This window comes from Anoplopoma fimbria, chromosome 22, assembly GCF_027596085.1.
Source record: "Anoplopoma fimbria isolate UVic2021 breed Golden Eagle Sablefish chromosome 22, Afim_UVic_2022, whole genome shotgun sequence".
Lineage (NCBI taxonomy): Eukaryota > Metazoa > Chordata > Actinopteri > Perciformes > Anoplopomatidae > Anoplopoma > Anoplopoma fimbria.
Window position 1 is genome coordinate 4,588,721 of NC_072470.1, and position 128,980 is coordinate 4,717,700.

Below are 128,980 nucleotides of genomic sequence, written 5' to 3' on the forward strand. Positions count from 1 at the left end.
TAAAGGTACGTAAACCAATTTCCCAGTGTAAATATTTCTTCAGTACATGTGCTGTGCACATGCCTGAGACCTGGATCACCTTCAGTTGCACCCACGTGGCTGACAAACCCCTGGTGACCAATCAGACGCTTCCTTGTGCCGCCTGGTTTTAACGTTCTACTTCACATTAATCTGATTCAGACAGTCCAACAACAGAGCGTTTAGTGGTTGAGCCTCTTTTTCACTTTCTGTTTCTTGTCCCTGCAAAAGAGGGTCCAAAGGTCAGGTGTAGAACAGCACCCTTGGGGCTGATGTGGATAAAGACACTCCAGTGAGGATGCTAGCTGCTAAAACCTCCAGAAGAAAAAAGGGGTTCTGGTTTGTGCTGACACATGACGGCTCTTTCACCGTGAACAAATCCATAAGGAGTTACAGGATGTGTGCGGCAGAAATCGACAAAGCTTTCATATTAAGAACTCATGCATTACAGCTGCAGCTCCCCTTGTTGGGATTTTAGGATTTCATATCAAGACAATAATATTATGTGCTCGAGTTGGATCAAACGTACTTTTCACCAGCAGAATGCACAGCACGGTGCTTTTATGAAGGCTTGTTGATTTGTTTGACTAGATAAGTTACTGTTTAGGAAACACAAAAATGCAATTTACAAACAGTAATATTATAACATAATGACATCTGTGTCTGTTTTTCTTTATTTGATTTAAGCTTTGGATTAAATAAGCCTTAAAGTAGTTAACATGAAAGTAAGGAGGGCACGTACTTCAAACTGAGTAAATGGTGAAGTATATTGTACATCATTAATTCTACTTTATGTTTCTTATACGGCATCTGGGACCATTTTCCTCACTCTCACATGCCCATATTACGCCATGCATTTCATATTTTTTTTTTTTATTATCCTCCATGTGTTAATTGTTCATTTTTCTGTAAATGCTTCAGAGCCCCGGTCCATGCTGCCAGGATGCTTTTTGTTTTTGGATGAAAATATGGTCAAATTAATGAGCCCAGAAACTCCTAAAAACGCCTTAAAACACCAATGAGTCATAACGATTGCACGCCATGAATTTATGTCACAACTTTTTTATATTCGGGGAGGAAATAAGCAATCGAGACTGATACTAAAACATAACCACAACATTTGTACTTTTGATGTGAAAAGGTTTGAGGCTGTGCAGGTGGGCAGAAATCAAAAGCCTCCGTACCGCTGAGTCCTGGCTTCAACCAAGCAGTTAATATATTCACTGCAGGGGTGGAGGGAGGAATTTTGAACCCCAAGAGATTTCCATTTTGGCTTAAATTGCATAATCCCTTTGTCATTTTTTCAGCTCCGGAGCCCTAATTGTCTCACCTTTCACTCCTCAACTACAATAGCTCAGTTGAATTTAATACGGCTACCAGGACAACGATATAAACAAAAGCTAATTCTCACAAAAACGACAAAAATTAAGACTCCCGCAAGATACCAGGAGATTAATTCTTTTCTGTCTGTAAATAAGTGAGGATAAAAAGACGCAGGTGATTGTGTTCGTGCCTCACTTGGATCCGATTTGAGAAGCAGGGAGGACAGTTAGTGTGAGAAGAAGCTGGGATGCAGCCATGGAGACTTGGCCGTACGCAGACATCTGGCCTGATTCGACTTCCCACAGCTTCCCCCCAAACATATTCAGGTCCTCTGGTAAATCAGGAGCACTACAGCTGTAGCGTGCATGACAGAAAGAAATCTGTTGTTTTGCCGAACGCCCGAGTCAAGTAAATTCTTGGATGGTGGGCCTTGATGTCTAAAAGCTACCAGTCACGCAGTGCTCTGTCAGGCCGGTGGGCTGCCAAACTGAGGTCCCTGTGGACAACACGGGGTCCTGAGCGGAGAGAGAAACGGTTTGATTATGCTGCTGTGGCACTCTGTGTACTTTTTAGCATAAAAAAAAAGAGAAAAGAATGTAAACTGTTCTGACAACATAAATCTTCTCAGGTGGAGTTCAAGTGTTTAAAGGGGAAGTCCACTCACTTTAAACAATTTAATACATGTATGTAATACATCAGGTCATTTAGGAGGATGTAGTTTGTGAATCATTTTTCAATTTTAGTAACATAATGCAGTCAATGGCCTCAAAATGGCTTCAAAATGCTGAATTATAACTTCCATATAATGAATAGCAGGGCAGCTGTATTAGGTGGATGTCTGACAGTAAAGTGTATTTAGAATGAACACATTTTCTATGAAAATTAACAACTTTTAACTGTATTTATAAGGAATTTATGCCCATAAAATATCCATTGGTACCACGATTGTCCTTTATTCCATTTTGCAGCATGAGTAAGTGCTAAATGAAGGTATAGGGACTATTTGTCAATAACATCTGCAGCAGATGTGGCTTTTCTTTTGAATGTCTTTAAACTCCCAAATGGAGACACTTGCATAGCATCCTCTTATTGGGGGAAACGTACAACAGGGATTGCCATAGTTGTGTCGGGAGGGCAGAACGGTAGTCCTGGAGCTCAGGTTTCAGGAGAGGGGCCTCCTCCTCCTCCTCTTCAATGGGGCAGAGTTATGTGGAGGTGGTGCAGCAGGAGGAGGAGGAGGAGGAGGAGGAGGAGAGCAGGAGCCTGCGGGAATCAGAGATCTTTCTTTTGTCCTCTTGTTCGGGACCCCGACACATGGGGGTCAGAAACGGGCTGAATGGGCTCCCACTGAAACGCCAATGAGAGAGCGCCCTAATTAGGAAAACCTGGTCGAGCAATTAAGAGCAAGAAAGGTGCGTGTGCGTGCGCGTGCGTGTGTGTGTGTGTGTTGTGTTTCTACTGCTCCATTAAAGCGCAGTGGAGTCGCTCAGTGCGGCTGCTGTGTTTAACAAGAGGAGAGACTTTAGTCACAGTGGCTTCCACGTACACGGGTTTTGGATTGCTTGAATCAGAGTGCGGTGAGTCTTCTTTTTCATTTAGTTTTCCAGCTGAAATGTTGGGAACATTTGAACCTGTAGAAGTCACTGTTTGATCGACTCCAATGCTTCCTAAGCTCATAAAGTTTGATTAAAGTGCTCTTTTTTCCATCTGAATGTCTAAATAAACCCACCACAGACTGCATTACTCTGATTTTCCCTTCTTTTGTTTTCCTAATGAGTAATGATTGCACTAATAGTCGATGGTTGGTTGTGACTTTTCGTGTCTGTGACTGTGTGGTTTTGATGTCTTCATCTTCTCTGGAGCTTTGGCAGCACTTTGTTTTCCTCCAGGAATGCCACACTTTCCAAAACAATTCAGTCTGACTCAGCAAAGCGTGTTGAGAGCCTTTTAAACGCTCCTTCTGAGGAGCTTTTCTAAACCTCCTTCATCTGTGATTCTTTTCTTGATTAATCATCATCATCAGAAAATAGTGCTTCATTATTTCTCATAGTCCTAGGCGATGTCTTCCGAATGTCTTGTTTTGTCAAGCCAGCAGTCCAAATACAGATATGCAGTTTAACATCACATGAAACTTAAAAAACCCAACAAATATTCACATTTGAGAGGGTGGAAATGGTGGATTAAAGAAATGACCAACAAATGTATCAAAATAGTTGCCAAGAATTTGCTGAAAACAATCATTTGTTCCAACTTTATCAATATTTTTTTGAACAGTTTATTTGGAAGAGGGAAAACCAGTCTTGTTTCCCCTCTGGATGCCATGGCATAGTCAGAACCAGTGTTTTAGTCATGGTGACGCCACAGAGGAGCAGTGATTGACATTGGTTGGTGCTGTGTTCCTGTTGATCAGACTGCATGGGGTTTTCATGTGCCCTCTGTCTGCTCCCTGAACCCTAAAATCCAGCTCTCTGCTTTTGGTTAGGCAGGAATGTTCGCTCGCCTTCGCTTTGTCCAGATCCTTTTGCCCAAAAAGCTCTCCAACCCCCTCCCCGTCTCCTCCTGGAGCCCAGTGACTCCTGAAGCAGAAAAGCCATTAAATCAGTTGAGCTGGGTTTAGCCCACATGAGCAAATAAGCTACTGTTTGAAAGCTGTTTTTGGAAAGGCTGGCATTGCACCAAAGTGTTTGCATTTACTCCACCTAGTAAACCAGTTTGTCCGAGTCAAATAGATTGTTTGGTGAGAGTTTGGTTTCCCCTTGTCTTTATTTAGAGAGGAGGGTGGCAGTGAAGGCATTTTACAGAGTGTTAACAACGGGTGCTGTAAACGTCTCGGCTGAGGACATTTGGTCCGTCTACTGAGGAGCCAGAGAGGAGCCTTTCACCTTTTCTGTTCCTAACCCTTCATATGGGCCCTTAGCAGGAACTAAACTCACCGTTGGAGCGGTCACACCTGCTGTACAGAGTTTATATCACAAAGAATGTAAAGTCCACTTTGACCAATTGGTGGTGCAAAGCCAGAGGCTGAACTTACAGAAACTTTTTGTCCCTCCTGCTATGACTCTTTAAGCTCTTGACAGAAGGACACTACAGAAATATACCAGCCAGGCTGTGATGTTTGTGACGGATCATGTAACACACATTAAAGTTGCTTTTTGTAGTAGATTCATTTTGTCCTTGATGAAAGTGCAGTGGAAGAAATATACATAAGAGTATTTAAAACATAAAAAAAGATGGAAATGTGTTGACACGGTTTTAAAAATACCGTCACTGTGGACATTTAACGGACTTAATTGGAGCTTTGTGGAGAACATGAAGCAGTCTTGGATATCAGATCAAATACGGCTTCTCTCACCTCTGTTTGGAAGGGCAAGTCATATCTAGCAAGTGTAGATTTTCCAGGTGACTGAAGTGTGTTTAATGAGTTTGTTTTAAGTTTGATTAAAAACTGGCACAGAGCTAGAACCCCTCAGAGGTCACATTCAAACGTCAGCCCTTAGCTCCCCGTTTTGGCAGTTCAGCATGTGTTTTGATTATACTGATGAATCCACGGCAGTCTGACCACGAATGGTCGTCTAATATGACTGGTTAATTTCTCAAAAGATGCTTTTGGTCAGCGTGCAGTATTTTCAGAACGGGGTCGTGTCCTCAAAAGCGCAGTTTGTACCGGAGCTGGCTGAATATCAGATCACAAAAAGAGTTTCTGAGGAGGAAACCAAACACAGTGGTAACAGGGACAGATGATGTTTAAAGGGACAATCTGCCGCTTTTGGATTGAAGCACTTTTTATCTGTTGGAAACAAAACATTTATTTATTTATTTAACCAAGTACTGACGTGTTCATTTCTATGTGTAATGTTTACTACCTCTCATACTGAAACACCAAGACCATGGCGGTGGGGTTTGTAATTATACAGTGGGTAGAACAGATGTCCCCTCGCAGCTGTACTCGTTCCCATCTCGGACTTTATTTCAGGGTCACAAAGTTGTCTCTCTTCTCAAACAATTAACCGTTCCCACCACCAAGAGTCAGCAGTTTTTTAAGATCATGATTTGATCTCCCATTAGCCATTTTCAAACCTCTTTGAATGTGATTTAGTGAGGAACCTTCTCTGACTTACTTTTAGATCTGAGAAGTGTTTCAAGGCCTATAATTTTCCCCAGTCTGGAATCTGAATCCAACCAACTTCCAACATGTTTTCATAGCTCTGGTGTAGCTGGAGAGTATTTTTAACATGAAGGATCTGTTTTTGGTCGAAATATTTCTGGTTCAGGCTCAGGCAAGTCAGCCTCACCATGTCTAAGCATCTGAAGGTGCCAAATCAAAGAAAGGTTTTGGATCGGAATGGATGAGTAACCTGGCGAGTGAGGGCCTGAGTATTGTGCACTAATCTGAGGAGACATGCCTACAGATGCTTGTGATGGCCACAGCCTTGTCCTGTTCCAATGACTCATGAAATGCTGGTTATTTTCTTAACTACACCCTGTTTTCTGAAAGAAGAGAACAGAAGGTAGGTTCAAGGAGTTCGTTTAGCTCTTTTTGTTTTTTGTTTTTTGTTGGTGTCTTTAAAAATAAACTTATGGTGGAGTTCATATCAGTTGAAATGTCCAGATATTTAACCAAACGGATACTGGATACGTTTTGAAGTTGCGTGTGGTATAAAAAAACTAAAAATATTTGTATCTTGTAAAGTTATCAAACTACAATACAAGATCTGAAATGGTCTGAAAACATTTTTGTTTCCAATTAACCTGCAGAACTTCGTAAATCAAGCTTTTCCTGCAAATCACCAGTTATCCCCTTTTTTAAAGGACCAATCACAATGTTTACTGACCTGAAAAAGCACCTGCTCAGTTCTTTTCTTTATGTCTCGGCCATGTTTAAGCATCAAACTGTGCTTTTGATAAAGAATTTAAAGGGATAACCTCGTGGCAGGAAATAAATTCCTATCCTCATGCACTGCTTTAGTATCATAATTCCTGCAGTCCAAAGCCACAGCAGGTCTCCTCACGGCTAGCTGCAACTTGCCAGCCAACGCTTTGATGTTTGATTAAGCAGCTCAGTCTGAGCAGGTCGGGATGCTGTAAGAATGCAGGTTTTCCGAACCGCTACCAGGCCCAACAGGACTGATTATTAGTTTGTTGTTTTGCGTTTCCGCACAGATACCTGCATGTCTGAGAGATCTGTGTCTGATTACAACTAAGCATGTGGCTGTGCTTATTTCTTAGCCCTGTGGTTGAGGTTTACCTAGCACGGCTGTATTTGCACTTGCATGCTTTAATCATTGTGTTGATGTGTAAACCTCCTGCATGTGTACGCCTCCTATTAATCCAGGGAAGATTATTTGAGTAAGGTCTCTGGGATTTTAAAAGTAATTGACTAAAGACATATTTTCATTGTAGAATACCCAGTTGATTATTTTCTTGATTAATCATCGTCAGAAAATAGTGATTCATTATTTCTCATAGTCCTAGGCAATGTCTTGTTTTGTCAAGCCAGCAGTCCAAATATAGATATGCAGTTTAACATCACATGAAACAAATATTCACATTTGAGAGGGTGGAAATGGTGGATTAAAGAAATGACCAACAAATGTATCAAAATAGTTGCCAGAAATTTGATGAAAACAATCATTTGTTCCAACTTTATCAATATGTGGCCGTATGAACTGACTAAATGCTGCTTATTGTTGCTTTTCTGGTTCAGTTTATTCTAGTTTGCGCAGTGGAAGTAAAAACTTTTTGTTTGTTATACAATATTAAGTCACTGCATTCGTGTCTCATTGAAATTAGGGAAATAAAACACAAGTGAAAGTATTTAATTGCTCCTGACATCAGTGTTCTGTTATTTCTCTTGTTTTCATCCAGAGCTCGTTTAGCTCCCCGGTCATCTTGGCACCATGAGTTGGAGCTTCCTCACTCGTCTGCTGGATGAGATCTCCAACCACTCCACCTTTGTGGGGAAGATCTGGCTGACGGTGCTCATCATCTTCCGCATCGTGCTGACAGCCGTCGGCGGGGAAACCATCTACTACGATGAACAGAGTAAATTTGTCTGCAACACGCAGCAGCCCGGGTGTGAGAACGTGTGCTACGACGCGTTTGCTCCGCTCTCACATGTCCGATTCTGGATCTTTCAGGTGAGCTGCACATCACATTTAAATTAATGTTCAACATTAACTGTGGGAATCATATTTACAGTCATAATTTAAACATTATGTCTCCTTTTGTCCAGGTGATCATGATCACCACCCCCACCATTATGTACCTGGGCTTCGCCATGCACAAGATCGCCCGCTCGGACGACAGCGAGTACCGTCCCGTCCGGAACCAGAAGAAGAGGATGCCCATCGTCAGCCGCGGGGCAGTTCGAGACTACGAGGAGGCCGAAGACAACGGGGAGGAAGACCCCATGATCGCTGAAGAGATTGAACCAGACAAACCCGACAAGGCAGAAAAAAGTAAGGGGGAGATTTAGCAGAAACAAATCAGTAGCAGTTCCAATATTCTGTGTGATTCTTCTTTCTTTGGATGCTTCAGATTCCAACCAGTGTCTCTTTATTATTCAAGGCTCAGAGAAAAAGCATGACGGCCGTCGGCGGATCATGCGTGACGGCCTGATGAAAGTCTACGTGTGCCAGCTGATGTGGCGCACTTCCTTCGAGGTCGCCTTCCTCTTCGGCCAGTACGTCCTCTACGGCTTTGAGGTGATTCCCTCCTACGTCTGCACTCGCTCGCCGTGCCCGCACACCGTGGACTGCTTTGTGTCGCGCCCCACGGAGAAGACCATCTTCCTGCTGGTGATGTACGTCGTGTCTTTCCTCTGCCTGCTCCTCACCCTCCTTGAAATCATCCACTTGGGGGTCGGCGGCATCCGCGACACCTTCCGCAGGCGGGCCACTCAGCTCAGCTGTCGTCCCCCCCGTCCTCCTCACGTTCCATGCCCACCGCTCCACCGGGATACCACGCCACCATGAAGAAGGAGAAACTGAAGGGAGATCTGAAGGACTCCCCGATTGGCGACTCCGGGAGGGAGAGTTTCGGGGACGAGGGGCCGTCGTCCAAGGAGCTGGAGCGGCTGAGGAGGCACCTGAAGCTGGCCCAGCAGCACCTGGACCTGGCCTACCAGGCAGATGAAGGAAGCCCTTCACGAAGCAGCAGCCCCGAGGTCAACACGGCTGCACAGACGGCCGTCGAGCAGAACCGCCTCAACTTTGCCCAGGAAAAGCAGGGGGAGGCAAGCGAGAAAGGTAATGAGCACACTTCTACTCAATGAAGTAGTGTAATTCAAGTTATTTTAAAAAAACTGTTTTTTACAGGCAGTTTTTATATAGTTTGGTGCAGTAGAGGACACATTAGTCCATTAACGGACTCAAAACTTAATCATTTCAGTTATTCATCCAAAGAACAAATACATTCACAGGTTTTAAGGATTTACTACTTTTTTGTGTTTTCTTTTTTTTTTTTATAGGACTCATTTATGCTTTTGAGTTGAGTGAACAAAACAAGAAGTTTGAAGAAAATAAGAATCATCAACATAAACTGTCTAGATGCAAAATATCTGGAAGAAGAGTATCTTCCTACTGTTAGAAAAGAGCTTTTTCTACAAGTAAATATCTGAACTGGGAACAGTTAAATCTAAATGTATTTCACATGAGCACTGACCTCATGGTACAGGTACTTTAGTGAACAAACATGCTGAATATGTGTCTGTCTCTCCTTCTCCTAGGAATACATGCCTGAGCGTGCTTACTGCCTCAAACGTCTGTTCTTCCATTCCTACTGGCCTTACACATTGGGGGTGCACATTTGGGAGTGCAGTCAGACCACTGAGGGAGACCAAAGCATGTGTGCGTGTGCGTGTGTGTGTGTTTGTGTGTGTGTGGATGAGAGAAATGTGCCTTTCAGTATTAGAGGTGAGTCAGAAAAGAAAGAGAAATGCTGACAGAGCTGTATTGTGACAAATGGTTCATCTCCAGGACTCTAAACTTGAAAGCCTGCCATATCTCGAGTTTCTGCTTGCTGACCAACGTCCAAACCTTGACTGTGCCTTCAGCTAAAAACATTGTCTACACCCTGTTCTTCCGCCCCCTCTGTGTTTTTGTGGCCCTTCAACAATCTTTGTCCATTTTAGACCTTGTAAGGAATATCGAAAGCTTAAAGCTCCTCTGGCCAAGTGTACTTTTGTTGTCCTCTTCAAAAGCGAGGCTCTCTGTTTATAAAACGTTGGCGTATGTTAACGCCTCACTTCGTCGAGGCTTGTCGGCCTCAGAGAGAATCTCAAACAACGCAGCCTTTGGTAATGTCTTTTCTGGAGCGTGTGCAGCGGCGTTTTCTTTGAAACGAGGGCGGCTTAACCTGCACTAGATGAGTCATGTTTAATTTAAACAGAGTTGATGTTGGGGATTATTGGTGTTTTATTATCCACAAGCCACACCATTTCAGAAATATTTGACAGAATTTTGAAGCCTGTATATTTGCTCTAAACGGCCAAAATGTTTACCTGGGAAATGCTTGAATTCTTTATCGACAGGAAATGTTCCAAGGTATTTCCAAGAATCATTTTTTTGGACAATCAATTCATTTAAAGCACTCCATCTATTTTACCAGTACCTGTTTTATAATTTCTTGTCCAAAGCTCCAGAATATTTACCTTTTTTTCTTTTTTTTTTGTTTGTTTAGAAGCAAGTGGTGGCTCCACTTATGCGACCGATTTCACACAACTTTTGAAAAGTAGGCTCTTGGATGGCAGTATATATCTTCCCTAAATGATGTGCTATAAAAATGATTCATCTCAATGTTTATCTTTGCAGAAATTGAAAGAATGATTTCACATTTTGGGGTTTTTTTCGCGAACCGGCTGGAAACATCTGTCTTCTGCACTACAGTCAACAGTGAAATTCCATCCTTGTCTTTTGAAATTTACATTCTTCTTCGGTGAGACATATTTTCCGTCCTTGACATGCACCGCTAGCCCTCCGTTGTGCTGAAACATGGACGCTTTCATGTATCCTGGAAAAAAACACAACCCAGCTGAGGAAAGGATGACAGTTGGCTGCTGACGCACAGCTTGGTGCCATGTAAACACATATAATCTTCAATTCATCATGAGGCTTTTGATCAATAGCTTTCAGTGTTCATACAGAGTTCACACTTTCTCATAGCCTGTCAGTACATCTTATGATCTTTGGCTGAAATTATTGGAACTACATTGCCAAAGAGTGGTTTCATGCTGTATTTTTGTAATCATCTCACTTCCAGTTTTGCTACTTGTGGCAAGGTACGACATTCCATTTTGAATATGATATTTCGTCAGTGGTTAATACATTTTTTTTTTTTTTCTATTGTACGTTTTGTAGTTTTTGTAACTGTAGAGATTATTTTGTCTTCAGAGTAAATAAATATATTTGAACGTTACGCTTCGGACTCGACTCTTTCTGTGGTAAAGTTTCTGAGCATATATTTTTGGTGTAAATGGGATGAAAGATATTAAACATCAAATTTATTTTTTGTATTTACAGATCACAATAGAGTTCAATGTTTAAATCAACTATTTAATAGCATACATCACTTAACAGAAGCCAGAGTGTATGTGAAGGTACTGATGTGAACTGTAACAGTGTGAAAGTAGACATAGACTGCCCTCTAAAGGACAGAATCACAACACCAAGGAAAAGCAATAAAATGCCGGCCTCACAGTAGTTTTACCTGCAGATTGTAGCTAAATAAAAATGACAAAACAAACTTTAATATTCTGTGATTAGTAAAAGCAGAGCTGTGAAGGGTTACATTTTCTAACATGCCTTCAGTCTTATCCAAAGTTTAATGTGCTCAGATTTTGAAATGCAATGAAGGTGAATGTGTAATTTCTGCCCATCTATCTTGATCATTAAAGCATTACATTTAAAACACATTTACCCTATTAATCAGGATTTCCTTGCTATGGACAGTTTTACTAAGACAAATTTTTTGGGTAGAAGGTAGCAGAAATTCCAAAACCTCAACAGAAATGTTTTGTGGAAAAGCTAAACAACAAATGCCCTTTTGTTTGGGTGAACTGGCCCTTTTTAAGCTTTCAGGTTCAGATACAAGTACACTCTTCAGGAATAAGGTTGGGTAAGGTCTCATACTTGAACGAGTACCCGCTGTCAGATGTTGTGGTGATCCTCAGGGACTTCATGGTCCCTGGGACCGGAGCGCAGCACTGGGTGATACCCAGCATGGTGGTGGTTCGATCCGAGGCCGAGCAGTTCCCGTGACAGTAGTGGAAAGTCAGCAGCTTTGGATGGACGATCCAGTTGCCCCAGCCCAGCTCCTCAAAGCTGATTTCGATCTCCGCCTTGATGCAGTCAATGTGCTGAGGTCTCTCCTGAGAGGGCCTCTGGAGCAGGTCCACAGCGGAAGGAGACCAGGGAATGGTTACTGGTGCACTGCGGGGTGAGCGGGCTGTACCACGAGGCTGAGCGTGGAGGTGAAGGAAGGGCGTCTTGTCTGGTTCGTTGGAGTGGCACTGACAGGCTGGACAGCGGACCTGGAGCAGAAAAGGGCCCTCGGCCACAGAGGTCAGCGGGTTTTGATCCAGGTCGTAGGTGGTCCATCCGTCTGAGCTCGCCTTCGGTGGAGCCTCCGCCGCCCGAAGAAGCTGCTGCTCTGAAGTTAGAATGAACAGCTGGGCGGAGGAGTTGGCCCCTTTGCCCGCGTAGAACCAGAAGTGGGCAGATGTGACCAGCGTCCCCAGGTTGTTCATGGAGGGCTGGAAGTAATAGGTGAAGTGGCTGTTGGTGGGTTCTCCTGGAGCTGAGTCCGACGTGGCACAGGAGGAGTCTGCCAAAGTGAGATAAGAAAGCAGTCAGAGAAGCGTATCGCTCTGTTACAGGGGGATTTCAGGCTTCAGCCTTATTGTCCTGCTGTTGTCTAGAAGAGGCTTTGGTGTCTACAGACTCTCAGATCGACACACTTCTTTACACACAAACAAGAAGTGATACCGTGAGAATAACTTAACTGTGACATCACTGTTGGCGTTGTTACAGGTGCAACAAAACACACTTCATGACCACGTCCAATCAGAGGTGAAACAGACTTTAAAACTTTGAACACAGCTTTTTAGTCTGGTTTGACTCTTCTAAACTGCTGTAATCTACATACATGGTCTTTGCAAAAAAAAAACTAATATACAGTGCAAGTATTTGGCTTTATTTGTATCAGCGGCATGACTATAGTGAGTCTACTTTTGTATGAAAATGTATTATGTCAACATTAAGATAAGCAAAGACTCTATGGAATTGATATAGTTCAGGCATTGTAGTTTTAAAGAAGGAACAGAAATCTTTATGCAATCACTTAGTTCCCTTTTAGTCTATTCTTTTGCTCAAACACCCCATAGAACAAAAACGATTTATTCTTACATTATAAGGCCAGTTATGTTGTGCGGATGTGAGAAAAAATCTGATAAAAAACAATGCTACCTTTGGAAAGTAATTGTCCGTTATACAATGGGTATGTATAAGTTCACTCCTTAAAAGATAAGACTCATTCCCAGAAAACAAAATAATGGACAAAAACAGGACAAAAAACACACTTTCTCCTTTGAATAAAGTATCCAAAATGATTTGGAGTGAAACAGCAAAGAGTATTTAAGGCGTTATTAGGGTAAAAGAAAAAAAGAAAAAAGCAGCAAAGCTTCTCACCAGAACTGGGGAAGAGAATGATTTGAGATGTTTCCTGGGTTGGAATGGTTTGATGGTTGACCCACGCTGTCCTGCTGGTCCTGGGGCCTCTCCGGGGCGCATGCCTTGCTTCTGGCTGTGCCATGTCCCTATCAGGACCCTGTGCTGGGGTCAGCGGAGGCTCCTCCAGCCCGAGGCCCTCCAGGACCCGCTCTCTGAACCAGGACAACACCGCCTCCCGGGACAGGTCCTCTCCCCTGCAGGCTTGTGTCATAATGTGCATCCACAGAGGGCCCAGGACGAAGAGAGCACAGAACACCATGGCTGTTTACCAGGTGTAACAACAAAAAAGGAAGTCTGGCGATTTTCCAGTGACGCACGGCCTTTCTATAAAGATGGAGGTCCTATTAGCTCCAGAAAACTGATCCTCGTCTGTGTATTTTCTTATTCTCACATATATCTGTTTGGCTCTGCAGCTGTCTGAGTCTGAGTGAAGTCTGCAAGCAAAAGCATTTCGTTTCCAACACAGAATAGGAAGATAGCAAAACGTGGCCTTGACAGTTGGGTGTTGCATGATCTGTTTCCGTGGCTGTTTCACAGATGTGTCTGCACATTTTATTGTCCTCTTTTGTGTCCCGTAGAATTGCATGGTGCATGGAATTATAAAGGTTTTTCACACTGTGTCAAGTGTTTCTAATTATGTGACGTTGACGTACATAATCCTGATCATATATTATCATCTGCAGTAGGCGTATAATAAATGTTTCACAGTAAAAAATAAAAAGCTCTATTTGAGTTAGTATCAGCTGTGTCAACTTCTCAAGTGCTGAAAACATTCATCTGTGACCTATATGGCAGATGTGTTAATTATGCAAACTTTGACTTCAGCATAACAGCCATATCTAACACCTGTTTTCCCACTAAACAAAAAGTCTTTGTCTACTGTAAGGGAAGCCTCTGTGGGCCACCTTTATCTGACTGGCCTTGAATCCGTCTCAGAGAAATATTTCTTCACAAGGTGTGTTTCTGTACAAGAACATTTAATCAACTGGCCAAAGACCAGATGTTCACAGATGCTTTGTTTTAAAACGTTGCACTGTTGTCTTGGAGAATGTTTTATTTAATGAGGACTGTGCATCCCCTGATGCTTTATTGCTTTTATGTCTTTGACCTCATTGCTGTTCAATGTCATCAGTTTGTAATTGGGATCTATGTGTTTTGATTTCTGGCTGCAAACCATATTTCTTTTGAGATTAATTATAAGGTTAAATTTGAAACTAAAGACTGTGAGATGAGGTTGAAATCTCTGTAAAATCTAGAAAGTGGACCTAGAAATGACTATTTCCATGGTCAAGTTAGACCACTCAAGCTGTTTCATTGTTTAAAATACAAATTCAACTATGACAAAATATTTGGTGAAACTGCACTATGCCACAAAAAAGTAATGATAAGTCCTAATTTCATTTAAATTTACTAAACTACTAAATTGTTCATGACATTTAAAGTGAGACTGTGTAACTCATCAATGTTACTGGCGACACCTGTGCTGTGTTGACCTGCAGGAGACAGAAGGTAACAACAGAGGCCTCGTGGGTGAGCTGTACACTTTGTTTACTTATAGTTTTGCTTTTGCGATGTTGAAATGTGTTTCTGTGACATGCTCACACTTAGTCTCACAGTAACAGAAGGAGAGAAGTGTCAGAAAAGTCAGCAACCTGAGTTATCTCTGTTATAAGAAAACTAAAGCCTCCCAATGAGCAAACAGCTGTATATGATTGTTCAATCTTTACACAAATAATATATGTTGTATATAATAATAATATAATAGTTTCGGGGCCCTAACATTACTGCAGCTCCATACTTATTTATTGTCTTTAATTAGACTTTATTATTACACCTGAGTCTGAAATAGTCATCTAGCAGTTCACTGTGTTCACCAGAAGAGGGCGACAGAATACCACATCTCCAGATGTGTGCGTCATGACAGGACCCTGATCATGTTGAAGGGCAAAACACATCACAGACTAAATATTTCTTGTATTTTACCTACATTTTTGACTGAAATTGCATGTGCATCATTCAGCTTGATTTCTACTGTAACTCAACATGTACTTTTGTCCTTATAATTTGATGTATATAAGTTTGATTAACTAAATGGGAAAGAAAACTAATTCCATATTGCAAATTATTTATAGCCTAATTCCTTCAGCATTTAATGTGGCTTTGCATTTTCTTGAAAAAAACCTTTATGTTGGAAAAATAACCTGATAGAAATATGTAGAGGGAAAGACGGGTCCTTTTCTGTGGTTCTAGGCTTATTTTGCAGCATGATGGGTAAATAGGTTGTAAATGTCATTTTTACATCCCTCATTAGGAATCACAGGAGAGAGAATCAATTAACAAAAACACAATTGTTAGTTTCACTCTTTTAATAATTCATTCCATATCATTATTTTTGTATGTGTTTGGATGAAACCAATGGATGAATAGGATGAGAACGATTATGAAGAACGATTTTTCATCATTTGCTTAGATGGCAAGCGCACATATACTGAAATAGTAAACATCCTGGAGGGTAAACACACAGCACAGTGCATACAATACAGAAATACAAATATTGATTGTTGCTTGAGGAGTTTTACTGTATGCACTGAATGACAGACAGGCACAAATGTTCAATTTGGCAGTTTTGTTCAAGTTAATTCTCCCCAAAAAATGTCCCTATTCAAAATCCCAGTGAGTGATCATGTTTCTTTTTATTCATTTTTAGTATCCTAAAAATGTTTTTGGTTGGCAGCTAAATGACCAGTGATGGAAAGCACATGTACTAGGCTTGCAATGTATTTTCTTATCAACAGCAGATCTCACGAAAAGTGAATAGGCCATCGATCAGTACTTTCTGACATCCACAAATAATCTGTTTTTGGGGAAAACAAGAACAAGAAAGAACAAGAATGTGTGTGAAAGATCTATCCAGGATGTCACACTGAAGAAGGTTAAAGGTTAAGTTAAAGAAAGACATTAAAGTCTAAGTGAAAACGGGTAGATCTTTAGCCACTGTGAGAATCATTAAAAAGCAAAAGCAGCATGTGTAGACATTCAGTAGCTTGCGTAGCATAGAAGAACTAATTAATGTGAGGTTGATAATTCATTCTGCTAATGTAAGCTCCAGGTTTCTTTTTTACGAACCAATCTGAGACCTCAGGCGATGAGAAAAGAAGCCAATGCTGTGTCAAAAGTGATAAAAAAACTGCAGTTCTTCAAACAGCCACTCGAGACTTTCTTCTAAAGCAAGTCAATCCACATAGAACCCCATGGGAAATGCCCAAAGTCTTCACAGCAGCCTGGTGCAAAAAGCAGTTTTGCCCTCTATAGCTAATGTCACCATTCATGACAACTGTACGGGGGTACATTTTAATATATTTTTATTGATTTTCTTTTCAAATGTTTGCATAATATTGAAAAGGCTGCATTAAATCTGAATTTAGGTCAAAGGGGACACACTTTTATTGCTATGTCTACGTTTAAGGATTTCATACGAGTGTTTTTACATTTGCAAGTTTATTATTGATCATATTTATATACACCGTTATTACAGCATGGAGATTTATGTCACTAAAAAAAAAAAAAAAACGAGAATTCATAATAAAAGAAAATCGGAAACATGTACAAATATAACAAATGCAAAATATATAGTTGTGAAAGAACTCTGCAAAAAAGCATTATAGTCTTTTGTGACTACTACATATATTGCATTGTATTGTTGTATCACTGCCCTACAGTTGTATGAATCACTGTCCTGTCATTATTATTATTATTAGACTTTCTTTTTATAGCAACTCCAACTGTCACACACAGGCTATCTTTGCATGTTACACACACACACACACACACACACACACACACACACACACACACACACACACACACACACACACACACACACACACACACACACAACTTGTACTTCTATCTCTGTGAGGACACTCCCTGAGATAATGAATACCCTAACACCTTAACTAAACCATCACAACTAAATGCATGACCCTAACTTAAATCTGAACCTTGACCGGCCAGAATGTCCTCACTTACACACACACACACACACACATTAGTTGATAACATTATCTAAAGGGAGCTTGTGTGTGTGTGTGTGTGTGTGTGTGTGTGTGTGTGTGTGTGTGTGTGTGTGTGTGTGTGTGTGTGTGTGTGTGTGTGTGTGTGTGTGTGTGTAGGTCATACATGGCAGCCCAAGAAATGTGACCTATCTGTGGTGGTGCAGCTGTCACTCCCAACCTGAGGGAGTTGGAGGGTGAAGCAGTGAGATGGGGGAGAGAGAGAGAGAGAGACAGATAACATGAGCTGCTGTAAGTACTAAAAAAGCTCAAAAGGTTTGTAAAGTGTATTTTTTTACTCAAATGTACTCAAATGTAGTTACTAAAGAACCAGCAGAGCAGAAGGCCTGAGTGGGTGACATTTAGGGAAAAGGATGTCTCTCTGTGTCTCAGCAGCGTTCAGCGGTGGAGAAGCTGTTGAAAGGGACCATGGCAGCGGCTGTTAATGCTACATGATCTGGAGCGGACTTACACCTTCAGCCTAAAGGACACGTAGAGACACTGGCTTTAGCAAAGGACGTGAGATGAAGTATTTTGCTCCATGGATCTTGTTACTTTAACTTGGACGTTGCGGGGATGTCCAAAGGGATTCCTTTGGTGTTTAATGGCGAAAGTGAGGTAAGATGCATTTCTTTCTATTATCGGGTAAAGTCTATTTAAAGCAACTCTTTTGGATCAGCATATCAGCAGGGATATCATAAATTAGCATATTCAGCAAATCCAAATGCTGATGATCAGTAACCGTGGCATTCTGTTTATTGCTATTTGCTATTTTGAGTCCTAAAACCAAGGACAACAAAATTGCTGTGCTCCCATCATGAGGACAAAGACACACAAGCAGTCACTTATTTTGTTCCCAGGAAGAGCTACTCAGAAAAAAGTTGTTAAAGGTCATTGTGGGTAGGAGATGAAAGGCAAACCCAGGCCTTCAGTGTCAAAGTTCTACATTACATCATACATTTTTATGACTTATAACATAACATGCTCCGAAACACCCCTGGCTATTTTTTCAATGTAAGACCACCAACCAGTAGCATCTTTGACACATGTTAAAATGGCTTCAGGTTTCAGGACACGCCTACTTAACGTCATGAGTTTTGTGGGACTTGCAAGAGACAGAAAAAGAGGCACTCAGTATGGCTCAAACTCAAAATGAACTGGATCATACCCTTCCCATTATTCACTTATGACTATATCTGTTTTTGGTTTTTTTTTTACAAACAGTGTCTGTAATCAAGTACTGTATGGAAACATAACTGGGATGTCATTCTAACTGATGTGCTCTGTTCATCACAGTCCCCAGTGCAACAGCCCGGGTCAAACATCCTCTGCACTCCCCGTGAGCCCAGAGGTATCGGAGGCAATGGAGTCCTTCAGAAGAGGCCTTCAATAACTGTCGCTGATCTTGAAAAACCCAATCAGTTACCAGATTAAAAAGGAGAGTCTGGAAAGAAGTCTGACAGAAATCAAGATGGCAGAAGGCCCTGGATCCAATCCCAGTCTCAAGAGGCCGAAAGTCACCAAGGACCAGATTGCTCCAGATGCTGATGTGACAATGCAAGAACCCACACCGCCAGTTTTCATCCGCAAACTCCGTAAAGCAGCAGTGGGAACGAGTTGTGATATCCGACTGAGGGTGTCCGTAGCAGGAAACCCCAAACCTTTGCTGACCTGGTACCACAACGATGAGCCCGTCCCGCCATCTGAAGCCCAGGACTCGGGCGGGCTGTGGATTCGGGACTGCCGCATGTGCGACGCCGGCTTGTACACTTGCGTGGCGACCAATGAGCTGGGAGAAGCAAGCTGCAGTGCTGTCTTGGCCATTATGGACCTCGGTGAAGGTAATCACAAACAACTGAAATCTTAAATTGCTTTTCCCTTTCTTCCTGGAATACAGGCTATGCTGTATGTAGGACACAAGGAGGCTCTGTGTGGTGGGAAAGAGGAGTTGCTTTGCTTTGTATCTGTATATCATCACATGCATTAGACCGGTTTTCATTGTGATGCAGAATCTCTGACATCATTGATAATTCTCTGGTTTTTCAGTGCGGTTACTAACACTGCTGACTAAAGTCTCAACTAGCAGTGACAGAGTGACAGCTGACTCAAATGAGCTCCATGTGCATCCGCAGGTCCGTGTTAAATGTCCGAAATGTGTCACAGCGCTGCATTTTTTTATTTTCATGATTGTGTCACAGCTCTCGTCCGTGCTCCGTCTCACTTCCTCCTCCTCTCCTTGCATGTCTCACACTCTTAGAGCTGTGTGAAAGTGCCTTTACGACACGTCTGGAAATGCACTCTCTTGCACTTTAGCATGATGGATTTGAATAGATTGTCTGTCTGTTATTCCCCAGTTTATTTTGTCACCTCCAAGGATAGAATTTGTCAGAGAAGCTTCTGTGGCTTTTTTAAGCTCAACTCTCCTCTATGCTCCAGTAACTAGCTTTAGCACAAGCATATCCCAGAGCCCTATATGTTACATATAGCCCCTTTTTTTTGTCATGGGTCCTAGTTGCAGTGTATCAGTTTCTTTGCGGTGGATCTGACTCTATTCTTTTGCATTATGTGATCTGCATATTGAAAGTTTCTGAAACATATTTGAATCACTAAACACACTAGGAATAATCTTGTACTTGTATGCTAAGGATAAGAACAATAGGAATTGTAAAGGCATAGCCAACACCAGATATTCTTTCTTTGTAGATAAAATGAGCAGTTCATGCATAATCACTTCTAGCTGCACTGAAGTAGCATTGTGTTACAGTCTTTTGAAACTGCAGTCAAGTATGTCCAAACCTCAGATTAAACTGAGTGGTGATTTTCTACTTTGTTAAGAGCCTAATGAGCAGAAAAATGTTTTCAGAGCTGGCTCGTGAAGTGCATTTACAAGGATACTGACGTCATGTTAAGTCCTCCTGACCAGTATGCATCATCCATTTGAGTGACAGAGTCTCATGTGTAGAATACAGAACTAGATGATCCTGGTTTTGCTGGCCCGATCTGATCGTGGTCTGGTCTGGTCGCCTTGGCCTGTGGAGAAAGTTGACAGTTGGGCTCGCATGTCACCAGCTCTCACACTATGAGCTGGCACACTCTGTTCAGCTGGCCGATCACTCAGCACCTCTCGATCTCGCTCTGCTAGTTTTGATCTTCTCACTGCAATCCAGCATTAGTTTCTACTTTCTGACCTCTCTGTTCAGAAGAGGATCGCCTCTTTGTTTCTTTCTTATCACCTGTCACTCATTGTCTCTTCTTTTGTCTCTCTTTCCGTGAATTTCAGTTTTGAATTAGACACTAATGCTAAAAGACAGCGCAGAACGCATGCATTTTTTGTTTCATAAGCTCTTTAAGACTTTTATGACTTATAACATTACATCCTTCAAATTGGTCCTTATTTTAATTAAATCACTCGACATCACTGGATGTGGCCTCCGGTGCCGTCTTCATCCCTTTTTAGGTCTTGTGTTACTTTCTTTATCTCTATGTCCAGAGCTGTAAACGTGGCTTAACTGTTGTGAAACTTACTTGAGACTTCATCCTCCAAAGACTTGACCTAAAATCCCCCCCCCTGGGATTAGGGTTATGTTAAGAGGCATGTCTTGCATAGCTGTGAAGCTTAAATATTTGATTTTCAGACGTATGCATTGAATAGACCTTGGAATTGTATATGTAATGTGTAGTAATATGTAAGACATGACATTTGAAGTGTCAGCAGTTGGACCTGTAAATATTCGCCAATGACGACTCGTGACTTGATTTGGACTTGCTTTAACCAAAACAACACCCTCTCTTTGTTTCTTGTTTAACTTTTGATAGATTAATGTTCCTATTTACATGAATGGCAAGCAGCTAAATGTCTGCAAAATAATGTTTTCTCCCCACCATCTCCTCCTTTTATCCATTTTCTGGGTCCTGGCTGCCTTCCTATCTCTCTGACCTCTGCCTCCCTCCTCCATCTCCCCTCCTCTCTCTCTCTCCTTGTGGTTATTTATGGCCCGGTATGTGCCGTGCTGGCCAGAGGGCTTGTGCTCTAGTGATGTGTGGATGCCGCCGGCCCCCTTCTCCGATTGCACCAGCAGACATCACAGATAATTATAGCATCACCACGGTCAAGACGCGGCACTGTCACTCTCAATCACGCTCAGGGTGATGAAAGAGAGACCGGAGCGGAGGGGCCGGTTAATGTGTATTTGTGTGGGTGTCTGTTTGAGCGTCGCTCAGTGAGCCAGACGGACAGGCAGTCAGGTCTGGCACTTTAAGATATCACCCTGAGAGATCAGACCAACCAGAAACCAGAGTGGTGCTGTGTCACAGGTCTAGACCACTTTACTGACGTCACTCTCTGGCGTATAGCTTTTGATTAACATACTGTCAGGCATCTAAGGGATGAGCTGGTTGAAAGCTCTGAGGAAGAAGCAGACCAGTCACCTGCAGTATTTTAAGCTACTTTTACAAAAGCAGATCATTGTCGTCCTGTGACGCAGGGGCATGAATCCCCCAAACACGACTTTCGACTGCTCATAAGATAATATCCGAGAGGCTTTTTTAAAAGCAGCGGTTACCAACCTGTGAGTCAGGACCCCATAACAAGATAGAAGGTCAGAAAAAAAGCATAATTCTTTCACAGTTTCATCAGTTTTCAAAAACCCTGCATCCTGTGATGAGGGTTTGTTTTATTTTAGGGGTCACAGGCCACAACAGGTGGGGAACCAATCGAATCATATCAAATCTGTCTATGCTTATATGTTCTTTGTTTTGTGCAACTGACATCACATCACAACAGTTCGATTAACAGTTTAATGGTGTTAGTCTAGCTAGTCTAGACACGTTGGGTTGAGGATGCAAGGATGGATGTAGGGAGTAAGGGATGCAGTGTAAAGGTGACAGGATGAAGGAGAGGATGTGTTCACCAGGTATGAGTAAGCTTGGCAGGTGATTAGAGGGGTGGTTGAGATTGTCCCGAACCTAAGTTAACTATTTAACTTTATTTGGTTCAGCTTAAGTCGATGCACTAGATTTGTACCGTATATTCTACAGTCTTCACACCTATTGATAACAGTCTGATCAGGGAGATTTAGGTTTCTAGTCTCACAGAGACTGTGTTGCACACAAAAATGGACTGTAATCCAAATTTGTTTTCATCACCGGTTATAAAGTTAGACAGTCAAGTTGAAGCTCTAATAGAACTGGCAACAAGACTGTGTCTCATGAATAAGGAAATATCAAATACAGATCATATGTGGATTGACATGATGCAGAGCATTGATATGAATACTTGTTTCCACAAACTCATTGAGTCACACCGACTGAACTTTAGCGTTAAAGGTGCTAAATTCCAAATTCAGATCTGTGGCCTCGACTCAGAGACTGGAGGGCGGCTGCTATGCTTCTGTGACTAAGGCGTCTGTCAGGACGTTGTTATCAGCTGTAACCGCTGTGTGAGTTAGCCAGCGGGTCACGCTCACATGCACTCACATGCACTAACATTCACTAAAAAGCAGTCCCGCCCGAGCCGGGTATCTAAACAAATCACAGAAAAGCTCAGATTACAATGCACACAGAGGGAGATTGTCTTCATTCACTGCTCAGGTAGACATTACTCCACTATACCTTTAAATAACAAATAGTTGTTTGATCCTACATTAGTGCTCTTACAATCATAGAGAGAACCTTAAACTCATTCAAGGCTACAGGGTTTATGAGCACTTCACTAACCACCTCTCTATGACTGGTGTCTCCGTAACTGTCCCATTGTCCCATAATGTATGTGCTGTTGTAGCAAAAACCCTTAATGGTGTGTGACAACATGTCTGCGTTGTACTCCAGACTCATACTCCCTGTAGTCCCAGCAGAGTGACCCACAGAGGACAACAAAGGTCGTCCGGTTTCTGTGTAGCGGTGTGTTTAATCTCCTGCTATGACTGCGGGGGGGCAGGCTCTCTGAAAGGGGGTGCAAAGGGAAAGTACGGTACTACTGAAGGGGCTGTACTGCGCAAAACTTGAAATAGACTAGCTGTCAAAGTTAGGGAGCACTGGGGGAAGACGGGGAGAGGACAAAAAAGACAGACATTGGATAAGGAAGATAACTTTTAAAAGGTCCAGGAGACATCTGAAGACATCATATCCTTGCTCAACCATTTTTCTTTTTATTTCATTCTGCAGAGGAAGCTATTTTAAAGACATCATATTATTAGAAGATGAAACTGTGAGAAAAAGGCCTGTCTGAGTGGTTTTGAGAAAGTTCCCTTGTTGAAAGTGGTGCGTTTCAATGGAACGGCCTTGTTGCAAGACTTGTACAGAGAGGAGAAGGTCTTTGGGGTAGAAGTCAGCCAGTTAGTCGTTTTTTTTTTTTTTTTTTTTTTTTAAAGGAACATACAGAGGAAGAAGAGGGCGATGTTGAGGAAGGAGCTGCTTGATGCACGGAGAGCTTTGAGGAATGCTAGGGAAGGCGTGAGTGGGCCGAGAAGCAAGAAGCAGAGAGGTGAGTGGGAGCTGCGTTCAATACAAAATACTCACTACGATAGCAGTAAGAGAAGGATCTCACTGTGGCAGGGGATTTATACAAGGCACACTCAACTAAGTGGAACAGCTGTGATGGAAATTAAAACAGGGTTATACACTTGAGGCTGCTGCTTAATTGGATTGGGTTTGTGTGTCTTCTATTCCTCGTCCTGTTCTGCGTGGGTAATGCTTTTTACTGCATGCGATACTTCACGGTAAAAGTATATGGCTGACCCATAAACACAGACGTTATCTGTTGCTTTCGCTCAAACATTTATATACTTAAGGAGGAAACTACAGAAATCCCCAAAAAGGATCATTTACATGATCAGTAGTAAACAAAGGGCTCGTCCCAACCCCAAAGTCCAGATGACTAGATTTGAAATCAGTCTCCCCAGACTAACTGACAGGTGTATAAATACATGGACTACCATTAGACTAATCGCTCAATCTGAGAGTTCACTGATGCTTTTAAAGGTTTGTTAAATTTAATTTTAATTAAAACAGGCCTAACAATGTGAAACTCTGCAATATCATATATGCAAATAATGTATATTATATGGTACAAATGTGTATATATATATGGGCTGGTACAAATTAGGACTTTAAATATAACAAAGATTAAAGTACTGGCATTTAAACTTGCAATTCCAAGGGCTATAAATGATGTATTAGTTTTATATCTGCAAATGTGCTGCAGTTGAACCTTTTAAACCCATTAATATGCTCAGCGTCTGTTATAGATCACACATAGCTTGGCATTCCTGCTCCCACCATTTCTTATTGACCCCATCTGTCTTACGCTGGCACACTGGAGCAGAGATAATCTATAGCTGCTTGATGATTTAACATTCTCTAAATATTACGTTCAAGTGGATTACGTATACATTACAATTAATGAGGTTCTCTGTTCTCACGGGGCAGCTGAGGCAATATGTGAGGGTGAAGCCAGCGCTTTTACCCCAGCGTTTGGTCTGGCAAAGGGTGTGTTTGTGTTCCATCCTGCTGGTACACAGTCATTCACAGGAACCCTCTCGGATTCGGTGAGGATTAGGTGGTAGGATCGGGTTGCAGTGTGACTGTCAACATTGGCCACATTCGCCTCTGAAGGGTTTTGGGGGGGCAAATAAAAAAGCATCAGCTTTATGACGCTTTTGTTGGGAGGAATTGCCGCACAATGTGGTGCAAGTTGTCTACATGGAGTATGCTTTGGTCCAGGACGACAAAAGTATGCAGGATCACAACTTCAAATGCAATCACAAAGCAGGTTCTCATCTTCTTCACACATTTCTCTTTTGATACAACTCTCACATACAAAACATCTAACACAAGTGCAGGCACTGAGTGATGTGGATGGAAATCTGGGCCCTGATGTCCAGCCGAGGCATTGTTGTTGGACACCACCACGTGATTTTGTTGATTTCACGAAGAGTTTTAAGAACATAATAATGGATTTAAATCAGGAGACTGTAAATGAAGAAAATATAATTGTTATCCTTGCAGATGAAGGGGCACATGAACGTACGATACTAAAGGCAGCGAGAGAAACGTATTTAAAAGCAGCAAGACGATAGGCCGACAATATAGGAGTGTCGCTGTGTGATTGGATAGATGAGATCAGCTGATAAAAGGACTGACAGGCCCAAACAATGGCAGCAAGGAAAGTAAGGGTGAGAGCAGTGAATGGGAGGATATATGTGAAATAAACAGGACTGTAAGCATGACAAAGAATAGTCTTCCTGTGTGAACGTCATTAGGGCTTCATTTGTATTTTGCCCCTCATCTTCAAACATTTGCCTTTCTTTGCAAACAATGCACGTAACGAAATGCACCAATGCTTCACAGCACGACGCTTGTTAGTCTCTGCTGTGTGGAATATTCCATTTTGGAGGATGTGGAATAAAAGGATGTGATGCTGCCTGGAAGTATAGCATCATTAGACCGCGTTATCATCAGAGAGACCATTGCAGTGAGATATCAACACTGATGATCTTGTCGTTTTATGGAAGCTGGCTTTCCAATTTTTTAAATACATTTTAATATGACTTGCCGCTTGGTTTATGAGCAGGTTTTTCTTGGAGGATTTTTCAGAGGAGCACCTCGCTGTTTCATAGTTCTCTTCCATCCTGAAGACAAATATAGAGGTGGACATGCATGATCTAGAAGGTCTGGTTGGATGTGAGAAACAGTGTGATGTAACAGCAGCAGGATCTGCTCTCTGTTGCAGAGAGATTATGCCAGACTTGCTGCTGATAAAGCTGCATGCCTGGAAGGCATCCATCAAGGCCGCTCCACAGAAAGCAGCCCCTGTCACAAAATCAATGTCGTTTCCGTGAAGTCTGCTCACTCTATTGTTGTTTTAAGTTAATTAAACCGCAGCACGGTCCGAATTTCACCTGTCCATAATTTTTTTCACACTCACTCAGTGTGCATGATTTCTCCATCTGTGTTGGCAACGCAGGAGCCAAATTATGCAGCCTGTCGGGCAAAAATGAGACGCATGTGTTTAGTTTGCTCAGTCATGTCTGCTACATGTTGGACGTCAATAATGAGGACTGGCTTATGTCCAAGTTTGTGCATACAAAAACAGATTCAGAGTGAGATAAATGACACGCACCAGTAAAATCTAATTATCTTTTCTCATTGGCTGATATTTTTTGATATTCCAGCCAGAGATTGGTTGAAGCTGAGTCGTTGTGGATTTTAGTGAGCATAAAAAAACAAAACAGCCCCACAGATAACAGATATTTCCAAGCAAATGGAAGCTTCCCCACCGTATCTGCCCTCTCATTGGACGATGGTCATGGAATCTTGTGTTATGATGAGCTTATTGATCCGGGTGGATTGTTACTCGGGGGGGTGTATCCCGTATCATGCACAAAGCACTGGTATCGATTGCTGCACTTTGTGCCGGACCGATTGCCTCTCACGGATGGAGGAGGAGTGCGAGGCGGGCGAGGGTGAAGAGAGGGAGGTTTGTTAAAAAAACAAGTGAAAATCCTCTGCATCTAGGTTTGTGTTCAGTGAAAGAGGATGACTGTTTAAACAGTAAATCTAGATCGGGATGTCTTCAAGATTATAAAAAAAATACCACCCGAAGCTGGTCGGTTATCGTCAAAGAAATGGGGGGGGGAAGGAAAAAAGAGATAATGACTAGAATTAAAATCATTCAAGGAGCAACTGGTGATTCATGGCAGCAGTAAATCTCACATATCGATTCTGTGTTTACAAGGCCATAAACTGTAACATGCCTCACTTAACAACCCTAAAAAGCACATCGTTCAGCGAAGCTGGACAGCCGTCAGGGAAAGAAGAGCTGTCCTGAAATGTGGACATGGCTTATGGGTGGCTAGTTAGAGATCTGGGTCTGCCTGTGACTATTTTTAGATTAATTTGATGGAGGTGTTTGGGACCACAGATGTGTCTGAAAGAACAATTAACGTGTGTCAGAGTGCGTTTCAGAGACGGAGGTTTGAAGGATGGTGGGAGGCAGTTCATATTCTCATCACGTTTGCTCAACAAATCAGACATCCTGAAGGAGCGTTTTATGATATTCTCTTTGTGTGATGAACACAGGGCTTTATGTAGAAATAGAACATATCACTAATGGTTTATTGAGATGGAACTATGTTAGCAATCTGTTCCTGTCTCTAATATTGTGTATGGCATACTGTAAATCTTGGTTTTCTATGGTTGGTAGTATGAAAAAAAAGAGGAGTTATGTACCTGGAATAAGTAACATGCATCATGGTGTAATCCAGTAGGGGGAAGGTGTTTGCTCTTGGAGTCTAAACAGCCCTCGGCGGCTTGAGGCTGTGGTAACCTTGACCCTATCACTGGTTAAAGCTCACAGACATGGAATATAGATGAATAATGGATAGCTTATGGGTTTTGCTGGGGGTGCTACCATCCTTAGAGAGGGAAACAAAGAAAATAGGAGAATGGACTAGGAGACAGAGGGTGTAAGAGTGATGTAAGGATTTGTTTTTGTTTGTATTTAGGAGGAGATAGAGGTGTATTTCATTCACCCTTCCCCCCTCTTTAATGTCTGGACGTTTCATCCCCTCTCTCCCTTCATCGATGCCTCTTTCCCCTACGGTGTCTCCTCCGCTTTGCCTCCTCCCTCGTGAATCCTTTCCCCACCGATCTCGTCTCCATCTCCCGCCTCTCCATCTCTCCTCTTTGTCCATTTGTCTCTCTTCATCTCTCTCTGACTCTCCTCTTTCTTTTTGTCGCTCGCATCCTTCACTCAAAAAAAAAAACTGCTCTTAAAGCCAGTTGTTTTCTGCCTCATTTTTTTCCAACTCCTCCTCCTCCTCCTCCTCTTATTCACCACTCTCATCACTGCAATCAGGAACAACACACCCCTTATGCTCAGACTTCCAACCCCCACCTCTTCTTGCACTGAGTGTGCTCTCAATCGAGGCGGAGCTGGCAGAGGGTGGGTGGTTGGGTGTGGGGGGGGTCGGATAAACCAGCTGAGAATTGCCGCTCTAAAGGCAACGTCTACGTCAGAGAGGGACGCTGTTCACATCAGCGGATACACGCTCAGACACAAAGACACCTGGCTCCGGCTGATTTGCATCTTCTCTCTTTCTCCCCGTCCTGCTGCCAGACTGGAGAGTAAACACACCCACGCACGAAAGATTCTTGATTTATTTATTTCTTTTGGATGATGCCACACCCTGGGCTTATTTGGGTTGTGGGGATGGTTTTGTGAGCTTATGCCACAGGTAATCTTGCACGCTTGACAGGACGTGCTACTTGAAAAGATGAAGAAAATCTGGTCCAAGAAGAGATTTCAGGTGAGTTTGCCCCTTTTTGAAACCAGAAGTGCATTTAATGATTGTGTTATAAAGCTATATATATATATATATACATATTGGGATGTCATGCCACACCCTTCACCTGAAAATGAGACGCAAATGTGTTCATTCGTATAAGATAACGGTGGCAAAAGAAACATTTTAGGAATATTTTCTGGGGAATATATTGATTACAACCGAGCACCATTGATTTGGTCGGGAAAAAGCCAAAAGAGTGAAACTATGGATATCCTTTTTTCCAGCTTTGTTGTCCATTATCAGTCAAAAAAATGAGGGCAAATCAGGACAACTGAACAAAAAGAAAGTCAGCCGAGGAAAACTCTGGTTGCCAGGTAGAAAAATGAATTTAAGTGGATGAAAATCATCTCTTAAGACGTCAAACTGAAACGGAAAAGGGCACAATAATCCACTTAAGTCTCCTGCTGTACCCCATTCTGTGTTGTGAAATATGTATATGCGCCTTGGAAGTCATGGCAGTTTTGTTGTATAAATAAGTAATTGTTGTAACAGTTTTCACAAATTGGGAGCAGATGAAAAGTGTGTCAGTAGGCTACACTCCATGGAGACATGAGAATCAGGGCAGATAGTCAGAAAGGCTACAAAGTGAGCAAAGATCGGGATGAAGCGGATTCCTGATGATGCTTTGCCTCTCTTTCAATTCTGCATCAATATCAAACCCTTGAGACGTGTCCTTTTGCTTCCAGCAGCAGATCTGTGAGAATAATGCTGGTAGGATTTGGATTATACCCATAGAATATTTTTTGAAGTATTTGCCAAATGCAGCCTTTTCAAAAGGGATTCAGTTTGTGGCTGGCTTCTGCTGATATGATTGCCTTGAGGCCGTAACAACGGAGATCACGACAACGATGGAAGCTTCTAGTGGAGTCAAACAGCAGTTACCACCAGGCAACAGTTAATCAAATGGCCTGACACAAAAAGAGATTAACCAATGGGGGAGAGCGCAGCGAACGTGGGGGTAAATGAGTGTGAAATGAGTCATTTCATTTCGCACTTTTGCTACTTTTGCTTTCCAACCGCTGCAAAGCAGTGAGTCACTCTGAGGAGCGCTGCCTCCTGCTGATTGACAGGCCGTCCGAGAGGCAGAGCCACCAACTGCTTTATCAGCAGGGACACTCGCTGAAACGTGGCCCCGAGAGTTTGTCAGATATTTATCATTTCAGAAATTCATCTTTGATATAGATATGACGGGGCGACTCACAGTGGATCCCACTGATATGATCATATCATCTTCTAGTTTTTCAGAAGTCCAGATTAATATTTTCAAACAAAATGAGATTAAATCTAAGAACTTGAGAATTTAATTTATTTTGGACTGATGTGGAACAATGTTCTGAATTTAGATCAACCGCGTTGACACTCAAGATAAAATTAATCAGCAGCTATTTCAATTTAATTTTTTTTAAGATATTTTTTTTATGTTTTCAGTTGCATCTTTTTATTTCTCTCATGTCATACTGAACCAAATACTTTAGTTTTACACTGTCGGTCAGCCTAAAAACTAGTGGATCTTTAGAGTTGTGGATTATTTTGTGACACAACGTCAGGGATAAACTACATGCTCACTGATCCCATAGATGCCATTATGATATCTAATGTTTCTTGCCATGCAGTTTCCATACAGTCACCTCTAGATGCGTGCACATCTTATACCTTTTGGATAACATTTCTTCGTACAGGTGATTTCTAAACGTTGACAAATTCTACTACGAATCCAGCGTGTTTTAAAGAATTCACACTTTCTGCCTCTTAGAGTGCTTTTGGGCAAAAGGGACCTTTGCAGTTTTCACCCTGGTGTTTTGTGTATAACTGAATCTTTGGCTGTGTTTGCTGCTGAATAATGCATTGTACTTTGTATCTTGTTTCAGAGAACTGGGCATTCCACACGGACATTTGGCAGATTTACCCATGGTGTGTTGTCAGTATAAGCTTTACACCAAATCTACTGTATTCTATGGTGGTCTGTTCTTTTCTGTTAGAAATCTGTAGATTTATGATTTTCTCAGGCCTTTTTTTTACCGTCTTATGTTCACTTTGATTTACGCCTCTAATAACTCTTTTATATATGACAGTCGCTGTTGTAGAACATCTATATTGCTTTATGTATTTATGTTGATACTGCTTACAACGAGTTGGTTTTATTATTATTATTATACATCCACCCGCACAAAGCAATATGTTTGTAATCCCGCTGTTGCCTCTCTGCATAAAATGCTTGAGTGAATAATATGTGGCCTCAAAATGGTTTATGGTACAATATTTGTTCAGTCTATGATCCAAGCCAAACCAGAGGCTCGCTCTACTCCACTCCAAATCACATTTACATTTCAATACGAGCCATACAAGGTGAAATATATTCCCTTGTAATTACATAGCTGAGTCGATTTTCCCGCGCCCGCTTTGCAAGCTATTTGACACAGACGGGTGGATCTACATAACAACGCCCAGGAAGACGAGCACACGCCGCCGGTGAAGCAATGTAATGAGTTCATGGTGATTGTCCATGTTACATTGGCTTTCTTATCATTAGGCAGACCTTCTGGAATTATCTAATCAGGATCTGACTTGATGTGAAGCGCAATGAGGTGCAACCTATTTTGCGGTTGTCGTCGTCCTCCTTCACGAGCTCTCTAACCAGTACACATATCTGTCAGCCACCCAGCAGTTTGGCTGCTGATTTTAGACTCTAATGGGTACGAAGAGGATTGGTCGTGTGGGTGAGAGAGATGCTGGTTTCCATAGTAACGGTGCTCTCCCGTCTGCCCTCTCTTGCTGCCACTATGGAAGTGAAGTTTTCCGCTCCTGCCGAAAGCAAAGCTATGGTAAACCTGCCTGTCTTGATACATCTGTTTTTTTATTTTTCTCTTCTTCCCATCCGTCCCTCCTTGACTCCATCTGTTCACTCTGCTGATGTGATCTCAGCCACAGAGATGTGGTTTACTGTGACCCTACTGTATCTGTGGTTTCTGTTTCTCTCAGTCCACTTCCCTTCATTGTGTTTTCTTGTTCTTAACCTTTAAGATAAACTCAAGAGATCAGTACTCCATCATGTTTAATTTGTCTACATCTTTATTTGTTTCTCCTCTCTGCTTTTGAATGTTCCTTTATATAATCGAGACCACAATCAAATGTTGTCCCCGTCCGTCTTTTTGTTGGCACGCATTACATTTTATTTGTGATTTCAGGTTCTGTGACTATCTCCCTTTTATTGCGTCGTTTTCTGAATGATTGTCATTTTCTTCACTGCTGCACAGAAACATCACTTCATGCCGTTTCACTCGTACGGATCCTTTTAAAAAGGTTACGCAGTAATCATCTCATAATTATGACATCTAGACAAATTTTAGTTTGGTTTGGAGTCACGATGTAAAAAGATTTTTAATAGCTGCATGCTTCCGTCATTATTTTCTCAATATTTTGTGCTATTCTAGGGCTTCATTGATTTGTAAATCTGCTCTGGTTAAGATGTACTGTGTTTTAGAAGGCTGCTAGCAATGATTTTAGCAGGTGACATATTCATAGAAATGTATAAATAGAAATAAGAGGAACAAAGCCTTCAGTCAAGCGAAGGAAACTAAGCTCACTCTGCTGTTTTGTTACCCTAGTTAAATGGCTCCAGACCCGAGGAGAGAGCTTCTATACATACCCCTCCCTCCGTGTATCAGCCATGTATTTTTGTAAGCCACAGCTGGCTTCATGTCACGCTCCATCTTCAACTCATTTTATTTCACTCTGGGGGCCCTCCGCGGCTCCTTTCAAGGACCCATCAAACTCTGTGCCGCTAAGCAAATGTGAAATGTCATTTTCACCGAGACTCTGTTGTTGTTTTCGGCCTCCTCTTCTCCTCCACCTCAGTTTCTCTCTCCTGAATTTTCCACCTTCTTCCTCCATCTTAATTCATCATTGTTTTCTACTTCTCGTTGTTTCAGACTCTGAGAACACAGAGGATGAGACCACTGAACCTCAGATGGAAACCAAAGAAGGGCCCGGGAGGCACCAAGACAAGGCTGGACGGAGAGGACCTTCAGGTAATTCATCTCAAATCTTTCTGAGATTTATGTGCAGCTCTTTTCTTATTGTTATAGTTGCAAACAGGCAATATTTGTAAAAAAAAAAATGCAGCATGCACATATTTTCAGTAGGTCTTCAAACCTTATTCATGAGGTCAATATGATTCAACATGGCTGCCAAATACACTCTTCTACAAAATTACGATTCAATGCAGATTGATATATTCAACAGAGGGTGGTTAGCTTGCCCGACAGCGTGCGTTGGATAAAATCTGATATGGCAGAATGCATGAATCCCTCGTGGTGTGATGAAACAGCGCGACACACTGCCCTAGTTTCAGCAGGGAACCTGTCTCAGGTCTGGATCTCACTGCGTGGCTCCACAGGGAACAGAGGAATACCGTTAAAGCTAATGGAAACAATTATTTTACTATTTTGTGTACAATTAAAGAGCTGTGATAGAGCTGCTTATATGACTCAGAAAGAGTATTAAATGTTTGCAGCTTTCTCTGTTTTATATTTTATTTTCTATTGTCTATAACTGAGTATGTTTGTGGTTTGGACTGTTGGTCCATTGTGGAAAATTTTCTCTCACTTTAAAAACAATACAACAAATTAATTATCCAAGAAAATTGGCAGAACAATCAACAATGATAAAAGTTGTTAGTTGCAGCTCTGCCGTTCTTCATATTCTTTGATATTTCTATAATTGCAGTCTAAGGGTTTGGTCACGCTACTACAGGTATTTCATTCATTTCCTTTCAAGTCCATGTTAGTGAAAAATGAAAAATGACTTTCCTGTCAATGTGAGTTAAAATGACTCCATCAGATTTCTAGGTCAAAGGTCAAAGTTGTTGCTGAACTCTGACATTTTGCATTTTCTGCCAACAGAAGCAAAGTCGTGATGTGGCTTATATTTAAAAATGGAGGAGCCATTGTTTAGAGCGGTTTCCCATCAACCCTTTTGGTCTAATATGACACGTGTGCAAAATCTGATTAAGCCTAAAGACCTCATTTCATTTTGTAAAAGAAAGTTGCCAAAGTAATGTTGATTTACTTACTTGTGATCTCTTAATTCAAATGTCTAAAATGCAAATGTGAAATATTTGAGTGGAAGACATTTCCCAGTTCTAACCCAACAAGCCTTTTCCTGTCAGCATTACAAAGGTCAAAAGGATTCCTTTACTGATGTGCTAAAGTGGCGTTGGTGGGCTGGCGTCACAGAACCTGCATGCCTTCACCACTCGCTCCCAACCTGGCAACACAATGTCTGAATATAGATCAGAAATATTGACACCCTTCTCCTCAACCAGGGAAGACATTTCATATTCTTCCCTCGCTTGTACACAGCGTTCACACTTTCTAAGCTTTCGTGTTGGCGGGCTGACTACGCCCTCATCACGTCCCTCCAGAGACGAGCAACAACAAAAAAAAAAAGAATAGAAAGAGAATATCAAATGAGAGGGGGATGAGGTGATGCATCATTTGCTCTGTTCAAGGAACTGATCCTGGTTGCGTCGGCTGCATACAAAAATCTAGAATGCCTTGTTAAACATTTCTGCAGAAGGTGTAGTTTCGTGTGCAGAAGGACGTTGTTTCTAGATCCAGTGGTCAAATGAGACTAGATTGTTTGTGTAAATGATTTATCCATTAGTGTCAAAGCACAGCACTAAAAGCTTGTTCTGCCTTATGAGTAAAAATGAAAGCTTCTGCAGAGAAATGAAAACTGGATTCTGAAGCTCAATAAGTCAAGGCTTCAATAAGAAGTGTGTAATAAATTCCTCAGTGGACTCCCTGAAAGATTTTTTTTTATTTAGTTTTTTGCTTCAAGAGGGAGTCATAGAGTTTGTTGAATGTGGCACTGAGTCACTTTCGTTTGTGATTGCAGTCTGTCGTTTTATATCCCCGACACCATCGCTGTTTCAAGGCTCCCGTCGTTAACAGAAGATGCTGACTGCTCTTTCTTTTTTCGCTACCAAAGCATTCCTGTCTCCGTTGCTCATCACTAAAATGTCAGTCATTACCTGATTTGCGATGGGGGAGGATCTCTTTAAGTGGTGCACGCTCCACAAACGCAGCCCTTACACGTTCTGTTTCATTTCCTGTTTCCAAGCGATCAATAGATTCTTGATCCATCTTACCCTTTTTTATGCTTAGTGCATGTTTCTGCACTCCGCTTTACGTCAGTATCATTTTCTACCAGCTCAGGATTCTTGCTCTTTGTATCGCTGAATAGTTCAGTTAGTTAATTACATTATTTCTGTGATAAAGTATAGTGTTGTATACATAATACAGACACCAGGACAAAATATAACCCCCAACAAAATCCCCCCCCCCTTCTTGTCCATGCTTTCAGATATATATTATGCTTTATTTGTTTTTTTTAAATGAGTAAAGAACAGTCTCAAGAAAAAAGTCTAGAAATGAAAGTGCTACTAGCAGAGTGTTAGGATGCTCGAATATTTAATTTACTAAAGGTTTGACATGAAACAAAAATGGACTCTTTCCCATACAATCCATGTCTAATAGAATAAATGATAAGTCTGGTGATATTCTATAAGACCAAACCCAACCATGAATTGATCCTACTATCGGATCACTGCCTGTGGAGCCAAAGCCTGATTCAAAACACATCAATAAGCCACACTGTTGCACTGGGTGACATGTCCTTTATTACAATAAACACAGGCCGTCCAGTCTATTTTGAGTCAATCCCTACATACGCCCTCCTGCGGCTGTAAATACTCACTAGGCAACCATTTGTGTATTAATCCACAGTTTAAATGAGTCCATAACAATAATAATTTACTCCTGTTTATGTAATGTTTGTTTGCCCACACTAACACATTTTTATTTTTCATTCTCTCTCTCTCTCTCTTCTCCCCCCCCCAGGTGAGGGAGGCGGGATGATGGACTATAACCCAGACGCTTCAGATCGCAGGGCCACCCTCCCTGGTGCCTATGACCCTGTGGTGGAGCGAGAGCTCCGCGCTCTGGGCTCCCGCCCTCCGGGGCTCCACTTGGACCCCTCAAACCCTGCCAGGCAAGCCCTCGGTGGGGCTCCCGCTGAGGGGGCCCCCCCTGTCCGTCACCTGGGTGTGGAACCGCTAATCCGGGCGTCTCACGCTAACCTGGCACGGCCCGTTCAGGGCTCAGAGGAAAGTGTTTCTGTAGGCAGCGACTACTATGGGAGCATGTTCAGCCTCTACAGAGGGAGGACATTTTCTATGCCGTTATAGCACATGGCATTTCATTTTTAGGATTCCACTTAGAAACAAAAAAGACTGGCCACAAACCCCAAAATCGCAAAAAGAAAACTGACACATAAGACAAGACGTTACACCCTACATAGACCCAACTCGCAAAAATTGTACTCCATAAGTAATAAGTTACATAAGTGACTCTTTTTTTTAACTCTTATTTCATATATTCAAGCCTTTTTCATACAGCTTTGTTACTTCCCATTTTTATTTTGATGTCACACTTTCCTTTGGCTCTGTTTGTATTGCTGTGAGTGTGGTTTGGTTTCTATCTAACAATGATAACAGGTTTTTAAAAAGTCATTGTTAATATCTCTTATAGCCATTAGAGAGGACACGATGGTACAATCTGCTAATATGTATTATTCAGCACTTCTGAAAACTGTGATCACTCTTTTTACCCGCTGCATGTTTTCTAGAGCGGCCCCTCACTTTTGGATTAACACCATATCTTTATAGGTTTGCTGTGGCATGCATGGGTTGCTGGCTTTGATCCGAGCTAATATTAGCATGAATGTTCCCACAAATTAACGATCATGTGATTCACAGGTTCTTTTTGTAGGTATGTTTTTGTATTTAGAGTTAAAGCAGCCAGATCTTTACATGTTGTGATTCCGCAATTTTGTTTCTGCAACATTGCCTACAATTATTACTTATGGTGTATTCCACTTCACAACAGTTAGATTGAGTTCTGAAGAACGTGTCAAATCTTACTTGTAGGCAACATTGTTTTATTTTCATTCCTTTATGTGCCATTTCATTTTACACTGTCAGAGCACAGACCAAACACAAGGAACTCACTGGTGAACATAAAAACATAAGACAAAATGACACAAACGGACGTTCATCTGCTTCTTTATTACTCTCCCAGCGCCTTTGGCAGCTGCACCAGAGCTCTAACTTCACACCTCCATTTCCCCTCAATCCTCACCCCTCTAGGACTCAAACCGCTGACGAATCACAGGAGCTCTCCTCCCGTGTCCCCCTGTCTTCTCCCCAGCCAACTCCCAGTACGCACAAAGACAGCATCCCTCCCCAAGACCAAGACCCGGGTAAAACCAAACCATCAGATCCCCAATCGTCTAAGACAGAGCAGGCATCAGGTGTGAACAGTGTTGTCATGACACCCAAACTGGCTCGTGCAGGGCCAAAGATCTTCGACAAGGTCCTCGCTTTTGAGGAACGAAGGGCTAGTGTTGATCTGCCGGGAGGAGCCGGATCAGGATCAGGTTCTAGATTTGGACGAGAGGCTTCCTGCGACTCGGACGACAGCAGGAAGAAGACAGGAGGCCCCGGCAAAGAGGACGACCGAAACTTGCAGGGAGTAGCACTAAAGCGAGCAGCGTTCAAGCAGCGAGCCTCGTCTTTAGAGGACAAGACGAGCTACTCCCAGAGGGTCCAGAGCTACCAGAGCAAGTTTGCCGAAGAGCTCCAGAGGATCAAGAAACTTGTGGGGAAACCGAGCTTGAAGAAGGCGTATTCCACTGAGCAGCTGTCGCAGAAGGAGAGGCTCACCACAGGGAAGCTAGAGCCCATTCCTCCCCAAGTGGTTAAAAAGTTGGAGGAAAGGGAGCGAGCGCTGGAGGACAGGAGGGCCGGGGACAGCAGATTGAAGATCTCTCCACAGGCGCACAGCAAAAGTCTGGGGAATCAAAGTAACAGCCCTGAAAAGAGCAAGATGACACAGCCGGATTCGCAGGGGATACCAGTCGATGGCTCATCACAGGGAAACACAGAAAAAACCTCTGTTACCATGGAGACGGCACCAGTTCACCAGTTACCAGGGCAACCATTGCCAACAGCCACAAGGAGAAGCCTCACCAGGTTTGGATTCAATTATCTTTCGTGATGAATTTGTGTGTTTTTATAAAAAATGCTTTGTTTCTTGAATATATTTCTTTATAAGATGAGTTATTTGTCAAGTCTGGAGAAATGAAATTAATTTTACACTACTCAAAATCTAATATCAATACTTATTATTATTATTATTATTAGTAGTAGTAGTAGTATTACGTAACAGTTTTTCTTCTCTTTGCATGCAGGGAAACTCTACAAAACTCTGCGGGAGCTGACCGAGACACACTTGTCAACACGTCGCAAAAATCCTCGTCTCCCGTCAGAGATCTGAGAACAGATTCAAAGAGAGAGACAAAGATGGACGACAAAGCAGCCCATCGACCTCCGAGCCCAACTGGAAAGAGAGCATCCCCACTAACAGTTAAGGAACTTGGGTCCCAGTACCCACCCAAGCCCCCCCGGCTGACCCCATCACCCACGCCCTCCATCAGTCCTCTTGTGAAAAGGAGGAAGGCGGAGGCAGGCGGACGTCTCCAGCCACGAGACTGAACATCCCTACAATCTTGCTGGAGGACGAACCCATGGAGACAGAATGTGTTGAAGACAGAAGCAACGAGAGAAGCAAGACCAGAAGGAAAGAGGGGAAAGTTCTCAGGAAAGGTCGTTCTGCTCAACCCAGGTCTCCAGAGGAAGGTAGTACATATTATATGAGGATTGACGATAAGCGTCTTTATTAGGTCGAGACAAGCAGCATTAATCCCCTTAATGGCCACAAGAAGCTGACGAGAAAAAGAAAATCACCACTTTGTTTTTCTAGTTGGCTTTTTTTTTTTATTTCTAAGGGTTATAGAGAAGTATATTTTGGGGTATATTACAGTGGCTGCTGCTTTCATGACCAAACTGAACTGAAATGAACCAAAAGGGCTACATTTAGAGTATCCCTTCAGAAATCCACATTGTAGGAGCTGTATCCATCTCTTTCTAGATTTTGTGAACCCAACATATGAACCAACGTCCTTTAAGAATGGAAAGTAGCACTTCAGCTCTGTTAGCCTCAGTGAGTGGTTCCTAACCTACTTTTAGAGTTTATGAGGTATTTAAATAATTAGGAAATTGGAGAAACATTTTTTTGTTAAACACTAAATACACATGGGGACCCAAAAAAAGAAAGTAGCCCATGAGTAATTTTGGGGCCTGACTCATTTATGAAAGCAGGTAACAGTAAACAGGAAGTGACACATAAACCTGACCTGTTGATTCCAGGGGCCTCGTCTGATGACTCCGACCTGTCTGCTGATCAGGAGCCAGCTGAGGGCCCGAGGTTTAAGAGGACTCTTGTGGACACCAACGGATCCAGCGGCTCCGAGGTCACGCTGAAATGCATCATCACCGCGACTCCGCCTCCCACAGGTACAACTGAGAACATGATGTTTACAGTTTACTTGTGTGTATTTTATTTCTTTCTTTATAATTTATTATTTGTATGTTTTTATTTATTTAATTAGATATGTAGTTGCACCAATAAAGATTGTAGCTGAATACAGTAATTAAGCAAACGCACTTTTAATTTTTTATTTAATTTTTTTAGATAATCAGCTCTTTGTTATAATTTAATTCCCCGTTACATAAGGCCATGTTTTATGAAAAAAATAAATGCATTGATAAGTGGCTTCACGCAGCAGAAAAAACAAAAATGTTTCCATCATTCGGAAAATATATTTTTCAGTGAAAATCGGTACAAACCAAAACCAATTAGCTTTTTTTTCATTACTTATCTTTATAAAGTGGGTTGTGCTTCATCTGCTTTTCTGTGGGAGTTTTTATTATGTTTGTCATCTGTGTGAATGTGTTCTTCTCCTGCCTCCTCAGTGACATGGAGGAAGAATAATGTGGAGATACGGAGCGATGCGTTCCATGTGGTTAAGGCTGACGGGGAGAAGCACAGTCTGGTGATAAAGCAGATGAGGCCGAACAATGCGGGTGCGTACTGCGTCACAGCTGTCAACGCAGCGGGCAGAGTGACCTGCAGCGCCACGCTCTATATCCAATCAGGTGAGACGAGGCCAGAGGTGGAAGGAAACACCAACACACACAGGGACTCACTGCTTGTTTCAGAGCTACAGCGACACATTTACAAGGATGCGACACCAATTTAAATGAAGACGGACACGTTGAGGCACATGGAAACAATGCTCTCCTTCAAATACATGTGGACACACACACACACACACACACACACACACACACACACACACACACACACACACACACACACACACACACACACACACACACACACACACACACACACACACACACACACACACACAAATGGGCTTTAATCCACTGCCAGCCCTCCTCCGCCTGACATTCTGTCTTAATGACTACAAAGGCCTGCTGGAGCTCAGCATCCCGACCGGGGCTCCTCGCAGCGATAGTTGCCGTGACAACCCATTAATTCTTAAAAGGCACTGAGCTTTCCTTTCGGTGCGGGATTCAAAACGCAGACCTGCCCCGTCACACAAAGGTCTCCCGAGTCTTAAAGGCAGGCATGGCATTCAGAATGAGGGGTGAACAACATAAATATTCCCTTTGGATGAGGTTTCTGTGATAAAGGAGCCTGCGGTGGATTGTGTTTATATTGAAATGTTGAGTGTTAATTCAGCTCATGTAAATGCAACCTGCACTTCCCCAGTTTTGTCAACAAATGTGAGCGTACACTCTGCTGCTGTCTCACCAGCAGCACGCGGGCCTGTGTTTCCATATTAGGCCAGTGCAGTCTTAGCTTGCAGGAGTATATTTTTAGCCGCCCTCTTGTTCTCGCGGGTAATTGCAGTCTGCTTTATGTCCCAGTGTGAGATTAATCATGGAGTTTTTCATCTCTCTGGATTTCACGCTACTGAGTTGTCGTGATGTGCTTGGAGATTATGTGAGTCACTCTAGCTGGTTTAGCTAGAGTAGATGTTTGCCAGGAAGAGAATGACTGAAGGATGTCGGATCTCAATATGGTGAAAGAGATTAACAGTTAATTTCACAGCATCATCGTCCTCTGTGGATTCTGGTAAAAAGAAGAAAAAAAATCTCAAAACTTTCATGAGCCTATACAATATTTAACTATTCATATGCTATAGTGTGATCTTCAGGATGTCAGGATTGTTAGAGACTATTGAGATAAACGTGACGGGAGACAGAGAGAGGATAGAGGATGACACCAAGAAGGAAGGTTGGTTGACTCGGACTGTTGCAGCACCAGTTGTGTAAGAGTTGGCAGGTTTGTGTAAATACTCCCGGGACTTATCCTCTGGTGCACAGACGCCGCTCAGAGATGTGACTCTCGGTAGGTTATTTTGTTTTATTTTTCCTTTTTAATGCCAGCGGGATCACAATTGATTAGAATACCTACATACCGAAGACAAATAATCGAGCATCATTGTGTTCTTCTGTCTTATTTTTAATGTTTTATTGCTTCAAGTCAGTTCGTGCATATATAGGTTTATATGTATTTGTTTTGCCTCGCATGTAGACAAACCTGTCTTTGAATTCTTTCACCTGCAGTTTACATCAGATGAGCCGGTTTCCTCTTTTTTTAAGACTGTTGAGTTAGTTTAGAAGCACTACTTTTGCATCTTCTATCTCCTCTGCTGTTGTTTTCTCCTCAAGAGAGATCATGACTTAATTGTCTTCCACGGATGGATGTTATTCATTCTCAGTTGTCACAGTGTTATCTGCTTATGCCAGATGTCTGGGTTTCAGGTTCTACAGAGAAAGTGAGAAGCAGGGAGAAAAAGAAAGCGACAAGGTGGAAAGAGAAAGAGAGCGGTGCTGTAGGGTGGTGGCGTTTTATATTTCTCCATCCAGCAGTGAATTAACTCTGACTATAGTGTAAAGCTGCCAGGAGTCCAGACACAGTGTCTGCTCGGGAACTCCATGGGAATAAGCGAATGATTGGGTCAGGGATTAAGGGATTAATTCATTATCTGTACAGTTACGGTCACTTCAGAGAGGTCCCTACGCTCTCTGTGCGTATATGTGGGTGCACATGGCCCACTCAGCTCTAACTCACCGCTCCGTGTTGCCAACTGCTCATCTTGGCAAAGAATATCATCTCCAGAAAAGCAAGCAGAGACTGTAAACATCAGAGCCCTGACAGATTATTCCTATCTAAAGGTTTAAAGAGCCACGCCATGCTAACCATATTTCAAAGAGATTGGCACTTAATAACACAAATGAAGTAGTGAGAAAATCAGAGTTGTTTTTTTCATGAACCCCAATAAAGTTGGCTGCTTTAAAGTCTAGTATATGTTTTGTCAAGCATCACCCTCCTTTTCTGCAGAGCCAACCCACATGCAATGTGGGAAACAAGCCGGGGCCTTGGAAGTCAGAAGTCCAACGCAGCCAGACGAGGAGGATCTGAGCCCTCAGGAGGAGGCGATGGAGCTCCGGCACTCCACCGCTCCTAGTAAAAGAGTCCACTTCAAAGAAACTCCCTCATTTCAGGTAGGAGAGTCTCAGAGGCAACATCTAGATTTGTTTTCCTTCTCTGATCTTTAGGACTGACGATCAACATAATAGATGCATACGTCTTTACTTTATATATATATATATATATTATTTAAGTTAATTATTTCCATTTAAGTTAATTATTTCCATTATCAATCATTCTTCAGATTATATATTGTTTTGTCTAGAAAATGAACAATTCCCATTCCTTAAGGTGACATAATAAATTGCTTGATTTGTGCAACCATAGATTCAAACCCAAAAATATTCAATTGACTAATATTCATTCAGAAAATAAAATATAATAAAATAAAGCATAAACTAATCAGAAGCTGGTGCAAAAGTTGCCTGAAAATGACACCAACAATTATGAAAACAGCTGCAGATCAATTTTCTGTTGATTGAAAGGGAATACCTTCAAACCTTAAAAATCTTTGAACATAAGTATGTTGTGATTCACCTTTTTAAAAAGATGGCGCCATGTGACCAGGAGGTGACTCAAGGTCAAGATGTCGTCATCACAGCGAAGGTGTCCGGGCAGCCCAAACCGATGGTTTACTGGTGAGAAATCTCTCCTGAAAGCTTTTACAGACGCTTGAAACCATTATCTCTAGCGAGGCCACTTACTGTCACACACACACACCGCCCCTCGATTAAACACCTGAGTATGAACGACTGTGACAGCCACTTTATGTCGACCCAGGTTGAAGGACAGAGTCACGGTGAAGACGGCGGGGCGCTTCGCTGTGAGAGAGACGGACGACGGCACCAGTGAAATGAGAATCAGCTCAGCTCAGAGGTCAGACACAGGGCTTTACGTCTGCAAGATCATCAACGAGGACGGATCCAAGCAGGCGAAGTGTAGAGTGGAGGTCAAAGGTGAGTAATGAAGAATTCAATCTGTCTAGTTTAATCATGAAAAATCTCGTAATATTTTTTATTGTTTCTGTTTTTTCTGTTCTTTCATCAGCGTCTGCAGCACAGACGGCGCTGGAAATCATCCGGGAGGTAAAAAGTGTGGCTGTGAAGGCTGGAGAGTCGGCCATGTTTGAGTGTCACATGACAGGACCTTCAGACGTGGACGTGGACTGGCTCTCCAATGGGAAGCTGATCCAGCCGGCGCTGCTCAACTGCAAAATGCACTTTGATGGCAAGAGGTTTGTTCATGTCTTCTGGAGATGTTTATGTGTTTAACGCTTTTCTGCTTTACTTCATTAGTTTTGTTTAGTTGTTAAAAAATGTAAATAGCTTCATTGTTTGTCAGTGAAACAGTAATTTTGCATGATTATCTGTCAGTTTTTCACATGATAAACAGTTTATTTCTTTTAATTGTTGGATTTTTTTTTTGTCTTGTTTTATCTTACAGGTGCCGTCTGCTGCTGAATTCAGTTCATGAAGATGACAGTGGAACATACATATGCAAGCTAAGCACTGCCAAAGGTGAATTACAAACACACTGTTATTTAAGTGGGAAAATACCCACTTTATATTGGTTTATATATCTGCCACAGAGGTTATGGTTGTGTTTCTTTGTTGTGATGCTCAAAAAAATGTACAGATATGGAATCAAAAAACACCATTTTTCTTGCATTCCTTGGTTTAAAATCACCAATCTTTCTACATATGTTTATTCCAACTTTCAACGGATTTGAGATGCAACATTTTTACTTGTAGGTAACTCATTACAATGCCTTCTGCTTGTCTAGAAAAACATAGGCTGAATTGTTTAATCGATCATTTGAAAATGAATCAACAACTAATCAGTTAATTGTTTGAGTCTTTGATCATGCAAACATGTCAATAGCAGCTTCTCAAATGTAGGATTCTTTACATTTGTATGATGCTAACCTAAAGGTAAAATGAGTGATTAACGAGTAAATAAATATATGACACATTATTGATGCTCAAAAAAAGCCTCATTGCGTTTACAGAGGAGTTAACCTCAAGCGCAAACCTGAGTGTCGCCCCATCCAAGGAGCCTCTGTTCACCCGTAAACTGGACATCCTGGAGGTCATCGAAGGTCGCACCGCCCGCTTTGACTGCAAGGTGAGCGGATCACCTGCTCCTCGAGTCACATGGATGCATTTTGGTAAGAATCCCCCGTGTCGTGTTTGATATTTAATATATGTTGTTTTCTATGTCACGTCTCATTTTATTTCACGCTGATGTTCCTTCAGAGACAAAAGTGGAGGAGAGTGATGATGTCCGCATCCTTCAGGAGGGGGGTCGTCACTCACTTGTCATCGCCCACGTTAGCAGCGACACAGAAGGCTTCTACACAGCGGTCGCCCAAAACGTTCATGGAACGTCTGAATGCACCGCTGAGCTCTACATGCAAGAACCCCGAGCTGCCATCTCTTCCCACATGTAAGAGAACTCATACATTTATTGAAGGAATTCGTTTTCATTATGTCACTTTAAAGGCTGTGAAAGAGGAGAAAATACAACTAAGCTATCAGTGTAACAGTCAGAGGAGACATTTTTGTTTCCAAGGGCATGGAAAAATGCTTTAGGAGGAAAGAAATCTTCCTAAAGGAGTGAAGGCGTATGACAAACATTAAATAAACCCATCAATCTTTCAGTTTATGTGCTCAGATTTTTAAACTCGACCTCTCGTTGTTTCCTTCAGGGCCAAGCTGGAGAAGATGCCATCCATCCCTGAGGAGCCTGAGGTGCTGGAGAGCGAGGTGGAGAAGAGGACCATGCCGGACTTTGTCAAGCCTCTTGCCGATGCGGAGGTGATTGAAGGCAAAGAGGCGCTGCTGAAATGCAAAGTTGCGGGCCTGCCCTACCCGACCATCGCCTGGTACCACAACGGCAAGCGCATCGAGAGCAGCGAGGAACGCAAAATGACCCAGCGTAAGCAAAGAACCAAACAACACACAAAGCATTCTGGAGCTAATGACAGTAAATGAGAAAGTTGTGCGTCTGTTCTTCAGACAGGGATGTCCACAGTATGGTCATTCGGAGCGCGTGTCACGCTCACGGGGGCGTCTACAAGGCCGTCATCTCCAATAAGCTGGGCAAAGCAGCCTGCTATGCACATCTATACGTCACAGGTACAGATGGAGGCTTAATGTTACATGCCATAGCTGAGAGATACAATATCTTCCATTTGATATGTATGTATTTGTGTATTTATTTGAAAACAGATATCGTCCCTGACCCCCCTGATGGTCCTCCAGTGATAGAGGCCATCACAGGGAAAACTATAAGCCTCAGCTGGAAGCGACCAAAGAGGCTTGACTCTTCATTTGGTAGGTTCATCAGGTTTCTATGTTGCCTTTTTTTACTGCAATCTTGAGAAGAAAGAAAGAAAGAAGAAAGATGAAATAAAATTAACATAAAAGACTTTGCAGGGAAAACTATTTATAGCATTTGTGTCCTTTTCATTCTGAGATGTTTTTAAGCCCTTTTGGATTTCTTATATCAGCAGCACAGATTTGAATACAAAACAAAATCCTTTTCTCTCTGCATCTTAAGCACCCCAAATTGTCTTAAATTGTCCTCCAGATTAAGTACTTAAACACCATGTGTGTGTGTGCAGATGCCGGCTCCTTGCTATATGTGGTCCAGCAGCAGCCTCTGGGCTCGATTCAGTGGTCTGTCGTGGCGTCCAACCTGAGAGAGACCAACTACACCGTCACCTCTCTGTCCAAAGGAGTCCGCTACGCTTTCCGAATCCTGTCGTCCACAGGGAAGACGCTGAGCAAACCATCTCCCTTTACTGACCTGGTCCAGCTGCTGGACAGAGGTAACAAAAACGAGGAAGGCTTTTATTTATTCTATATATTTTTTTTATTTTCAAAGAGATAATATTTGGTTGATCTGATGATATCTGCCTTCCTGTAGGACCCTATTTAAGGAGAGCACCAGTCATTTTGGACAAACCTGACATTGTATATGTCGTTGAGAACCAACCTGCGAGCATCACCATCACGCTGAACCACGTGCATGCAGTTGTCACCTGGAAAAGGTCAGTTCCTCTGTCTCTTGTGGCGCTTTACATTGTATGTAAAGTGCAGTGTGCAAGAAGCTACTTTCAGACAGAAACCAAAGAAGAAGAGAAGAAGTCTCTGAGGATCTGGAGCTCATGCTGGTTTTCATCCTATTTCTATTCTCATCAGAGACAGTCTTATAATTGAGATAGAACATATCGTGGACAGGCTTTTCGTAACTTCTACAGATAACAGTTAAAGTAGCAGGAGTCTAGATCCACTGGACCAGGACTGAGGAGCACCGCTGTGCAGTGTTTCACTTTGCTTTGATTCAATTTAACATTTCACGTTCAAGCCCATGTTCTCTGTGGATCTCCGTAAAAGCTTTGTTCTCTGCAGGGGGTCTGAAGCCTGCTGCTGAAGAAGATCCTTGCATACGCGTCATATAACTTTTATATCTTGCCTCTGTCTTCCCCAGGAGGGGGGTGGTGTTGGTCAACCGACCGGGGATGTATGAGATGAGCATGCCAGATGATGATCAACACACCCTGAAGCTCCAGAGAGTCAGGAGCTCAGACATCGGTCAGCTCGTGGTCACGGCCAGCAACCAGTTTGGCAGCGACCTCTGCACGCCTCAGCTGGCAATGGCAGGTCAGTTTAAGTGAGGCAGAACACCCCATGATAAATTTAGCATTTCAGCTTGAATCCAAAGAACTTACTACTTACTGCTGGCAGCAGTTAATGCCAACAAAGAGGAGCTGTGTGTAATTTAATTTGAGCTTTAGCTATTTTTGGAGTAAAGGATCATGAATTCAGTAAAGCTTTTCTAAAAATGTCTTTCCTAATTTAAATGTGAGGTTTAAATTCTCTTTTTTACTTATTTTCTTCTGTAGTTTCTCCCAAGTTTGAAACCATCATGGAGGATGTGGATGTGCACGTTGGGGAGACGTCCCGTTTGGCTGTGGTGGTTGAAGGGAAACCAGACCCAGATATTCTGTGGTACAAGGTAAAATAGTTTTAAGAGGATTTGATATCAGACAAAGAGGAGTTGCAGTGGTTCAGCACAACAGCCGTAGAAAACATGAAAATTGAAATTAGCAGAATTATTAGTGTAATCAAACCATATTAACCATCTTGGATTGGTCTGTCGCAGGACGATGTGCTTCTCTCTGAGAGCAGCCACTTCACGTTTGTGTACGATGACCCCGAGTACTCCCTCGTTGTCCTCAACGCCCGCCCCGAACACTCCGGTGTGTATGACTGCACCGCCAAGAACCTGGCCGGCTCCAACTCCTGCAAAGCTGAACTCACGGTTCATACAGGTCTGGATCCAACTAAATATCATATAATTCTCTCTGAACAAACATGCTCTACATGTGGAAAGATTCTGACTAGTAATTATGACTATAATCCTGTGAGGTTTACTGACGCGAGGAGGTAGCATCTTTTCATTATAAATACTCAATCTGCTTGAAGAGAATTAAAGGCCTCTTCCAAAAACGGTTTACCAACTAGCTTTTTCTTTATTTGCTTTTGATTTTTACCATTTAGTTTAGATTATAGGCATTTGCTGATGCCGTACACACCAATATAAACTGGTTGTTGTTGAAAATTACACCTCTAAATCTGCACCATATGGCAGGGACCACCATATGAAACCATCTGTCACTATGCTGGCACACATGTACAGCCAAACACACACACATACGTAAAAATGCCTGTGTTGCTGCTCCCTGCAGAGCGAAAAGAAGCAGCAGAGCCAATGGAGGACGAAGGAACCATTCTGAGGAAGATGAGGCGTCTGACAGATTACTATGATATCCACAAAGAGCTGGGGAGGTGAGTGTGGGTGTGTGTGACCGACCGCACACTCATGCTGAGAGTACATTGGCCTTAATGGCTGTTTGAGCGCTGAGGGTCGGGCTGTCGGAGGGCAGGGAGTCGCACCTGCTTAACAACAGCAGACAGCACAGAGAGATGAGTCACCAGCAGCCTGAGTGGAGCGAATACATTAGCCGACAGATGATTTGTTTTGGTCCGACTCGGTAGAGACGGGCATTTACTGGGAATTGTAGAGCGATTGGCAGAATGTGTGTTTCGGTTATCAAGCAGAGCAGCAAACTCAAATGGAATTCAGATTCTGATTTATTTTCCCAAACGCCACAGAAAAAACAATGCCTCCCTCTTTGTTTATCTATTATCCTGTAGCAGTGCTGCTTGTTGCACGGAAGAATTTAATTGGTTAAAAAGGTCAAAACTATGATTCTTTGGTTGAACCTTCTAAAGGAGTATTCTGTTGACTCCACAAAATCAATTTTACATTATGTCCCTATTCTTTAAAAACCTTTTAGAGCCATTGCTATTCTTAAGATTTATAGCTACTAAACGGTAGTCAGTTGACATTTGAGCTGATGTTATTTTGTCAGACGTACTGTTCACAAAGGTCAAGAATGACCTTCCATTCTCTTATAGCTATATTTTGATCTGTGCCCTGTAACGAGGTCGCTCCAGCTCGTATTATTATGAAACATATTGCTTTGGTTTTAATGTCTTGTCTGGTTTGATATTAAAGAACTCAACATGAATTTCTTATTCGACTGTGACGCTGCATTTTCTTCTTCTTTTACTGTGCTGTTAAATAATACATGAACTTTCCGTTTGGTATTTATTAAACCAATAATATTTCCCGCTGTGTAATGCAGGGGCGCCTTCTCCTATGTGAAGAGGGTGATTCAGAAAAAGGGAAAGGGCGAGTTCGCTGCCAAGTTCATATCTGCGGGAGGAAAGAGGAAAGTCTTGGCCCTCAGAGAGATGGACCTGCTGTCTGAGCTGGACAACGAGAGGATTCTCTATTTCCATGACGCCTTTGAGAAGAAGAGTGTGGTGGTGCTCATCACAGAGCTGTATCCTTTATTGTCTACGATAGGATAGATTATACTTTAATATGATGCTTTTATCAGTATTGTCCAACAACAGAATAAGTTTTTTTAATCTCTTGTTGCTTAGATGTTCTTCTTAAAGTCAAACAGGCTCTACCTTTCCTGCAGCACTGTTTCAAATTGTATCTGCTTCATTGCTGAACAGAAGTGCTCTTAAGCGCATCTCAAGGACACGAAAGATCCAAAGCATTAATCCTAATGTCTTCTTTGGTCCCCTGGAGGTATGAATGAAGCGCAGCACAGCTCTGGAGCAAGAGATAGGATGTGTGGGAGTTTTGCTCATTTATAATTCATGTCGAGCCACAGCTCTGTTTTTTTTATTTATTTTTTCCTCAACTGTTGTGTGAAGATGTCACGAAGAGTTGCTGGATAGGATGGCCAAAAAAACAACAGTCAAGGAACTGGAGGTTTGTGTGCTTCTGCTTACTGCACTGCGCTATCATTATGTAACATGACCGTTAAGTTCATTCCCCTGTGTGTGTGTTGTTTTTTTTCTGCAGATCCGCTGGAGTGTTCAGCAGCTTTTAGAAGGTCTTCGTTATCTTCACCAAAAAAACATTGCCCACCTTGACGTAAAGGTATCTGTCCACTCCACCTCTGATGCCGCATCAAATTTATTTCACCACATTCTTTTATAAAAACCTACCTTTTTTGGGATTCTCCCCCCCCCCTCTAGCCAGAAAACATTTTAATGGCAAGTCCTGGGAGCGACCTGATCCGCATTTGTGACTTTGGCAACGCCGTGAAACTGGAGACTTCTGAGCAGCACTACTGCAAATACGGCACGCCAGAATATATTGCACCAGAGATTGTTAACCAAACTCCCGTCTCCACGGCAACAGACATATGGTGAGCCACCTGTTCTCCAGCGTGACTACACACTGCAGGCGCTACCTCGTTATCTGCAACAGAATGAAATGTTTTATGTTTTTCTCAAAAATCCACTTGTCATTCATCTGTCCTGCTCTCCCACAGGCCTGCTGGTGTCATCACGTACCTCTGGTAGGTTATATAGATTTATTATCATTTGTTTTGACTTTCTTTTGTTATAATATAATAGAACAAGCACAGATATCTTTCTTTGTTTTATTTTAGCCTGACCGGCGTGTCTCCTTTCGCTGGTGAGAATGACAGAGCCACAGCCTTAAACATCCGGAACTACAACGTGGCGTTTGAGGAGAGCATGTTCACCGACATCTGCAAAGAAGCGAAGGGATTTGTCATCAAGCTTTTGGTGGCAGACCAACTGTAAGAATCTTGATGACTTTTACCATAAATATATATCATTTTGACCGACCATGATTTTCTTTAACAGTGTCTAAACAGTAGCATGCTCCTTCCTTATTTTTCATCTTCTAGGAGGCCCAGTGCCATCGAGTGCCTTCGTCATCCTTGGTTCAAGGTGAGTTTATCTTTTAGAAAATACATTAACCAGCCTCAAACTATTTACAGGTGAATAGGGTACAATTTCATTTAACTAACGGATATCACCATGAAACCAATCCATTTGAATCTTAACATTAAGACAATAACTTTTTTGTATGACAAGTTTTATGAAATTCTACGTTGATTCTATGCAAATGAAGCACAATCTTATTAAATATGTGCTAATTTGCACACATTTCCAGAACAGCATTCTGAGCATTTTTTGTTCACTTTGTTGATATAGTGGAGTCATAAGGTTTTCACAGAGGGGATTTGGATACCTGTTTTTTCTCACAATTACAGCCATAAAAAAATAAATATTTTCAATGCTGTATAAATCCAGCTATGAATGATATATGGAAAAAAAACTTTGTAAAAACCTTAGAATATAGTCATTAAATGAAACTGGAAAGTTTGTTGTATGTGAGTTAATGCTGAATCCCCTCATTCTGTCTTGCAGTCGCCAACGAACAAAAGCATCAGCACAGCTATGCTGAAGCAAGTTTTGTCTAGAAGGCGATGGCAGGTAAGCCACTGGACATGAATTTAAACATAATTTAAACCTCTAAAGGTGGCAGCATACAATGTTTTCTGTCATTGGAGTTGCCATAGTTTTATCATTTTTCATCTCAGACTGGAAAATGTGCTGGTAAAGTAGGAAAAGTAAACAAACTCAAGTTCTCCTCTTTTTTTTCTTTTTTTCAGCGTTCCCTTATCAGCTACAAATCCAAGATGGTGATGCGGTCCATCCCAGAGCTTTTGAATGAGTCCTCTAACCACGTCTCCATTGCTGTGGCTCGGCATTTAAAAGAAGGCTCCCCACCACCCTCCTCTTCCTCCGACTCCGATGCAGATGTAGATGAGCTTCCCTTCATTCCTATGCCGCTGTCCATGGTCTTTTCTGGTTCCAGGGTCTCCATTAACGAGATCCCGGGGGACGAAGACGTCAATGCATGGTCTAGTGTTGCTACAGACGGGACAAGGAAAAAGGACAACGTGGAGACCGCAGGTACGAGAGGAGGGGCTAATAAAGGTGTGAAGGATGAAGAGGAAACCCCAGTTGATGAGGAAATAGAAAAGACAAATCAAACACCCCTTATAAAAGTATCAAGTGTGGAGGCGGACGAAACTCAGACAAAGTCCAGGAGGGCTACCATGAGGAGAGGCAGCTCTGCTGATTCAGCACTTCTCCTTCACATTGACCCAGAAGAGGGAAACGCAAACAAGGATTCAGAAGAGAGTAACAAGAGCCTGAAAAAGGCTGTTTCTATGGAACTGCCCAATCGCAGCCCGAGCCCCGGGGCAGCGACGCTAAGCCAGGAGGATTATGCCCTCAAACTGGAACTGATGAGACAGCGGTTGCTAAGGGGAGGAAACGCCGACAAGAAGATGAGCGGCCTGCGAGGGCCCTTGTTTGAAACGCTCGGCATGGAAGATGAGAGGCGGACTGGGTCTCTTGATCGGAACTTGAGGAGATCCAGAGCGGGGCCATCAACACTCACCAGAGCAGCGTCTTCAGAGATCGCCGGAGAGGACACGACGAAGACCAAAGTTTTTAAAAAAAGCGCCTCCTTCACTCAGGGGGATTCTGAGCCCATGCCCCTGCACCGCAGGTTCGGAGCCCCCTTAGAGATCCCATCGGTGGGCAATAGTAGCATAGAAGGGAAAAATCTCCAGGAGGCAACATCAATGTCCTCAATCACAGAACAAACAACAGTGGAGTCTACGTCTGCCTCACCCACAAAGAAGACTTCCTTTATACTCCCAACAACAGGAAGGTTGGACCAACAGCAGAAACATAATAATGTGAAAGAATGTGAAGATATGCAAAGTATGAATGAGAAGAACATGGATGGTAAAACAGAGAAAAGGACCAAAACCCAGTTAGAAAAGCCAGATAAAGTAGAATCAGAGTCGAGATCACCCTCTGTTGTTACTCCTATAATTGTAATAGAGGAGGATGATGATGACGAAGAAGAAGAGAAGAAAGAAAATCAAGTGTTACATATTAATGAGAAGGACATGAAAGGTGATAAAACGGAAAATGGTAAACCGTCCTCTGCGTACGCAAGTGTCATTCAAGCTGTTTCGGCCCAAACGAATGACACAAAGTCCACAGAGGTCCCCACGTTACCGGAGCATCCAGCAGTATTTGCCAAAGTAGCGACCGCTGATCGATCTCCTAGTTCTGTTTCCACGTCGTCAAACCCTGATCTCGCTGCCGTCCCACGCCGGCCTCTTCTCAGAACAGACATCAAAGACATCGACTCGGAGGAGGTGTTCGAAGCCAGGTTTAAGAAGCGGGAGTCGTCTTTGACCCGCGGCCTCCGAAAACTGACCAGGAACAAATCGGAGGAGAAATCCCCTGTGCTGAGCCGGAAGGAGGGCGAGGAGGTTTACAGGCCGGGACGAAGGGGGGCGCCTCTTGAAATGGTATCCAAAGGACTACAGGAGAAATCCAAATCTGTTCAAGACTTGAGAGAAGAAGAGAAAGAAACGGGCCTCAGCATGATTGGGAGGTTTTCCTTGCGGGCCAAGAGGTCAGCATCCGTTGATAAGAAGGGAGAGAAACCAAAGGAGGAGAAGCATCAGGATGTGAAGGAAGCTGCTGTAAACAAGAGGGTATCATGGGCCATCGGTCGCAGTAAGTCCCTGGACACAAAGGAGCTGAGCAGTGCAGCAGCACAGAGGCAGCAGGATGAGAGAGAGCAAAGGAAAGCTGAGGAGTCATCGGTTTCTGCTATGAGGCGCAAGTTTGAGTCCAAAGTGGCTGGAATCTCTGCCAAGATAAGGACCCAGTCGGAGGAGAGGAAGGACAGGGACGCTGGGGGAAGTCAGAAAGAGCTGGTGCAGAAGGATTTAAAGAAGGTCACTGACTCTCCGGTCCTCGCAATGCGACACAAGTTTGAGAACAAAGTGGCAGGAATCACCTCGAAGATCCGCAGTCAGTCCGAGGAGAGAAAAGAGGGCGAAGAGGGTAAGAGGACGCCGCTGTTCACCCGCCATCGTCATTCCCAATCTGAGGGGCGAGGGCTCAAAGGAATGGGCATCCCCGAGAATCAGCTGGCCAAACAGACCGGCACCGCTGCGTCCAAGGAATCGATCGAATCCGCCTCCAGCATCCATTCCGAAAAAGCCTCCGAGACCGAGAGGCGATCACGGTGGGACAGGTGGGGTTTGACGAGAGGCAAGAAAGACAAAACGCCCTCTCAGTCTGATCTGGCTTCATCCGTCCCCAAAGAGGAGGGGTTGTCAAAGAGCCAGCAGTTTATCCGCTCCGCTTCGGATTTTGCCCCCGTGTTCCACATCAAACTGAAAGACCACATCTTGCTGGAGGGCGAGCCGGTCACTCTCAGCTGCCTTCCAGCTGGAAGTCCACATCCAGAGATCACATGGATGATGGGTACGGGCGTACTTTAAGCCTCCCATAATTATTACATCGTAATTACGTCTTTTTGGTCCAGGAGCTGCCGTTCAGTTTCTTAAATTTTCCCGTGTATTCCAGATCGTAAACCTCTGGAGGTGGACGACAGGATCAACCTGAGGTCTCATCCAGACGGCAGGCAGCTCCTTATGATCATGAAGTCCAGCCGGAGGGACGCTGGAGTCTACGAATGTGTAGCTACCAACCCCATAGCCACCATCACCACCTCCTGCACATTAACCATAGCTTGTAAGTAGCTTATTTAGCTCGTAGCTATTCAGAAAGAGCTGTACTTAATGATGTTATTGTATAAAATGAGGAGAATGGGAGTTGGGAATTATTCATTAACACGGAGCGCGTTGTCTTAGAGCTTACAGCTGCTCCTTTGCCTTTCATGGACAATCGCTAATTATCCTCATGATGTGATGTATTTTACATAATTTAATTTTAATTGCAGGAAGAATGGAAAGAATATTGATGCAGTTGAAATTAATTTTAATGTCAAGTGATTGTCTTTTACAGTAGATTGGTTTAATGGAATCTGGGCTTTTCTCATATTCATCATGTAATAGGAACAAATGGTGCTTCGGGTGATTAGGAATCGTCTGCGGCAGGCCATTATTTAAGACTCCGGTCGTGCCTTTGCACAAATAGTGTGTAAAGAAAACCACAGCGCTGCTCAGAAATGCAACAATAGTAATGAAACTATTCAGGTTTCAGAGGAAAATACATTCCTCAGACGTCAGATGCAATCGATTTCCTTTGAACTTTATTTGTCATGGCTTTGGACGTGTAGTTTTTCTAATCTCAACCACTGATGTTATTTGTCTCCCGTTGATGATGTTGTGCTGTGTGAAAAATGCTTCAGACAGCTCATCTGGCCTGATGCATTGGCTCCACTGTTCCAGCCGGTGCTCAGGCTTAATGGGAAATACATTCTGAAATTAAGGAACGACGCTATTTGTGTCAAGTTTGGTTTATTGTTGCTACAAAACTCACATCGTTTTTTTTATCCTGGTCTCGAGAAAAGGAACATCTTGTCCTTTCTTCTTTTGAACCTCGACGTGATTCATGTGACATTTCCATATTCTGATTCAGAGATTTCTTTAACAGTTGCAATGTAGAGCACTTGAAATATGTAACCGCCGCTTTTATGAATGCCTGCAAAGGACGCAATTCAATCTAGTACAACGGTGCACACTTTACAGTGAAACCAGCCACATGCCAATGAAAACCCTTGAAACCAAAGAAAAAAACCCACATGAATATCTTACATTTTAATACCCAGTGTGGGTTTTCTGACCACATCTCTGCTTTTACTGAACCCTCACAATCACATCTGCTCAGTATAACTATGTAACACATGTGTGTCTGCATGCCAGATCACACTCATCTATATTTATCTTTCTCACCCTTTTTTAAGGTGTCCCAAAGCGGCCTGGGACCCCCGAAGTCCCCCAGACTTACAACAACACAGCCCTGGTGCTCTGGAAGCCAGCAGACACCAAGTCTCCATGCAGCTACACCCTGGAGAGAAAAACAGAAGGTGAGCGCCCTCACTTCTTTTGTATTTATCATTTAGCAGCATTCAGCTCACCCATAGAAATATAGAATACATTGTGTTATTGGCTTGTTGTGTTTCAATTGTTTTAAAACTCATTGTCATGTGCTATAGTCACATGAAATTACGAAAGGTTTCAAGCCCCCAGGTGGTAGCAGTGTTTGAAAAGCTTTGACGATATTTGGCTCTGTACTGTATGTGGAGAATGCTCGGGGGAAATAAGTTTCAATATCCAGAGACACCACTCCGACCGAGAAAACGAGTGAGCCCTCGGGGGAACAGTGACTGCAGCGGTGCAGCTGTCAAAGCTTTTTTGTCGTTATACATGATGAATCATCATTATCTTATAATGTGGTGGATGGAAAATAAAGTCACACAAACTTGGAGAAGCAGACTCAGACTTTTTACTCTGATGGATTTTCTTCTGGCACGTAATTGCCTTGTTGTCTCTTTCCAAATGTATTCTCTGCCAGGCAGCATTGATTGAGGTACTCACAGATTAATGTGTCACTCCCTAATTTTCTTTTTACTTCAGGTCTCTCTTTCACCGTGTCAACATAGTAAATAAGATACTTGTTTTTCCACAGGCCAACTGAGCATTAACTTGTTTGTATATGCATAACATTTGTCAAGCTTCAGCCTTTATCCATGCACAAGTTCAGATTCTCTATCAGTTTGACAACACCGCCACCTGGTGGTCAATATGAGAACTACAGCCAGAAATGCGACACTCAAAGAGAACAAAACCAGATTATTTTCTTACTTTTACTTTTTATTTATTCAACTGTTTTTCTCCTGAGACTTGTCTGTCTTCTCTTCCAAATTCCTTTACCATTCATATATTCCAAAATGCATACTTAAATATTTTCAAACATATGTAGAGTAATTGAATTGACTCATTTATACCTCTATGCTCTTTCCATAAAGATAACAGCAACTCCATATTAAGATTATTTATTTATTTTCCCTCTGTGCTGCAGGCGATTTTAACTGGCTGACTGTAGCCACTGGAGTCGTGGACTGCTACTACAATGTCACAGATCTGCCACTAGGGGGCACTTTCAGGTTCAGAGTCGCCTGTACCAACAAGGCGGGACAGGGGCCCCACAGCAACTGCTCCGCTCCTGTCAGCCTGGACTCAACAGGTACTTTAGACATGCTCAAAATGTGAACTACTGCACGTGGTGAAGGGAAGTAGTGCTGCACTGTGTTGTCGGTTTAAATATATGGACCAGGAAGGCATCAATTACAACATGGTGGATAAAAGCAGTAATTAAAGCTTGTATTTCTGTTTCCACAGCTGGAGGAGCTTCTCCTCCCATGGCCGTCGTAAAGACAGTCCCAGCTCCACCTGAACCTGCTGTCCCGTCCTCAGTGACCGTGCCTCCATTAAAGCCAGTCCAGAACAATGCTCCAAGGATAGCCACCTCCACCTCCACCTCCACCTCTCCAAAAGATGCAGCCTCCCCTGCTGCTTTACCTCTTCCACTTGTTTCTCCAACCACTGAAGACGCTCCTAAAATAAGCTCCTCTCTTCTCTCTTCACCCACAGTCAAAGCACCTCCACCCTTTGTCCTCCCCAAACCCCAGAGTCCAGTAAACGTGGTGTCTCCTATGACCCAGAACCCACCATTATCACCACCACCCGTTCTCGTGACCCCGCCATCGACGCCAGTCAAACCAGCGTTGTCCTCTGTGCCCACATACGTCCCCACCACCACCACCACCGTCACCGCCCGTGTGACCCCGACTCCCGTCTCCTTTTCCCCACAAGTGCTCCAGGCCTCCAGCCTGAGCCCCATTGCTGACGGGCTCGGTACCCCCACCAGAGGAACCCCATCAGGACGCACTACGCCCTCCACTGCTCTACGACAGGGGGTTCCACAGAAACCGTACACTTTCCTGGATGAGAAATCCAGGTGAGACAGAAACTGACCTGTAAAAAAACCAGAAAGGCTTTAACCAAAGAAAACATCATGGTTAGACCTGTGTTTTAGGATTTTTTCAAATGTTGTTTTGGCCTGAATTGCAATATAATAGAGGCCCTAATAGGTTTATTCTTGTGGATAATTGATTGTTTTAGATTTGAACAAGTTGTGCTCTGCAGGAGGATTTTACTAACCAGATTAAATGTTGCATAGCCGACTCAAAGAGCTGCTGAAGTTAATTAATCCTTTTTTTTATGCACTGCTTTATTGCCTTTATGCACTTTCAGAGTTTCCAGCATGCTGAAACTGTTATTCTGAGGACATTTTATGGGTTTTTGTGTGAATTGCAATGTTTAAATATAACTTTAATGTCAGTACAAACATTTTGCTTTTAGGGGCTTCAGGTTGATCTCATAATAATATGGTTGAATAAGAAATAAAACTAAGAATATCTTTATAAAAATCCTAAATTGGATTACAGACCGGATGTACAAAGAACTGCCTTGACAAGATGACTCTTCTCCATCTCCCACTTTTACTGTCATAGGTTGATATGTTTTTGTTTTTCTCCAGGGGTCGTTTTGGCGTCGTCCGAGAGTGCCGCGAGAACACAACAGGCAAAATCTACATGGCGAAAATAATATCCTACAACCAGGAGAACAAGAAGGACGTCCTGAAGGAGTACGAGATCCTGAAATCCCTTCACAATGAAAAGGTCATGGCTCTGCACGAGGCCTACATCACGCCGCACTACTTGGTGCTGGTGGCGGAGTACTGCACCGGCAAAGAGCTGCTGTACAGCCTCATAGACAGGTAGGAGGACGGAGACGACACCTCATACTGAGAGACACAGACTCAAACAGACTTTCATAACGGGGGGCGAGAAACAAGACCTTTACTTCTTAGATTCACTCGATTAGAAGTCAAAGTTGCCAACAACAACAACCTCCTTTTGCTCCGGACAGGTTCCGTTACTCCGAGGACGACGTGACGGGTTACCTGGTCCAGATCCTTCAGGGGGTGGAGTACCTCCACAACCGCCGCGTCCTCCACCTGGACCTCAAGCCCGACAACATCATGGTGACCAACCTCAACGCCGTCAAGATCGTGGACTTAGGAAGCGCTCAGAGCTTCAACCCCCTCAGCCTCAAACACCGGGACTCAGGAGCAGGAACGCTGGAGTACATGGGTGAGGACGAGAGCGTCTCCTGACCTCTCTGAAGTTCAGATATTGTTTTATTGCCTCTGACGCCAATAATTGAAGCTTTCTATGCACTTTTAATGTCCCATGGATCCACTTTTCGGTGCATAACATTTCTAAATGTTCATCCTCTTGACAAAAGCTCCTGAGATGGTAAAAGGTGAAGTGGTTGGTCCTCCTGCTGATATTTGGACTGTTGGAGTTGTCACCTACGTTATGTAAGTGAGACGTCTCTTTCACTTATTTTTATTTCATTCATTACTTAAGACCAGTATCTGTGGAATTTATTTTCAGTACAGCTGATAAAACAATGTGGACATATTGAATACATTTGAAGAATTCCCAAAACATACATTTTATTTAGAAAAAACATATTTATTAGTTAACATTAAAGACAAGAAAATGCTTTTTTAATGTTTTCTTGATGCGTCTTATAATGTGTCAAGAGCTCAATCTATTAATAAATAATTGTATAACTTGTTAAAGAAGGTGCCACATTTTGGGATTATCCGTCTCATCGTTGCGTTTCCTGTCCCTCCCTCCAGGCTCAGTGGTCGACTGCCCTTTGAGGATAGAGACCCTCTACAAGTGGAATCCAAAATCCTGATGGCGAAGTTTGACCCGACTAAACTTTACCCAAATGTGTCCCAAAGTGCCTCCGCCTTTCTCAAGAAGATGTTGAGCAGTTACCCATGGTGAGAGTCAACAAAATGGGATTCTACACTTCCTGTATTGAAAAATATAAATTGTAACCTTCTGTGTATTTCTGTGTGTATTCTCAGGGCTCGTCCGACTACACGAGACTGCTTTGCACAGGCCTGGCTGCAGGACTCCTACCTGATGAAGCTGAGGAGACAGACTCTCACCTTCACCTCCGGCCGGCTCAAAGAGTTCCTGGTTGAGCAACAGTGCCGTCGCACAGAGGGCGCCACCAAGCACAGGGTGATGCTGCGCTCCTACCAGAGCGCCCCGACGCCCGGGACCGCTCCACATGTTCCCAGCCCGAAGTGAGAGGATGGTGAAAACGCAGCAACACACACATGAGTTTGCAGGGTTGGATCTGTCAGATCACACCTCTGTGAACCACCGCTGCATTAAAACATGTCAGCCCGACTAGAAGGGCAGAGGTCAGGGCACGGAGGACGAGCAGACCGCTGGATAAAACTTTAATATCCACAGAAAAGACAGGAGTCTACGTTTTATTTTGGGAGACTTCAACATTCAACGCTGAAGGGATTCTGAGATGAAACTAAACAAAAAGAGGAGACCTCCGTGACATGTTTATTGAAGTGAAGACGTTCAGAACTGCTCAGAAACTGTCCATCCTTTAAAAAGGACACAGGATGTTCTTTGATTTTCTTTGATTGCACAATTTCTCCGTCACCTTGTGTATTCTGAAAAGTGCACATTAATATTTGGCCTCCACTCTGCACGATCAACCTGGAACATGCGTATCATTAGCTTTTCTGTCACTAGATTTACTAGAAAACAACTCATGTGAATGTACCATGATTTAAGCTGCTAATTTATTTTTTTTGCATTTAATTACACATTTTAAAACTCAAAACCAAAAATATTATTTTTTTTCTTGAAATTGTTTACTTTTTACATGTTAATTTATTTGCATGTGTGTGTGTGTGTGTGTGTGTGTGTGTGTGTGTGTGTGTGTGCGTGCGAGAGCATTTTTTGAATCACTTTTTGAATTCTCATTGAGGCAAAAAAAAAAGGTTAAAAATAAGGAGCGTCTTTGTGATTGATGTTCAGATTCACACCGTTAAAATGAACTATTTTAGGGTGAGCTAGACATTTTTGGTACAACTTCTTTGTTCTGTGGTTGAAACTGAACTCTGTAATAAATGAAAAGCAGTCTGTAATGTAGATTTTACATTAACAGTGGTAAATAGCTGTGGTTTCTCAGTATTGCCCATCGGTTGGTCAGGTTGCTTAAATCATGATCACCCAGTCAGTGCCTAAATCGGATTGATATCCAAAATACTTCTCTTGTAAATGTGTCTCCATTGGTAATAATTCACAATTGATGAATTCTTTGAACAAAGCAAACATTTGATTGCAATATTTAGACTTCACATCAACACAGATGTATTTAGATTCTTACATACATGCATACATACAGTACACACAGTCCTTGTAATAATAGAACGTCTTGTGTATTGCTCTTATCACAGTGTTCCTTTTTTGTATGAATTTGGACGTTTGAAGATTTATAAATGTACCAATTTGCGGTGTTTATATGTGGGGAAAAAAGTTGAAGATGTTTTTATGAGAAGGTATGTAATAAACTATTGATACAATTGGGAAAAGTAACTTGCTTTTAAGCTCTGTTGAATACAGTTTTGGACTCGGGTTTCCGAATTTCTCCTGAATGCTTGAGTACTTTGATGGGATTTATATGCATTTATGCACTTTTACACTTGAACACTATTATATAGTCTCTTCTTGTGTACAAAACTTTTTTATTTTTTGCTGTGGATCCCCGCAAAACCTCAAGACTCCTGCACGGTATGGAAACCTCTTATCACAGCCAATATGGCTGGAGCAGTTTATTCAAACTCTTGAGTGTTTACTCCTATAATTTGCTTTCAAAAAGTCCAAACAATGCCAGTAGCCTCAATCCATTCCAGTGTACCGGTTCCAGGACGCTACTATTGTTAAATCCGGCTCTCTGTCATGCTTTACAGGCAGGCACACTTACAGAGCCAGCATTACAATTAATTCAATTTAAAAAAAGGAGAAAGGTGAGATGTAGAGCTGGCGGAATAAAAGATAAGTTTGCAACAATAATATTCCTATTTATAGTTTGTGTCCTAACAGTATAAGGTTGTGCAATATCACTGTTTACCGTGACACAATAGAAATGGCATCAGACATGTTGCAATTTAATATATCTGATTGTGTAGCATTAACATCAGAGACAAAGTTGCAAATCAATAAGCAGTACTGCTTTCTGGCAATGTTGCAAGTTTATTGCATATATGATTTTATCCATATTGCCCATTCTTGATACAAAAATTAAAGTGCATGACTCAATGCAAAAGAACAAAGGTGAAAACTGTGAAAAGGATGTTTGTGTATCCTTCCTGCACCAAACGACAACCTTTTTCTGCAAAGAAAACACCACAATAGGGAAGGAAAAACATCCCAATTCTTATTATATTCCTTTATTGATCCCCATGGGGGAATTCAAGTGTTGCAGCAGCTCAACTACACAGACAATAAATACACATACTATACAACTACACAGACAATAAATACACATACTATACAACTACACAGACAATAAATACACATACTATACAACTACACAGACAATAAATACACATACTATACAACTACACAGACAATAAATACACATACTATACAACTACACAGACACAGACAATAAATACACATACTATACAACTACACATACACAGACAATAAATACACATACTATACAACTACACAGACAATAAATACACATACTATACAACTACACATACACAGACAATAAATACACATACTATACAACTACACAGACAATAAATACACATACTATACAACTACACAGACAATAAATACACATACTATACAACTACACAGACAATAAATACACATACTATACAACTACACAGACAATAAATACACATACTATACAACTACACAGACAATAAATACACATACTATACAACTACACAGACACAGACAATAAATACACATACTATACAACAAAATAAAAAATAGAACAGGAATAAAAACGTACAGTATATCCACATTTTCTAAGACAAAATATGACAAATAAAGGCAAAATATTTGCACAAAACCTCTTTAATTTACAAACTATGAGACCCAAACTACAATAAAACAGCAATATCTTCCAAAACAGTCAATTTTAACCCTGCTAAAAAAAAAAAAAAAGCACTTGTGCGACGGTCCCTGACTCCGGGCAGTTTCAAGGGAACCCAAACTGGGCGTTTCTTTACTGCTACTTCAAAAAAAAAGAAAAAAAAAAAGTTTTCACTAATATTAACCATTACACAAGCACTAAAGTAGTGCGCAGCCAGATAAACACACATGCACCGGGCTACTTTAGAGTAACTTTGTAGCAGACTACTTCAAGGGACCGCAGCCAAACTCTCAGACCCCAGAAGAAGGAGTGTCTCTCTCGGCCTCTCCTCTCCTCTCTACTGCGCCACTTTAAGTCAAATGGGACGCCTTGAAACCTCCATGTTTGTATCTTGAAATTTGCCAGAAGAGTTGTGAGCACCATATTGAATCAAAGTTGCAATCTCCTTTACTTATGTTGGACAAAGTTGCAGACTTCCAAGCTTTGGGGACGGCTTCCTGCGTGGAGTGGCCGAGCAGTGAGGCTGCTTTGTTGCGATGCTTTCCGGGCCGCTGCGGCTTGGTGTTTGTTCATGTTGAGTTTCTTTTTTTAATGCACAATCTGTAAGTTTAAAAGTGTGAGATCAGCACTCTGGACCAGACCTTGCATGTGATGGACAACCCGTCCTCAATAATCACCCAAGTCAGCCGGGATGAAGAGGGCACTAAAGGAGAGAGGGGTAAGTCTTTTATTGTTTTGTTTAAAAAAAAAAAAACCAAAAAAAAAAAAAAAAAAAAAGAAAAAGTTTTGCAGCTCAGTGAGTCAGAGTTCACTCACAGTGATCTGCTCTGCAAAAACAACCTCTGCACACTAACAAACACAACAAAGTGGAGTGAGAAGCAGTAAAGCTGTCACAGTTCCTCTCTTTGCATAGATTATGGCTGAGGCCCTTCAGCCTGTGATGAAAGTTAAGGAAATGACGTACCAATGCTTTCATTAAGGCAGCTTTAATGTTGTAATTAAAGCACACAGCCACTACAACCCACACTAGTGTATTCTAGTGTGTGATACTGTGTTTTCATATCCTCATATCTCTTCTATCTCACTGTCATGGCTCTTGAGGGATGTTTATTCTACAACAGTGGCCCTCTGTTTCCCTCCTAACTTAATGACTGTTCTGTGAAATTGTGATTTTTTTTTCCCCCTCGATGCACCACTAACTTTATCAGTGATGTGCTCACCAGTTTGCACTTGCCAAAACCAGTGAGGTGATGTAAATGCAGGTTACTGAGTAATCTTGGTGACCTGTCAGTCATCATCCCTGAGAAAGAGGGCCAATGTCTGGTGTCACGTTCACATCTGAGTCGTTCCTGGAGTTAAACACTTCCTATTGCATGCGTACGGTGCAGACAAAGATGTCAGAGGCGTGTGATCAGTGGCTGAAACGTCAAGCCGGGGCCTTCCTGTGAATGTGTAGTAGTGTAATCTTTTACATAACCTTGTCCTCACACATGCTTCCTCACTGTGGCAAACAGCATGTTTACTCTGTCCCGCCTAAAGCCATTCAGACATCATGGTCACCGGATAGCTTGTTAGCTTTTCAAATCCTAAGAACTCTTTTAGTTTCAGTTTCTCTGCAGTTTAGAGGATCTTTACAGTTCTTGTTCCTCACTGAGAAACACACCGTGCCTCCAAAAACCACAAAAGTACTGAGGCTGTAGTGTCAGCTCTGTGGTTTAAAGGGTTATAAATTGGCACGGAAGTCAAACTTTAGATTAAATGTAGGCCTACAGTTGTAAAGAAAAAAAAGAAAATAAGTCTACAAATGAATTACATGTCATGCCAGGCCATCTTTGATGTGGTAAGTGAATGTTTCACAACTTCTCAAGGTGTTGCCTAATAAGCTGACAGTCATTTGAGATCTTTACGACTGATTATGGCTGTTTTTAAATGCATCTTTTTTTATAAACAAGCGGTGTTGAAATCCAACAATTCCTTTTATAATCCTTTTGGAATGCAATCCATTAATGACAGAACACAAAACTATTCTGCGCTCTTATTTACATGATAACCTGACTAGACAACTATAACTGCATTGCAAGTTAATGTGAATTTTGGGGCCAGAAAAAGTGTGATGGTCACTGTTGTTACTAGACGGCTACCTTTTCAGATTTGTTTTACTAATTAGATTATCTTGGTCTCATTGTCTCAGAGTGATAAATAAGAGAGAGAGAGAGAATGCAAAAATACTTGCACAATCACGGGTTAGCCTTTGGTTTGTTTGTTATTTGCCACCCATCTATAAAAGGGCAGTACTATTCTGTTTGCTCTCAGGTCAATTCCTCATTTACCACTAATGATAGTGTTGGCGTCTGTAAGCAGGCCTCAAACCCTGCTGGTGCATGCTCACACATCAGCCTGTCAGTCAAAGAACAGGAGATCAGCTTCTTATTCATCAGAGGCCATCTGAACGATAAGTCTGCATGAAACTGTTCCTTCTCTGCTCACTTTCTTTAAAAAATATTCTTTAAAAAGTCTAATGACTTCACTCACAGATCTAAAAAAAAGTTTCATTATTCTGTTTTATTGGAGAGTTTTATTACAACATGAAAGTCTTTGATTCACAGAAGTAAGACCTTTAAGAATAGTTGAATTCTTGTCACTGACAAATTAAAAAAGCTAAATCAGCTAAATCAATACAGTGTTTTCAATACGTTAGAGATCATAGCAGCCAAAGATAAAGGGCCCGCTCCACAATGTGACTAAAGTTCAGCTCTCAAGAGAGGCGGCGATTATTAAAAGTGTGAGCGTCAATTACAGGAAGTTATTCACACTGTCTGACTTCCAAATGGATCCAGATCATAAACATGATCTAATAGAGGCAAATAATCTAATCACGAGTGCATGGAGTGTGAATTATTCTGCACTGATGTCACACAGTGATAACGCAGCATTTTGAATTATTCATTTTCAGTAAGTCACGAAACAGGAGATAACATGTTGAGGGAGGCTTCTCTGTTTCAGGAATTAGGTTTTTGTTCCAAGCAGAGCTGCATTGAATCATCTGGTGTTTTTATAAATGACAAATTAGACTTCATCTTAAGCCGATACATGCTTTTCTTTTGGCCTTACAGAAGTGTTAACATCGGTCTAGTTAAGATGAAAAGCAGCTTGAAATGAAATGTTTTTGCCCTGAGCAGATTTTAAAGACGTTACCCACAAATATACATCAGAGGGTTGTTTCATCCTGGTTTGAAGCCAGATGTGTCGGAGGCCTGTTGAAAACCACCAACTTAAAAAAACTGCAAAATTAGCTGCTACTTCTTAAACAACTGTGTATCTATGGCACTATTATTTGTTGAATTGGGACAATGTATATATTAATTAAAAAGAATTCTAGCATTGTACCCTTTTTAAACGATTGTCTGCCTTAGACGTAGATGAGATCATGGTAAGAATCCAGAAGTTTGATGCACTTTAACGACACTAACACTGAAGATGGGTGCTGTGTTTTTCACTGTATGGCACATTGCACTGTTAAATGTAATAACCTTTATTGTTGCTTTGGTGCAAGTGTTAAAAACATCAAATTAAATGGCAAAAATAGAGTAAATTTGAAATAGATCTGAGAAAGTTTGAGAAATACAGATTACCTCAAGACTAAATAACTCAAAGCTTTAGTGTGAAGGTCAGCATCTGGAAACATGTGATCGTAGTGTTTGGAAATGCTCACATGATTGATCACCGACTTTGTTGATGATTGTTTCATTATAGTTTCAAGCAAAGATTCCAAGTTTAGTTTGGTTCCAGCTTCTAAAACGTGAGGATTTGCTGCCTGATGATGACATTAATAAAATGAATGGATAGTGAATGGATCAATCAAGAAAATAACCATAAACAATAGTTGTGGCCCTAAAAAATGTGGAATAATTTGTGAGCAGAAGTGTAATTCTTTACAGTGCATGTGACCTGCATTCAAAACCTTTTATTTTTATTTTTATTTTAATTTTTTAAGAATGACACAATGAACATTGTTTATGCTGCTATGGAATGAAATGAGCTGAAAGTTCCCGTTTACTGAGGCCGTAAATACAGTGCAGACTCTCCGTCGTCTTCATAATGCCCCTTTTTCTGACTTTGAGCTCGCTCTGTGTTGTGCGGTCAGCGCTTAGTTATTCATTTCTATTCTGGTAAGGAAGAACATGAATATTGAAGCTAACGCAGACTAGAGGGAGCAAATGAGGACGAGGGAGCGAAGGCTGGAAGTTCTATGGACACGAGGGAGGGAGTGAGGGCACAAGGGAGTGAAAAGGGAAAGAAAGCATTGAATAGCATAATTAATGAGGACATGAGGGAGTAAATAAGGTCATTAGGCACTGAGTAAGATTAATTTCACAGCTAAGATGTGACAAATTTACAAATCATCTGTTGCTTAAATTCTTAGTTTTGTTGGTAAATGGAGAATAATCTGCCATAAATTAAGATTACCTTCTCTTATTTGAGCATAAATGTCTGTTTTAATTCATAAATTGACGTGAATGAATTGAACACCTGCCTATAAACGAGCTAAAGCATAAACTAAATGAATAGTATGACAAGGCTGCTCCTGCTACACTGAAACACGATGGCAAGCGGCTTCCTCCGCTGATATCCGTCTGTTTCCTCTTCCTGTTTTGGCCCGAGCTCCTCAAAGGCCGACGGAGGGTCAGACGGAGTTTGAATCCACAAATGGAGTAGGAGGGAATGAAAGAGGGGCGAGAGAGATGCACAACAGAGGTTTGTGTGTTGGTAACACAGTCACGTCCGGACTCACAGAGAGAGGGAGCATGGAGCATAAAGAGGCCGAAACAAAGTGTAATGCGAGACAGAAAAGTGTGGAGGAGAGTTAGTGAGAGATTTATGGGACACGGAAATGGACCAAGTGGAGTTTTGGTCCATTTCCGTGGGAAACCCAAAAGCAGTTTTTCTAACTAAATCAACTGAACAAAGTCAAACCTAAATCCCTGATCCCACGTTAAAGCGTCTTCCTCTGAGACGTTATCACTGTCAGCCTGTTAACCTGCTGACCTTTCAGGATAAAGACATAAGGGTAAAGTCGTTGCCATAAAAATAAAAAATTTTAAAATCCAATTAAAGAGGAGAACATTTCTTTTGCTTTATACCTGTTGAGCTGTTCAGGTGCACAGTTCCTCCTAGGTCACGCCACAGTGAGTTTCAGAGATGAATGTGTGAAACTAAACCTCATTCACTTATATTATGTAATTTAGATAAACGTCCAGAGGCTGAGAAATCTATGTCTGATGCTTTGAGTCGTACGCGTTCAGCACCGTACTGTACCTTAGCTTTTACGTAATCTAGATGCTTTAAATCTGCTTTTACAGGTGTTGTTGTTTGAAAGAATTAATAAAAAACAAATGTCTTAATTTGTACCTTAACAACCCACTTTGGTTTGAATAAGAGCAGCTTGTTTGCATAGTAATTTCATTTTAAGTTTCGTGAGTGTACGTGCATTTTATTGTTTTAAACAGCTGTCAATGGGTAACTTTTATTTTGTAGACCGGTCTCACTTCCTGTTAACTGTTGTGTACAGTGTTTATCATTATTTCTGTTGTGGTTACATTATATGCAAACTTTAAAAAGGCATATCTTGATTTCTAAAAAAAAGGAATAGAAGATAACATTGTAACGAGCAGAGGACTTATCATGTTTTGTGCGTTGTGCTAAATTCTGACGTCGGTTTTTATGAATTCCCCGTCCTCATGATGTGCTTATGATGCCTTTAGTGCGCTGTTAAAGTGCTGAAGGTTCATTGGTGATGTTTGGGGCTGTTTGCTGCTGACATCGGAGCGTTACGCAACAGCTCCTGGCAGAGACGTGCGTCTCCAGGAGGGTTTGTGCACATGACTAAAGTATGAGGGAAGCTGCTGGATGTTCTCTGTACCGTCGTCATACATTCACATTCCTCAGTGTGAGAGTTATTATACCAAAAATACAGTTATCATAGCTTCATTTTTTTTTTTTTTTAAAGCAAGAAATCATGGCAGGATTTATGTCAGAGTTTCAAGAGTTTGCTGCTGATTGTTAAGGTTTTTTTTTACCTTAACTTTTTACATTTTAAATAATAAATAACTCTTTTAATCTATAAATTGCAACAAATTCAATCAGCTCTAGCTTCTGAAATGAGAGGATTTGCTATTTTTGATCATATGTGATCACAAACTGCATATCTTTGGGTTTTGCTTGAATACAACAATGAATTTGAAGATGCATCCTCATAGTTATCCTAATAACAAGGTTTTGGAGAAGCAACATGTGCGAGGTATTCCCAAAGAGAATGCAGCTTGGTGATCTTCTTCTTCTTCTTCTTCTTCTTCTTCTTCTTCTTCTTCTTCTTCTTCTTCTTCTTCTTCTTCCTCTTCCTCTGCAGGTTCCTCGCCCTCTCTGTCCTCCAAGAAGCCCCGGAGTGGAGGCCTGTTCTCCAGCCTCTTCTGCTGCCTGTGTCGGGACCAGCCAGAACCCCCGCCCGTCAACAACAACGCCCCTCTGCTGGTGGAAGAGAACGGAACCGTCTCCAAGGTGTGTTTACCTCCGTCTGACCGGTTGCATTTTTGTCCTGTTTTGACATCACTGGAAAGATAACAATCTGTGTTAAACAGGTCAGGGGAAAAAAAAGATTTATCTGCTTTTGTCATCTCTCAAATACTGTTTATATATTTCCTATTGCTGTATTTTGCTTTGTCCTGGTTCAAATGCATATTGTGTGTGTTTCTTTTAGATCCAGGTGAAGCCACTGCTGCCTCCAGTGAAGTCTAAAGACTCTGGAAAGATCTGTGTGGTTATAGATCTGGACGAGACGTTAGTTCACAGCTCCTTCAAGGTGAGGAGAAAATATTGTTTCTTTTATTACAAACGGATGTGTGCAAGTCCAGCAGAGCGTGTACATCCTGCAGGAAAGTTATGATTTTGGGCTGTAAAGCACAAAGTCACAGCCTGTGATCACATTACGTCATGAGATGGGGATGTTGGGTAATTTAAACAATCTACAGTTCCACATCTGGTTGTTGTTTGCTCTGACGGTGACACTTCTGTCATCGCTGGCAAAATGCTAAACGATCTGGTTCCCAAACCCAAATAAACAGTCACACTGCTCCACGTACACACACACACACACACACACACACACACACACACACACACACACACACACACACACACACACACTACACACTACACACTGCAGACTGTTTGTCTCTACCTGCATCTGTCCTGCAGTAATACCGCATACTTTATGCTGTAAGAGACGGTGATTTGTATTCCGTTAAACAAACCTGTCTCCTTTCCTTGAAGTAAACAGACTTGTGATCTGATGTTGTCGTTCAGCCGTGCCTGCACTATGAAAAAACTTCAATCTTCTGTCTCGTTAATGTAGAGATCTGTATCTGTTTCTGTCATCTAAACAGCCTGTGAACAATGCAGACTTCATCATTCCTGTTGAAATAGATGGAACAGTACACCAGGTAATGTTGGCACCATAACTGTCCATCCTGTAACCCGCCGCCATGTGCCGTCCTCTGACATGACAGCGCCTCGCCGTCCTTGCGGTTGTGTGATAGCAGGGCTCTCCAGCTCTAAATTGCTGAGTGTAGTAGGTGCTGTCTGCGTTCAAGGGATCTGGAGACGGATGACATACCGTGGGTCTGGGCCTGATTCAAGTAATCCAGGATAGGTTTGTTCAGACAAGCACAGCCTATTCCGGATGACTTGGTTCAGGAACGCTACCCTCAGCGGCCGACACCGCAGAAGGAAGAAAACTGGAGGAACTTCAAGGAAACATGTTCTCGGTTTTACTTTTTGAGCCAAATGCTTGTCTGTCTGTGATCTATACGAGTATATTTAGTTTCGAATGCAAGTCATGAATGCCTGAGCTTGAAATGCATTGAATTTGCATGCTTGTTCTTTGACCCCTTTGTAAACCTTTTAAACTTTACAGTCATCATTTGCACAGAATATATTAACCACAACACAAAAGCGTGGTAGTTCCTCAGGCAGTTACAGTTTGTAGAAACATGTTTTATTCTTCAAATGTAAGCTGTGTAGGAACTTGGTTTATAATTCCTGTGTTTCCCAGGTGTATGTCCTGAAGCGGCCCCACGTCGATGAGTTCCTGAAGAGAATGGGAGAGCTGTTCGAGTGCGTCCTGTTCACTGCCAGTTTAGCCAAGGTGAGGAACCAGCTGCGGCTCAGTATCAATAATGCAGAATCACATTCTTTTTTTTGTTTTGTTTTGTTAAAGTTTAGTAGCTTATTGTTTCAATCCCAGAGGGAAATTGGGTCATTGCAGGAGCTTGTGACAAAGTCAGACACAGCGGAGCAGCACTCTTAACATTTTAAATAACTGAAAATCAGAGGTAGAACATAAGAAAAAGACTTGAGGGTGTACATATTAATCACAGTAGAGCAAAAAGGGGAGACACTGAGGTGTTTAGCAGCTTTAACTGCTGACTTCCTTTGTTCATTTTCATAAGTGATTTGAAACATACGCTTACCACACATTTGTTTTGTTATCGCTGCAGTATGCAGACCCCGTCTCCGACCTCCTGGACAAGTGGGGTGCTTTCCGCTCCCGCCTGTTCCGGGAGTCCTGCGTCTTCTACCGAGGGAACTACGTCAAGGACCTGAGCCGCTTGGGTCGCGACCTTAACAAGGTCATCATCATAGACAACTCCCCTGCTTCGTACATCTTCCACCCCGATAACGCAGTGAGTATAAACACGCAGAGCATGAGAGTCATGACGTTGAAGTATTTCACGGGAACAGATCGTGAAAAAGTCCCTAAAACATTCAAGCTAGAAACTCATAGAAGTTAAAAGATAAACAATGTTGTTGTGGTTGCTGATCATTGTTGCGTCTTCATCCAGGTGCCCGTGGCCTCGTGGTTCGACGACATGTCCGACACCGAGCTGCTGGACCTCATCCCCTTCTTCGAGAGGCTGAGCAAAGTGGATAACGTCTACACGGTCCTCAAGCACCAAGGGGCCGCCAGCTAACAGCGTTCCACTTCTCATCTCAGCTCTGAACAAAACGGCGTACTAAACGGATAAACCCACCCCAGAGAAGCTCGAGCTCCAGCTCTCACTGCCCACCAGACTGCTCCACAGCTGACAGAGCCTTCACCTCCCTGGTTTTCAAACCAAGATCATGTTTGGGAGTCTTCAGTGACTTTTTTAAAAAATATGGCCTCATTACCGCCACCTGCTGGTCAAACAGAAAACTCCCTGAAATGTTTAACTTTTCTCCACATCAGCTTGATGTGGGATGAAAAGATGGATGGATGAATGATTAAGGACATTTCTGCTGAGCTTGCAGAAGTAGTCTATAGCCACAAATCCTCTGGACACAGACTGGGTACTGGACTTCTCATGGATTCATTAGTCTGGTTTTGCACAAGATGCAGGATTTGGTAAGCAAGTGGAAAGGAAATTATGGAAAGATTTACAAGCAAATGAACTTCGTCGGTCTCGTCATTGAAAGAGCAGATGGTGTATACGTACTGTATACGTACGTTTGTCACACACCCTAATTTAGTCAGTTATCACACTCATACACTCATCATTTGTCTGCAGAAAAAAAAGCATGTGATCCTTGGGTGTCATTTTACAGTTTTTAGAACGATGTGATCAGGTCATTTTTAATAATTGTGACAGTGTTATGGGTGAATCAGATTTCTTTTTTTTTTTTTTAAAGGAATCAGAAGTTGTTAAATTCAGTAATAACAAAATGATTGGACAGCACTTTACAAGTACAGTCTATAGTCCTGCCTTTCGCTGTGATGTAGAACATTATTTTAGAACAATATTTAAACTTAACTCATTTTAACAGCATTACATCATAAATGGGGATTATAATTTGGGATTCTTGATATTTACCTCTAGCATTAAAATACGTGGACAAAATGTCCTTTTACAGCAGGTAGAAATACAACTTTTTGAAATATGGGAAAATCTATGTACACAACTCTAATCCCAATTGGTATATTCCAAAAACAATGAGCCCTATTAAGTGAGACACTAATCTAAACAGACTTCCTAACTAAAAATCAAACCATCTGCACATGACAGTGAAAGAGCAGCTGCTATGTTTATCAGACGTGGATTTCCAAAGGTGGTTTAAAGATTGATGGATGGCCAAAATGCAATGCACACACGTACCGTCATGACCGGTCGACCCCGGAGACGAGAGGACCAGGATCGGCTCCTCCGGTGGGTCCTTGTTTTAAAAGCCACATACAAAACTTGAAATTTTCACAGCATTTACAGACTGTATTTGAATAGTGGGAGAAAGTTGTGTGATGCAACAAACAAACAAAAAAAAAGGCTACAGCTTGGTTTGTCAGTTTGGTTCTCATAAGCTTCAAAGTACAATGTTTTCTTTCTTTTCTTTTTTTTGGTTCCTAAGCGGTACACATAGGCTGGAAACAATTTCAGGACTTTGTAATAAAATGTGTGTCGAGGAGGGGGAGCCGCCGTGAGGACGTGAGGATGTGTGAGGTGCTGGGTCTGGTGAGCAGGCACACCTTTGAAAACAAAGTGAGATTTAAAGGAAAAATCCACCCTGAAACACTTCACCTGTGCCAATAAACAGCGAGTGGGGATTTATTTGGCACCTCTGGGTCTGTAAATGGTCTAGATGGTCTGATTCTGTTGGACTGAAACGACGTAATGTTGATGTCATTCTAATGCGGCTACGTTGCCGTTTAATTGACATTGAACATGAACCGTAAATGTCGGGCTTCCTTTTAGTGTAGTTGCTATTTCACAGAGACATTTGGAGAAATAGTCACATTACTGTTTAAAAATGCTGATTTGAGGGTGGAACTTTCCTTTAGAAACTCACATGGGTCTGTGTTGCTTGTTTAGCTCTTCGTGGTGACGTAGCAGGCCTCTGGTTATCTCCCTCATATGCGTTGACAATACCATGTGTTGACTGAAGAATGAGACCGTGGGTTTGACTAAGAGCCTCCATAGCAGGCTTGTGATGTGACTTTACCCAGAAGAGGCAGGGATGACAATTAAATCCGACATATTAAGAGCTATTGCATTATTTTTCTATGTTTTAACAAATTCCTGTCAATCAAATTAGCCTGTTTCTTTTCTGAATAATAAGTGTTTTTTTTTTTGTTTGTTTGTTTTTGCCCAGGAGTGCTACTCTGATGCGATATTCACAGTTAGTTTTGTTGTTATCATGCAAGACCTGGTCGTTTACCTCATATATTAATAAGCAATATATGAATCAGAAGCACCAGCAAATTACTAAAAAGGTAGTATCTTACTGTTGTAGACACATAGCAGGGTCATTCTTTTGATATGTGTGTTTCATGTAAGCCATCATCACATGTTTCAATTAGGTTCAGTGCCGATAACTGTTGTTTTTTTTTGTCCTTGGCAAACAGGAGTATTTATAGGAACGTTAAGTCATTTTATGAGTCATATGATTACATATAAAACAAGTGTTGTCAGTTCGGGGGCCCATTCACTGATACTGTACTTCTCACACATTCAGTAGATATGTATATTTTGTTTTGCACAGTAATAAAGCAAACAAATTTTCATTAATATATGGAATATTCATGTTACTGTACTCATGATTGAATAGATGTAACCTAATATTTTTGACCTGTTGTTTTATCATACCAAATTATATATGGACTGTATGTAATAATGCCATTTTTTTTTGTTTTCCTCCATAAATGCTAAATGAAAGATGGTCCAAGTGGTGTTTATGTGGAGCAATTCTTCTTCTTCTAAAAACGAATTTAAAAAAAAAAACATAGCATTTTTGAACGTTTTGCAAATCCTCTTGTGGTGCAAATACCTGTGTTGTTAAAATAGATGGGAGAAATTTCACTATAGTAATTTCACCAAGTAAAAGCGTCTGCTAAATGACTGTAATGTAATGTAATTAATCCAAAACATGCATTTTTTTAATGCAAATACTAAATTTGATTACCACTAATTTATCTATTCCATATCTCTAATTTAACAACCTTGCTAATAAACCCTATGCATATAATTATAATCTCAAATATTACTGCATACAGGATGTTGCAATGTCAATTAATCAATTAATGCACTACCCTTGTTTGGCCAGCAGGGGGCAGCATAGGCCGCAAACACCCTACAGTCTGCGTTAATCACCGCTAATTAGCCATCTGTGGGCTAACCTGAGCTGACTGCACAGCCAGCAACCGCGGAGCAATTGACATTTGCTTCTGGACACTTAATACATGTACGTACAATATTTATTTTATGCTTAAATCTGCACCGAAACATGAAATAAAAAAAGAAAACCTGTCGCTAGCTAACCGCTAATATGAGTAGCCCAACATAGCTAGCTGGCTAGCCTAGCGGTTCCATGCGAGCGGGTGACGTAACGTACGTAGCGTGACGTAACGTGCGTAGACGTAACGTAACGTACGTAGACGCAGAAGAATGTGTAAAGTAACCATGGTAACGTGGTCTTTTTAATGGCACTTTTCCCATCAAATAAACTGCTCATAATAATTATATATTTTATTGAATTTGCCAAAGTATTACAGTTATTATCTTTATTTTAACAAATACTGATGAATGCATTTAAAAAAAAAAAAATAAAAATGTATCACAGTTTATTTAGCTTTATCAGTAAACATACATTTGATGTTATTATTATTATTATTATTATTATCTTTATTTTAACAAATACTGATGAATGCATTTTTTTTTTTTTTAGTTTTTATTTATTATTTTTTAATAAATGTATCACATTTGATGCCATGTTATTAACCACTGTTACTTTGTGTTTTATTTTTGGGGGAATTTTCATCAGAATGCAAGAATGTAAAGTCAATTAGAAACTTTAATTCAAATATCATAAACTACACAGTAAAAAAAAGGGAATAACTTTGCTGATTTAACTAAGCGTCACTGAATACCCTCAATTTGAATTAAAATCAGAACAGGAAAAATGCAGGTTATTCAAACATGACAAATGGATGTTTGAAAAGTTTTAGGTGACATGGGCAGTTCCCATTGTTGCAGTCAGTTTCTTTCTTTGTCTCAGAGTCACTTGCGTCTCCATCTCTTGCTCTAATCTTCCGTTACACTGAGCGTGGCACTGCTCTTGGCCTTGCCGATGGTGAACTTCACCACCCCGCTCATGTCCGCGCTGGTGTGTTTCAGGGTGAGTTTGTGGACCGTCCCGTGGTTTTCCAGGCGGACGGAGGGGCCGTGCTGAAGGGTGTCTCCGTTCAGAGTCCAAAGGGGAGGCTTGTTTATGGCCACAGACACCTCACACTGGAAGGATGCAGGCTCAGGCTCAGTTACCTCCACATCCTCGAGCTCTTTGACGATGACGAGGGATTGGGCTGCACAGAGGGGAAAAAAGTCATGGTAAGGTACATAAGAGAGAAGTTATTGCTACCTATTATGTTGAAAGCTGGAGCAGTAACGGTTATACTGAACTACTCATTTCACCTTCTTCAGGGACATTTGAAACACATTTCTTAGTCCTTAGCTCCTAACCCAACGTACCTTCCACCAAAAGTTTGGCTTCGGATGTGTGCTCCCCAACCTCGATGCTGTAGGTGCCCTCATCGTCCACTGCCACCTGCTGGATCACTAGTTTATGGCAGCATCCGTCGGCAAGGATCTCCACTCGATCTGAGGGAACCAGCTCCTCGCTGCCCTTGAACCAAACGGCGCTGGAGCGAGGCGTGGACACGGTGCATTCTAGGATCACGCGGTGTTTCTCCAGGGCTGTTCGGTCTCGCAGGGGTTTTACAATGGAAACAGGAAGCTCTGAAGTAAAAGAAAACATTTTTTAATTTTGTAGGGAACATTTTCAAGCTGTTAGCATCCTTAAAAATGGATGTACTAGAGGTAAAAATGGACTTACCTTCTACTTCTAAGTAAGCTGTAGATTCAACATCCCTGGTTACAAAGCGGATTTCCCCAGCATCCTCAGCAGTGACGTTACACATCAGTAGGAAGTGTTTGGTCACTGAAGGAGAACAACAACAGACTTGTAGGATCTAAATTGAAGCTTTTAAATAGGCTCGAGGAGGTCAAACACCTGAATAAGACACTTTATGTTCTTGTATCGTTACATTTTTAATCGTGTATATCTTTTCTCTCTGCTCCTTCCCTGGTCTTGTTATTTCTTTTATGGCCACCAGAGGTCAGCCTACATTAGATGGAGCTTTTCAGTCACTCAAAAATGATGTATTTACATTTCACCTATTTTATTTACTTGTGCCTGCCCCCTCTAGATATTCAGCACAACAGATTGGCAATGTTGGTGATCTAATATATTTCACCATCTTAACACAATCATCCAGTCCCATCAATAATCAACACCCTCCTTTTCTGACCTTCAGTGCGGATCTTGATGGTGTTAGTTGGCCGGATCTTGTTGCCGTCTTTGTACCACTCCCCAGTAACATTCTCCAGAGAAACCTCACACATGAAGACAGCATTCTGGTCCTCCTGAATGTAAAGGTCCTCCAGGTCATGCACTATCTCCAACTTATGCTCTGTGAGGTAAGTAAAAAGATTAAGATCAACATAAATACAATAAGAATCTTTCTCATTGCAACCTCTAGGTGGAGATATACAATAGTTCAACACACTTTTTCAGTGTTTGCACATACAACACAACATATAACTTAGAGTTAATATGATGTGTGTTGTAATAGCTTGTGTTCAGATTCTTACCATAAACCTCCAGTGAACAAGAAGTGTTCATTTCCCCTGTGTCACATGTGTAGGTGCCAGAGTCAGCCCGGGAGCACTGAATGATCTGACAGAAGCGCTTGCGGCCCATGGAGTAGATCCGACAGTTCTTCCCCGGCTTCAGCTCCGTCCCGTTCTGATTCATGGAAGCAAAGGAACAGAGGTATTTTTCACGAGTATTAAACTTTCCCATCACATTCTGCAATTTTCTACAACGAGCCAAAACATATTCAAGAGCAATGAGGGCATTTATTGGTTTATTTTACCTTGAGCCATCTGACTTCGACGTTTTGTCGGGAGAATTCACACTCTAGAGTGGTTGGAAGTTCCTCCTCCACACGGACGTCGGCTAGAGTCTTCAGGATAGACACCGGAGTCTCTGTCGGTTAAACAAATCCAATCAGTAAACCAACATATCAACAACCTGATGAATCAATCGCTTCTTTTTTCTTTAAAATAACCTAATAGTTTTACACTGCAAATTCAAAAACTACCAACGGTAGCATAAGGTAGATAGATAGATAGATATTTACCTTTGATAGTGAGCCTGGCCGTTGTGCGCACCCCTTCAGCTGAGAAGACGATGGTGCCCGTGTCCTCCAGGGTGAGGTTGGACAGTGTGAGGCCGTGGACGAGCCCATTGGTGCTCACCCGCCACTGGTTGTTGGGTTTCACCCGGATGCCGTCTTTCTGCCAGATTCCCTCCACATCTGCGTGGGAGACCTCCACCTCGAAGGAGGCAGTCTCTCGTTCAACGGTTTCTTGGTCAGTTAGGCCTTTACGGATGGAGATTTTACGGGCTGGATTGGAGATGAGATGTTTTATTAATACAATACACTTCTTCTTAGGGATGGTGTCAGATTTAGAAATGATACATGTGAAGAAGAGTTGCTAAACCCTGGGGAAATAGAATATGGGCAACACATTTTGACCTTGAAATCTGCATTTTAAAAATAATCACACTTCTTTAAGGCGTAGCTAACCCTTTCCCTGTAAAGGGAAAGAACATCGTGTTTCAAGGACAACAAGAGGTGGTTCAAATATAGACCCAGCCGAGTTTATCACATTACAAAAACAACATCTACAGGAGCTCCATGGTTCATTGTCACAGTGTCATTCAGCACACTATTGTATAACAGCATGGCTGTGTTTCAAAAACCTTTTCACACGTACAGGTCTAGTCCTGCTATTCTTAGTATCTTTTTGCACTGTGACATAGTGTGAAGAACGCCGACAATACGGTCTCTTCTTTGGTTACCTAGAACTGTCAGATGGGATGCCAGTCACAAAGTGGTTCTCTACACTGTCTCCTGGATTAAAGTCGTTCCTGTTTATTATATAATGTTCTGTTTCGGAGAAGTCTCAAAATATTAGAAAGTATTCAAAAATTCTATTTTGATTGTATGTCTCAAGTCTTGGAACAATTAGTTGATTAATCTGTTTGTTGGCACAGCAATTTAGAAAATTGATAAATCATTTAGGTAATTTATCAAACATGCAAAAGTATATTCATTCTATTCTTACGTTCTACGTTGAGCTTGACCTGCGTCCGGTCATGCAGAGTCTCGCATCGATAGGTCCCCCGGTCTGACAGAGTCAGGTTTTGGATGATCAGACCGCGTTTGCAGCCGTTCTGGGTCAGCGTGTGTCGGGGACCGGCCTGGATGACCACCCCTTGCCTCATCCACTGGACCTCTCCCATCTCAAGGCTGATCTCTGTCTCCAGGGTGGCGTCGCCAAACTCTTCTGCCATGACAGCCTCCATTTTCTTTGTAAACATGACCTGAGCCTCTGAATATATAAGGGAGGAGAGACAGATATATAAAATACCACAGTGAACTGTTGAATATAAACTTAGGCTTTCTTTTCATTAAATGGCCTTACCCTGAACTTTGAGGCTGGCTTTGCTTATCTGTCCCTCGGCCTCTGCTGTAATCTTCGAACAGTCCAACATCTGGCATTTCCTGATAACCAAAGTGTGGCACAGGCCGTTGTGGTCTGCCTGGAAACGATCACCAAGGGTGATGGCCTCATTGTCCATGAGCCAGACCAGCTGGGCATCCTCGGGGGAAACCACACACTTGAAGGTGGCATCTTCTCCTTCAAGCACAGCAGTGTTGTGGAGCTCTGTGAGGAACTCCACCACTCGAGGCACTAAAGAGACACAAGAAAGTTCATCAACCTGCTACCTCATGTAAGAAAAGACAGAAAATCTGAGCACAGGCATACTTACACTCTACTCTCAGCGTGGCAACGGTCCGGTCATCTCTGGACTCACAGGTGTACTCCCCAGAATCCTCTCTGGTTAAACGGTGGATAGTCAAGCTTCGCTCAACACCATCCGCCCGAATGGAGACCCTCCTGCTTGCAACCACCTCCACGCCGTTCCTCAGCCACTGGACGTCTGCTTTAGGCTTACACACCTCACAGCGAAGGGTCACCATACTGTCGGCATGGGCCAGCGTGTCCCGGAGTGGCTTCACAAACTTGATTCTCATTTCTGCGATACAAAAAAACAAATCAAAGCTGAATTTTTCTTTTCAGTCCAAAAAGAAATGTTTTATAACTTTATCGGAGGAGAAGATCAAACTGAGATTTTAACCTTTCACCAGCAAGCTGAAGCGAATCTGGTCCGTGTTGGCATCGCAGGTGTACTCGCCAGCGTCAGAGCGCCTCAAAGGCTCGATGGTAAGGGTGCGTTTATGGCCCTCCACGAGTGCTCGGGAACGTTCGCATTCAACGGGCGTCCAGTCTTTCAGCCAACGTACTAAAGCGCTTTCCTTGGACACGTAGCTCGTCAAAGTCACGCTCTCTGCCTCATAACCTGTCACGACAATGTCCTCCTCTTTGTTCACAAACGTAACCGCAGGCTCTTTGAATGAAAGGGAAAGAGAGAGAAATATTAGGTAATCATTTTGATGATTATATCTATGGAGACATCAGTGTGGGTTTTCACCTTGAATCCGGACAACGCTGATCATCTTATCGTCCACAGCATCACACATATACTTCCCAGATTCTGAGGGCTGGACATTTGAGATGATAATTTTCCTCAGTGTGCCGTAGCTCTCAATGTAGGTCCGGGAGTCACTGGTAAGCAGCTTGTCATTGCAGAACCACTGGACGGGGCGTTGGCACGGGACACTTCACAGGCCAGGATCAGGTCATCGCCTTCCACCATCTCCTGGTAGTCAGCGTCATTTGAGTTGCCTACGATTGTCACTGGAGGCTCTAAGACAAAGGGGAAAAGACAGATGATTAATTTAAGGGAACAGTTTTAAAACCATTGCATTTACTTTATAAAATTCACTAATGTAACTCTACCTTCTACAGTAACCTGGAAGCTGATGTTGTCGTCTCCAGCATCCAGGAAGTACTCTCCTGAGTCTCCAAGTTCAGCGCTCAGGATGACCAATGAGCGGAAAGCACCTTCCTCCTCTTCGCAGAACCTTTCATCGTCCTCAACACGACAGTTATCCTTGTACCATTTGGTCACGGCATTGGCTCTGGAGAGCTCGCACTCCAACACAATGTCATCAGAAAGCATAGATTTAAGATTTGTCTTCATCTCTGTCTTCCTCAGGATCTTCACTGGAGCCTCTGATGATGCAGAATTACATATTGGCAGTCATTATAACATAGTGGCTGTCTTTAAAATTGCATTTTGGTACAGAAAGCATCTCAAAAGCCGACATTGCCTCTTACCTGAAACTTTGACCTGGAAATCTATTTTGTCATCAACAGCGTCACAGGTGTATTTCCCAGAATCCTCTGGTGTGGGACAGTGGATGGTCAGACGATGGATGAGCCCGTCCTCTGTGATGGTGACGTTACTGCTCTCCTCTACTTCTTTGCCATTCAGCCACCACACGACTTCAGCGTTTAACCGGGACACCTCGATCTCCAGCACGATCGGTTCGCCGGCGAAACTCTCCAGATTGTCAGGCGCGTTTTGGGGACGAGCAAGTGTCACTGGTGGTTCTAAATGAAAAGTACAAAAGTCATTAAAGAGGAAGGAATCATAGAAAATGCTTTTAAACAGTCTTAGATCTATCATTAAGTCCTCATTCTTACCTGCAATAGTGACCAGGAAGGCCACAGAGTCATCTTCAGTGTCACATACATACTCCCCTGTGTCGTCCACGGTGGTTGTGGGTATAACCAGCCTGCGTCGAGCCCCATCCACCTCCATGATCAAGTTGTGACTTTCCTCTACCTCCAGGCCGTCTTTGTACCAGCGGACTGGGGCATCCGCCAGGGAGATCTCACAGCTGAGCTCCAGCCTCTCAGAGGCCAGATGAGTCAGTTCCAGCTCTGATTCACTCGGGGAAACGATTCTTACCAGCGGCTCTGGTACAGGAGGAGGATCGTTAAACACTTTTCAACACTTCCACACATTTGTATTAGATGTATTATATAATCAGAAGTAAGCTCTATGGGAAATTTCAGCCTTACCCTTCACACTAAGCTGGAAAAAGACAGAGTCTCCATCTGTCTCGCAGACATACTCTCCGCCATCTTCCACCGAGCCGCTGAGGATGGTCAGCCTCCTGTAAGGACCCTCACATATCAACTTAATGTAGTCGCTTTCCTCCACCTCCTGTCCATCCTTGGACCACCGCACCTTCCCACTGGAACGAGACAACTCGCACTGCAGGTGGATCTCCTCTGAGATATAGCTCTCCATCACAATATCATCCTTAGGTTCCACAATCATCACTGGAGGCTCTGTGATGGAGTCAGAGGAAGCAGGGTGAGAGCAATTAAGATATCTAATGTAACTAATGTTTGTGTAAACATGCAATAAGGGAGATGTTCTGCACTTGCACTAGCAAATCAATGTTGTGTACGCTACTCAACAGCAGTCAGACTTGTGTATATATATACCTTTGACATTAACGGTGAACTCCATGCTATTGTTTCCTGCCTGGCAGGTGTAGCTGCCAGCGTCTGAGGTTTCTGCAGAGCGGATGATCAGCCTCCTCATGCTTCCCTCTGCCTGCAGAGTGATGTTGTCAGAGGGCTGGATCTCACAGCCGTCCTTATACCTGAGACACAATGAATCAAATACAGTAGAATGTAAAAAACAGGGTTTCAAATAATAAACTAGATACAAAATAATGAAATGAATACTGCTTTGTAAAGTATAGATACATTTAAGTGATCGGTCGTTCAAAAAATAGAAGTACCAGTTGATCATTTTCATTTTTCTAACAGGAATGATCTCATCGTCTTACCACACGACTTCAGCATCGTCTGTGGAGACATGGCAGAGCAGCACCACGGGGTCCAGCTCCATGCTGCTCTTATTGAGCTCCTCCTCTGGAACCGGCCTGAACTCCACAGGGGGACCTGAAAAATAACAGGAGGAGGGATGAGGGATGTCAACAGCTGGAACACAAGGTACCAGAGATGCCTCCTTAAAATGAGAAATATTCTGACTACAATTTGGTTGAACCGAGTGGATTTAAATAAAGTCGAAGGTCACATTAAAACTTTCGATTGATATAAAAATTAGAAAAAGCACATTTGAAAAGTTGCAAATAGTAAATGTGTAGCATTCGTCTAGATAAAAGAACCCCTAAAATATTAAAATAACATAAAAATAACTCGTAAAATTTTCGATGGATGTAAAACATACCCATTTATATATACTTACACAATTTGTATATAATTATTGGACGTGAATAAATATCAGAGTAGTTAAGTTTATAATAAGACATAATCTTTATCAACTTTTAAGAAACCTTTTACCTGCAACATCCACGTTGAATTTGATGACTTCTCCTGAAGTTTCACATGAATAAACTCCAGAGTGAGATGCATCAGCTGATTGAATCACAATCCTCCTCATGTTCCCATCGGATTGGATGTTCAGGCCATCGGACACCTCGAGCTCCTTGCCATCTTTGAACCAGGTTACTTTTGCGAAGGGGTGGGAGACTTCACAGTAGAGCACAATGGGGTCACTAATGTCCACCCTCTTGTTGCTGTCATGGTCTGACAGAGGACTGAATTTCACCACAGCAGCTGCAAAGAAATAAACACAAAAGATAAACTCCAAAGAAATGCATCCATCACATGTTCAATTTAACAGAAATAATAGATAGTTACACCTACGTTTAACCTTGAGCACGGCTGAATCCCTGACTCCGTTGGCTATGAACGTGACCTCTGCTGTGTCCTCTGTAGTGCTAGTTTCACGGATAACCAATGAGTGCTGTGTTTGGGACTGTTGTATTGAATATCGTCCGCCATGCTGCAGTTGAGCGCTGTTCAGAAACCAGGTTCCAACCATCGGGGTGGACAGTTCGATGGAGAAGGGAGCGTCTTCTCCTTCCAGAACCTCACAGCCTTTGAGCCTACTGCAGATCTTTGGTCCAGGAACTAAGGAAAATGAAAAAATAGAAATGCAATTTAACAAAAAAGTCTGCCAGCTAACACATGTACAATTTTTACTTCACAGAAAGTTCCTTACCCAGATGCACAGCTTTGGGAAACTCCACATGGCCGCTTCGCCCATACTTGTTGATGCAACAGACACGGAACCGGTAGTCGCCTTCGCACGGCACGCTGTCGCTGTTGATCTCAGCTGAGGTGGCGGTGTCTGAGGTGAAACACTTCTGCCACTCTTGGGATCCCACTTCCTGTCTCTCCACGACAAAGATGGATCGGGTGGAGGTCTGGCTGTTTGGGGCTGGAACCCAGGTGAGCAGGGTGCTGTTGGGTCGGTCCGCATCCATTTTCACTCCAACAGGGCAGATAGGAGGGCAATGTCTTGTGGCTAAAAGGGGGAAAATACAAAGAATATACTAAAACTCAAAGCTTAAAGTCTTTGCAAACCAATTCTTGAAACGGTGAAACAAACATGCACGTTAGCATTTCCTGAATGTACCTTTGACCTTGAGACGCGATGAGGTCTTGGATCTTCCTGCGACAAAGCTCACTACCCCCGAGTCTTGATAGGCCACGTTGACAAAAACCAGAATGTGAGTTTTGCCAAAAGACTTGAGGATCGTCTGATGAGTCTCATGTAGCTTCAAGCCGTCTTTGAACCAGTGGATCTCCATGTCGTCGCTCTCCACCTCCACACAGAACACCGCGTTCTCACCCTCCAGGACCTCCAGCTTCCGGGTAAGTTTACGAATAATAGTACCTGTGAGTAGATCAATTATTTTATTTACGTTCATTTGTATTGTACAACTATTTTCATTCGCTAAACTTAGTGGGGATCTTTTTCTCTGTAGCAAATCCAAAGATGGTGTATAAATTTAAATCTTAAATGCTGTAAAGTGTTACCCTGTCTAATTGTACATGATCAATTAAATGTATCCCACAAACCCACATTCAGTACAACAAACCTTTAACTGACAGCTCTGCAATGCTCTTCCCTCCATCTGGCATCTCACAGAGATACACTCCATCGTCGTCCGTCCCAACATCGTGGATGGTCAGTCTTCGTGTGGCTCCTTTCTGCTCCATCCCGTATTTACTGCTGGGCATCAGCCGCTGGTCCTCCAGGTACCAGGCATTTGGGAGCGACTCATCGGGCACCTCACACTCCAGCACGGCGACATCCCTCTCCCTCACCTCTACGTCTTTTAACGGACGCCTGAACCGCACCGCTGGGCCTGGAGAACAACAGAAACGGGTAAGGGTAGATGTTTTGACTCAACAAACAGTGGATGATTTAGGATAGTTGTAGTTATAGTAATAACATAATGTGTTTTCCTAGAGTCATGGCTTGAATTGATAAACAGTTGTATATTTATGGTCGGACACGTGTACAAAGATTTATGGGGATTATTAAAACACAAAGAGTGTGCTCTGTTGCAGTATATTTAACAGTTTTTCCTTGTAGTACAAATTCTTTCAGTTCACTCGAATCTCTCGTGCCACCACTAAATACTTTTTAAGCCGTGCTCCGTTGCTCTAATGCCACTCTATGTTATCTGTACATTAAATACTGAAAAGTTGACCCCAAGCCTAAACTGACACTTAATGATAGAGGCAGCTGGCTTAGTGCAGGACTGAACACATGAAAAGGCATCTGACCCGGAGAGTTATCTCCCCATTATGAAGGGATTAGGACAAAATAATTAGCCACTTTAAAAGGAGATGCCATGCATTTCAACAATGCACACGAGCTATTAGCCTGAACAAGTGCAGCTTGTGGTTGGATGCATCAGTGACACAATGATTGATTTATTTGGATATTTACTAACAATGACAAGAATTGTCACTGGCACAGAATCTTTTGTGTTGTGTTTTGTTATTTGCTCTCGGCTGTTGTTTTGACATTTTTGAGTTATTTATAATTGCATTGATGTTCCATCCATCTAAGAAGCCATTGGCATTTTGAATAATAATATATATCGTGTTACATTTAGAAATCTGGCAGTTAGAAGTGCATGAAAAGCAGGAATCTATCTCCTACCTTTGACGGACAGGTGAACAGCACTGAGGGTGTTTCCAAGAGCGTTAGATGCTGCACACACATACAGTCCTGTGTCTTGCACTTTACAGTACAGAACCTTCAGCGTGTAGTAGCCCTCTCTGTCCTCAAATATCAGATGACGTCTCCCGGGTTCTAGGGGAACCCCGTCTTTCCTCCAAATGATCTCTGGCTTGGGCTTCCCTGTCACAAAGCATCGGAACTTGGCGTGTTTCCCCTCTGCCACTGCAAACTTCTTGGCTTTGGACGCTCTGACAGGCGGCTCCTCTATGACCCTCGACAAGCTGAGCCTCCCGCCCCTGTGCCTCGGTGACCACTGACTGTTGGTTTGACCGTTCGAGGACATTTTACTCTCCTCTCGTTCCGGTACGGGCTCGATAAGAAGGACGGCGCCGGCCAAGGCCTCGCCATGGCAGTTGATGGCCCTGCAGGTGTAGACGCCTTTGTCTGGCATGCGCGTCCTGTAGATTTTGAGCTGGAACCAGCCGCCATCTTGATTGCTCACGCTGAAGTGTGCACTCTCAAAGATGTCGTTCAGCTTCTTCCCGTCTTTCTCCCACGTTACCTCGGGCAGAGGAGTGCCCCACATTTTGCAGGAGAAGGCGGCATCTTCACCCCGATCCACACGCAAAGAGAGGGGCTTGATGAGGAATCGAGGTTTATCATCAGACGCTAAATCTACATCCTCTTGTTTTTCACTAAACATCTGCTTGTGCTCTCCATTTAGATCCTCTCCATTTTCTCTCCTGTGTTCGGCATTTGTCACTCTGCAGTAGCCATTCTGGTGTTCAAGTTCTCCATTTTCCCTCATTGGTTGCTGCATACCATTGACTCCTAATTGCGTTTGCCCCCCTTCCTGTGGCTGGGCCTCTCCTTCCACTTTAAGGGAGGCGGCTGCATAAGTTTCACCTATGCTATTCTTGGCCTTGCAAATATACTGGCCAGCATCCTGCAGAGATACTCCAGTAATGGTCAACAGGTATGCGTTTCCGTCCTCGGAGAGCTTGTAGTGTCCATCAGACAAGATCTGGATGTTTTTACGCTCCCAGATCACATCAGGACGAGGGTCCCCACCAATTTGGCACCTCAGTGTGGCGTCTGAGCCACAAAGTGCCACCACAGGGCGTGGGTAGCCCAAAACACGAGGCGCACCTCCAAAATATCCATGACGAAGTCACCCTCTCTGTGGTTTGAATGAAGGAATTGACTTTGTTGCGGGATCTCCTCAGTAAGAGCCTCTTATCTCTGGGAAAGGAGCTGTAAGATAAAGAAAATGTATATTTCATTAGGCAATCGACTTTCATTGACGCTCAGACCCAAAGTAACAATCTAAACACTCAATTGAGAGTTTTCTTGCCTTGACTCTAGTGACACATTGTGAGAAAATCAGGAGTTTGCGAGCAGGAATCCGATTTAGATGATTCATTGCAGGGAGGAGTGTTCTAAAAAGTTTAATATATTCAACATACATTGATCAAGCCATTAAGGCTTAACTCAACATGTTCAGTAAGGTGTTTATCACATGCTTGGTGGTTTAGTAAAGTAGGTTTTGAGCAATCGTAAACCACTCTCGGTGGTCTTTCAGCTGGTGCTGTAACTCATTGAAGAGTGTATTTATAAAGTAGTCTGTCCAAAATAAGACAGGAGACCATGTGCCACACAGCATGCAAACTGTGCAGTCTGGAGCCACTAAATAAGACCAAACTGACTCATTAGTTTATGTATGTATGGAGCATGAAAGTCACCTGTATCCCTCCTGATGGATTGTCTTTGTCTCTTTGCATTGTTGCCATTCCCTTTATAAAGCTAACTTCCCCCTTCTTGATAACATCTTTCTGCATTCCAACAGCGTATGGTTTGATCATGAAGCAGCCAGTGGAAAACGTTATCTCTCTCATGTTGTCATTATCTCTCTTTCGGCATTAACCGTCCCTGCCGTATGACGCACCACACTCTCATCCGATGCATGTCCTCTGAACAGCATGGATCATGTAGTCATGCTTGGTCTTGGCTGGAAAAATATCTCTCCGGGTGGCATGTCAGATATTTCTATAGTGTTATGATCAGTAAAGACTTGAAAGAGGCTCAGCTACAAATTGAGCATTGTGTTGGCACTTGGGTAGAAATCATTCTTTTTCAGCAGGCCTGAACAAAACAGTGAAAGGATAAACTTACCTCTATATGAGTCGCTGTCTTTAAAGCATTATGCCACCGATGGGGGGTATATTTAAAGATTTTGTCCTCAAAACGTTCATTGATTTGTCCCTTCTTTGGTTTGTTGTTTGTAGATTCTGGCAAACCTCCTCTTCGCTGAGAGTCACAGCAAGTGAGATAAAGTAGATCTTCCATTCACACTCGGCGGCCCATAGTCACAGGCGTCAGGTCTCGGTTGTGTCCCCTCGGCGTGGCGTGAGGTTGCAGGTGGCAGAGAGGAAAATGACCACAGCGTTTCAGCCGAGCGCTTGGTTTATGCGTCAGCTCTGATACTGTCATTGTCCAGCAGCTAAAGAGTGAGAGAGAGAGTTGGAATGGGGGTGGGGGGGGGGGGGCATTAAATGCTTTCACAGCTGCTGCCACTGCAAGCCGCCACCTAAAAATACCGTCAGCTTGGACGACAGAGGTCCAGATAAAGTTAGGCCCCCCCATTCACAGACCGCGGGTCACTAAAGATAGAGGGGAAGCCGAGCTCTGCTGTGGATCACTCAGCTCAACAGACATTCAGAGTTAAACCTCCAAAGAGAAAGGACACCCCACCTGCTTTAGCTCCTTCACTCATGAGTCATGCTGACCCATAAATAAGGTCAAACTAGAGTCGGTCATTATTAGTAAATGATTTCTATAGAGCAGTGAGCTAGAGAATAGGCAGAAACAACAATAGTTACCAAATGTTCTTAAACTGCATTACAAAGAAAAAGGTGTAGTCTGAGGCTGTTCTCTGTGATGTATGAGACACTGATAAGGAAAAGATTGACGAAGCGTTGGAAGCATTTCAGCCCAAATGATCTGGCAAGTCATATAATGACTATTAGGGTATTAGGAAAGAGTTTAAATTAGCATTTTACACATGGAGAGGATATATAAAGCTCATACTGCTTCCTCTAATTCAGTTACTTTGATGTTGTAAAATCCAACGGTTTATAAATGCAGAGGGAAACAAGTGAAACATGTATTACTCCATGGATGATGCTGGACTTTTTTTGGGCAGAAAAGATGACTCATAACTCTGAGGATCAAAGTCAGACGAGGAGTTTATAATTTAGATTTTTCTTAGATGTGGTGGTCATTAGGTGTAATGGTTCAGTGTCCTAAAGGAGATTCTCACCACATAATTGACCATTTCTGTATCAGTTACTCGATATTTGTTACCTTGAATTCTTGAAGAACACTTACATTTTTCTGGCATGCCACCACGTTTTACAGAGAATCAATAAACAGAGAAAAATCTTGATAGAGTTAAGTCAATGGCTCCAATTTACCTTACTGTTCTCTGTTTTTTGATTCTCTGTTAAAGGTGGAGGCATGCCAGAAAAATGAAGTTTTCTTCAAGTATTCAATGTAACACAGGACAAGTAATTGATATACGAATGGTTATTTTGTGGGTTAAGTATTCCATTAACATAGTAAGCATCAAATCTGGATGAGTTGGATCTAAAATGTATATATTACTTTAATTAGACATCCTCAAGTTTGGCCACTCGCTGTATCCGTCACCTCTCCAAGTTGTTTATGTGTAAAGAGATGTATGAGATGAAATATAGATGGACACATATTTTTGTATTTTCAAGTATTTAATATTGGCATCCCCTCATGGCAGATTTGAATCCGGTGTTGACACGCGTATCCTGCATTCTCAGACAATAGCTCTCGAAGCTATCGCTTCAAGTGGAGTGTTTGGGACACCCAAAGCCACTGACACACACTGCCAAGTGTCGTCGTAGATATTTGACCTTCAGTGTAGGTCACATAGCTTCCATCCCTTTGTGGCGGACGCTGGCTTAACGCTCTTGGCAAACACAGACGTACTCCGAAACTTCCTTGATCTGATATTGAGTCATTTTAAAAGGAAAAGGAACACATAATCATCCCTAACAAGCATGTGTCAGTAAACAGTTTGCTAAATGAATAACAGAGTCATTTGGAGGACTCACACCACACTAGTGGCTCCATTTAAGGCTGCTGGCACTCTGACATTCTCATCTATGCGGTCATCCCTGCAGCTGTTAGCTACAATGACACCAGGAATCAAAAGAACTGTGTCGCTCTTTTTCCTGAGATTGGGTTTCAATATCAAAAGCTGAAGAGGATTTGTTGGAGTATGCAGGCTACTTAACAGGATCCATCAACCGGGACACATGTTGCATGTTTACAGGTGTAGCTGTCTTGCACAATGTAGTCCACTAGATGGAGCTAGAGATTTATTTTAAGAGGACGACCTGAGAGAACATGAGGGTACGATGTGCAGGTTTGAAAGCAAAGAGATTAAGGAGGTTTCTCTTTTTGAGACACACGATTTTTGACCTCATCAGCAATAAATTAAGCATCCCATTATTTCACAAGGGACCTATATTTGCTCATATTGGAAACATCCAGATTTAGGTAACATTGAACACTCAGGACTGCTGTGTAACCATATCTGGAAAAAGTTGTTGTAAAATACAGGTGGTTTGATTTTAATGACCTGAAGAAACAATCCTATTTAACATTCCTTTGTCAATTGTTTGATGAAGGAACATGAAGTCAGAAGACATTCTCATAAAATGATGTTTCCTGGAGGAGCTAAAACCTTTAATTGCATCAAATCAGAGCAGTAAATAATGTGCAGATCCTGTTTTTCCCCACGATATTGCTTCTTGTCATTGTGATCTTATCAAATGGGAAAAGTCTGGCTTTTTTTTGTTTTATGACCCCAGAGAGTAGAAGAAGCGTGTGAAAGCGCACGTACACATCCCTCCGTCCCAAACTGTAACACTGAGTGAATGTATACTGGGAATAAAAAGTGGGTGGTAATGAGGTGGTCGATGACGTCCGGAGACGGATCAAACATTTCTGTCTGGTGACCTCTGACATTTTGGCTCCTCCTCCTTCTCCCTGCAGCCTGCAAGCATGCTGGGAGAAACAACAAGGGATTCTGGGAAAGACAGAAGGAGGGCTTTCCTTAAATATAAACAACATCTGTGTGTATGTGTGCAAGGCAGATAGAGGAGTGCATGTATTGAAGCAGAATATTTTTATTAATATTATTATTATTATTATTATTTCCTGAGAATTTTAGCTCTGATTTTACATTTGACCCAGATTAAGCAGCAATGAATGGGTTTGAGACAGCCACAGACACATTGTTTGATTTAGTGTATACTATATACAGTTTTTCAGTAAGAAAAATACAGAGCTATAATACAGGCTGACCTCAGCCTTTAAGCAGAGCAGCCTTTGTCCTCTGACCTTGGCCATATATCTGTCATGGAGTTCAAACATGTGACCTTGAGGTGACAGGACCTCCACCTATAGCCAGCGCCTCTGGTTTGTTTTCAAAGATTTAAATCCTCTAATCTTTTCAATCTGAAAAGGTTACGTCCGTATCCAGCAGTAAGAGGACTTGAAATTCCAATTCAGATTCACTCTCTCGTTTACATTCAATGATCAGTTGCTCTTGATGACGAAGATCTCAGAGCAGCGCCAGCGTTCACCCTGAAGCTCTCTACCGTTTGTATTGTGTGTAAACTCAGACCTGTATTTTGTGTTCTTCTGCGTAAAGCTGATACACTACGATCTGGGGATTTGGCCTTTAACTCGGCTCCATATTTTATTTGTTTTAATAATGAGAGTCAGATGTTGCATTGGATAAATATTGCATTACTTTTCACAATCAAAAGCAGATGTGGAGCAACATGTGAAAACACAGTAGATAGAGGACAGAGGAGTACTGCACCGTATCTTCTCTACTTTGAAGAAGTGTGTGGATCGATCAATTTTCAAGATTACAATATTCCTTTTTCTAGCTGGAGTTAAGTGTGTTGTCTCATAATCAAAGTTAAATACCAGTAGTTGATGGAAATTGTCACAAATTGTTTAGGGTAGCTGTTTATCTGTTGATCGCTGCTCAAATAACAATTATACATTATAGAAAAGTTAACACGTTTTAAAATGCTTCTTCGGCCATCAGATCACAAGTGGACAGTGCTATATATTAGAGTAAACGACCACCAAGATGCAATCTGATCCGATCACATATGATTGGTTGACCAGCTTACCTTTGTTTTGTAGCATGTTACGCCAATCACATAGCGACAGGTGTCGTTCGGTTTGTAGCTTCATGTCCGCAATGAAGTTACAACTTTACCGCATAAAAGCGTCAAACATGTTGGCCGATTTGGTCTGCCAGGAGCACGCCAGGGAATAGCTGTAGTCTGTTTTATTGGATTTCTTCTGCTTTTTTTTCTTCACTGGAAGTGCATTTCTTCCTCCTGTTAAAAACAACAACACATTTTGTCTTGGCAAATATAAATTATGTACGTGTTTATTTGCATATAGAGGGTGGACATCAGATCAGATTACAAGTGGTCACTAGAGATCTGGAGACGCACTCTAACGCCAGGTATGGACTGACGTTCTGAGAGCTGTCCACTTGTGATCAGATCACCCAGGATGCATTGTAATGCCAGATGTAAACAGGGCTTATTCTTGTAAGGGCTTATTCTTTATCTACCATAACGGAATACATTTATACACTCCGTACTTTGTGCTTTGTTTAACCGTAGCATTGATTACATCACTGATCCAAAACTGATGACTTTATTTGAATGTAAAGCCACACTCCTAATCTCTACGTCCTGCATCGTACATTGTAAATCAAAGCCCACTGACACAATGAACCGCATTGCATTAATCTTAGCACATGCATGTGGCACTACATTTCACAATCCTCTAAATAGTTGCAGTTGACGGATAATTCTCGCGCCTGTCCTGTGAATAATCTGATGTGTTGTTACTGGAGGTCAGCCGCCCCGAATGCAGCAGAGATGAGATTTACATCAAACCGACATTCACACTCAGGCAGAGTCACGCAATGTACGAAGGGCTTAAGCGGCAGATGTGGATGTAAATGACATATGATCACCGGACTCAGAGGGACGTTATGACAGATGTGAGGAGAGCTGTAGACGCCGTCACATCGCCGGGTCGCCGGTGGCAACCATCTGCTTTACACGCTGACCCTTTACTTGACATGGTCTGTCTCCTCAGACTCTTTCACGCTCTCACTTCCCCTCTCGCTTCTCTTCACGCTTTGTCTCACATTTTCCTTTTAGCCGGCAGCAACGCAACGATATTTTTGTATATTTCAAAACAAGACCAATGTTGTAGTTTTAAAGTAAACAATATGTGTCTAAACATAGCAGTTTGGGATTTAATGTCTTGTATGTATTTGTACCAGTGGCCAGCATGTGTTCCACGACACACCCACCACATGTCAATAATGTGCTAACACACACACACACACGCTTTCACACAGCTGCTCATTGTGAAGTCCATGCGGTTAGTTGGCCTTAATTACCGATGTCTCTAATTAGTGACAGGTTATCTAACAACTGTGTGTGAGAGAGAAAGAATATCTGAGGGAAAGAGAGGGAGAAATATTAATGCTGCAATGTGTGAGTGTGTGTGTGTGTTTGATTTAGCAAAGTTTTGTGTGTATAAGAACAACTACTGCTTTAGTCGAACATACCGTAAACTTTTATACATTTAACATCCTTATTTTGGTGCATAAAGACTTTATAGACATCCTGGCAATAAGATATGGAGTGCTGCAGGGAAGATGTTTGTAGGCCAACAAGAAGTTAGCATCACTCTGGTTCCCTCGACAAAAAAACAGTGAGTTTATTGAAGAAAATAAACTCTGGGACAAGCAAACGTTTATGATACTTACATGTTTTGTTTAGCGAGATAATCTTCACAATTTTTATGATTTTTGAAGCTTGAATGCAATCAGCAGAAGTAAAAAGCTAACGTTAGGCTGTGGACGAAGCACACCACAGTCGCATTAGCGTGAGTATAAACAAAAAGGCTGTGAAGGTGCACTAGTGTTCTTGTGATGACATTTAGTGGTCTCATTTAGCCACTTGTTAGCAACCACCTGTTTGAAGACACGTAAAAATCGGACTTAAATCCAGACGTCTAACCAAAAACCCATTGACTTCACTGTGAGGAAACAGAAAGTGCAAAAATGCTGACTTATTTCTGAGTTTTAGGACTGATTCCTGCAGCACTATATAGACGAGGGTTATTTAAGGCACACATTCTGATGGCGCTGCTGCTGTTACCATGGCAATCAATTTGTGTGTGTGTGCACGTGTGAGCAAATGTGTCCTCCACATGAACCCCTCGCAGAGAGAAAACTGATTCACACTTACACCTCACAGATTCACTTGTTGCTGGGTTTTTTTTCACCTTTCCTGAGAAGAAATAGTCACGTCACAGGCTTTCTACAGAAACAATGTTGTTTTTTTTTTCCCGTTTTTAACATTGGAGTTGCCATCTTGTGTTACCTCCCACACTGACAAGATGTTTGGTGATGGAGTTAACAAAGCAAGTCAATGTATTTGTAATGTTACAACTAAAGTGTAAACACTACAATTCACCTTTTAACTCTCAGCTAAGTATTAATGCCGAGCACAGAGAAATCCAGAGACACACCCCTAAAGTGCTGTTTAGCCACATGAACCCATGAAGATTTGTTAACATCAATACTGCTGCATTATTCATTGAATATCCTTCTGACAGTCAGTTACTTAACTCAAGCCGTCACTCCCATTCTGTAGTGCTGATGTTTGTAATTCTTTAAGGCCTGGGGGGGTTAGCTCACGTGGAAATTAGCACAAATCTACTCAAAGATGCCGAGACAAACTGAGGCCAAACAGATTAGATGCATCTAAGTATTAAGATATGGAAAGCTGACTTTCAAACATTTGGCTGAGATATTTTTCGTTCAAACATGTCATTATTATTATTATTATTATTATTATTATTATTATTATTATTATTATTATTAGTATTATTATTATTTAACTCTAATGTGAATAATCCTGACTATCTCTTCTACTTCTTTCCTCTACTTCTCTCCTTGCTGTTTCATTAAAGACTTCTTGCAGCTCCGATGAGGAGAGATAATTAACTCTTTAACACACACACACACACACACACACACACACACACACACACACACACACACACACACACACACACACACACACACACACACACACATGTGTCTATCTTTAATGACACACATGGCATTGTCCTCATTATTGCACTTAACAAGATTCACACAAATGCACAAGCAATCTACCACTGTCACTGTTCATTTGTAGAAAAAGAAAGAAAAGAGGAAAATAAAATAAAGTATAACCTGCAATGTGTGTGTGTGTGTGTGTGTGTGTGTGTGTGTGTGTGTGTGTGTGTGTGTGTGTGTGTGTGTGTGTGTGTGTGTGTGTGTGTGTGTGTGTGTGTGTGTCAGACACGACAGATCACAGTTCTCTTCCATTAGACTGTTTCTAAAAACATATTTCACCACTCCTGCTATCTGATTGCCATGGTAACCTTTACACCTGTCATGTGCAGACACACTCATTCTCAAAATAGCATATTTTGCAACGGCAGTCTGGTAGAAAAGCTAAACAGTTGACGATCTCCTCGTGCGGGAGCAGCTCCTCTAACGTTCAAAAAAGAAAAATCTTGATGGGGAAATCAGAATGGTGACTACAATACAAGTACTACTCATTATTTGTTGTGTGTATTACAGTGCGGGTGAGACTTCAGTTTGATGAAATGAACTAGCAGGTTTTTTGGTAGGTTTGGCATCAGGGAGACTGAATAAAGTACTCTTCCTGACTGACCTTTCACTAAGCTCCATTAAATAGCCTAAAACCCACATCACCAGTAGATTAGAAAACACACGGCACCAAATCCTTCCTGTTAAATCTTGTAAATGAATTGCATGGGATTACGTTCATTTGCGTTTTCCTAATATCTCCTAATAGTTCGTTACAAGGAAACACAATGTGACAACAGTGTTGATATCGGAAAACGGTGGAACCACTGGCTGGCTGTAGCGTTCAGAAATAAATATTTATTAGGTTTCTAATGTTGCTGTTATTCAAGGCCACATTTTTCTATAATGCATTGTATATTTAATCTATTTGCGATTTAAAACCCTTTATAAAACCCTTAGAAATGAATCTTATCATCATGCTGGACCCTCTATTTAAAACTATAGGCATATATTATTGTAAATGTTTTCATATTGGCTATTAGTGCTATTGTGAAACACTACAATATCAATATGAACATCTCAAACTGTTAATCCGCTTACACAGTTTACACATTTATACAGTAATCTGAATTTAGGATTGTTTGCGGAACCTGACGTGTTACACTCGTACGAGTTTACCGTCAGATAAGAATATCAAACTGTTCTCACATGAGGTTTAATGGATTCATCATGTGTGTGTGAGTGAGGTGATGTATCAGATGTCATTACTTCTGTAATACATCTCTTTAGCGCACAAACTACACAATGATGAGATTGTTACATAACAGTCCGCACGTGTGCACGCTATGTTAACTGGTAGCCTGGTGATTCATTGCACACATGGATAACTAAATGGCAGAGAATCAGAGCCGGGAATGAAGTGTTATGTAATGTGACTGCCGCGCACACGTACACTCGATGGAGTAAACGGGTGCTAAAGAAAAGAAATCTCTCATTCACTGATATGATTGTATGTGTGTGTGTATTAGTGTGTGTTCGTCTGAGTGCATCCAACTCTGACTGGCAGATTGCTTGCAGTGAAATGTCAGCTGCCCACACCATACAACATGCTGCGCTGCTAATATGAGAGTGTGTTTTTCTCTGTGTGTGTGTGTGTGTGTGTGTGTGTGTGTGTGTGTGTGTGTGTGTGTGTGTGTGTGTGTGTGTGTGTGTGTGTGTGTGTGTGTGTGTCATTCTTCATTCAAAAGAGTGTGGAAAAGAGTGACAGGCAGACAAACAGATGGACGGATAGTTGGAGAGTCAGCATGGAAAGGCAAAATCAATACTAAATGTCAAGAGATATTCATTTATTATCATATTTCTCTGATACTTTGACACAGTATAAATTATGTTTTCCACATATACATTCCTCATTAAATACTCCTAAGAGTCAGCTGTACATGTGAATGTTTCCATCAACTAACCACATGAAAATATCCAGCCGCAAAATGTGAAAGCGCCGCACAAATCCTGCCATGAGCAGATTGAAAAATGAGGCTTTCTTGAAACAGCTGACCTGCAACAGACTGTAATCCACAAATATATAAATACATTTTGTTTTTATTGTCAAAGGCTGATGAAAAGAGATTAAAAGGAATACATCAAAATATGGCATACAGGATATACAGCAAGTGCAACTCCTGCTAGATGAAAGGATGCTGCAATAGTCCCTAATTGACTTTATTTGTTCTATAAAAATAATTTTACTGTATAATGTCATGGCAGCTTTATTTTTTTGTATTTTACAGAACTGATCCTCTAAAGTGCTGAACATGATTAAATGTTTTGAATGTGCGATGCTCGGTATAAAATAATGAGGTGAATGCTTTAATATTTTGAGACCTGTAGAGAAGAAAAATTGGCTTAAGCAATTGAAAAGAAAGCTGTAAAAAACTATGTTTGTTTGCACATTAAAATAAAATATTATAAAAGATATGATCACCATCATATGGATGCCCTTAATCCCACACACACTCACACACACACACACACACACACACACACACACACACACACACACACACACACACACACACACACTGGATGAACTTGTTCACACCGACTGCCTTCTTAGCCTAAAACACTGCACACACATCGTCTCGTCTGCGCTCGTGTGTGTGCGTGTCACAGGGTGGACTGCTGGAATGGTTATCTTGGGTTGATGGGGTATGGATTGTTGTCATGGCAACTAAATAATGGGGTTAAGATGGCGAGGGGTGTCTGTGTGTGCGTCTGTTTTGGGTTTATTTAGCCCCTGTCTAACAGGAGTGTCTCTTTGGGAGTGTGTTACAGTGACATCAATGACTGATTGAAGGAGAATGAGACATGAAAAGAGAGAAGATCAGGACTTTCTGTGCCTCAGTAAGACTGATAGTGATTTATTTAGTGACAGTCATCCAATGCTGCTAACCAGTCTTTGTGTCTGTGTGTGTGTGTGTGTGTGTGTGTGTGTGTGTGTGTGTGTGTGTGTGTGTGTGTGTGTGTGTGTGTGTGTGTGTGTGTGTGTGTGTGTGTGTGTGTGTGTGTTCATAATAAAAACGTCTATCAGGTCTCATCCCTCCCCTGCACAGTAAATCCATCTCTCTGGCTCCGTCATCATTAAGAGGCTAAGATCGGTCCAGGGAGAAATCCATGCTACTCTGCGTCGGTGTCATTTTGTCAGGTTGTTATTTTTCTGCATCAGAAGCTCAGAGGGGATCTGGAAATATTTGATTTTGCATCCAGCGTCATATTGGCCACTAGAGGCTACCAGGGCAAAATCCATTTCCATCCTCTGAGTGTGTGTTTTGAGAAATCCATCTGCTCTCTCCTTGTTAAGACCGGCCCCTGAGGGCCCGTTCAGCACAAATCCTCTCCTTCTTGCACTCTTTTACCAGTCATCAGGGAAAGGAGGAACATCAGCCTTAGTATGTGATTCGGCCCCATATTCATTAAAATGACTTGTTTTTTAAATGCAAAAACAGTAATCCAGGTTAGTTGCATTAATGTTGAGAAAGTCTGTTGATGATGATCAGCTGTTGCTTGCTTTTCCCCGATGCATGCAGCTTCAGCATCAGTCTCTTAGCACGATACCATGTATGTGGCCATGATCATTATTTAAAGACATTTTCTATTTTAAATTAGGTTCCTGCAGAAACTGTTTGTCCTCCATGTTGCCTTTACCACTGTAAGTAGAAAGTGTTCCACGACTCCGAGAACAAAGAGACAATGTAGTCTTAGCTCGCTCAGAATCACAGCGAGGTCGGTCAGGACATTCCACAGCGTTCATTTTACCGTCTAACAAGTTTATTGGAAGTGCAAGAAGAGCATGGCTGAAGGCAAAGGTCAGAGAAGGAGTGATTGACAGCTCAAACTAGGATCACACGCACTCTTTTAATTTGTTGCCGGTTATTTATAGTTTGCACGTGCAGCTGAACACACCAACACTCCTCTGCTGTCTTTATCAAGTCATAATTACTACTTTTTCTTCCTTTCACTCTCTCTCTCTCACACACACACACACACCAACAGCAGTATGGATAGTACACCTCTACACTTGTTCATCGTGCGTGATACTTTGTTGCTAGGCAACACTGGCCTATGTCAGAACATCTCTGCATGAGAGATCAGACTCACAGTGTGTGTTTGTGTTTCCGTCGTTTTCTAATAATACTGTACTGTAGTTTGATAGCTGATCATGAGAGGAGATGTCTGTAGGGGACATGAGGACATCATCGTGTGTGTGTGTGTGTGTGTGTGTGTGTGTGTGTGTGTGTGTGTGTGTGTGTGTGTGTGTGTGTGTGTGTGTGTGTGTGTGTGTGTGTGTGTGTGTGTGTGTGTGTCACTAATCTGGATTGCAGGGTGCATTGTGTGGTTAAGCTGTAGAGAGAGTATACACTATGTTGCAGCATGTTTCCTCTGCTATCAAATTTAAAAATGTAATCCTGACTTTTTTTTTTGTCTTTTGGGGCAGAATCTTTTTTTGATGCCGACTCTGTCCGCACAGAGACCAGCTGTCAATCAAAACATTGTTTTCCAGTACTGTGATGTCTTTTTTGAGCTTGTCCTCACTGGAGATTTGTACGGAGCCCTTGAAGGGACATGGAGGGAAATAAATGAAAGTTTTTCATTTCGGTCATTGTAAGAAATGTGTTAGGCACCAAGCACAACAATGGAGGTCACCTCTCAGCAGGAGAGGTTCATAGAACTATATTTTGAGATTGGCTTCAAATATAAAGACAAATGATGCAAGACTTGGTAAACTCGTCCCTCTGTGTCCCTCCCCGCTGCTAGGAGACCACTTTTTCCGTGAGGATAGCAGACGGCAGCTCAGGAGACTGACCTTTAGTTAGCAAATGTAGCAACTCAAATACAGCCGGGGCAAACCTGTGTAGCAGAAGGTTTGCTGATCTATTTTCTGCCCGACGTCTGTTTATTTTTGCAGTTCTTTGTGGAAACTCTTAAATTCTTATGATTGAAAGCGTACATACTCTGTTGACTCAAACAGAACTTTATATTAAAGTACATGTACGCCTCAAGCAAGATATTAAACCCAAAATGATTTAATGTAACCTTCAACCCTCCTAAACCCAACAAAATGCCTAGCCTTTGAGCCACAGAATAGGGCAATAATTGTTTTTAGGACAGAAACATAAGATAAGTTGTATTATTCAGTCTTTGTTCTTTATTTATTTATCAGTTGAAGGTATTAGCTATGACTGTTCATGCTAACTAAACCAAACACTGACTATTGAATACATAAGCATGAAAAAAAACTAAACAAATAAAACATTTTGTGCCATAAATGTTCATGCTAACTACCCAGTTTAATCATCTACTTTTTTTCCCCCTAAAGCAATTCAACATTGCTGCTGCTGCCAAAATAAAAAAAAAAAAAAAAAAAAAAAAGCATAATTTCCTGTTAGCGAGATGATTCTTCCCAGAATAGATGACCTGCGCACCAGATGTTGAAGCTTCCATTAGGTGGATATTCTGTAGCCATTGTGTCATATTAACTGTATATTTAATCACCTTAGTGAAGTTAAAACGTTGCAGATTAAACCTTCATTGTATGTGTAGGGAGACGGGAGACAGAGGTGGAAAGATTATTTCAATATTGAGTGTGTGTTCATGCAGAAATATACAGACGTGTTACGCTGTAGTACAGAATTAATTCTAGTATAACATCTAAATATAGTGTTTTAAACACATGATATATCAATGGGGCATCTGTTTATATCTTTAAATCAAGCAAATCACATTTTTTTTCCCACCAGCATTCTTAAAATAACTTACTAAACTGGATCATTCAGGCTCAGGTGTTGAATTCTGCTGAGCCGGTCAAGTTGTCCAGTTGAGTGGATATGCGTAGTTTGTAGCTACAGTGTGGAAATATATGTGCACCCGCATACAAGAGGAGCTCCGTGTTTGTGCCTAAACAACGTCAGCTCACCTTTCTGCTCTACACTCTTCTTCTGCTTCTCTATATAAAGGATAGAGATAAACTATCTTAAATCAAGCTTAATATAATAAACAGGCTAAATATAACAAACATCCAAAACATGCTTAATATAATACACATCCTAATCATCTTTAACACTCTGTAAACCAGTTATCACTCAGTGTTTGTATTAGGGTTAGCATTAATCCCTTTGTGGCAAGTTGAGGCCTGAGTTTCAGCTGTCTTTGAACAGTGCCTCTGCATATTTTTGGTGAACATATTTGACCTCTCTGAGCAGTATTAAAGCTCATTATAACTAGGGGGCAAAAAAGCGACTCAGATTCAGTAGGGCTGTGGGCTACTAGTCATTACCATGTGACCGTTAAGTCCTACCTAAAGGACATTAATTACTCACACAACCATTACAGAGAACATGCTTAGTGAGCTGATTTTATAACTTTCTTTAAATGCATGCAACCACAAAAGTAATCGCCAAAGTAGATCAATGAAAAAAAATCGAAATGGTTTTGAAACGTTAGGAAGCGTCTAATATGTCAGTTGTCGAAAGACCGGTATATGAATGTTACAATATTATAACATAACTTTTGATGGCAGGTTGTTGTTTTTTATAAGAAAAGAACAAAACTGAATTCAGACTTTGACCTTAAACAGCAGTTTTAAAAAAGAAAACCAGATATACCTAGAAAATGAACATAGCCATAGTCATAGTTCAGTCAGTGGAGGATTAGTCCAGTGGGAGGTGGTGTTGCTTTGGATGGGACAGGCTACGTTCTCTCTCTATCTACAGCAGGTATGGTGGAGGGAGAGGGTCTGTGTGTTCAACTGTCCCGTTAGTCTCTCAAGGCTGTTGGGAATTTATATATGAGTGTTGTAACGTATGTGTGTGTGTGTGTGTGTGTGTGTGTAAGTAAGGGAGTGGGAGAGCTTTAAAATTGTCATCAGATTTTAATACCATCAAAGACCCTCTCTCTCCCCCGTTCTCATCACATCTCTCTCTCTCTCTCTCCCTCTCTCTCTCTCCCTCTCTCTCCCCATCTCTTCTCCCGTTATTGTGCTGTCCACTGTGAACACAGATCTCGCTGTGTGTGTGTGTGTGTGCGCGTGTGTGTGTGTCTTTGTGTGTGCGCACTGGTAATTTTCCATGAGGGAAAGTTGTGAGGCCCCAGGAGAAAGTCTTCACTGAGGGGAGGAGTCAGCAAAGGAATTCTGTGTGTGTAAGAGAGTGTGTGTGTGTGTGTGTGTGTGTGTGTGACAGCATGATTATGATAATGAAGAAGAAGAGGGAATGTGGGGGGAGGTACGTGGGTGTGTGTGTGTGAATGAACTCCTATTAGGCAATAACTGCAGTAGAGCAGAAAGCGGAAAACTCCAAAGTACATGGGGTGTCACTTATATCTGACACACACAGAAAAGTGGAAAAATCCTTCCGTTGTGTCACTTCATAACTTTTCAGCAGTTTGGAAAAGTTTGCTAAAGTGCAAAGACAAAAAGACCAGAGAGACAGAAGAGAAAGGGCACGAAGAGAGATAAGGACATGTGAAGGAGAAAGAGAGAACAGGACAGATTCAGACAGATAGAAAGACAAAGAAAGCGTTTGTTGTGAGATGCCGGTGTCCTTTCCAAGGACAAGCAGACATGCCAGCAGCGTCACGAGAGGGGGCTCCTCCTCTTCCTCGTTTCCTCCTCTGTCTCCTCGACTCCTCCCCCTCTTGCTTCCCCTCGTCTTGACTTTTACTCTGCTCTGCATTTCTCTCAGCTTGGTAACTCAGTGATGTAGAGGTGAATGTAAAGGTGACAAAGCTGCTGTCTACAGCGATACTAGTGTGGAAGAATAAGTCACAAGCAGCGACAGAAAAGTTCTCAAAGGACTTGTAAAGATTTAAACCTCTTTCTCTCAGCCAAATATGTTTTATCTATCTTTCTCTTTACTTACTTGGTGCCTAAAACAAGCTACATTATAGTTAAGTTATCCTCCCATTAACAAGGGCCATAACAAACTACAAAACCACAAAAAAAAATCAAAAGATACCAAATATGTCAGGCATAATATGTACAAATTCTGTATAAAATAAATTGAGACATGTAGAATATATGTGTGGAATAAACCCATTGTAACCAACTTAAAGCCACTTAAAGGAAAATGACGTGTTGCACTCAAAGAGAACCAATTATTGGTCAACTGTTAAACATCTCTTTCTCTCAATCCCCTCTTTATCTATACTTGTGTGTCAACCATTAATTTTTTTTTCTTTCTTCTAGTTTGAAAACTAACCACCGGCTCACTGACCTTTGACCCAGTTAGTGAGCAGAGGTCCTGTTATTGCTATCTGTGAGGGAAGTGAAAACAGCTTTGGTTTGGAATGGCAGTTCAGTTAGCAGGGCTTTTATTCTGAAAGCCTCATTCAGTACACACAATGTACCCCGGCTCTGATTGAAATGATGTGAACACTGCATGGCCGGTGGTGGAGAGCTGACAGGGAGGAAATGACTAATTGATGAGTTATGTTGCATTTCTTAACATGCTGGAAAATCTCATTCTTCACACACTGTACTTTTCCAAATTGTCATAGTTTTAGGACATTAATTTCACTTAATTTGACTCACTCCTATTGTGTTGACTTCCGTTTTTTTAAAATCTATTTCATGTTGTAATTGAGTGCTTGTGCTATAATATAAAACCCATTTACTAAACTTTTGATACAAACATTTGCAGCCATTTTCAGCTTCAGGCAAAACCTCTTTCAGCAGCTGTAAACATAATCTCAAAAACAACCATTATGTCATTTTGCTTTGGTAGGTGCAACTAAAATGAGTGAGTAGCAGCGTGTTTACAATTATGTCAATTCATAATGCACATTTACTCTATAATGTAGCTCACTTCAGACTGTCAGCTGAAACAGTGTCTTGGAGCAGATGAAGGATTTCCAAGCGCAGACAATTAAGCAACACCTCCGCCTTATCAGGAGACCAGAGTTCATGACTCCTCAACAATTTGCAGCATTTGATGGTCACTTCAACTCATCTGCTCACATGGCCCTCTTGATCTTTTGACCCCAGTCTGACTACAAACCAGACAGACAACGATTGATCAAAGTATCACTGAATGTTGGCAAAGTTATTTAGTTCAGATTCCTGATTTTCACAAGGAAATCACTAAAACAATATTCACATTATGGGGTCATTTCAGTGTGTGCGCTAACAGCAAACTGTCTGCATGTCTGCTGGAGTGGACACAGCACAGTATTCATGCGTGAGTGTGTGAGACACGGAGTGAGCGGAGACAGTGGCTCTTTGTTGCCGTTGCCAGGGTTTGGGATCAGCCAGCCTGGCAGTGCCTACAGTCACTCTTTTCTTTCTTTATCCTTTCATTCACTCTTTCACTGGTTTTTCTATGTGCTCTACTTCTCCACCGCCTAGTGAAAAATATACTAGTTTAAAAAAGGGGATACCTGGCTCTCTCTATTTATACATGTTATAATTTAAGATCATGTGTACTTAATATATAGTTTTAGCCAAGATTGTATCTCTTTAAAGCAGTTCTCTCATGTGCATTCTGGATGTCGCTCGTAGTTTCCCTTTCACGCACACGAGGCACACAAAAGTAGATTTACTGTAACAGACGTGTCAAAATTCTCTGGCTTTGCACATTAATTTCCAGTCGGAATAATTTGGTCATTTGTGTGCTCTCTCACATTTGCGTTCCCATTTCTGCTCTGGTATTACCGGTGAAGCCTGTGGCGAAACGCAAGGTTGTTCTTGTGATCGTAATAAATGTGAAGTTATGAAAATTATAGACACAAGCTTCCCACTGCGAGATGAGTCACCTTTGTTTTTGTGCTGCTTACATCATTAATACTATCTTTGTGAAAAAGAAAAAGTCTTGCAGTCCTTTCAAATAGAAGGTATCCAGGATATTATATATTTTAAGGCAGCAAATATTTTCATTTGACCGAATGTAAGACATTTTGTCTCTCGTTACTTTTTGGGAGGGCAAATCCTCAAAAACATGTGTTTGATTTATTGATTAGTGGGACTTGATAGTTGCAAAAGTCTCCTTGATTAATTTCATTCCAGGTTAAGTATTAAACACCTGCTCACAGCTTTGACATTGACCTTAACAGGAGGTGAATACAATAATACTGATAACGATCATTTAAATTAGAAAGACACATCTCTCACTCTGCCTTTCCGTCTTTCTCTTCCTCCCTTCATCTCACTTTCTCATTCCTCTAATTGCAGCAGTAATCCTCACACAGATTAGAGGGATGTGCAGGGTCTCTCGTGTTGGTGAGTGTGTGTGGTCTGAATGAACGATGCGTAGATCTCTCAGAGATTACTCCATCCCTGTCATCATCACACGGCTTTGAAACTGACAAGAATACAAATCCAATTTGCTCTCCACAGACGTTTGCTCATACGAGGAATGTGATCTGGCAGGAGCTGAACCAAAGCGCTGAGCATTTCCGTTATTTCAAATATGCAGTAATGTTTGTTGTTGTTGTTGCCTGTTTTTGAATCGATTTGATCTATTAGCTGTGTGATCTCTTGCTGACTTTGGTGCTGATTTGGATCCTTAATATCATTAATTCTACTGCAGTTTTTCCTTAGATGTAAAAGCCTCATTTCATGAATCCTGCCTGCTCTCTCTTTAATACAAGTTGGCCTGGAAGGAACGTGGTTTCTGGCAAATGTTTGGACCTATAAATAGCAGCACACTCTGTTTTGTGTCTCCCTCTTCTTCTCTCTTGCAAAGTCTGACCTGGTTGTCATGCGTCTTAATTATTGTGCGTTTATGATCCATCCATTTAACTGCAATTTACTTTAGTCTTGTCTTTTTTCTTGTCTTTAAGACCATCTATTGAAGAATTCATACAAAACATGTATTATGTAAGGAAGCGCTCTCACTCAGTTTCAGTTTCACTTTAATGAGATCTAATTTCCCTGAGCAGCATGCCATTTGTCTGGAGAATCTTAGCTCACTGTGGAATGAATTTTCAATTTTTTATTTTTTTTTAATATGCGTAGAGTAGCAGTTTAATTTCTCCTTATGTTCTATGATGATCACCTTAGGCAAAACAAGTTTATATGGCACATATCAGCAACAAGGCAATTCAAAGTGCTTTATATCTTTAATGGAGACAAAGTGCAAAATAAAAACATTATAAAAGATAGAATAAGATAGAAATAAAGATATAAATGAGATAAAATACAATACATAGAATGCATAACAGAAGATGGAAAGTAAAACCCACTGAATAACAATATTAAAACTCTTTACGTTTCTACGTCAGTGGCGGATATTTTAATTTTATAGGACAAAGACAAGTATTATGCCTCAAGTAACCTAAGAGAACCATGTAGAATGAGAAGGTCATGGGAACAAGTGACTTCCTGTTTGGCTACTTAATGTAGTAATTGTATTGTTTAAAAAAGAAATCCAAATAGGCTGGTCTCCATTTGTTGTTCCTTTTCTGTCTTTATCAGGCTCACCAGCCTCATCAGGAGCGCACTGTTTTCACTTTCTGTCGTTCACGTTTTCCAGAAGAAGGATGTTGGACTTTGACACAGATCTCTCCAGTAGCAGACCAGTGAGGAGACTGGGGGTCGATGATGTCCTTTTCTCCTTCATCTGTGATTTAACTTTTTACCAGAGGAACGTTTGTTTGAGGCTGTATAGGACGTTTGCACAAAGGCCTTACGTCTTTATTCTGTTCTGGTGTCATCCGCTCCATATCAGTCTCAAACCTTAATTCAAAAACATTTGAAATTTGAAACCACATATTCTGAATTGAGCTTGATGTTGATGTTAAGAGTCCACAAACACCTGGGTTGGGAATTTCAAGCGGGTGTGTGAAGTCTCTTTTTTGGGAGCTCAGACTATGACACTCTTAAAGTTTCTCGGCTCTCCAACCAAAAATAACGAATACTGGTTTGTTGCCGTGCTTAATACTGAGGCAGATTGGTGATGGCATTGGCACTGTTAGCATTAAGCTGGCATAACATCAGTGTGCGTCAGAGAGATGCTCTTAAGGGAATCGCAGGTGTCACCAGCCAATGCTCCAAATTTTGGGAAAATAGCGTTAACAGGGAGTTGCTCTAGCACTTTGTAAATGTTTTAAAGCTTTATTTTCAGAGGAGTAATGCTGGGTCAAGACGGCTGTTTTGTAATTTTCAATTCCACCCTGTTTGGTTTGATCAACCATAAGTAGAGCATGAGATACTATTCAGTCTTGCACTACAGAAAGGCCAGCAGATGAAGTCATCCCACCTCCCTCATGATTCATTAGGTCCGTGGAGTCAAGAATTGTCTCGTCCTCTTGTATCTGTTATAAGACAGGCTCGCTTTATCGTCTGAGAACTTTCTGTAACTTTCTCTCCAAATTGAGTCTCAGCTTGACACAGTCAGCGAGCTCTGCAGAGGCAAAAGAGAGAGATGACATCTTGTTCAGTGTGATTTAAAGCTCAACATCCTATGAGAGACTTGCAGAGAGTACACTGTAGTTCACATATAAGAGGAAAACACAGAAAATCCCTTAGTAGCAATTCAAAATGGTATAGACAACTTAGATTTAACTGTGAAATGAATTAGCAGACAGAATATAAGGGGATTGACGGCATAGAGGAAGGTGTTGCAGGATGTGCACTATGAGGAGTATGGAAGACGTTCAGTAAACCAACATAAAGAGGTGACAATTCACTATGCATAAAGTCACGTTTTCCGGCTACAAAGCTCATTTGAGTGCCCAGAAAACGTTCCCGTCTTGTGATAGTTTGAATTCTAAACATGTCCTTGTTTGAATAACTTGCGTTGTGCTGTGACAATACAGCAGTGTGCTGTGGGAACCCTGGAAGCTCGGTGGGTTGAGAAACACACTGTTCCTATAAAGTGGTGGGTTGGAATTTGTTATTCACTTCCTCGCTGCTGTCTTTCCCAATATTCTCCACCGAGTATTAAAATAGCCAACAAAATGATATAAATGTAAACTTGACCTTAACATAGTAGCTTAATTTTCACTGTGTGCTGTTTGGTTTCATTTCAATAATTAAAATATGAAGTAGAATCCAAAAGCATATCAATAAGAATGGGCTGTTAGTTTTAAGTCACAGTTGAGATGTTGAAACTATGTGACGGCTGCTGGAGAAAACAATAGGTCGTTGTCTGTTCAGGCCTCTCTGGAGGACGAGGAATGACTTAACACTCAAAGGTTTCTCTTTCCACCCTGCATCGCTGAATTAGCATGAAAAGTCACCCAACAAGCTGAATGTCCAAAGCCACCGCACCTTTGTTGAGCTATGTGTTTAACTTCAATGCAATGCTGTTGACACTCATAGTCTAGTTAACACACTGAATTCAACCAGCCACCAAACTCAGTAAAACACTTGTGCATATTCTTATTTAGGCTCTCTGTAAGGACCTTTATAGCTGTTGTACTATCAAGTGTTTTCTATCATTTTAAAAGAATATTCTTGGCTTTCATTCAAGGCCATCAGAGCTCTGTTGAAGTCTATGATGACTGAGCTATAAACATTTTTCCCTGTTTTTTTTAAAAAAAAATTATGCGCAATGCAAAAATGTAACTTGTTTTATGTCCCGCATAAGAAAAGCAGGCTCAGTAAACACATCTATATCTTTGCCAAATAAACTTCAGACAGCGTGTTGGTATCAGAGTGTAACTGTAATCTCAGTGAGTGGTGTTGGAATCATCATTTATCTTCCAGGATAGATGCTGACTGTCTCCAGCTGTATTTATTTGTGTCTGCCTCCCTCCTCTGTGTCATCGGTGCTGGACTTCTATAACATGTAAAACACTGCCGGTTTGTGGTTTGATTATTAAACATTTTAAAATGCGTCTACGTCACACTCGGTACAAAGTTCAGGACAGTATGAATACTACAAGGACAACCTGCAACCGAGTGAACCATTTACAATGTACCCCTCATATACTTTTAGCCAAAGGAACATTTAAATGTACATTTGTTCAGGCTGCTGTTGCCAGAATGAGTTTAATGACTTTATGGCTTTTTAATGTCCTACACTGAAGTAGAGAAACTGTTGAGGGAAAAAACACACACAGAATGTATTCAAAAGTAACACAATATCTTTTTCTTAAAGGGTCAGTTTGCCTTATATATGTTTTGACATCTCTCCAATTCTAATGATGTTTTAAAAACTCTACACACAAAACCTGAACTATCTACTTGACTTTATCAAACTAGAGGAAGGTCAGGAAATGGCCTTTTATAATTTGAGTGAACCTGCCCTTTAAATTATCCTCCACTTTGCCAGTTTTTCTACAGAAACAAGCCCTAATATGGCCTTTATGTGACAGTTTATAAACTAATATGTTTACCCTGATAATATCAGTATTACTCCTTGTACTCCTACTACAATGACATTCCAAAGGCCATGTTTACGCGGTCCCCTCCCAGGCTGTTTACGCATGTCAGAGCATTGTTTCGGGGTAAACAGGAACGTATTCTGCATTAATTATGGAGCTGAAACCCCAGTCAGTCGCATTAAAACTCCACTTAGGCCCAATCGTGGTCGGCTCCTCTGGTTTTATTGATGTAGGAGAGACATCACTGCTGCGTGGGCGGTCGATTTCCCAGAGACTTAAACATGCTCAAGTACAAATCCCGCGAATCAAAGTGTAAACAGAAAGTCTCAATGAGTGTGTAAATGTGTTTGAATAGAAGGTGGGGTCGTTTGTCATTGTGGAGCCAAAGAGACAGGTGCTGAAAGTATGCGCACAGACACACACATTTACGGCTGCTGACATGATGGGCCGTGAAGCACATGTTGTTAGTTAGCATCCCAATGAATTTCAGCAGATTCCCACGAGAGACTGCACCACAGACCAGTTTCCATTGGCTTCCATTGTACTGTGGCGAGCTGCAGCCATTATCTGAGTGGTTACTGAGCACCGTGGGTAACGGGAAAATGGATTTATATTTTATTTTGGGTTGAGCTGTCCCCTTAAGGCTTTTCTCAACCTTTCTCCTTTTATCTATCTATTACATCACCATGCTCTTTCTCCTCATGAATGGGTTTGGTACAAATTTAATTCAAAACACTGCAGGCTGCACTGCAATGGCAGCTTCTGGAGGCCTGTATTCTGCCAAAGAAGCAGCCAAATGCGTTCATTGTACCATAACTAGAACTTCTTCTTGCCTCTCATACTCTAGTCTATCTTTTACCTTTTTCATTTCCAGTTTCTGAGAATTCTTATTTTACTATCTCCCCTCCGCCTCTCTCTCTCTCTCCTCATCTGTGTATGATAACGTCCCCCTCCTCCCTGCATAGTCTAGTGACTATAAACAGTAGGAAGTTTACTACAAACACATCCAGCCACCCCCACCCGCCAGCCAGCCAGCCAGCCAACAAGGACAATCCCTCCTCCCTGTGAGTTTCAATGAACAGGAAAGCCACTTCTTCAGTTTGTAAGTGACTTCAGGGTCACGAGCTCAGGTGGCAGCCATAGATAAAACATAAAACCTTTGTCCAGTACATCTCCTGTGCAAATACGCATGCCATAGTTATTTTTGGTGTTTCGCTTTTATGTGCCAGCTTGATGACCAATTGTGAAATCCCATTGTCTATTCAAGGACACAGTGAATGTCCAGGGCATTGGGCAGCTCAATCATTTATTTAAAAGCCTCTCAGTTAAACTTTATGGCTTGGCTCTAGATTTCTGCTAACCACTGGAACAATAAGGTGGGGCTTGCACTTGTAGCTGTAAACTTTCTGGTTCCTGATAGTGGATCAGCTTGACCAATTAAACAAGTATTAATATCCATTTCCTGGTTTAGTAGCAGCTGAGCTTTGCTCAAGTTTGGACCAGAAACCTTAATCTCACCTGAACTCTTTTGCACAAATTGGGTCTCAAATCGGATTCCTGTGCGTTTCTGTGGATGATTAATATTTATTAATCCTGAGCAGCAGGCAGTCAGCCAATGACCTTTTAGAGCTCATGCAGTGTAACAGCAATGGGAATCTATATCTAAACACGATGTGATAGCATTGAGAGAGACATTCCAGTTCAGGTCTGACGTTTCATGAGGTGGAAGAACTTCATAATCAATTACAAGTTGTTTTTTTACAGGGCGCATTGACCTCAGAGCGAGAGAGGGAAACTAAAGGATTCCTCCCTTTGCATTCCACTTGTTATCTCTGCTATGAGAAACAGTTTTGTTCAACCTTTCTCTCAACTCCTCCTGGGAAAAAAGTCAGTTCTAATCAGCTTCACACCTTTTTCCTTTAGTGTCTTTGTTATTCAAATGCATCGTTAAACTCTGTGCAGTTAGTAACCTGCAGAACTGGACTTTCACCTTAAAGCTTTGCTTTTATCTCTATCAGTCTCTCATTCATTTTCCACTATCTTGCTTTTTTACCCTTCGTTCATCCCTGTTTGTAGTGTAAACTAAGCACACACAGGCATAGACGGTACTCAGAGAGATCCAGTCTGCATGGTGTGGGCGTTTGGTTTTCCAAACCACCTACCTGTTGCATGTAAAAGGTCGTAATGAAGCTAAATGGAAAAAGAGGAATGGATTGAGGAGAGAGACTGAATGAGTTAGAGAGAAAGAAGAGGAACGGAAGCGGTGAGAACAAAACAGGGAAGTTGAGCAAGATTTAGCCCTCCCCTTTCTCCTGTAGTCCTCCTCCACCACTGCCTCCCTTTACCAGTAACACCCCCTCCCTTCACCACACTTCTACTCACCTGTCCAGTTTTACCCCTTCCCAACCCCCTTCTCCCCCCCCCCCCCCCCCGAGCTCCTCCTCTGAGGGCAGGTGAGCCAGCTGTGGGTATAAAGGTATGCTAACGCAAGGCAACTTATCTTCTCTGCTCTGGAGAGTGCGGAAGACACAGGACGCAACAGGGCAGAGAGAGAGAGAGTGAGAGAGAGAGAGAGAGGCGGAGTAGGAAAGTTGCAATTTAAAAAGACAATTGGATTGAGTGTTCTCAGACGGCATTGCAACCATGGGGCTGGGAGTAAGTATTGGAGCTTTGTCACATGTTTTGGACTAGTTTTTTAAGAGTCTTTAGGTTAAGGTTAAGCTGCTAATGCTTTCAGTTCTGAGCTCAAGACTTTGTCACGTTATTGCTTGAGCTTGACAGTTGTGAATTGCCTGAAGTACTTTGTACCTTAGTTTCGAAATCTACTGTGCATGTGTTCAGCTTTTTTGTTCACAGTTTTAAGGAACAAACTTTTTTTAAATTGGAGATATTTATGAGAGTCATTCACAATCCTTCTGACAATGATTAACACACGTTTTACAGCATGTTTGAACAGCAAAGTTGACACTGCTCCGCGCTCTGGCAACTTAAGAGGAAGCTCGAGAGCAGACTTCCCACATGTGCTCGTTCTTGTTCAGCAGCTTACTCTGTCTCACTTTCTTCAATCCAGAGAGGGAAAGATGAGTACAAATTGGCGGCCTCAGATGAAGGGGGCAAGAAAGGGAAGAAAGCCAAAGGGGAGAGGGATATGGAGGAACTGAAGAAAGAAGTTGACCTGGTAAGTACCCAAATACATGTTAAAACACTCTGTAATTGTCTCTGTAAAAGTACTGTCTCCGTAATGCAATATTTTACTTTTTAAAAGTGTTGGTTATTGCAAAGTCAAACTCAAATCAAGCTGAGAGGAACAGGCGTTGACCTTGTTGAACTTAACAACCATTGTTTTCTCGCACACATTGTTTGCCTCATGCTTAATGACAGCCTTATTCAGGCAATGTTAACACTCTCGGCCACTGTAAGTCACTGCCATCGGTCACAGCCGCGATACAGTCACGGCTGAGACAAACCTCTGCTTTGACCTCACGGCTGGTCACATGAGATGTAGCTGTCTGCCCCGTATTTCATAAAGATTGCTACTTACACGCCTGCATGTGCTGTCACATGTTATTAAGGGGTTCACAACTATACTTAACTTCCCAGTCATGCTTATCTAGATTAGTTTAACGCTCAAATGTCGGGTCACAGGCTCTGTTGTCATTATTGTTTTCAGTTTCTCAAAACATATGAACTAGTCCTTTGGCTGCAGGCAGTAAACATATATTAATCTGCTTCTAACTCCCTTTCACACGCTCAGATCATGTGCCATTAATTTTTATCTCAACCACAACCGTGCAGATACGAAACTGCACTCGTCTCCTCTAGAGTTGCATAGAGGTTGAGATGGGTTTCCTGTGTAACAGTTGTCCAATTTCCACTCATGTCAGCTTTTTTTCTCGCTGTCTGTATCTGTAGCTGGTGAAGGTCATTTCCCAAGGTCAGCGAGGCCTTCCTCCATTAGGTTTATCCCCAATAAATAGGAAGAGCGAATGATTGATATCATACCCCCCACTGTAGATGTTAATATTTACTTATATTAAACGTGTTAAGGTTTCATCTATAACTTAGAGTATTTAGCTTTTCTTAAAGCTGTTCTTTTTGTCTGGTTGTCAACGACTACCCTTAACGTCTTGTTCAAGACAAAGAGTCTCTTGTGCCGTAGAATGGTGTCCTTCTCAAGGTCAGTTCACACCGAGGCAGATTCAGGTCTCATGTTCATCTCAAAGCCCGATGTAGATACAAGTGAACATGTTTAAATGCCCCGCTAATGATTTGACAATAACATAATAATCATTTTCTGTAATTTTTCCGTATTCTAGATGTTCACTGCTCTTTGACATTCACAAGGTCACTGAGTGAAGGTTGATTGATGCTGTCAGTTTATTGCTGAAGTGAAGTTGCTTTTCAAAAAACTACAATTATATGAATCGATGGCTTGTTGCCATCGATTGCCAGTTTTATAATTCATTATTTGATTACTGCTGATTTTTCTGCAACCGTCTCTGCCCAATGTCACTCACCAGGTCACAGCGTACTGTAGGTTATTAGGTAATAAATTTCCCATCTAGGTGAGATATTAATGATTATTATCCTCGGAACATCTTAACTAGATCTCAAAGTCTGCCGCCGCTGAAGGACATCTCAATGCCATAGCAACGGTATCGCCAGCATGCCATAACCTCCCTAAGTTAGCATATCATTTACTGCAATTAACAGCAGGCGGTGTCTTTAGTGTGTCTCCCAACTGTTTAACACCAATTATTTCTTCAGAAGGTTTGACCTCGGGAACATTAAAAGGGCAACAGATCATTGATGATCCTCAGGTTTCAGATTTGCACCACGGTTAAAGCATTATAGCATATTTGGAAGCAGTAAAACAGTAATAAGTATGAAGGTGTGGGTCTATATAGCCCATGAAGCTGACATGTTAATCATTATTGCACCATCATGCAATTAACTGAGGCTTCAAAGTCCAGCGGAATATCCCCATAGCAACATAAAGCAGCCAGTGATTTGATAAAATGTGACAAAGTCCAACAGACTATGCCAAATATAGAATCATGTGCAATTTGAGTTCAACATCAGTGGTGTCCAGAAGAAAGCAGTCAAGGCGTGTGTGTTTGGCCATTCAATCTTCATCCAAATATGTGTGTGTGTTTACGAGCCCCAGTATCAAAGCTAGTGAAGTCATTTCCTCCACTGGCTTCAAAAGAAGTGCTGACAAACGGTCAACAGACGCAGGAGTAGTCCGGTCCAAGTGAAAACACATCATCCATGGCACATTTGGTTTGGAGCACTTTGCAGGCTTATTATAATGCAAAACGGTGGCAATTGCGCCCATTTTCTCCTCCAGCCGTTAGGAGTGTGAATGTAAAGAGACTCATTCGTTACCCGTATAGGACTACACAATTGTGTACAGATGTAATAACATAAATGTATAATATTACTCGGAACATTTACACCAGGCAGTGGATGTAAAAATGTAAACTTTAAAAGGTAGCTTGTTCTTACGTAATACAATGGGACACACTGAGTGGTGTGAACTGATGCTTCATTCATTCATTCATTCATTCATTCATTCATTCACTCTGGACGAGCAGAAGCTGAGAACAAATGAGCCATTTATAACAGGAAATGTACCTTTATTGAGCATCATCTAATTAAAGTCTGATTTTAAACAACTGTAATTCATAAATCATGTCAACGGTAACTCATATAAACACATTAAATTCTTTCCATGTATATAATATATATTTCCAGACGCAGCAAGCTGTGCAGCTTTTTTGTCATGGAAAAGTAGTCGCTGAGGGGAAAAAACTATTAAAGCCATACTGAAATGGAAAATGCAGCACGATTTCAATCACAACAATTTGTCACATATGTGAGTAAACCAGCGTGGGCATCTTTACTGGGGGATGTTTCACTCTCCTGCATTTTGTATAAAGACCACTAAACTTTGCTGTATCACAGTATGACAAAAAATGAAAGGTGGGAGTCAGATATTATTGCAGATCATTCAAATTACGCTGTACGAATCTCTATTCATTCACTCGCTGTAGGCGTTATTCAACAAACAGCGTAGGCACAGGATTGTGCAACATTCTCTGGTTGTTCATTTGAAGATCTGTTGTAATTTACATTTTTCCCTCGGCTCTTTCATTTAAAAATAAACAGATTGCTACAGGATGAACCCTTTTTTACTAAATTAAATACTCAATGATCAATTAATTAGCTGAAACAACACTTTTGCTGATCAAATTATCCAACAAATTAATTTTTATGACACCAATGATGATGGTGAGTTCAACACATGAGCGATACTCTCAGGAGCAAACACCAGTGTATCAGTCGGGTGTTTAGGTGGACTGTTTGCTCGCAGCAAACTGTTTGGATGAGTCCGTACGTAACTGAGCTCATGACGGCTTAGTTCTTGTGTTTGGCTGCGAGTTTTCAGTCATCAGCAGAGTCTAGTTTTACTCGAATGTCCGCTCTGACTAATCCTCGCACTGTATGGACCGGCGTGCGTCCATAATCCTGATCAGATTTTGCCTTGTCATCTTTATGTTCCCTGTGTCCCTCTGAAGGAAATGACAGGACAGTTTTTAATCCTCAAAGGAGATACTATCTACGGGTTTAAAATGACAGGGATTTCAGCTTGTTCCACGCAATGTCTCTCAGTCTCTCTCTTTCTCTCTCTTTCCATAGGATGATCACAAGTTAACCTTGGATGAACTCCACAGAAAATATGGGACCGACCTAGCCAGGGTAAGTGCCTGTGTGTGTGTTTGTTTTTGAGTGTGTGTGTGATCCACGGAGGCAGATAAAGCCAGAGGCCAGGGGAAGATCTACACACTACGAACTGAGGTCAAACGCACAGACATACATTCACTTGTAGATATTTTGTGTGATAGAAAAGTGCAAAGTAGCAGTAGTAACTCTTAACGTAGGGGAAATGATTTGAAAGGGTCGGTTCAAACAAATCACAATTGTTATTGTCTGTTCATGCAGATATGGTTTTGAGATTTCTGCCTCCAGCACAAAACAATGGACAATGTTGACATAGAGCGAGACGTACATCTGAAATCACTGACAAAACTATCTGCATGGCTGGATACCACGAAAGGCAGGAAGGAAAAAGTTGTGATTTGAGTGAACTGAACCTTTTAAAGAGTCAATAAATGTCACATTGTACAGGAAAATATACACTAAATGTAATTTTCATGTTTGGACCATGGTCTTCATCACGCTGAGGACACACACACACAGAATCCCATTACACAATCCAGTAGAGCCCTACACCGGCCAAATGCTCGACTGATGCTGATTATCCTCCGAAATCTGATCTGTCTGAGTTTGACCCCAAACAAAGACTTCATTCACGCAGGAACACCGGTTTTATGGAGCGCTGCAGGGTTGACGTATTTTTGTAGGCCAACCTGAACGTTAGCATCGCACAGGTTCCCTCGACTTAAAGCCAATGGGATTTTTTACATTTGGATTACTGCACGAAATAAGCTCTGTGGCAAAAACAAGTGCATGATACTGAATGCAATCAGCAGAAGTGAAAACTAATGATAGGCTTTAAAGAAACTACATCGGGGTCACATGACTTCAACCTTGCTGACTTGTGGTCCCTGTCCAAAGAGACCTTCAGTCACACTTTACTTTTAGTTCCTCACCCTATTTTTGTTACACTGGCCTTGTTTAAGTACGCACAGCTCAGTGATAGCAAAGATACAACCTGATTGTCTCGTCTCCCTCTCACTCTGTTATCACTCTTTCTATATCACAGGCTGTGATTGAGCGCTAACTGCAAGTTTTGCTGTCTAATTACACAGACTTGTGCAAAGAGGAAGCAGTAATTGTAAGATTACTGAGATCTTCCTGTGAATGTGGTTCGTGATGTTTTTGTTTCAAACTTTAATCCACCACCTCCTCAAGTAATAGCAGTGTATTTGTTTAGCAAATAAAACAGTTTGGCAGGAAAACAGTTTGTCCTTGTCCCAAAGGCGTAAAGTAAAAACAGGACTCACAGGTCTTTCTTTTAAGATTTCTCTTAGTTTTCAGTGACATAACCACACACACTAACCCTTTTTTCTGTCAGCCTGTCAGTTAGTCAAACCAGTTTTTTATGTCTCTTTTTAGGGTCTTTCCAACTCCAGAGCAAAAGAGATCCTGGCCAGAGATGGACCTAACGCCCTCACGCCTCCTCCCACAACACCTGAATGGGTCAAGTTCTGTAAACAGGTAAAAGCCACATCCTGCAGTTATCAGTCAGGAGTGCCACAGAATCCTGTTTTGCACATTCAAATCTTAGAAATGCAAATTGACTCTTTGCAGACGGCAAAACCAGCAAAGTCTTGAAACTTACATGTTGTTTTATGGTGTTTTCCAGCTGTTTGGTGGTTTCTCCATGCTGCTGTGGATTGGTGCCATCCTCTGCTTCCTGGCTTACGGTATCCAGGCGGCCTCAGAAGATGAACCGGCCAACGATAATGTAAGGGGATCTTTGATAGTGTGTGATAACAAGTTAATACCCCCAAAGATGATCTGACTAACAGTCTTTTCTCTCCTACTGTAGTTGTACCTGGGTGTGGTGCTTTCTGCTGTCGTCATCATCACTGGCTGCTTCTCCTACTACCAAGAGGCCAAGAGCTCCAAGATCATGGACTCCTTCAAGAACCTGGTCCCACAGGTGAGTTTCTCTTGACTTACTTACTACAATCCAGACAGTAACAAATGATGCACAATCTCTTACTACTGGGACTAAGATTGTGTATGGTTCTGTTAGGAATTGCCCTGAAAACATATATTTCATTTTTGTTCTTGTAGCAAGCCCTGGTGCTCCGTGACGGCGAGAAGAAGAGCATCAACGCTGAGGAGGTTGTGGTCGGAGATTTGGTGGAGGTGAAAGGTGGAGACCGGATCCCCGCTGATCTGCGAATCGTCTCTGCTAGCGGGTGCAAGGTCAGTGCCTCAAATAGTTTTTTTATCTCACTTACGGAGCAGTGGTCATGAAACAGCACTTAAGATATTACATATTTATGTTTTCTAATAGTTTTTCATTGATGAAGTGGTTTACATGATTTACTCACACACCATACAGTCTGTCATGGTTAAAGCGGTTTAACATTTTTTTTATATTGTCCTGTAGACACCATGTCGCTCACTTCTCTGGATATCTTTGGTGTTTAATTCTTGCTTTACGTATCACTCCTTCAGGTGGACAACTCCTCTCTAACTGGTGAATCCGAGCCTCAGACTCGTACTCCTGACTTCTCCAACGACAACCCGCTGGAAACCAGGAACATTGCTTTCTTCTCCACCAACTGTGTTGAAGGTAAAAAAACTAACAAACAGCAGACAACAAGGAAAAAACTGGATCGATATTAATTGTGTATTTTGATTTAAGTGAAGTTCAAGTTAAAAGAAAATGAAAGTTATGAAAGAGCTATTTATGGAGACAACGTGTTGCTCTCTCCAGGTACCGCCAGAGGAGTCGTCATCAACACCGGAGACCACACCGTCATGGGTCGTATCGCCACCCTGGCATCCAGTCTGGATGGCGGCAAAACTCCCATCGCCAAGGAGATCGAGCATTTCATTCACATCATCACCGGCGTGGCCGTCTTCCTGGGTGTTTCCTTCTTCGTCCTCTCTCTCATCCTTGGGTATGGCTGGCTGGAGGCCGTCATCTTCCTCATCGGTATCATCGTGGCCAACGTGCCAGAAGGTCTCCTCGCTACAGTCACCGTGAGTTCTACAGCATTTCTGCCTGTGTGTCATTATCAATAGATTCAAAGACTGTAGATCCTCAGTTATAAACCCTTGATTCCCGTCTCCAGGTGTGTCTGACCCTGACTGCTAAGCGTATGGCGAAGAAGAACTGCCTGGTGAAGAACTTGGAAGCCGTGGAGACCCTCGGCTCCACCTCCACCATCTGCTCCGACAAGACCGGCACCCTGACCCAGAACAGGATGACCGTGGCCCACATGTGGTTCGACAACCAGATCCACGAGGCCGACACCACAGAGAACCAGAGCGGCGCATCCTTCGACAAGAGCTCCGCCACCTGGAACGCCCTGTCCAGAATCGCCGGACTCTGTAACCGCGCCGTCTTCCTGGCAGAGCAGTCCAACGTCCCCATCCTGAAGGTCAGTAGCTTATTACCTTCAACAAATATCTTCCTCTTAACTCTTCTGATTACCAAACACTAAACATATGCTCTAGTTCTCACATTCTGATCACCACAAAATAGTCTAAATAACTCCCCAGAGGAGAAGGATATCACTTGCTTTTGGTGTAACACCATCTCTTGTAAACAAGCACAGAGCGGAATTTCCCCTCATCGCTTCACAGAATATTTTTCCTCCTTTAAAACATTTTGTTGAACTGGATACCCAGACAAGTCCCAAGATACAGTGACTATGTGGGAGTTGACTTGGCATTATGACTTGGCAAGAAACTTTTTGGAAATACAATGCAGCCAGACTGAACTACAAATCTTTATAAAAAGCATTCAACATAATTAAAGGTCTTTCAGAAATATATAGCTGCAGCTATAGCGAGAGGTAGCCAGACAGCCCCATTGATTTATTCCTTAATGAGTACTGACGAGTGTATTTCTTTCTCAGACTGCATAGTTTTGTCTTTTTATGGAATGAATCATCGCAATTTAAGATGGTCTGAATTCATCTGTTTCAACCACCCGCTCTGTTCTTCTACACATAGTTATAGTTTTATAAACCCTTGGAAAACTGTACATATTATATAAATAGTACTATGGAAATCAGAAACACATATCTTGTCTTTTAGCAAAAAGTGTATGAAACATTTTTGTATCTCTGTTATATCAGATTTTATGTACAATATACTGTAAATGATCCGTATGAACCAACTCTTTGTCATTTGCTTGAATCCACAGAGAGACGTAGCCGGTGACGCCTCAGAAGCTGCCTTGCTCAAGTGTATTGAGCTGTGCTGTGGATCCGTTGGCCTCATGAGAGACAAGTACGACAAGGTTGCCGAGATCCCTTTCAACTCCACCAACAAATATCAGGTAAGCAACATACAGAGTTTCTCTAAATGTGTTCAACCTGTCGATGCAGGTGAAGTGATGCAGTTTCAATCCCCCAAAACTTTGAAAAACCTGTTGTTAGACTATACTTGTAATGCCATCGGAGGGAAATGTTGATATACGCCCTCTAGTGGTGGGGTTCTTTCATGTCACCATCAACCAGTTTTTCATGAATGAGTTCCAGCATAGTTTGAGATTTAAAATCCAGGCTTCCTCTTGTCCCGCAGCTTTCTGTCCACAAGAATACAACTCCCGGAGAGACCAAGCAACTGCTGGTGATGAAGGGCGCCCCAGAGAGGATTTTGGACCGCTGCTCCACCATCATGTTGCAGGGCAAAGAGCAGCCTCTGGATGACGAGATGAAAGACGCTTTCCAGAACGCATACGTTGAGCTGGGAGGACTCGGAGAGAGAGTGCTGGGTACGACACAGCTCCATTCTAAATTACATCCTTTAGTCTATATAATGTTGGTGGACAAAAAGTAACATGTGAATCATTTTCTTCCTGTCTCATTCAGGTTTCTGCCACTTCAACCTGCCTGATGACCAGTTCCCAGAAGGCTTTGCTTATGACACTGAGGAGGTGAACTTCCCCACTGAGAACCTGTGCTTCATCGGCCTCATGTCCATGATCGACCCTCCCCGTGCTGCTGTGCCCGACGCCGTCGGCAAATGCAGGAGCGCCGGAATCAAGGTGTGTAACTGTCGTCTTCTCATGTATGTAGCATTTAAAAACCACAACGATCATTACGTTCTGTGTTAATACGTGTCGTCTCCCTCAGGTTATCATGGTGACAGGTGACCACCCAATCACAGCCAAGGCTATTGCTAAGGGTGTGGGTATCATCTCTGAAGGAAACGAGACAGTTGAAGACATTGCTGCCCGCCTGAATGTTCCAGTCTCAGAGGTTAACCCCAGGTTAGTACACTAGAATTAAAAAAAATCTTTATGATTTTCATCTATATAGCAGGAACTATATGAAATGTACCTTCTAAACTTGCACTAATAGAGCAAACAATTAAATCAGCCTTGGCTATCAACACCCTGCATTCCTCTCAGACATAAATGATTTTGCCTTCTATTCACTGCAGACAAATAAATCTACACGAGCCGCTTTGCTTTTCTTCATCAGCAAGTTTAGTCAGTTCAGATCACAGTCACGCTGCAAGAAAACGGTCCCTAAACACAAACTTCACAAAAATCATCCTGGGCAGAATCCTAATGCAGGAAAATGCACGAGGAGTAATAAAAACGTAGTACTGAAACAGTCAAGAAACACAAATAAAATTGAAAAACTGACAATAAAAGTATAAAAATATACAAAACAAATGTATAATGTAGTGTTTTCTGGGTAAATCACACTATCCTGTACCATGGGACTGATAACATGTGATAAAAGTGTTCATCGTCTGAAGTGAAGGTCTGTTGTTTTAGCACGATGTGTAGCTTTTTGCTAATGATGCCATTATTTTATTCAAGGGGGCGAGGCCAACGCTGCCTGTTTTCTAAAGGAATTTCCTGTTTCACCATGATTTTATCTGTTCATTTTCCCTGAAAATACCCCATCCTTAGTTCTGCTCTCAGAAACAGGATGTGAGATTTGAAAAAGTTGTCCTAATGCTGCTGTGATTTCCTCCCCAGGGATGCCAAGGCCTGTGTTGTCCACGGTGGTGAGCTGAAAGAAATGACCGCAGAGCTGCTTGACGATGTGCTGAAGTACCACACTGAAATCGTCTTCGCCAGAACCTCCCCTCAGCAGAAACTCATCATTGTGGAAGGTTGCCAGAGACAGGTGAGCGTCACGGAACATTTAAGAAACAAACACTGACACAAATTTGGGATTAAAAGCTTTAAGAAATGTCTTGTTGTCCTTGATTTTTTTTTGTTGTCTGTTTGCTTAAGTCTTCTTTCTTGTCTCTGCAGGGAGCCATTGTGGCCGTGACAGGTGATGGTGTGAACGACTCTCCTGCTCTGAAGAAGGCTGACATCGGTGTCGCTATGGGCATCGCTGGATCTGACGTCTCCAAGCAGGCCGCTGACATGATCCTGCTGGACGACAACTTCGCCTCCATTGTTACCGGAGTGGAAGAAGGTAAGACTAAAACACCCAGGCTTTATTGTACCCGCAGAAATGTGGAAATACTGACTGCAGAAAAAACAGCAGTGCAACCGCTGGATTTTTCCTTGCAATATTAATTTTCTATATTTCTTTATCAGGTCGTCTGATCTTTGACAACTTGAAGAAGTCCATCGCCTACACTCTGACCAGTAACATCCCTGAGATCTCCCCCTTCCTCCTCTTCATCATCGCCAACATCCCTCTGCCCCTGGGAACCGTCACCATCCTCTGTATTGACCTGGGAACTGACATGGTGAGCTCTCTGACACTGACATTGACACTGTCACACTTCAAGAAAATGACAATACTTAACTGACATATTTTTTATTTACTTGTTGTCTCCCAGGTCCCTGCCATCTCTCTGGCTTATGAAGAAGCTGAGAGCGACATCATGAAGAGACAGCCCAGAAACCCCAAAACAGACAAGCTGGTGAATGAAAGGCTCATTAGTATAGCCTACGGACAGATCGGTAAGCATGAACGATTGTTGTTATTTGATGCTTTTTTCTTAATTGTTGAACCCTTCCAGTCCTGTCGAAAGGCAACGCTCCGTCTAAAACAGACCCATCAAAGTTCTTCTTCTCTGTTAGGTATGATGCAGGCCACAGCTGGGTTCTTCACATACTTTGTGATCCTGGCTGAAAACGGTTTCCTCCCCATCGACCTGCTGGGTATCAGAATGCTGTGGGACGACAAGATGGTAAATGACCTGGAAGACAGCTACGGACAGCAGTGGGTGAGTAATGCTCATGTTTTTAATAATGCTTTGGTCTGCCATGTCAAGCCAAAAATGAATGTTCATTCAAATGTTTTAAGGGAAGAACAGAAGAGGAATAATCTTTTTCTGATTTTCTATCCACCAGACATACGAGCGCAGAAAGATCGTAGAGTTCACATGTCACACAGCTTTCTTCGCCAGTATTGTGGTCGTCCAGTGGGCCGATCTGATCATCTGTAAGACCAGGAGGAACTCCATCCTGCAACAAGGAATGAAGTACGTACACAAACAGACACAGGGACTTCCCAACTTGTATTTTCCCACATGATAAATCCAAGCAGCACTTCCGCAGTCCCAGGACTACTTGTCAAAGAATGATGCACTTTGTAATGAATTAAATGCAGCGGAGGAATACGAAACTAAGAGCGCCTTTCTCCACTGAACATCATCTGTTTAGTGTTTGTTGGGTATTTATTTGTGCTTTAGAACGTATCTGCTCTATTTTTTTTTCTCTACTGTTTTGAAATGAGTCAGGAAATGTAAGAGAAATGCTCTCCCCTTGTCACATATTGGTCTTAAATTGTCCCTAAATTGATAAGAGTACTTCCTCGTTATGATTGATGAGGTTCTGCACGAATGTAGGAAGCGACACCATCACTGATTGTGTGTTTTACCAATCAGTGATGGTCACCCCTGAAAGTTTCTCTACTTTCAGAAAGTACCTCCCCCCAAACCAGGGCCAGTGAATAAAAAGAGTGATCTGAGAGTGAATTCTTAGAGTATAATTATTATTATTTTATATCTTTATAGCTTCAAGAGTTAGTACAGACTCATTTAGGTTAATAAAAGTATAAAATGTTCTAACTGTGCCGACTCTCTGCTTCCACAGGAACCGTATCCTGATCTTTGGACTGTTCGAGGAGACAGCTCTGGCTGCTTTCCTGTCTTATTGTCCTGGCATGGACATTGCCCTCAGAATGTACCCTCTTAAGTGAGTGAACCATGCACACAGACAATTATATACTCTCACTATGATTTCTCACTCAGGCAGGCTATTGAATGTACACAAATTACAACAAATTTTCCTTTTACATGTATGCAGGCAGATTCTATGAGCACAATATGCATTAAGTTTATCCCAATTAAAATGTTAATCCATGAAATCCCATTTTCTGTTAATCTACTGCCATTCACTGCATATCCCAGAAGCCTCTTGTCAACTAATGCAGCCAGTGCTGTGACATGGTTTTACCTTGTATTCCCAGATGAAGAAGTTCTGTTTTATCTTTATTATGTTTTTAAAATTTTGTGGATTTTAACTAGTGTCACTGGTGATTTCTACTTCAGAGGCAGAATGAAGCAGAAGAGCTTCTGTACTAATGAGATTCTTTACCCACCAGAGAAAAAGAGAAACCAGACAGGCTCATTAGCTGAAGTCTCCTTGTCTCCTCGTCTTGTCTTCTCCTCATTATTGTTCTGCCTGTTCCTCTACTCTCCTTTCTCCCTCCCCACCTTTTCATCTTTTCCGCGTCTGTCTGTCTGAGACTCTTGTGTCTTTTTCTCTGTATTTCTGTCTCATCTGCCTTCTGTGATTTTATTTGTTCTCTTGTCTTTCCTTCTGAGGATCTCTCTCTCTCGCTCTCTCAACTTATATTCAGATATGATATGGAAATGTATTGTTAAATAAAGACCAAGATGTACAGAGATTTACAGTAAATAATTAGTCAACTAAACATCAAACCTTTGTGTCTGTGTCCCACCTTAGGCCATGTTGGTGGTTCTGTGCCTTCCCATACTCCCTCCTCATCTTCCTGTACGATGAAGGCAGAAGATATATCCTCAGACGCAACCCAGGCGGTAAGACCTTAACTTTACTTTTCTTTTTTTGTGTTACACACGTTTGCCTCTTTTATCTGTATTTGGAGGGGAATGTAGGATGAGGATGGGATTGATTACCATTCCTCCACTCCTGATGTGGAAACCTTCTGTATTGTCAGTCACTGTGATGTGTAACACAGAGATCAGAAGCAGGTGTGTAGTGAATGATGAATTGTCAGGTTAGTGAACAACATAGCTTTTAGCATTAGCTCTGAAGATGCCCCTGTGTCCATTTCTGTGTGTGCATGTGTCTGTTATTCCTGCCACAACTGCACCTCCACACAGACCAGTGAACTGTGCCAGATGGCCCAGTGGGATTTAAACCCTCAACCCTGCCATTGTTAAGGCCTCGCTCCACCCACGGAGCTGAGCAGAACCTGCATGCAGGGCTGGCTCCGATGCAGCTGTGTTTGTGGGAGAATGTGGGTCTGCTGCATCTGAGCCCCACCGCACAGATCAGTGAACATGCCGTTGCCCATCCACAGTGAATAATATGCTACAACCAAACAGGAAACAAAACAAGTCAAACTGACACAGTCTACATTTTTAGGATAGATTTGAGGTTACTCAAACAGTCTAAAGAAACAAGGTGTTTCCACTGTAAACATGGCCCAAAGCTAACTGTCCTCCAGATTATATTTAAACCTGTGCTAAATTAAGTTTTACAGTTTTACTCAAAAGTGGAAAACATGATTCCAGCCCAGTGATTTTTACCCTTCTGTGAAAAACAAGTCTTCATAGTGTTTCAGGCCTAAAAATAAAATGTGGCCTTGGGCTCAGTGTGGTCTGACAAAGTAGACTCAACACTAGCATCCACACTGACTGCTACTACAGAGTTGTGTTATTGTGCACACATTCAATGATGCAACCCAAACTACAGTTCATCGTGCTGTTTGAGCTCATATAGTCATATGTAGTCACATGTGAGGCCTCAAGGGTGACATCATCAGCATGAGCAACCCCCATGTCCCTCGAGGACACATCTCTTAATGGTATCATCAGAAAGTCCCCGCTCTGAGGTGTCGCGCTCACGCTCCCAGATCCAGATTTATTTCTCTGAATCGCTGTCAGTCAACACGAGGGGTGACATCATCCTGCAGCCTGAGTGCAAAGTCAACGTCACAGAGATCCACAAAATCCCACTTCTGTTGATTTGTCTGTGAAAGACAACGAGGGGAATTTATATCCAGAATGTGAGGTGAAACATTCCCAGAAACTCTGTCCCTAATTCTGTCTCTTCTGTGTTTTTTTCTAGGTTGGGTGGAGCAGGAGACATACTACTGAGTCGACACACAGTCAGTGTTTCATCGTTATTTACTGCCATGTTACATATTTGTCTGATATGTCAGTCAGACCCTCGAAAACACGAAGCATGGATGAAATAAGAATATTTTGATGTATATGTCATTCACAATAAACATTTCTGTACTGTTGTACATTGACGCTAGTTCGAATTTTTTTGTTTTTTTTTGCTCACACCTCTGTTGTTGCTTCTCCGACACACGGAGGCTAAAAACAGCTTTTCGGGGATTTGATGCAGGATGTTGTTTCAAGGTTCAATAGATATGTACCAGTGAGTCAGGTCCGCTGACCCATGTGGTGGGATTATCCACATCAACAGTTCCTAAACTTCAGTTCTGCACTCGTTTCAAAGAGGGGGCCATACATTTAGAATAAAACAATTATGATAAAGAGAGAGAGATAGTCCTTCACACCTCGCAAAGGGAATGAGCTGGTTTATATGTTTTTAAAGCAGCTCAAACACAATATAAAAAACAGAAAATTAAATCAAAATGTAATTGTTAGATACACTTGTGACTAAAGTAAATAACTTGTGATCACAATCAAAAGCAGTTAATTTCCTATTGATTGACTAATCAGTGTCATCTGCTACTTTTTTATCTGTATTTTCCCAGGATTTTATCTTTTACCTAACAGATATAAGGGAAAAAAATGTCAGAGCAGTGTGTGTGTGTGTGTGCAGAGTCCATTATCTGAAGAGTCTGCCATGATGGCGTTGGCGATGGATCTCTTTGTTGACCGCTAATGCAAAGAGGCCCTCAGTGAAAATTAACTGAGACCACTCTAGTGCTATCTACTTTGTGTTTACCTTGGTCATTATGAACGCCCCCTTCCACCTCAACCCCTCTGATGTGTGTGTGTGTGTGTGTGTGTGTGTGTGTGTGTGTGTGTGTGTGTGTGTGTGTGTGTGTGTGTGTGTGTGTGTGTGTGTGTGTGTGTCTGTGTGTGTGCACAGTATCGTCATACCAACCTGGTTTGCAGATGGCCTGCTTCACACACACACACTTAGGAAACACTTGAGCTTGTAGGCAGAATATCACCGAGTCGATGGGGGTTATTTTCCTCGCCCATTCACAGGTGATTTCTTTTACAGCAGAGGGAGCTAGTATGAGACAGACGGAGAGAGTCTGCAGACAAAAGGATGGAGGGATGAGGAGAAAAGAGGGAGAAAGAGTGTGAGGATGACGGGCGGAGAGAAGAGTGAATCGATGTGATAAAGGGGGAAGGAAAAGAGTCGGAGCAAGAGAACGGCAAATATTGGCGTATTTGTAGCGCACGTTTTCAAGACGTGTAATTAATCATCTTATTATGATTTGAAAGCTGCTGTGAGAGACAGCTTTGTTAATATCGTTCTGATGAATTATCACGTCGATAATAACGCAGTTCACTTGAGTTGAATTAAGCAAGGGGGGGGAAAAAGTGAGAGAGAGAGAGAGAGGTAGCAGACAGACATATTATCATACCTTCATCCTCCGTTCACATGCAGGGCCCCCTGAACGTGCCTGTTGCTATGGCAACTCTCTCTCTCTCTCTTTCTCTCTCCAACATCTAAATAAAATCTAGGCTATTTATAGAGCGGCACTGGCAACACAGCTACACTGATCGCACACACACACATGGATGTGAATGCACTCACCAAAACAATAATATAGACAGCAGATACTTTATGATGCAACTTACACACGGGTGTGTTTGTTTGTTCGTGTGTGTGTGTGTGTGTTTGAACGTATGCACACACACTCCTCCACAATGCCAGGGCTGGCTGCTGTGTGTCCATCTGTGAATTAAGTCCACCTGTGGTTTAGTTTGTTTACTCGAGGGCTTGTTTGTATTTTTTGTGATTTGCATCATATTTTAGTCAATATTTTAAAGCCCTATATGGAGGAGATCAGGGCAGTGAAATCATCCCCGTCGCTGTTTGATCCATCTCGGGTTTATCTTGTCAGCTTGGTGCAGAGTGCTCTCCAGGCCGGCTGATAAGGTCTATTATAATACACAGGCAGGCTTGATAGTGAGTGACACAGTCTACCTTTCATACGTTAGCACTCCAAAGGTGGTCTCATCCTGCCTGGGTCTACTTCATGGTTGAAGAGGTTGCTCTCAGAGCGGCAGAGAGGAGAGCGATGGAGGCAGCTTGTTACATTTAGCTGGGTTAGAAGTATCTAAAAGCTCCGGTAGAGGTTTTACATGATGCAGGTAAGGCAGGACTCCTCCTCTCATCATGCACAACAACAAGTAGCTGAGTGTTTCTGGTGTAGATCCGGGATGAAAGTCCAAATCTCTCATTTGTGTTGTGGGATGAAAGGGTTTAAAGGCTCCTGGAACAGATGCCAGTGGCCACAAGGGTGCTGCTGCTGCTGCTGGGGTCCAGTACAGCTAAACCTGCTAGCATGGCGCTAATGTGATAATCAATGGGGTCTCTGCATGGTAGGCCGGCCCCCCACTCCTTCCCGCGGGGGGTTTCACAGGTCAGGGAGCATCCTGGAGCCAGCAGGTTACAGTGAAGACGGATGGATGAGTTAGAGGAAACAATGCACAGGGCCTCCGCTAGTCAGGGGGAGAGGGGTCATACGTTCAGAGGGCCCCAGAGCTAACGGGGGCCCATGCATGCATCATGGAGGTACACGGTTTAGTCTGTCGAATTGCATCGATGGTGCGATTGTGGCAGTTTTACGTGGATAAATCTTCTTCTGCAGCTCTGGGTTCAGAAGCAGAGGGTTCAGAAGGTTGTCTGCACGCTAACAGCACACAGCAACCTCGTCAGAGCAGCAGGGGAAAGGAGGTGTCTGCGAACCCAGCTGTTAAGCCGGG

At 42.1% G+C, this 128,980-nt stretch overlaps 6 protein-coding genes across 6 annotated transcripts; 4 read left to right on the forward strand and 2 right to left on the reverse strand.

Annotated features, from left to right (window-relative positions):
* Positions 1–2,770: 2,770 nt before the first annotated feature.
* Positions 2,771–10,651, forward strand: LOC129111628 (gap junction gamma-1 protein-like). Its single transcript, XM_054623655.1, is given in 6 exon segments — positions 2,771–2,918; positions 7,207–7,478; positions 7,574–7,799; positions 7,909–8,241; positions 8,244–8,588; positions 9,068–10,651. Coding segments are annotated over 5 exon segments (1,158 nt in total). The 5' UTR covers positions 2,771–2,918; positions 7,207–7,238; the 3' UTR covers positions 9,082–10,651.
* A 299-nt stretch (positions 10,652–10,950) lies between these two features.
* Positions 10,951–13,477, reverse strand: inha (inhibin subunit alpha). Its single transcript, XM_054624076.1, has 2 exons — positions 13,026–13,477; positions 10,951–12,162 (listed from the first exon to the last, which is right to left on the reverse strand). The coding sequence occupies exons 1-2, from the start codon at positions 13,324–13,326 to the stop codon at positions 11,420–11,422; spliced, it is 1,044 nt and encodes a 347-aa protein (XP_054480051.1). The 5' UTR covers positions 13,327–13,477; the 3' UTR covers positions 10,951–11,419.
* A 5,113-nt stretch (positions 13,478–18,590) lies between these two features.
* On the forward strand, positions 18,591–60,746 carry spega (striated muscle enriched protein kinase a). The gene is given in 42 exon segments (XM_054623833.1): positions 18,591–18,960; positions 32,394–32,492; positions 35,367–35,517; positions 36,674–37,558; positions 37,777–38,051; positions 38,054–38,224; positions 38,795–38,941; positions 39,401–39,583; positions 41,865–42,028; positions 42,504–42,592; positions 42,735–42,910; positions 43,002–43,188; positions 43,398–43,471; positions 43,963–44,121; positions 44,210–44,399; positions 44,662–44,891; positions 44,972–45,091; positions 45,185–45,289; positions 45,580–45,786; positions 45,885–46,008; positions 46,449–46,621; positions 46,864–46,976; positions 47,124–47,292; positions 47,710–47,809; positions 48,673–48,873; positions 49,259–49,316; positions 49,410–49,487; positions 49,586–49,758; positions 49,885–49,911; positions 50,005–50,157; positions 50,269–50,311; positions 50,795–50,860; positions 51,040–53,737; positions 53,840–54,007; positions 55,182–55,304; positions 56,300–56,464; positions 56,620–57,238; positions 57,821–58,060; positions 58,213–58,436; positions 58,591–58,666; positions 58,994–59,143; positions 59,231–60,746. Coding segments are annotated over 42 exon segments (10,152 nt in total). The 3' UTR covers positions 59,460–60,746.
* A 1,664-nt stretch (positions 60,747–62,410) lies between these two features.
* On the forward strand, positions 62,411–74,070 carry LOC129111677 (carboxy-terminal domain RNA polymerase II polypeptide A small phosphatase 1-like). Its single transcript, XM_054623719.1, has 7 exons — positions 62,411–63,010; positions 68,699–68,847; positions 69,047–69,148; positions 69,732–69,788; positions 70,400–70,492; positions 70,845–71,030; positions 71,190–74,070. The coding sequence occupies exons 1-7, from the start codon at positions 62,944–62,946 to the stop codon at positions 71,316–71,318; spliced, it is 783 nt and encodes a 260-aa protein (XP_054479694.1). The 5' UTR covers positions 62,411–62,943; the 3' UTR covers positions 71,319–74,070.
* A 1,325-nt stretch (positions 74,071–75,395) lies between these two features.
* On the reverse strand, positions 75,396–86,653 carry obsl1a (obscurin like cytoskeletal adaptor 1a; the record flags this gene model as incomplete). Its single annotated transcript, XM_054624184.1, is given in 24 exon segments — positions 75,396–75,673; positions 75,840–76,106; positions 76,204–76,308; positions 76,679–76,840; positions 77,022–77,175; positions 77,306–77,418; positions 77,573–77,839; positions 78,564–78,830; positions 78,924–79,193; positions 79,996–80,169; positions 80,172–80,270; positions 80,364–80,639; positions 80,745–81,020; positions 81,114–81,389; positions 81,495–81,767; positions 81,927–82,087; positions 82,277–82,391; positions 82,794–83,069; positions 83,160–83,426; positions 83,518–83,823; positions 83,935–84,195; positions 84,401–84,670; positions 85,477–86,179; positions 86,261–86,653. Coding segments are annotated over 24 exon segments (6,009 nt in total), but the record flags the coding sequence as incomplete, so codon positions are not given.
* Positions 86,654–111,544: 24,891 nt separating this feature from the next.
* LOC129111941 (sodium/potassium-transporting ATPase subunit alpha-1) lies at positions 111,545–126,314 on the forward strand. The gene is made up of 23 exons (XM_054624104.1): positions 111,545–111,733; positions 112,149–112,256; positions 115,781–115,840; positions 117,221–117,322; positions 117,471–117,572; positions 117,657–117,770; positions 117,908–118,042; positions 118,298–118,415; positions 118,560–118,828; positions 118,921–119,229; positions 120,000–120,134; positions 120,380–120,572; positions 120,670–120,845; positions 120,934–121,070; positions 121,794–121,944; positions 122,076–122,244; positions 122,370–122,524; positions 122,618–122,741; positions 122,862–123,007; positions 123,135–123,265; positions 123,879–123,980; positions 124,755–124,846; positions 126,123–126,314. The coding sequence occupies exons 1-23, from the start codon at positions 111,722–111,724 to the stop codon at positions 126,149–126,151; spliced, it is 3,069 nt and encodes a 1,022-aa protein (XP_054480079.1). The 5' UTR covers positions 111,545–111,721; the 3' UTR covers positions 126,152–126,314.
* The last annotated feature ends 2,666 nt before the right edge of the window (positions 126,315–128,980 follow it).

Excerpts from the sequence above, each read along its gene's own strand:
- inha (XM_054624076.1), bottom strand. The coding sequence starts at position 13,326 with ATGGTGTTCTGTGCTCTCTTCGTCCTGGGCCCTCTGTGGATGCACATT. Across the intron at positions 12,163-13,025 it reads CATTCTCTTCCCCAGTTCTG|ACTCCTCCTGTGCCACGTCG; the intron begins GTGAGAAGCTTT and ends TCACTTTGGCAG.
- LOC129111677 (XM_054623719.1), top strand. The coding sequence starts at position 62,944 with ATGGACAACCCGTCCTCAATAATCACCCAAGTCAGCCGGGATGAAGAG. Across the intron at positions 69,149-69,731 it reads TAGTTCACAGCTCCTTCAAG|CCTGTGAACAATGCAGACTT; the intron begins GTGAGGAGAAAA and ends TCATCTAAACAG. Across the intron at positions 71,031-71,189 it reads TCTTCCACCCCGATAACGCA|GTGCCCGTGGCCTCGTGGTT; the intron begins GTGAGTATAAAC and ends GTCTTCATCCAG.
- LOC129111941 (XM_054624104.1), top strand. Across the intron at positions 115,841-117,220 it reads ATGGGACCGACCTAGCCAGG|GGTCTTTCCAACTCCAGAGC; the intron begins GTAAGTGCCTGT and ends GTCTCTTTTTAG. Across the intron at positions 123,008-123,134 it reads ACAGCTACGGACAGCAGTGG|ACATACGAGCGCAGAAAGAT; the intron begins GTGAGTAATGCT and ends TCTATCCACCAG.